At 32.5% G+C, this 144,179-nt stretch overlaps 9 protein-coding genes and 2 long non-coding RNA genes across 15 annotated transcripts in view; 3 read left to right on the forward strand and 8 right to left on the reverse strand.

Moving 5' to 3' along the window:
- Positions 1–6,912: 6,912 nt before the first annotated feature.
- Positions 6,913–27,849, reverse strand: LOC145331445 (regulation of nuclear pre-mRNA domain-containing protein 1A). 4 transcript variants are annotated; one of them, XR_013883731.1, is made up of 15 exons: positions 27,728–27,849; positions 23,878–23,940; positions 22,747–22,819; positions 19,695–19,777; positions 14,935–14,986; positions 14,181–14,246; positions 13,886–14,011; positions 13,036–13,141; positions 12,521–12,578; positions 11,796–11,889; positions 11,088–11,147; positions 9,597–9,662; positions 8,592–8,693; positions 7,770–7,897; positions 6,913–7,596 (listed from the first exon to the last, which is right to left on the reverse strand). XR_013883731.1 is itself a non-coding variant. In XM_080176092.1 (15 exons), the coding sequence occupies exons 1-14, from the start codon at positions 27,826–27,828 to the stop codon at positions 7,835–7,837; spliced, it is 1,113 nt and encodes a 370-aa protein (XP_080032218.1). In that variant the 5' UTR covers positions 27,829–27,849; the 3' UTR covers positions 6,913–7,596; positions 7,800–7,834. The 4 variants fall into 4 exon arrangements, 2 of the variants coding, with proteins under 2 accessions (XP_080032218.1, XP_080032217.1); XR_013883730.1 differs by having other exon boundaries at positions 7,758–7,897; XM_080176092.1 differs by having other exon boundaries at positions 7,800–7,897.
- Positions 27,850–28,233: 384 nt separating this feature from the next.
- LOC145331444 (3-oxoacyl-[acyl-carrier-protein] synthase 2-like) lies at positions 28,234–60,369 on the reverse strand. The gene is made up of 15 exons (XM_080176090.1): positions 60,249–60,369; positions 59,277–59,333; positions 58,714–58,796; positions 58,106–58,140; positions 57,069–57,149; positions 53,761–53,810; positions 52,632–52,737; positions 51,552–51,635; positions 40,450–40,542; positions 39,852–39,977; positions 39,260–39,383; positions 34,967–35,132; positions 34,590–34,640; positions 30,040–30,110; positions 28,234–29,015 (listed from the first exon to the last, which is right to left on the reverse strand). Exons 1-15 carry the CDS (start codon positions 60,361–60,363, stop codon positions 28,875–28,877), a joined length of 1,383 nt encoding a protein of 460 aa, XP_080032216.1. The 5' UTR covers positions 60,364–60,369; the 3' UTR covers positions 28,234–28,874.
- LOC145331446 (uncharacterized) lies at positions 41,741–47,522 on the reverse strand. The gene is made up of 3 exons (XM_080176094.1): positions 45,625–47,522; positions 45,387–45,439; positions 41,741–45,220 (listed from the first exon to the last, which is right to left on the reverse strand). Exon 3 carries the CDS (start codon positions 44,598–44,600, stop codon positions 44,178–44,180), a length of 423 nt encoding a protein of 140 aa, XP_080032220.1. The 5' UTR covers positions 44,601–45,220; positions 45,387–45,439; positions 45,625–47,522; the 3' UTR covers positions 41,741–44,177.
- A 1,274-nt stretch (positions 60,370–61,643) lies between the features above and the next one.
- Positions 61,644–102,354, reverse strand: asun (integrator complex subunit 13 asun). The gene is made up of 23 exons (XM_080176089.1): positions 102,262–102,354; positions 101,725–101,959; positions 101,021–101,124; positions 99,266–99,350; positions 98,574–98,658; positions 87,182–87,237; positions 86,516–86,601; positions 85,947–85,992; positions 84,773–84,874; positions 83,826–83,969; positions 82,589–82,678; positions 81,854–81,966; positions 81,097–81,184; positions 79,363–79,448; positions 78,317–78,379; positions 77,643–77,747; positions 77,207–77,294; positions 76,496–76,610; positions 75,608–75,687; positions 65,958–66,032; positions 63,859–63,931; positions 62,478–62,629; positions 61,644–61,820 (listed from the first exon to the last, which is right to left on the reverse strand). Exons 2-23 carry the CDS (start codon positions 101,803–101,805, stop codon positions 61,704–61,706), a joined length of 2,034 nt encoding a protein of 677 aa, XP_080032215.1. The 5' UTR covers positions 101,806–101,959; positions 102,262–102,354; the 3' UTR covers positions 61,644–61,703.
- Positions 102,355–107,393: 5,039 nt separating this feature from the next.
- On the reverse strand, positions 107,394–110,836 carry Snr1 (SWI/SNF related, matrix associated, actin dependent regulator of chromatin, subfamily b, member 1). The gene is made up of 7 exons (XM_080176095.1): positions 110,654–110,836; positions 110,118–110,256; positions 109,811–109,957; positions 109,235–109,508; positions 108,699–108,845; positions 108,109–108,257; positions 107,394–107,666 (listed from the first exon to the last, which is right to left on the reverse strand). The coding sequence occupies exons 1-7, from the start codon at positions 110,787–110,789 to the stop codon at positions 107,531–107,533; spliced, it is 1,128 nt and encodes a 375-aa protein (XP_080032221.1). The 5' UTR covers positions 110,790–110,836; the 3' UTR covers positions 107,394–107,530.
- Positions 110,837–113,726: 2,890 nt separating this feature from the next.
- Positions 113,727–115,920, forward strand: LOC145331786 (all trans-polyprenyl-diphosphate synthase PDSS2-like). Its single transcript, XM_080176625.1, has 2 exons — positions 113,727–113,851; positions 114,466–115,920. Exons 1-2 carry the CDS (start codon positions 113,750–113,752, stop codon positions 115,486–115,488), a joined length of 1,125 nt encoding a protein of 374 aa, XP_080032751.1. The 5' UTR covers positions 113,727–113,749; the 3' UTR covers positions 115,489–115,920.
- A 4,694-nt stretch (positions 115,921–120,614) lies between these two features.
- On the reverse strand, positions 120,615–122,159 carry LOC145332613 (uncharacterized). The gene is made up of 2 exons (XR_013884234.1): positions 122,087–122,159; positions 120,615–121,243 (listed from the first exon to the last, which is right to left on the reverse strand). It is a non-coding gene; the product is annotated as an uncharacterized LOC145332613 (long non-coding RNA).
- A 727-nt stretch (positions 122,160–122,886) lies between these two features.
- On the forward strand, positions 122,887–128,169 carry LOC145331485 (uncharacterized). Of its 2 annotated transcripts, none has more exons than XM_080176175.1 (7): positions 122,887–123,055; positions 123,214–123,330; positions 124,450–124,590; positions 125,060–125,191; positions 125,652–125,771; positions 127,678–127,782; positions 128,026–128,169. In XM_080176175.1, the coding sequence occupies exons 1-7, from the start codon at positions 122,932–122,934 to the stop codon at positions 128,028–128,030; spliced, it is 744 nt and encodes a 247-aa protein (XP_080032301.1). In that variant the 5' UTR covers positions 122,887–122,931; the 3' UTR covers positions 128,031–128,169. The 2 variants fall into 2 exon arrangements, with proteins under 2 accessions (XP_080032301.1, XP_080032300.1); XM_080176174.1 differs by having other exon boundaries at positions 122,888–123,055; positions 127,678–127,794; positions 128,017–128,169.
- A 211-nt stretch (positions 128,170–128,380) lies between these two features.
- LOC145331266 (EF-hand domain-containing family member C2-like) lies at positions 128,381–132,926 on the reverse strand. The gene is made up of 11 exons (XM_080175884.1): positions 132,824–132,926; positions 132,680–132,710; positions 132,458–132,517; positions 132,026–132,134; positions 131,450–131,554; positions 131,032–131,148; positions 130,541–130,611; positions 130,188–130,300; positions 129,654–129,735; positions 129,258–129,325; positions 128,381–128,529 (listed from the first exon to the last, which is right to left on the reverse strand). The coding sequence occupies exons 1-11, from the start codon at positions 132,924–132,926 to the stop codon at positions 128,381–128,383; spliced, it is 1,008 nt and encodes a 335-aa protein (XP_080032010.1).
- A 6,641-nt stretch (positions 132,927–139,567) lies between these two features.
- On the reverse strand, positions 139,568–141,509 carry LOC145331486 (uncharacterized). The gene is made up of 3 exons (XR_013883756.1): positions 141,442–141,509; positions 140,193–140,269; positions 139,568–139,629 (listed from the first exon to the last, which is right to left on the reverse strand). It is a non-coding gene; the product is annotated as an uncharacterized LOC145331486 (long non-coding RNA).
- Positions 141,510–143,191: 1,682 nt separating this feature from the next.
- Positions 143,192–144,179, forward strand: part of LOC145331487 (uncharacterized) — a 5,887-nt gene continuing 4,899 nt past the window's right edge. The window contains exons 1-2 of the mRNA XM_080176176.1: positions 143,192–143,412; positions 143,968–144,085. Coding sequence (XP_080032302.1) covers positions 143,368–143,412; positions 143,968–144,085 — 163 coding nt within the window. The 5' untranslated portion in view covers positions 143,192–143,367. The remainder of the gene's footprint in view (positions 143,413–143,967; positions 144,086–144,179) is intronic.

Raw genomic sequence — 144,179 nt, forward strand, 5'->3', positions numbered from 1 at the left:
CTTTCCCCCTTGTACGATTTTTTCTGCGATTTTTAATTTTGTAAGGTATTGTTTTAATCCCCCAATTGAGAGAAGCCTCAAAAGCCTAAAGATGAAGCAACTCAAAAAGCAAAAAAATACTGAAAACTAATTATCATAAAATTACATGATGAGTGCAAAATCTGTATTACTAAAGCTTTGAGTTTTGTTTTAAATTTAAAAACTTTCAGAACAAGTAAAAATTTATTTACTTTTTTTAAAGTTTGAAAACAGTTTACACCTGAAGCTTAATGTGTGTGTTCAAAACTTTTTAATTAAAAATATAAAGAAACAAGGATGACAACATTCATAAAAGCGAATCTCTGGAATGGAAGGACAAACGAACATTAATACTTCAGAACTGATTAAACTAAATATTGATGCATATGTCTATACAAAATTGTAGGTAAATTTGTTGCAAACTGATTGAATACATGTTACTGTTAAAGGACAAACTGACGTTTTTGGAACTTAGTTTTAGAGATGATTCGCTTATAACACTATACCTTGTTGTAATATAATAATCTATCAAAAGCTACTTTGAAAATTCAACGAAACCCGCTTCTATGTTTTCTTTCCATGATAATAATTAATTATCTATCTTTTTAACAGCACCGATTCTTCAAACTAGGCTATTTCTGTCTTTATAAAAAGAGAAAGAAAAAAATATCCTTAATTAACGGAAAGAGCTATCCGGTACGTTCGTACGAACCAACCGTTATTATAGAAAAACTTCACTTTTACAAATGTAAATAAACAGCATATTTAGTACCTGCCGCGCCGAAGCACCAAAACCACCCCCAAAATGTGGAAATAGAGAAGTTAGCCTCCAACTCAAGACCATTCATCAAAATTTATTTTGATAACACGGTGCATGCTCTTTGATTTATAGATATGTGTGTATATTAGTTGTAATACAAACTCATATCCTATTACATAAAGCAGGGTTGGGCCGGATACCGGATATTCGGCTGATTTTTAATGCCGGATATCCGGTTCCGGACGGATATCTGGCCAACGTTCGATATCCGGCAAACTACCGGCATTAAAAATCTGCCGGATATCCGGCCAAACCCTAATATAAAGTAGTAAGAATGTTTGTATGTCCGTTGAGCATTTTGTTTAAAATTAATTAATTGTTTACTTGCACGAATAATTAAAAAAATTGTTCTTAGAATTTAAAACCAAGCCCAAGCTGAATGATCGACAAATTAATCTTTCTATTTAAACCCTAATAAAAATGACTTCATACAATACAAATAACCAATGATAGGCCTGTATACATTTATATCAATAAATGGTAAAATCTATACTGGCCTATCATTGGTCATTTGTATTGTATTACGTCATTTTTTATCAGGCACTATAATCGGCTTCCATTTTGTCAACACACAATTTTGATAGTTTTATTGACTATAGTTATAGCATGCAGCAATATTGACGGATTTTATAAGCTAAGGTATAGAATTTTATAATCTAGAGAATACTCAATTTATCTGTCATTGACCTATACCTAAAATATCGCATTATGATCCAAGGACGTCCCAGTTTTTTTTATTGGGGTGATGGGGGGGGGGGGTGCAACCCCCCCCCCCCCTTTGACTACTCTGTTATGAACTATAATAAAATGGAGAGAAATTGATTCCTAATATTTTTGTACTTAGAAAAAATTATAGTCAACTAAGACAATTTTTGCGTTTAAGCAAACTTTATGAAATAATAAAAAGTTTTTTTAAAAGAAGCTTATTACATTGCTTTTAAAAAATGACGTCATCATTGCCTACTATGGTCAATTAAAATGTATACAGGCCTACCATTGGTAATTTAGTCTGATTATTGGCATATTATTGGTCTTTTGTATTGTATGATGTAATTTTTGATAGGCACTATGAAGAGCTTCTTTCTAAAAAAGTTTAAAATTATTTTTATATCTAAATTTATTTTCAAATGTTATTGTCAAAACAATGCAATGTAATTAATCAGTATTTATTGGTCTTTCATGCTATAATGTTAGAAATAGGAAAAGCTATCATTAATGTTGTTTAGACTATAGCAAAACCATTAACAGAATAATATTTTTTGGAGATTTTTTCAAAATTATTTTTGATGAAGTTATCATTTTTTTACGAAAAAAACGAATAAATTACAGGGACAATTATCTCCCTACCCCCCAATTATGATAAACAAAATCAAACCATTATTAATAAAAATTGTTGGAGGAAATTTTCAGAGAATACTTTAAGTCATAATCTCTTTATAAACTTTTCTATCAAGATTTTTAAGCTAAACAATAACAGAACGAGTTGAAGTTTGGGGGACGATTCAATTTTAGTCTAATGTCTCTTTACTCCCTGGAAACGTAATTTACTTTTAAATCAATTACATTACATGTCTAAGCTTAAAAAGATAAAAATTATTTTATTTTTTTTCTTAACACAATTAAAAGGAGAGAGAAATGTATTTTAAAATATTATTTTTGTAAATGATATAATTTATAAAAACATGTATAAATAGTATATAAAATTATGATTATGTATATATAATATGAAACCATGCTTTATTAATGAAAATACATATAGTAATTAATTTGGCTTTAATCAATTACAATTAAGAGGATATTCTTTTAGATAGAGTTAATGTTATGAACTGTACGTCCTGGATAAAAGTACATTTATTTCATGTTATCAAAGACAATTTTCCATAGATAATTAAATAAAATTTTAAGTTTAACTGGTTTGAATCCAACTTATACCAACAATGAAAATAATTCGGGAAAAAAATCACGACACCTATACGTGTTTTTCAGCTGTCGTTGGGGGGCAACACATCGTAAAATTGACGACTTCTCCATTTGCCCCCCAAATATTATTTTATATTTAATTCGCTTGTTGGTTATACCTTATACCTAGTTTGAATCTAACGGAAAAGAAGGGAAAGTTTAAATAGCAGTTCACTGTGGGCTAGAATTGAATCAAGACAAAAGTAAGTGCCGAGCCCTGGGACCTATGTATGGTGAAAATAGACATAAAACCATGATGATTCCAGGTAAAACCAAAATATTTCAGCGGGGGCTTCTTGAGAAAATTAGATTTGAAAATTTCAAATTCAATTTTCACCCCCTAGGAGTGGCCGCATAATCATGACAAGAAAAGCAAATATTATTTATTTTAGATTTTGTACAACTTTGCTTTTATAAAGTCTTTCATAAAACCTCTCTATATATGATTTATTTTAGGCTGAATTTTCGTGACCTTTGCAAAGCAAGTGATAAAAATGGCCATTAATTAACTCCCTTCAGGAGTGGTTTTATGAAGAACTTTATAAAAGCAAAGTTGTTCAAAATTTAAAATAAATAATATTTGCTTTTCTTGTCATGATTATGCGGCAACTCCTAGGGGGTGAAAATTGAATTTGAAATTTTTAAATCTAATTTTCTCAAAAACCCATACATAGGTCCCAGGGCTCGGCACTTACTTTTGTCTTGATACAATTCTAGCCCACAGTGAGTTATTTTAAAGCCATATCTGTTTCATAAACAGGCAAAAAATCTGAACCATTTTTGGTCATTACACATATTAGTAAAATAATCATACATTTTTAAAACGGTTAAGGTTACAAATGATTTTTCATTTCACCAAACGCGACGGATAATAGTTACTTATCGCATCGTATTATAGCAGATAGCTTTCCGCGGATATTACAATGAAAAAAAGACTAAAACCAGTATTTTTAGCCCCAACACAAAAAAAACTTGTATTGATCTAATTGAATTGATAAAATTGTCTATAATATAATACAATACATGATTTTTCAGTATGACTGAGAACCAGTTCTAATCCAACGGATATTAATCGGTTTCAAAAACAAATTAGTCTATCTGCAGCCAATATACAAAACTTAAGGCATGTAATTTTTTGTTGTTGAAAATTTTGAACACATTTTACTCAAATAAAGATAATTAATTGAGTATCCTTTTTAGGATTGCCTAAGTTAATGGAAAAAAGAAACTACTTATTACTCAACTGGGAATAATTATTTAGTCAAAGAAAAGCCTTCAGTCTGAGTTTACACAATTTACTGGGGAATAATTCAGAGAGAGAGGGGACATAGAGCTGTTTTTTTTTACACTAGTCCCCAAAGTTTAAAATAACAATTTTTTATTCGTTTGCCTAAAAACTTTGTGGACTTTTATTGAATTTTGATTGGTTGGTTCATTAAGTTGAGTGTTCAAATGTTAGAAACACTAATTGTAATCTACAGAAAGGGTAATTTTGTGTTTGAGCGCTGGGGATGTATATCAATTTATCGGCCATTGTCTTATCCCTTTAATAACTATATGTCCATGGGGGTGGAAACTCAGTGCTGACTTTCAATATCAGCCAATAGCGTCGGAAAAATTAACACAGCCAATTCTCTTCAAAAAGCAATTTGTTATAAGACGAATAAGTGACTGCCCATATACTGGAACCAGTTCTTGGTTAGGCATATGTTATTTAAAAATTACGTCATACTGGCCTATCATTGGTGAATTAAAATGTATACTGGCCTGCAATATGTCATTTATATTGTATAACATCATTTTTTTAAGGCACTATAAAAAGCTTTTAGAAAGAATTATAATTTAACGAAGTAAATTGAAATATCTCGAGATGTTGAGAAATGTATCCTAATATTTTATGTTAAGGTATCGTATTTCAATTATCTTTTACAGACCATACCACTATCTTAAAAGAACTCTACTGTACTTCATAATTATATTTTTTGAAAAAATAGGGGAGGGACATCAAACTGTAAATTACACTGGTACCCAAAGTTTTTATTCTCATTCGTTAGCTCAAAATCTTTAGGTTCTTTATTGAACTGTGTTTTTCTTCATATTTATTGGAAAGTCAATCCTTATACTAAAGTAACAGGATGTTTGTCTGTACCGAAAGATCTCGCTAACCGCTGAACCGATCGGGTTCTTCTTAACGGTATATTCTCATAGGTCCCGGGAAGGTTTTTAAACTATTTTGGGGGAGGGTACCACCACCCTCCCAAGAGAAATCACAAAAAAAAATTTACGTTTCTTGATTTTAGAAAGAGAGTTCAACGCGAACGTAAACGTCAAACGCAACATAGACATTTTTTAAATATAAAAAAAAACATTTAAAGTGCCACTAGAGGCCTCTAGGGGCGTAGCCGATAGTACTTTTTATAAAAGTACAGGATATCTTTCTATCTATAGCGAATGATCTCGAAAACAGCTTCCTATAGGTCCAGGAAGATTTATAAATATTTTAGGGGGATGTTACCTCACGTCTAACATACTTACCTCCGACCCCCCCCCCCCCTAAAAAAATTTAGGTGCATATGCTGAAATTTTCTTTTTTTCTCCACTTAATAATTGGTTAAAAATTAATTTCTTAGTCTATATTATTTTATTTTGCATCAGATTAAATTTCAAATTGTAAACTCTAAATTGTCGATGGATAGCAGCAATTTAGAGTATTGTATGTGCTACCTCCTAAGCTAGGGGGTACCTGGCAGCACTAAATAATCATTATTATTATTATAAAATTCAAAATAATTTATCTACAAATAAGCTTAAATATAAGAGCATCTATTTACTACTAACTGGGAATAAAAAGAAACTTAATACTTAACTTTGTACCTACAATTTTCAACCAAATCAAGAATAACTCGAGAGGAGATTTATTGAGACATTTGGTAAAAATTAAGCACTAGGGAAAGCAAAAAACGGTTGGCTCTTATTCAAACTTATAACCGTTACCAGAAATTTAAAACATATTGTTTTTTTTTAACTTGGAATGAAGATTTTGTGTGTGTTATAATTATCCTATTTATCAGAATTCTAAAATACTGATTTATATTACAACAAGGTACAATGTTATAAGCACAGCATCTCTATAATCAAGTGCTAAAATGTAAGCATTTCCTTAACCAGCATCCTGTATTTAATCAGATAGCAACATATTTAATACAATTTTGTTTAGACTTATACATTTATAATCAGATTTTTCAGTTATAATGTTCGTTTGTCCTACAGTTTCAGGGATTTGCTTTTATGGATCCTTGGTCTGAAATAATTAAAGTATCGCTTTTAGGCATGTTATATTCCTTCAGGGGTATATATTCTGCAAATTTGACCCTGCTAGGAGGGTGGAGGGGTAAAAAAAATAAAAAAAGTGTGGTAGGGGGGGGGGGGGGTATGTAAAAATTAAGAGGACTGAAAATTTTTTTTTCCATTTGTATTCTCTCCTTGGTGAAAAAAAAGGATATGTTAGAGGGGGGTATAATATGAATAAAATAAAGATATCTTAAAATATTTTTCCATATTTCCAATTCCTTGCTGGTAAAAACTAGGAGGGAAAAAAAATTTATCTGAAGGGGAAAATGAATCTTGTGCAGAATATACACCCTTGCATTTCTTTTTCTATCAGCATCGCCCTTTCAGACCAGGGTGAAATTTTTCTTAGGATTGTGGTGTTAACCTCCCTATGAAAAGTTTTAAAACTTTTCAAGGACCCATAAAACGCATTACTGAAAAGGAGAGCCACACCAGAGGTGGATTCTTTAAAACAATTTGCCCCACTAATCGCTTAGTGGGGCAAAATTGTTTTCGTGAAAAATTCACCAAAATCACATTAAAAGTCTACAAAAAATAAACAAAATCATAGAAGGGTTGTTGACATTATATTTTATTTAATTTTTGTAGATTATTTTTGTGATTTTAGAGGATTTTTCACGAAAACAATTTTGCCCCACTAAGCGATTAGTGGGGCAATTTTTTTTAAAGAATCCACCTCTGTTGTTATATTTCGGTACAAAAAAAACATAACAGACACACATCCTGTAACTTTTATATGGGGATGAAATAAGAAAATAAATACAAAATTTTAAGTTTATTTCTACAAAAAAAATCTTAAATACAAAATCATTCATAAATAGGTGTTTTGTACGATGTACAATTAGAATTGTAAAAAATAGTAAGCTTATAAATTGCAAAAAATAACAAATTCTTTTTTTTTGTGTAAAAAAACAAAAACAAGAACAAAAACATTCTAGGTATTTGAATAATATATTTTTTATAGAAAAATTATTACGATGAATTTCCACTTAAGTATATTATTGATATAAATTGCAGTTAAAAGTGAATTTCATGATAGATAATGTGAATACTTTTTTATTTATTTTTTTTCCAGCACTAATCAAAATAGTAGAAATTCGGATTTAATTACTTCTATACATTTTGGAAAAAATTCTCAATTATATCAAAGAAAACGGTTTAATTCAAACAAAAAAAAAACTGTAAAAACACAACATTATTTATAACAGCCACCCAAAAAATAAAGGCTTTAAAACGAAGAAAAGTTTTGTAGGGGTAATACTATAACTAAATGAACAAAAGTGTATACTTTAAAATACAGAATAAAACAAAAAAAAAGAATCAACTCCACTTTCTTATTAATATGAGTGATAAAATTCTTTTTTTATACATTTAAAAAAAAATTATTATCATCATTAGTGTATACAATAATTATATGCCCAAAAATACAAGATTATACGGGAATAGTCCTTTTCGTAACATAGCCCCATAAGGGGCGATTCGTCGTATTTTTAAAATGGCTTTTTATAGGTTATTTTAGGTTAGGTTAGGTGATTGCCCCACAGGGTAAGGTAATTGGCCCCGCAGGTTTAGAGCCCCCCGCAGGAACTAGTACTAGGAGAAAACCTACTGTGAAAAATACGAAGAATCGCCCCATAAGGTGCGATGTTACGAAAGGCACTATCCGATTATACTTTGTAAACTGATTTATCTAAAAAGATCTCCACCTCTTGGTAAGGAATCTAGTCCGCCCCCTCCAGAGCTAGGCAACTGAAAATAAAAAAAAGTTTAATAAAAGTATTTTTGTTCTGAAAAAAATCCTACATAAAATCATCATGGTCGATATTTATTTAAATAAAAAGCCTGTATTGTACGTCATTGCGCTTATGTATTTGTCCTAAAAGCAATTCAACAAAAGTTCGGGAGGGACGGGACATTGGACTTTCAAATATATTTGTAAATAAAGTTAAGTTACATGCTCATTCCTAACTTTAAAAGCATTGCGCACTTTGATTGGATGTTAATAAATATCCTCACTTTTCCAACAATAATGTTAATTTACAAGAATGATTATTTTGGGGGTGTACTACATCACATTTTAGTCCTTGAATTCTTTGAATCTAAAGGAATAAGACAATGGCCGATAAATTGACGTACCTCCCGAATGATGAAACACAAAATTATTCCTGCCGTATCGTTAAATTAGTGGTTGAAACGTTTGAACACTCAACTTAATAAAACAACCAATAAAAATTTACTTAAGTCCCTAAAGTTGTTAATCCAACGAATAAGAAAACGTTATTATGAAACTTTGGAGACTAGTGTATTAACAGCCGATTGTCTCATCTGACTTGAATCAGAGAATTAACTTACCACTGGGATATCTGGCAAAGCTTAAATATGAGATTTAAGGTCTGCTTCCACACACACACACACACACACAAACACACACACACAAACTTACCACTGGGATATCTGGCAAAGCTTCAATATGAGATTTAAGGTCAGCTTCCATATTTTTCATTTTCTCCAACTTCTCATAATATTGCTCAAGCCTTTCTTCTGCCTAATAAATAATTCTTATATTTAAGAGGTAGGATGCCTGTTTGTCTGTATGTTTTATCCGTTTTGAAGGAATATACTTAGCGGACAGGCCTATAGAAAGAATGGTTGCGCTCCCTCTAATATTAATGTATTGTAAATTAACTCTGATGAATTGAGCCATACTGATGAGCCCTAAAAGGGCGAAACACTGTGTTTATGGATATATAAGCTCGTTTGGTCAGGTATTAGGCTGAACTAGAGCACTATCAGGGGAATGAAAAACCGTACTAATTAGCCATAAGTGCAAGGCCCCCAACTAATCATAAGTTGGTTGAGCTCTCTGGTCGAAATTTCATTCCTTACTCGTCATGGGGTAATGGCGCAATGGGTAGGGTGTTGGCCTGGTAATCTAAGGGTTCCCGGTTCAAGCCCCGCCACGTGCAAAATTAACTCTGATGAATTGAGTTATACTGATGAGCCCAAAATATTGTAAATATATCTATTTTAGGAAAACATAATAAGGGGGGAGGGGGGGTTAATGCAACAATCTCGTAACCAATGCGCAAACGGCAAACTTTACATGAGTAATCCTTGGTAGGTATATTTTCCTCAAATCAAACAAAAAGTTGGAAAAGTATTTGCCAATATAACCTCTGTGTTATTGGGAATAGAAGCAAAGATTCTCTACAATTGACACCGAGTAACATCCGTCCGGCGTTTCGAAAACTAGCGCCTATTACACCTCTACTTACACCCTTGATAGAGAAATAGCCCTTAAAAACACAAAACATTTTCTATTTCTGCTTAAAACTAAAATTTGCAGTGTGAGTTTGCCTTAACCCCCTTTTCTCTCTTAAGTGCCCCTACAGGCCTTTCATGGTGTAGAGTAAAGAAATAAACTAAAGCGTAGCTGCTCAACAATTACCTGTGCTAATAATTCTCTCTGTGCTGACAAGAACTCACTCACCATATTTCCAACTCTTTTTCTCTCCTGAAATAAATTTATTAGGCTCCAGTTGGTTTCGTGACACCGCCGCCCTTTATCACGGTCATAATATCCACGTATATTCTTCATCCATTGATGCTACCGCCTTTTATCTTAAGAGACTGTGACATATCCCCTCTTAGGGGGCGATTATATCGCCTCTTAAGATAAGGTGGGAGAAGATCCCTCAAATTCTTAGTAGGCAGCTTGTTTATCAAATTATACATTTTGTTTGTCCGTTAAGATCTCGCTAACCTCTGAACCACTTAAGGAAAAAATCACAGAGGTCCCGAGATAGTTTAAGATTCTTTTATCGATAAGGTATCGATAAAGAAGTGTAGCAACTCTATACTTTTAGTCAACCTGTTGATTCCTAAGACGATTGGATAAAATGCTATGGGTATGCTTATTTTGCTTGTTACTTTTTATTTCTGAGTTTCTTTTCTCTTTGTCTACTTAAAAAAACGACCAAGCTTATATTGCTTGATTCACATGAGACAAAATGAAATGACAATGAAGTATATCTTCATGTAGTGAAATATTGTAATAGAAGTGTAGTTTTAAAAACCTTTCAAAATTTAAATAACATTCATAAAAAAAAATAAAAATGCCAAGCAAACGTTCTAAAGCTAGATATTGTATCAATATAAAAGTTTTGGTATGAAAGTTTTAATTTTACGTCAGTAAGAATCAATAAGTTGAAGGACAAATAAATAGTTTTCAACAATTAACCATAAACTGTCTTGTGGTGTTTGTTTTTCGTAGATATCTGGGAGGGAGGGAGGGGATATTTGGCTGTTTATTACATTAGTTCCCAAAGTTTTTATGATAACGTTTTCTAATTCGTTGACTCTTTGGGTACTGATTAGATGATTTATTAAGTTAAGTGTCAAAACGTTTCAACCTTCAATTGTAATCTACAAAGGGGGTATTTTTGTTTATCATTATAATTGGAAAGTTGGACTTACATCAATTTATCGTCCATTGGTTTATCCCTTTAGATCCCTGCGTGGATATACAGAGATAGGACAATGGATAATGAATTAATTTTTCCCCTCATTAATATTCGTGTAAAATATTATGAAAACATAAAAAAAATTGAGGAGCAAGGAACTTAAGATATTTTTATTTGGGTTGACAATCCGAATACGAATCCGGAATCCGCCCAATTTATGGCCAATTTAGGAATCCAGAATCCGAATATTGATTTCGTTTCTTATAGCGGATTCAGATTCTTAATTGTTAAACTAAAATTAGCGTCTTGAGTTTTTTCTTTCAGCCCCCCCCCCCCTCTTTGAAGGCAAAGATCACCACCCCCCCCCCCATCTCTCCCCACCTACACCATCAAGTAGAGAGATCAGAAAATATAAAAAAAACAGCTTTAGATTCTTCACAGTACCCGGTGTAATTAAATCTCTTAAAAATTCCTACCTTTAGTTCTTCTTGTAGTCTTGCGTTATAATCCTTGAGTAGGGACGAGGCTTCTTCCACCTTATAATAAACAATATTTATTCCCGTATCGCTTTGAAACCAATTAATATCCGCTGGATTAGAACCGGTACTCAGCCATACTGAAAAATTATGTCTAGACTCGTATTAAATCCAGTTCCCGACGAAATCTTGGAGCTAAAAAAACTGGTTTTAATATTATAATTGTACATTTTATATCCGCGGAAAGCTGTTTATAATACGATGCGAGAAATAACTATTAATAAACTAGCTCCTTTGACATCTAAAGATGTAAAGTAGATGTAATTTTTAAACGAACAGTCATACCATTAATTTAGGCAAAACAAAACTAAGCTATTCTGCATAGATTTAAACACGTAAATAGTCAAACACAAAGACAGCGATCCACTTATTAGGTTAATTCCATTTTTATGGGCCCTTGAACAACCATCAAAATATCAACAATACACGTGTTTTTAATACGGTCCACAACCAGGTTAAAGGGTTCTTTCACCCAAAGTTCCTGTTGAATATATACTTACCCCCCCCCCCCCCTTAATAATTTTAATACATTGAAAATCAAGACGGGGGGTACCCAACCCAGTTCCAAATATAATATAGCAACCCACACTATTTTCAATTTATTTAAAAACAAGGTAAATCTTTGAAAGCGTCAGTTAACGTTTATACCTGAACTAGAAGAGCTTTTCCCTGGGTGGCTGAGGTTATAGTTTCCAGCTTAGCTATTTCTGATACCTCGGGGGGCAGTTTAGCTATCTTCTCTCTAAAAATTATAATTAGATTATCTATCTCGATACCGAAGCGAATAACACGTCCACTCGCAGTGAAGTTATGTGGTGGGTTCGACTGTCATAACGTTAAAAATTGTGCTTAATGCTATTATAGTATATTACAATTAAATTACATTGATTCCGATTTGACAACATAATATTAAACTCTGCTAGCTTTTGTATATATGTTAGATACGCATCATATGTCATAACAAAATTTAGAAGTCTATCTTCAAAAACAAACTAGAAAATAACATTATCACCAAAACATTACGGACTAACTGACGAACAGTGTGAATTATAGAGTAGCTTCGCTACTAAAACTAGACCAGTATGACTTCAATATGTTTTATGACTAGATGCTCCAAATAATTTTCCAAATAAAGCGAGAAACTTAGAGTGTAATTAATAATTACAGATTCTTATTGGCTAATTTAGAATGTATGTATCTAGATTATCTTTAGTACAGTTTTGTGTCTCTATTGGTGTAACGAACATTTTAGGTAACAAAAGATACACACACACCGACAAACTTTTTGGGTACCCATATAAAATAAGTCTTCAAGACCATATAAATGATCATGAAGCATTATTTTTTTTACAAAAAGGCATAACTAGACCAACCTGACTTCAGCATCACTGCTGGCGGCATTCTCCAGGTTCTGCAGGGCAAGGATAAGCTCTGGGGTGGTTTAATTATACATTACATTTTTAGTTTTTATCTTATTTGCAATATTTTAGAGCCTAATCTCTATTTATTCTCTTATTAATTCACTTTAAAGATGCAACAATTTTATAATTAGCTTAGACTAAGTGTTCTTTGATAATAAAAAAATAAGATAATTGGATGATGATAACTACTTGAAGTAATTTTTTTGCAAAATTATTAAATAATTTTGCAATGTACTTGAAGTATTTATTCAGTCTATACCTATTTAAAAATAGTTAAGATTTTTTTATGAGATTCAAGGTCCGGTTAGGGTAATCCTTTAAGGGAAGCTTCATTACTGTCTTTGGGTAGTATCAGGGTTAGAACAGTCCTACATTCCTGGAGACTTTAGGTTGAAGAAACTTATACAAAATTATAATTTTTAATTTAAATTCTGTTAAGTAACTTATACTATTGTAATGGAACATTCCTTCAGGTTCAGGTGGGTCACCAGATCCCGGGGACCCAAGTCTGGGGCTCAGCAAGGTTGTAGAATCTTCCAGTAAGAGTCGGCTAATACTTGTATTACTGTCCTCCTTAATATTAAAGAAAATAATACACTGATAATTTTAACAAATGAAACTTACGTCAGTGAAATGCAATTGTAATCGAGGTCCCGAGGACGTCCGAGCTAAAAAAAAAATTGGGGGGTGGGTGAGATAAAATTATTTTTTAACCTACAATAAAAAGTAGTAAGGTTTTTAGTCTGTTCGTAAAAATTTTGCTAACCACTGGACCATGAATCTAGATCTTTATTTAAGATAAGTTTCATATAAGTCATGGGCAGATTTTTATCTATTATTTCAAGTTTAAAATGTCCCTTAAAGTAATAGGATTTCTATCTGTACGAGTGTCATTAGCAAGTACCTAGAGTAGTAGAAATTGCTTCCAGAAAAAAATGAATTAAAAAAAAATAATTTTCTTTTTCAAAATAAAGTGCAGATTCCATTTCACAAGTGGTTACAGGGAGGTAACTGCTAGTAAATATTAAAGTAAATCTTTAAATGTGTGCGTGTCCCTACCAAATGATCTCGCTAACCACTGAACCGATATGGTTCCCATATAAAATGAACCTTCTCATATTTCCTTGGAAGGTTTATAGCTATTTTGGGGAAGAGTACTACCATTGAACCTCCCAAGAGAAATTGCCATACATAAAAAATAGCCCCCTTAACATTTTTTACCTATACCTTTTTCTTTTACCTTTTACCCCTCCACTTCACAAAGAGACCTACAGCGGCATAGCCGCTAGTAAATATTAAAATTTTATAAATAATAACCTGTGATTGATTAAGCTTGCGCAGAGGACTCTCCAACATTTCATCAATATCAATATCTGATTTGCGTCGTTCTGCATCTATTTGAGCGCTGCTGGGGCCAGATGATTTTCTTCGCGGGGTTGAACTCTAGAAATAAATACGAAAGATTATAAAGATGCAGGGATCTAAAGGGATAGGAAAATGGCCGAATTGATGTACCTCCCCAATGATGATACACCAAACCACTACTTCAATAGATTAATTTTAGTGGTTTCTTTAAGCTTTAAAAAAAGTAAAACTAAAAGATGAAAGTTACCTTAAGGCTGTCTGAACTCGTATCCAGTGAAGATTTTGTTTTCTGTGACCATAATTTCTCCACACTCTAAACAAAAGAATAGTTTTTTTTTTATCGCATCGTATTTTAGAAAAATTATTCAATCTAGTTTTGTAAGGAGGGACAAAGGGCGCGGGCTTACAAAACTGTTATTGGTATTATAATTCTTATTTTAATATTCGTGGAAAATTGTCTGTAATAAAGATTCTTCAGTATGGCTGAGGCCCGGTTCTAATCCTGCAGATATTAATCGATTTCGAAGCCATTCTGGAAAATGTATTCCGCTAGTATAGGTATATATTTTTCTCCTAAAGGCCAAAAGTTCAACCGCTGGTATCAGCATAAGTTTTTTATACTTGTACAACATAGACGACCCTCATTTATTAACCACCTCAAAATCTTAAAAAATGATTAGTTACCCCCCTCCTCCAAAACCTTATTTTATATCCCCTTGAATAAAAAGCATGGACGTCCTTGATATCATACATACTATTATAATACCTACACAGTACACACACTTTGTAATAAGTGTACATAAAAACTTAGAATGAACAAGGATAACAACATTCCTAAGGTGTGGAGCACAAAAGAACTTGAATGTAAATACGGACAAAAAGATTTAAAAGAGAGGTGCAATACGGTCATAAATCAAAACTAAATCTATTGGAAAAATATCTCAAAAACTTTTTTCATGCATTTAGGAATCTATTAATAAAAATATACAAGATTATATGACCTGGAGCAAAGTTTTCTCAAATATCTGTCTTTCTCCCCAAATATTAATTAACCTGAAATGAAAAGACAATACAGTAAGTATACAGTATACACAATACACATTAATTACATATCTTAATCTTATATCATCTTACTACAAGGAATAAAGGCATATGTAAATTAAGTCGAAAGATCCCTTTTTGCACCTTCATTGGTTGGGGGGTGTTGAACTCCCCCCCCCCCCCCATTATCTCATCTCCTATAAGAGCTAGAGGGCTAAAATTTTTAGTGCAAGTCCCCTGTTTGATAAAGTATTTCCTATAATAAGTAAGTCAAAGTCATACTACGCTTCATTCACCCTTTTATTGATCAATTTTTGTTTTTCGACCCCCCCCCCCCCCCCAACAACAACATAAATTCACACTGTAAAAACAAATGACAAAGCGTTAAAACAGTATCTCTGGATGGAAGCCTGATAAGACAGTAGACACTTTAAAATGTTTGAAATATATCTTTATGGCTATTAAAAAATCTCAATATGATCATACCAGAATTAAAATATATTGATAAAATATTGGCAATAAATGTATCCTTATGAAGATTTAACAGAGGTTTCATCTCGAAGTGTGCCTATTCAGACAAACCTCCCCCCCCCCTCCCTTCCTATAAAATCAAAGGGGAGAAGAAGCTTTTTCAGAGTGTCTCTTATTTCTATAGGTCAGGTAAGATTCGGTTAGGTAAAGGGTAGCCACGCAGTATAGATAAACCCACTTTGTACTAAAAAATGTACATACATAATTGAAAACACGTTATCAAAAGTTTTTTTTATTATTTTAGTACAAAGAGGGTTATTTTTTCAATATAGTTGTATGTTACCGTTTAATCAAATGCACTAAATAAGTCAAACTGTTCTTATTGATGAACATTTTATTGTATATATATATATTTGGTCATAATTTAGAACAGTTTGACTTAATAAGCGCATTTGACAAAATGGTACCTAACACATAACTTAATGGAGAATACGAGAAAAAAAATTTCCCTCTTTTTAAAGACTATTTTGTATTCCTTATATCCCTGGATGTGATTATGTAACAACATGTCTACAACAAGATTCCATATATTATTAAAAGCGAAGCTATAATAAAATTTGGGTCTGACCGTCCGTCCGTGTCAATTTAAACTTAGCATAATAATTCTTGTAGGAGTTAGGTACAATGAAAACAGCGTAGGGTAATGCCTGGCGAATCCGGTATTTTTTCAGTTTTTTGAAAAAAAAGGATAAAAAATTTAAATGAGACTAAGACCATTACAAAGATCTCGGAAAAGAATAACAGGCCCGAAAAGGATGTTATCAAAGGTCAAAAAAATTTGTCGTCCGACTTTGAGACCCAATAAATACCCTAAAAATTCATCTCACAAAAAATTGCTTATATACTTTTTAATTTTATAACGAACAACTTAAGTTTTATGTTCTTTTCTGTCAGTCGATTAGAACATGAAGATAAAGGTCATTTAATGAAGGAATGTCGAAAATTACCGACTTACTAAGTAAATTAAGTATTGAGTACTAAAGCAAGTTTGGGATGGATTTATATGGAATTTTTGTTTATGTTGAATATTGATCATGTGTTTACTTGTGATCAATGTTTATAGGTCTGACAATTTGATTATTAAGCTCTACTGTTATGGATGCTATCGACCTTTTTATTCAAATGAGTTGCTTTACATGTGACACATATATAGAATTACTCGGAGAGGGAGGGGACATTGGACTGTTCATTACACAAATCCCCAAAAATTTGTAATAACGTTTTCTTATTCGTTGAATCAACAACTTTAGGTACTTTAATTTAATTTGATTGGTTGGTTCATCAAGTAGAGTGTCCAAATGTTTATACCACCAATTATAATCTACAGTCCATCAATTTATCGGCAATTGTTTTATCTCTTTAGATCACTGAAAATTACTTATATATTATATAATCCATTTACTAAGCATTCTAATAAATTCGGGTAACTTTTTTAAAATAGAACTTTAATTAAGTATGTTTAGAAAGACGTCATACAAGCTTAGACAGATTTTAAAAGTGGTGACTTTAAATCGTATCAAGCATGAAATGTTCAAAAGCAAGAAAAACAGGTTAGCACATTGCTAGATGCTGTGACCCTAGAATTTAGAGGCCTAAAGGTATACCTAGACCTATGTAAAGCTACCCTAATAAGGAATACTCAAACAACTTAGTTCTTATTGAAATCTTAAGCTAAACAAAAATTCTTACTCCTTTACAATGGGTGCTTACAAAAGGCGTTTTACCAGCAAAACTATAACTTAAATAAATAGGTTAGGGTAATTTACAGTGTTGGCATATTGGGCGGGCGGTTTAAGGCTATTTTATGTCCTTTTTATATGCTTTTTTACGACATTTGCCTAAAAGGATGCCCAAAACCGCTCACAACACTTTTGGGCAATCGGGCGGCCCGTTATCGAAAGAAGTGCCCGATATGCCAACCCTGGTAGTTTATAAAAAATAAAATGTCTCTTTTCAAGTACCTATGTCAAATCAAGTTTCTAAGACTATCATATAAAATATTTTTGGCTTAACAAGAAAAATAGAGATGTCACTCGGATTTATAAATTTAATATTGAATTTGGATTGTAAGCTTATTTTAAATCATGTTATCTTTAGTTACATCTCTATATTGTTTTTTTAAAGTTGTGAAGCTACTCTATAATTCTAACTGTCCGTCCGTCCGTCAGTCACGAAGTGGGGGAAACATGTCTTTCTATTCAAGATACAAGGCTGAAACTTTTCTTAAAGGTTTCGTGATTTTAAGTTTTTGCATATTCTCTCTCTTTCTTTTCTTCGTTATGAAAACAGATAATCTGCTCTATAACTCACTTTGGCCATTTGTTATTTCATAATAGATTTTGTGTTTCGCTACTTATGGATGTTGTCATCCTTGTTTTAAATATAAAATCTTAAATAACTATTTACAAATCTTTGAAGAATGACTAATTTTTTAATTTAATTTCAAATTAAATAGGTATAAATGAGGTCTTTCCACGAGTTTTAATTATATACTAAATGTTTTAAGGAATATTCACAAACATAAAGTATATTCAACCAATGAGGGAGGGTACGATGGGCTGTTTGTTGGACTAGTCCCCAAAGTTTTATAATAACGTTTTCTAATTCGTTTGCTTAGCAACTTTGCGAACTTTTGCTTAATTTTGATTGGTTAGTTTATTAAGTTAACTGCCCAAACGTTTCAACAACTAATTGTATTGTATAGAAAAGGTATTTTTTTGGATCACCATTGGGGATGTACACCATTTTCTGGGCAATTGTCATATCCCTGTAGATCCCTGATATTCTATGTACGGGTCGGTCCAAAAAATTAATTTAGCGTGTTATAATTGTCCTATCAGTTTTAAAATTGTCATGGAGTTTCCGGTAACAGTTAGATACAATTTAAAAAAGCATAGGAACTCTATAATCAATTCAAGAAAGTCCATACATCCATTTTAAACATAATAACTTTTAGAAGCATCCTTATAATTTAAGTCTTAAAATGTAAGTATGTCCATATTTAGTATTCTGTGTTTAAACAATTTTAGGATAGATTTACGCGGAATGTTTGTTTAAACTTCTAGATAATGTTGAATACAAATATTTAGCTACAATAAATTTTGAAAATGGCAAGGCTCCTTAAGGGGCGATTCGTCGTATTTTTAAAATGGCTTTATGTTATTTTAGGTTAGGTTAGGTTATATTGGGTTAGATAATAGACAATTGGCCCCGCAAGCTTAGAACCCCCCAAAGGGGATAGAAATGGGAGAAAAGCTACTGTGAAAAATACGAAGAATTGCCCCTTAAGGTACAATTTTAGTTTTAAAAGTGCAGAGCGATATTATGCTATTTTTGTTCATTGGTTTGTCTGCTAACGATAGAAATTGTAAGTAATTTATCGCATCGTAATATAGACAGCTTTCAACGCAGATATAAACATAAAAATTAAATGATTAAAGTCCGGGCCTTCGGTAATAATTTAAAATTTTGTGGAAAATTGTCTGTAATACGACCCTATAAATAAATTTTCAGTAAGGCTGAGAACTGGTTCTAATACAGCGGATATTAATCGGTTTCGAAGCTATACTGAAAAGTATTTTAAAGCACATGTATTAAAACATTATACTTTGAAATTACAGAAACATTTGAATGTTTATTTGATTTAAACTGGTTTCCATAAATGTCTATAAACACGAAATCACAATACTAATCTATGATATATGGAACTGGCACTATGCTATCATTTCAGTACCAGAAAGCCTCCAAGAATCAAGTATAAATTACATTCCTGTGAATCCATTAAGAGAATCAGAATAATTCATTTCGTTTGATTCACATTTCTGCAAAATTTACGCAAATTTCATAGGTATGTGAAATCTGCCAAAATATGTTTTAAACAAATCTCAAATCCTATTATGTAAGGTAGTATTCTTTTTATGACTAACCCCTGAACCGATATGATTCTTCTTTACAGCTTCTTATAAGTCCAGAGAAAGATTTTAAGTATTTGGGGGGAGGGTACTCCATCCCCCGCCCCGAAACAAAAAATCCTCTCTAATAATTTTTTTCTTTTCTTTATATAAAGAAAATGAAAAATTAAGAGTTGGTGTCTTGAATTTAACCCCTACAACTTCAAGTACACCTAGAGGCCTCTAGGGGCGTAGCCGCCAGTTAATGCATAAACTTGCACTAGTAATTAAATTCTTACCTTCCCAAAGATTGTTTAATTTTTTCTTCCAAGTTCAAAGAGGCCAAATGGTGGAAAATTTTCTGCAGAATAATGGCATATTCCTAAACAAAGATTTGATCTTTGACATAATTATATTATTTTTAATTCTACCTTGACTTTGAAAGATTAAAAAAAGTTTGTCTGAAAAACTGCCCCAATTCTGTGAGATATATAACAGGATGTTTGTCTGTTTCTGAGTGTTCCCGTTGAACCAATATGGTTCTACTTTACAATACAACATCTTATAGGTTCTGAGAAGGTATATACCTATTTTGAGGGAGGGACCACCATCCTCCTAAGAGAAATCGACCCCTCCCCCAAAAATTATTGCTCTATCAACATTTTAAAACTACAATTGAAAATTACGGGGGGAGGGTGAATTCCCCTTCCCCACCTTAAGTGCCCCTAATGGCCTCTAAGGCGAAGCCGCCAACAATACATAATAAAATACCATTCCTAACACATAAAAATAAAAAAACAATCAACCGCTTTCGTTAAGTCAAAGTAACACTAATTAAAACCATCGCGGGAAAAATGAAAACATACAAATCAACCTAACAAACAAATTAAATAATCTACTATAAACATGCGAGTTTTATGATAGGTAATAAAAAAGTTTGCAAATGCATCTAATTGTAACCTCGATGTAATCTGTTTGATTTTTATATAAATAATCGTAGGTAAGGTTCAAAGCGATAAACAAAACAAGGATCGTATTTTCCATGCACACAGTGAAATTTATTTGACGGGTTGGCAATCCGAATCCGCCCAATTTTTGGCCAATTTTGGAATCCGAAATCAGTTTTTTAAAAGCGGATTGGGATTCTTAATTGTTAGGCTAAAATTAGCGCATTGAGTTTTTTTGGTCCGAATATATATTTTAATTTTTAACAGTCATTTTGGCCGCTGTAGGGTCTAGAAATAGAAGAAAATCTACTATGAAAATATCATATGAAAAAACACAGCTTTAGATTCTGCCCAGTACCCGGTAAAATTGAATCCCTTAATTTTTTTTAAAGTCTTTTAATATATTGCTAGAATCCGGAATCCGTCAAAAATAAGAATACGGAATCCGCGGAGAATGCGTTTTATTTTTAGACGGATTCTTGTAAGAATCCGAATCCGGTCCAAAAATTAGACGGATTGCCACCCCTAATTTTGAGAGAAGAGTATCTTGCCCCAAAGTTTATCTAACCACTTCCTGCATCTATGACTTAAAAACAGCTTATAAAGAACATTGTAGGGGGCTAAAAGAAAGGGGTGTGACATCCTGCAATGGATATATTATTTAATTTGATCTTATACCAGATTTTCATGTTCCCTAATAAAGTGAAACACGTAGCTAGCTAAAATAGGAATTTCCCCTTCCACACCCATTACCCCATCCGCTCCCCTCTTACTGGATGAACGAACTGACCAAAAAATGAGTTCCATGTTAACAAGCTAAATTGACGAGTTTTCCACTTTCATAATATCCACGTATATTCTACATCCATTATAACTTTGTTTAATTAAACGTATCTAAGTGACCCTAAAGAACAGACAGACAGTAATTCCTCCATCTGGTTAATATAATGTAGATATTTTACCTAGGCCTAGGTGGTAAAAAAAACAATAAATAAATTCTCGACAGTAAACTTTTCTCATCAACTTATGAAACATAAACTTTTAACTGTTATTGAAACTTTGTAAATGTGTAACAAAGACGACATTGTTAGATAGTAGCGAAGACCTTGAAGTGAAAAAGTCGATTATGTAAACAAAATTTAAAATGGGAAAAGCCGTAAATTAAACCACTTAATAATATAGATTAGCACTTCTTAATTTAATTCCTGAAGATAAACAAAAAATTTAAAAAGCAAGAAGTCGTACGTTTAAAAAGTCTATTAGATTTAAAAGTAAAATGTGAAATTCGGTGAATTCCAAGGTGTTACAAACAGACAAACAACATTGTATTATATAATAGTTTTATTACATAAATTGTATGTTATCTATACTTTTTGTTATTTCCTAGAATTGTGGAAATTAAATAGTTTCAAAACTATTTACAATTATAATGTCTAATCTAACACAAATTATTTTGGTCAAAGTTTTTGAGTGAATTGGAAAATTGTGGTTGACCCCCTAGCCTTAGGAGGTTTTTCAATGATTTATAAGATACTTTTCTGAAAAGCAAAGCTTAATTCGACCAACTATTTAATAGATCCTTTGCTTCAAATATAATAACCTTACCTACTACTTTGTATTGACTACTAGCGACTGTGCCCCTAGCATCTAAAGTGCCCTGTATTCAAATTTGTATGGAAATAATAATTACAGCCTAATACCATCCCAAGATTCTAATTTTAAAATAAAATAGCTTAAAACCATCCACGGAGCCATGTAAAGCTAATGGAGAATTTAGTCATTATTGAAATCTTAAGCTACAGACCATAAAAATCATTACTACTTTATATAAACTATTTCAGGAGTAATCCACCCCTTTCTCTTGCTAAAATCAAGTTTCCTAACATAAAAAGTTTACCTATGAGGATGCGCGAAGCGCAACCGAAATTTTTGCCACCTCCATTAAACAAAAATCAATCCAGGTGTATTATAGACAGCAAGAGGAATTTTATCTTAATGTCAGGTTGATGTATACCCCCCCCCCTCCCACCCCCTTCATATTCAACATTATCAAAATCTCCAAAAGTGTCTTTGACTGGTAAATTAAATTTTTCACTCTCCCTTTAATTTTTAATTAAGGGTGTGTGTGACTTTTTTAACCTTGACACCCTCGCCTAGGCTTTTTTAGGGGGGTGTATCAGGAAGGTGTAGACTTTTAAGTTGTGAAGGTGGTATAGAGGGTGGACACCCTGCTTTTGCACGTCACGTAACAAAACGGGTATTAACTTTATGTTTTTATCTAATGGGAATTCGTGAAATAGTCTGTAATACGATACTACTATACATGATTTTTAAATATGGCTGAGAAACATTTCTAATCCAGCAGATATCAATCGGTTTCGTAGCCATACTGGACCAAGTTTACCTTAACATACTCGGGTCCTTTCCTTCTGCTGTTCTGTACAACATCGTTGGCAAGGTACATAAATGTCAGTTTTCTGTTCACACACAAAACACTTTAACACTTTCCTTTGCATATAATTCCATCTAAATAGCAAGTCTTGAATTGGTTTCGCTTAAACATTCTATTGGAGTAAAATCATCTTTAGATAAAAAAAACCCGGTTAGGTATAAAGGGGAAGGTAGGTTGTGCTAAAATTCCGTAAATGTGTGAGTTTTAAGAATTTATAATAGAAATAGATCTCTAAAATTTGACATGGCAGTTGCTTTAATGGGGTATAACGTGGATATGTACTATATTGTACTCTATTAGAGCAACTGCCATACAAAATTTAGAGTTCAATTCTATTTTAAATTCTTAAAACTCACACATTTACGAAATTTAAGCACAACCTACCTACCTCCGCCTTTTTTCATTTTTCATATCTTCACAATTCCATATTGTAAGGCCATTAGAGCAACGGCCATTCCAAATCTTAGCGTTCTACTCCTGTTTTTAGGTCTTAAAAGACACACCTTTACGAAAAATGAGCAGAAAAAAATATCATTTTTGTAACAAAAAGAAAATTCTCTAAAGACAGGGGGAAAAAAATATTAGCTTGCGGTTTTTTTTGTTTATAATACAAGGAAAACTAAAATTTTGTGTATCAATCAAATGGTCAAAATTATCAATTTAGAAAAAAAAAACATCAGAGAATGAAAGCAGGGCTCGGCAGTAAGTACCGAACTTAAGTCACAATTATTCTTGTCGGCTCAAGAGTATAAAACGTAGGGTAAATTAATTTGACTTTGGTTCGAATTAGGAGTGTCCAAAAATTTTCAACAATCTTAATCTATACCTAAAAGTTAATTTTGTTTATTACATTTTGTGATGTACATAGATTTATCTCCATTGTCTTATCCCTTAAGATCCCCGAGTAAAGGGATAACTTGTACTGAAGTTAAAGTAAACAAATCGGACTTCAACTAGAAATACACATTAATGTCGATTTATCTATCTAATTTTACAAAAATTAGATAAATAATTAACTTCAAACTTTATAATGAAACAAATCTCAATCTAAAAAGTTTAAATTAGAATGTTAAAATGTTGTGCCTCGACTTGTCAATTGATTTAAAACTTTTGTACCATACTTTGATAACTGCCCGACTGTGAGCCCTGAAAAAAAAGTAATATTAAAATAAATATCCTACGTAGTAACTTAGTAATGCTTTTTTTGTCTTGGAAAGATCTTTGAAGATACTGATCCGAATTGGATGTACTTTTTAGTGAAGCTTTAAAATGTCTTGGGATGGCTATATGTAAATCAAATGAGACTAAAATTTCTTTTGGCTATTTTCCTAACCTTTTACTCCCTCTCCTAGAGGCTATGGGCGTAGCGGCCAGTATTATTATAATGTAAAAAGTATATAAAAGCAAAAATTATAGCAAATTTCGATATTTAAACGTGATCGTTTTAAGACAGTACGTCGTTCGGATAGTCATACAAACAAAAATATATCCTAATTACAGAATAAACATTAGTAGGTTGAGAAAGTATGCTTTTGGCGTACTCTTACTAAACATTGCGAAAATAATATTTTTCCCTAATATACTCAATAGGTTGTGGAATCACTTTCGCGATTATTGCAAAACAAAGCCATAAAATGAAGAATTTCGATAAGATTAAAGAAAATATGTTCTGTTGTTTGTAATAATAGCCATTGTTTGATAAAGTTTGTACATAAATAGTCATGGAATAGGCTAAGACTCCTTTGTACAGAAACTATACTAGGGTCAGCTGAAGCTCCACGTTCAAGCACACTATAAAATGACTAGCTGTCACATGGGAGCAACTCTTTATTACCTCACTCTCGCCAAGTATGGCAGGTGTCTCATAATATTGGGTATTTTTTCCACATATCTTCCATAAAGTTGTGTGTTAGTACTTATCAAGTCAAACTGTTCTTAATTTTCACCAAATGAATATAAATGAAATATTCATAATTAAGAACAGTTTGACTTAATAAGCGCATTGGACTAACTGCTAACACATTGTTTTACAGAAAATATGTGAAATGAATTACCCTATTTGCGGTTCTGAAGGCATGATAGTGTGATGCACAAGAGCAGAAATGATTATTACAGATCCAACATATTTTTTGTTCTTTATCAAATTATAGAACAACTTTTGTTATTTACTACTATATTATTCATTTTGTTTGTAGTGAAGTTACTCTATAAATCACCATGTCTATTATATAGACAGCTGAAACTTTCAGTGAAGATTTCTATGAGATAAGCACATCTATGGTAAACACTGTTTCGTCCACCTGTATGTTGGTCATGCTTTAAAAGACATTTACATCTTAAAGATTTCATGTCTCATAAAGGGGGGGGGGGGGTAATGCAACCATCTCGTAATCAGTGAGCAAATAGTTGGAAAAGTAACGGCTAACGTCTGGCGGCTCAGCCGTTTTTCCATTTTTAGCTATCTATAGTGCAGAAATTATAGTATATGCATTATAGTCACGAAACCTATATCCACATAATACTCTTTGCCACTCCAAAACGTAATCAAACGGTTCTAGAAGTTTTAATAATGGTTATTGCTATCATTTAACATGAGTTAAACAAATATATGTTTTAAAAAGTTGATTCCTACGTAATTGATGATGGATTTACCCTGAAATAGCTAAACGGCTGAGCCGCCAGCTGTTACTTTTTCAACTTTATATTCGATATAGGGAAAAAAAGACCTACCCAGGATTACTCAGGCAAAAGTTCAGATGGAAATTCGAATTCTAAGTGCCATTTGCTGATTACGAGATGGTTGCATTAAACCCCCCCCCCCTTACTTTGAATTTTTGCGTATTCTTTTTTAGTAGCGAAGCTACTCTATAATTCACAATGTCCGTCCGTCTGTCCGTCCGTCTGTCCGTCATGAGACAGAATAGGGGAAACGTGATTTTCTCGGCTCCTATTAAAGATAGACAGCTGAAATTTTTTGACAACATTCTTATTATTAAGGAGCACAATTAACTATAAAACATCAAGGGCGGTCGGACCGCTTTTTGGCAGGTTTTAGGCTATTTTTGTATTTTTCACATTTTTCTCCATATCTTTAGTGTTTATGGTCCGATTTTAAAATTTTTTTCAGTTATTGATATCAAAATTAAATTTCCTGTCGTTTAAAGTAAACAATCATGACGGTCAAACTGCCATTTTGCAGGTTTTAGGCTATTTTTGTATTTTTCACATTTCCACCATATCTACAGTGTTTATGGTCCAATTTTCAAAATTTTTTCAGTTATAGATATAAAAATTAAATTTCCCGTCATTTAAAGAAAACAACCATGACGGCCAGACTGCCTTTTTGCAGGTTTTAGGCTATTTTTGTATTTTTTCACATTATTCTCCATATCTTCAGTGTTTATGGTCCGATTTTCAAATTTTTTTCAGTTATAGATATCAAAATTAAATTTCCCGTCGTTTAAAGAAAACAACCATGGCGGTCAGACTGCCTTTTATCAGGTTTTTGGCTATTTTTATTTGTTTTACACATTTTCCCATACATTTGGTGTTTTTAGTCCAATTTTCAAACTTTTTTGGGACATCAGTATCAAAATAATTTTTCTCATTGTTATGAGAATCTTTTATGTAATCTACTTTGACCGTCGTCATCATTAAAAATAAAACAAGGTTTCGAGTTTATTTTCTCCAATAAATCTATTCTTGTTTTTAATAAATACACTTTAAATCTACTTTTACGTATTTCCATCCACGATTTTTTGTGCTTTGCTACTTATGGATGTTGTCATCCTTGTTTTCTCTTCTCTTTTTAATTATTTAAAATCTGCTTTATTTTAATTTTTTTGTACTTCGCTACTTATGGATGTTTTTATCCTTATTTTACCTATCCAATTCGGACTTAAGGAACAATAATATTAAATAAAAAAATGAATATTTTGTCATATGTATAATTCTAAGAATAACAGAAATATATGGAAAAAATGATACATTCATGAAAAGAATTAAATAAAAGAAATCAATTGTAATCAAATCATGCATGCATTAGTTCGGTTATGGAAACCAAGACTATCTTAAGGGATAAGACAATGAAAACAATTGTTATACAGCCCCAACGATAATTAAAAAATTTCTTGTAGTTTAAATCATTAATTGAAGTATTATACATAACCATTCAAGATAATAGTTATTTCTTTCATCGTATTATAAACCGCTTTCCGAAGGCACGGGCTAAAAAAACTGGTTTTAATCTTATGATTGTACATTTCTATATTCGTAGAAAGCTGGATATAATACGATGCTAGACATAGTTTTGTCGTATGGATGAGAACCGGTTCCTATCCACCGGATTCGAATGAATATGAGAAAATATTTTAAAGTATTTAAACACTTAAAACAAACGAAAGTGACAACATGTTAACAAAACTTTGGGTACCAGTACAAGCTTGGAGCCCCTCCCTACCTGTTTTCTTGGCGGTTGGGACACCCACAACCCCCCCCCCCCAAAAAAAAAAAAAAAAATTCCCCCACCAGTTATTAGACAGTTATTTTAAAATAAATGGCAGCACCAGAAATGCTTAATTCTTTTATTGACTGTTAAAAAATAACTAAAGTTTCCACTGAGTACTGTCATGTACTTTTTTTGGTCCTAGGACAAACGCAGGAGTCCCAAACGTCGGAGTGGACAAACGCAGGAGTGGACACTTAACCTAACTTCTTTTTTAGACCATCTAACAGGTTTTTTTTAAATGCCTGACCCCTTCGGAAGGCTTCTTTGTACATTCATATCTTAACCTAACCTAATCTGTACAGAAATACTTAATTAAATTAATATTTTTACACTCCTGCGTTTGTCCACTCCTACGTTTGGGACTCCTGCGTTTGTCCTGGAACCCTTTTTTTTACAACTTTTTTACCATAAATTTCAATTTGCTACCTATGATGCACCAGCCAGGTTGAAATGCTTTGGATTTCTTTCTGGGAATCTTTTAGGTTGGCCAGTCGTTTCTCAAACTCACCATCAGAATATGCGCTCATTTTATTTTTATTTGTTCTGAAATATAAAATTTTGTAAGATTTCTATAAAAAAATAAGTACTTTGATATGAATAAACTAATAAACAAACGATATAACTTAATTCCTTTATAGATTTCTATTTTATATAACAACTTTTGTTCTTTAAGTTATTCAAAATATGAATTAATTGGCTTAAGAAATTCCAAATATCACATCACACTGGGAGGGCATAAAGAAAAATATAAATTAATGAAGATTTTAAAAAATCTATTATTGAATTTAAATTAATTGGCTACCTATTGTTTTTAATTAGAAGTAAAACTAAGAGCTTTCAGAGTCATAAATAAGAATAAATATTAAAAAACAGTCTTATATTATATAACATTGTTTTCTTTAAATCAATAATCCATTCTTATAAATAAACATTTTCAAAGTTATTCAAAATATTCAACAGGGGTATAGGACCAGTAAAGAATAAGTTTTAAGAATACCTACTGATAAAACAAAAATTCCAACATTCATAAAAGCAAAGTTCTAAAACAGTTGGATCGAAAATTAACACTTGCAGAGTGTTAAAATTGAATTATCAGAATATAAATGTATAAGAACAAACAAATTGTACCTAAGTAATTCTTTTGTAAAACTGCTTAAATACATGTTACTGTTTAAAAACCAACTTACATCTTAGCAAGTTTTAAATGGACGTACGGACTTTCTGGTAACTATTATAGAGTTTCTGAGCTTCCCAAGTCGTACCTAACTGTTATAGGAATCATCATACAATTCTAACCTGTTTAAATCAACGAAGAGAGCTAACTGTTCCGGACGAAGGTGCGAACGGACGTACGTACCGACCCTTATTACAGAAAAGCTTCGCTTTTAAAAAGAGAAGATAGGGAACAGAAAACGGAAGAGAGGGAAGAGTAGGTGTTTAAGGTGAAGAAAGAAAAGGTTGAAAAGAAATGAGCGGGTGGTAATTATGGTGTAAGAATTTCGCAGACAAAGTGACACTTATAGAGTACTTTCGCAATTAAACATTTAATTTTGTCATCCTTCTTTCTCTGATATTATTCCATTAATTCTCCCAGTAGCAGGCTGATGTTAGTTCCCCCGAAACCGAATGAATTCTTAAGAACCAGTCTGCTTGGCAGATTAGAGGATTTATTTTCAATATTGCTGGATAGTGGAGGAGGTGTAAATTCTTTATCCTGAAATTAATCCTGTTATAAAATATAGTAAGATGCTTAAAATGTCAATAACTACTGAACCGGTTGGGTTTCTATTTTAGGAAAGCTTCAAATAGTTTCTGTGATGGTTTTAGGCTATTTTATTTTAACGTTTAAAACTTATGATGGTTTTAAGCTATTTTCTAGACTCTCTTTGCCCCGTCGAATACAGATGCTAGGCCTTGTACAAACTAAAGAATAAGGACATTGGAATGTAAATTACATATACACTAAAGCTTTAAATTATTTCTGTCATTGGTAAGCTTAACATTATTCGAGGAAAGATTTAGGACTTGAATTTATAAGGTGGCATACAAGGAGTAATTATTGTTTATCATAATTGGTGGAGAGTGGGGGGGGGGTTAGGAAGATGATATTTACTTAATATCCATTGTCCTATCCATATATCCATGAATAAATGATATACATGGACAAAAATATTGAAAAAAAATAAAAATAGCTCCATAATAAATATTATAAAATTTTCAGACTTGATAAATAGAAAAATGTTCCTAATAAGATAATTACAGAAATGACTAACAAAGACTAAACCTTGTTTGTTATAGAGAAGCTTCGCTAACTGCAAAATAGTTTTAAAATAAAGACATTACGTGAGAAATAAAAATAATTATTTATCAAAAAAGAAAATCATTTGATTTTCATGATAACTGAAAATGTACTTCATAATTAATTTAAGGAAAAACATATAATAGAAATTCAAATATATTATCTATTACATTACATCTTTTTTTGTTGGTTTGAAGTGTATAGGTATAAAGTTAATAAGAAAATTATTTAATATAAAGTTTAACAAGGTAGAAATTAATTGTTAAAATGATACATAAAGTATGGAAATTTCGATTAAGGAATTTCTACGCTTTTGAAGTTATACCTAAGATTTACAGGAATCTTTGTGAGTGGGTTAAAATAGATAGAATGATTATAACATGCCTAAGTGAAAACCATAAACGCTGTACCTATTTTTTATAATTCAAATAAATGTCACCTGAACTATTTTGATATTTTTAGAAATTTTTTGGTCCAGTTTTGAAATATTTATAGTTGGTGGTATCTTGTTTTCCTACTCCGAACAAAAACATGAAATGCATTGTAAAATGTTAATTTCACAAAATATATTAGAACCTAAAATTAGCTGAGAATTGCATTATTTGTTTCCTCTTTGAAGATATTAACTTAATTTCAACGGTAGAATTTTATTTTCTATCACATATTTTTTTTAAAAAATGAAACCTAAAAATCGTACTCAAAATCGTTTTTTACCTCAAATAAATAACCAATTTGTGTTTCAATGTGTTTTACATACAACTTAAATGGTTCCTTTTACTTTTAAACATAAAATTCGGATTAAAAATCTACTTAATTTAGATAGGTAGGTATATTGACAAGTTTTTAAAATTATCAAAAAAAATCAATAGCTAAATCCATAAAAAAAAAGATAAATATAAAACCATATATATCTGACAAAATAAATAATAAACTCGGGGGACTTATAGAAATGAGATGTATCTATGTATGTATAAAGGTATAATGAATATTAAATGACAATTATATAAGCAAATATAATATTGAATGCAGTCAAAGATCACAGGGATAGGGAAATGAAAATGAAGAAAATCATTGACAAAAATAATATTGTATAACAAACTAGCGGCTACGCCCCTAGAGGCCTGAAGGGGTACTTGAGGTGATGAGGGCTTGAATTTAACCACTCCTCTATTTTTTATTTTAGTTTCAAAAATAAAAAATAAAAGGAAGTGGGTGGGGTGGTGGTACACTCCCTTAAAATAGCTTTTCACCTTTCAAGGACATATAAGAAGCTACACTGTAAAGGGGAACCGTATCGGTTCAGTAGTTAGTGAAATCATTCGCTAAAGACAAAACACCTAGCTGCTTTAAATTATAGGATAAGTAAATATAACACCTTGATATTTATAAGGCATTGAATCTTTGTTTTTTTTGCAATAACAGCTTACATGTCCAAATTAATGTTTATTTCACAGAAATATTCAGAGAGAGAGAGGGAACAATTGGCTGTTTATTACACTTGTCCCAAAAGTTTTCTTATTCGTTGACGTAACTTTGGTGACTTTCACTGAATTTTGTTTGTTTGGTTAATTAACGTTTCAAACACTAATTTAAATCTATATTAACTTTGAGTGTCATCATTAGGGCTATACATGAATTTATAGGCCATTGTCTTATCCCTTTAAATCCCTGAGAAATGTTACTTGAACAAGAGTTAATTTAATAGCTGATTACCCCCGCCCTGTCACTGAAAAAAAGACATAGGTTTCCATTTGTTATTTGTATGCGTGTGTTGGAAATGATTATTGTATCTTTTTATCTGATATGTGTGTACAAAGAAAATATAATAAATATGTACCAGGGATCTAAAGGGATAAGACAATAGCCGATAAATTGATGTACATTGACAATGATGATACACAAAATTACCCCTTCTGAGATTAAAATTAGTGGTTGAAACGTTTGAACAGTCAACTTGATGAATAAAAAAATCATAAATTCACTTTAGTCCCTAAAGATTGTCAACAAATAAGAAAATATAAAACTTTGGGGACAAAAATACCGAAAATTAAAAATGTTATTGAAAGCGCAACTAATCTAACACTGGGGTCTGTCTGTATGTCCATTCGAGTTTGGTAGGCTTCCAAAAGCCCTAAACTACACTTTACTATATCCCCTACTCAACAAGACTATCCAGTTACCATAGGGAAAATTTCATAAATAAGAATTTGAAAATATCTTCCATTGTCCTATAACCATATCCATGCCCTGAAAATCGATTGGATGTTGCACCAGATTTTCATACCTATTAATAATACAAAGTAGTACGATGTCTGTCTGTCTGTCTGTCCGTCCGTCCGTCTGTCTGAAGCTTAAGATCTCGGTAACCACTGAACCAATCGGATTCTACTTTTGAGGGTATATACCTATTGGTCCTGTGGTGGTTTTAAGCTATTTTCTTTAGGGGTGGGACACCCCTAACCCCCCCCCCAAAAAATAAAAAAATCCTCCCCCCCAATGAAGTATAATTATACTAGCGGCTTCGCCCCTAGCCTCTAGGGGCTTTGCCCCAAGAGGTTTGATCAACCTAATTTTCGTATTTTAGATTTAAAAAGAAAAAGTAAAATTTTTGTTTTGGGGGGGGATATTTTTCATTTTTTAGGGGGGGTTGGGGGTGTCCCACCCCCCAAGAAAATAGCTTAAAACCATCACCGGACCATTAGGTATATTCCCTGAAGAGTAGAGCCCAATCAATTCAGTGGTTACTGAGATCTTAAGCTTCAGACGGACAGACAGACGGACAGACAGACAGACAGACAGACATCGTTTTACTTTGTATTATAGATAGTTTGAAGATGATGAGGATCCTAATTTTTTTTTTTTGATGATGTATAATTATAATATGATAAGGATGAAGATCCATCACATGTACTACATTTATTTTTTAATTACCTCTTGGGGCAAAGCCCCTAGAGGCTAGGGGCGAAGCCGCTAGTACTCTTATAAAGTAATAAACGCAGCTGGCTAAAATAACTATTCGCCCCATGCTCTCCTACTGCATGGGATGAAGGAACTGACCAATAAATAAGGTACACAAATTTTCAAATCTTATATCCATGCTCTGAATAAAACATAAGTTATTCAGCTACGTAGGTAAGTTTGTAAGCAGGGATCTATAAGGATAAGACAATGGGCAATAAAATGATGTACATCCCTTTCATTATACACAAAATTACCCCCTCTGTAGATGAAAATTAATGATTGGACACTCAACTTAACGAAAGAACCAATAAATATTCAATAAAAGTTCCCAAAGTTGTTAAGCCAACGAAAAAAAAAAACCCTGGGGACTTTAGGAACTAGTGTAATTATCAGCCCAATATCCCCTCCCTCCCTGGTTGTAAATTAATATTATTCCTAAACTGAGAGCTGCAGGATTAATTTTTGGCAAGGTGGATTATGTCCCCTCCCTCCCTGGTTGTAAGTTAATATTATTCCTAAACTGAGAGCTGCAGGATTAATTTTTGGCAAGGTGGATTAGTAAAGTTTTAAATTCTATATTATGCACATAAAGGATGGTTTCTATAGTTATTTAATACAATAATATAACAATAGCAATTATCTAGTCAAGCTTTTTAGGGTTGGGCCGGATACTTTTTGGCCGGATACCGGATATCAGGCTGACTTCTAATGCCGGATATCGGATATCCGTCATTATATTAAGCCGGATATCCGGTATCTAGATATTTCATTATCCGGTATCCGGCCGGATATCCCGCCCAAACCTACTTTTTATAATAGTCCCTATATAAATGTTGTCATACTGGCTTACCATTGGCGAATAAACATGTATACTGGCCTATCATTGGTCATTTGTATTGTATGATGTCAATTTTTTATAGGCACTATAAAGAGCTTCATGTCTTCATAGTAGATCTATTCTCCTTTTCTACATCAATATTTAGTTCATATTACTTAAAATCCTTAAACTTTAATAAATTTTAATGATGCTACCCCAATAAAAAATTCAGGTATAGTCCATTTTGTTGCATCGCCTCTTAAGGGGCATTTCGGTGTATTTTTACAATAGCTCTTCTCCTATTTTTAGCTCCTGCATGGAGCTCTAACCATGCGGGACAATCACCTAACCTAACCTAAAAGCTACTGTGAAAAGAGGCGTGGCCACGAAAGAACTATACCCAAAATTACTTTTGTAAATTCAAAATTGCAGTATTATACTATAAATGTTTTACCACCTAATCGAAAATGAGATTTTGTTCTAAAAGTTTAAACTATAAAGTGTGATGTATTAATAAGGAAAAGAAAAGTGACACAACGAAAATTTAGTCTGAAAATAAAACTTAATAAGGATGATAATTTACTCTGGGGGTACATCATTTTTTTGTCTTATTCATTCAGAACCCTTGAATCAATAAAAGCAAAGCTTAAAAAGTACCAATGACTTGTTAAACCTCTAATAGAAGCATTTTAAATATAAAAAAAATAATAATAATATGCATTTGAGTTGGGCCGGATATTGAAAATTGCCAGATATCCGGCAAATAACCGAATATCCGTCCGGATAAACGGCATTAAAAATCATCCGGATATCCGATATCTGGATAGTTTCAATGTCCGGTATCCAGCCGCGCCGGTTATCCGGTTTTGCCGGATCCTAATTAGGCCTAATATACATATGTTTATCAAACACTTTCTTAAAGTCAAAGGCACACAAATAGAGTATAGTAGAGAAATATTAAGTAGTATGTTTTTTTGTCTGTTTCGCGTACCACTTTACTGATAGTTTTCCACTATGGTTTAAGGCTATTTCATTTTAAAAATTGTACTCTTGTGATCTTTTTTCTCTGCCATCTCCCTCCCCCTTCAATTACATCTTATGAATATGCACGGCCATAAGTTTAAAGATAAATCATAAAACACTTTCGATATTATTTAAGGTAAAAATTCCTAGTTTTAAATTAAAGATGAATCTTTTGTTTAATGCATTTGTTTCCTTGATGCTGAGAACAGAAAAGGCAGTTTCAACTCCACCGGCGGCACCTAAATAACATCATAAATCAGTGCAAAAATACACACAAAGAGCTTTTTTTCTTTAAATGTCCGACTGTTAATTTCTATAATTTTTACATATTTATTTTATATTTCTGTTCGATACTTATTTCCTATTGTTAGTGTATTTTTCATTCACTAATGCTATATCGCTTCATCAATTCAAATTTTTTTTTACAGTTTATATAAAGAATAAAAAATATTTTTTTCATTTTCTTCCGAACTATGTAACATAGAATAACTGTAAAATTATTGCTAAGTAACTTAATTCAAATGCATTCCCTGAAACTTTTCATCAAATTAATTTAATACTTTACCTAATAAATGACCAATACAGCTTTTATTAGCGGTAATATATGGCTGCGCTGTAGAATTTTCCAGAAGTGTAGAAATGGCGCCAATTTCTGCTGTGTCGCCACGTGGTGTAGAGGTTGCGTGACAATTTATGTGCCAAATATTATTTATTGCCTCATTTGGAAGTGCCTAAATATAAAAATTTGTATTTAACAAAATGTAACAAACATATTTGAAAAAAGAATATTGTTGAAAGACTAGAATAGTGATTTAGTAGGTATGTCGCATCGTATTATAAACAGCTTTCTGCGGATATAAAAATGTACAATTATGAGATTTAAACTAGTTTTAGTATTATTATTGTACATTTTTATACCTATTCGTAGAAAACTGGATATAATACATCAATACAATACATGATTTTTCAGTATTGCGTAAAACCGGTTCTAATCCATCGGATATTAATCGAATTAGAAGCCATACTAAAATATACTTCCACCAAGCAAAGGAAGTAAGGAAAAGGCATTTTCCAAGAGAAATGCTGAATGTAAATTGAAACTTTCTTGAAATAATCATGTTCCAGGTATAGAAAGTACAAAGGTGGAAATCTTTAAAAATGCAGAGAGAATAGAAGGAATAATTGTCAAAGATGACACTTGAAGTTTAACTGAAGAAAAAGGAATAAATATCTTGATTTGAAAATCTGTTTTATTGGACTTAGTACAAACATTGCATTGTATTTTATCACGCACTATAAATTTAAGCTGAAGATTTACCTTTCTGTATATTGCAAAGTATAACCCCAAACATATGAATTATTTCAAAAAAAGTTTTTTTTTCGATTCCAGCCATTTTTTTTTGGGGGGGGGGGGGGAGGGCTTACTTAGTTTTTTCTTTTCTTTGAAGCCCTCCTGCAGAAAAAGGAAAAAAGCTATTTTTTGGGGGTATGTGTTGAATACCATTGCAAAGTATAACCCCAACATATGAATTATTTCGAAAAAAGTTTTTTTTCGATTCCAGCTATTTTTTTTTTTTTGGGGGGGGGGGGAAGGGCTTACTTACTTTTTTTTCTTTGAAGCCCCCCCTGCAGAAATAGGAGAAAAGCTATTATGAAAATACGAGGATACTAGGAAACCCGCTTCTTCGTTTTCTTTCCATGATCCAAAATGTTTATCAGGTATAGATATGTTTTCTTTAAGAAACAAAGTCGAACACAATATAAATAAACCTTTTCATCACTTTTTCCCTGAATATGACACTTGAGTTTTACTTTCTTCTAGTGAATCAGGAATAATAAGACAAGTAATAAATCATGAAAGATAAAGAAAAAAATAGAAAAAATAACTATTGGTAGATAGCTACTCATAGATGTTTTTTTGTCTCTATACTTTGGGTACTTTAATAGAGTTGTGATTGGTAAGTTCCAAACAAGTAGTGAGTGAACTTTTCAACCAATAAGTTTGATCTACTGAAGGGGTAATTTTGTTTAAGATCATTGGAGTGGAGATACATTAATTTATCGTCCATTGTTTTACTTTTAACATTTAAGATATCTGATTACTTCCCCAGCCAAAATGTATATGGCTTAATATTTTCTTTTTAAGGTCGTTTTTATTATCAAGCAACATTAGGATTTTTCTAGAAAGCACAGAAATTCGGGAAATCATAAGTGATAAACAGATAATTTGTTTTGTTTTTTACAGTACGTTTAACTATATTTATCCCCTTTTCCTTGATTTATAACATTGAATTGAATAGACTTCTGATTGACAAAACTGGACACTTTAAACATTTCATTCAATAACAGATTAAACAAGAATGAATGATTTGTGTATGGGCGCATTAAATGAAATAAAAGGAAAAGATTAATTTATTTTGTGCCTTTTTATTAGGTATAATTTTCTTAATGATACATTTTTTTGTTATTTTGCACACATGTGTTAAGACTCAATAAAGGGTACAATAATATGTTTGTTATACTAGTCCCCAAAGTTTTTTTTAATCGTTTTCTTATTCGTTAGTTTAACAACTTTGGGGACTTAAAATGAATTTTGATTGGTTGATTTATTAAGTTTAGTGTTCAAACGTATCAACCAAAAATTGTTATCTACAAAAGGAATTTTGTGTATCATCATTGGGAATGTACATTAATTATCGACCATTGTCTTATCCCTTTAGATTCCAGGTTAAGACTTATATATTTCATAACAGAAACGCTTTGTATCTTTCTCTTTGATTAACAGGTTTTTATGTTAAAAGGTCAAAAGGTAAAATACAGGACAAAAACGGGGATCTAAATAGATAAGACAATGGCCGACAAATTGATGTACAACCCCTATATTGATACACAAACTTACCCCCTTCTGTAGATTACAATTGGTGGTTGAAACGATGGATACTCAACTTAATGAACCAACCAATCAACATTCAATAATAGTCCCCAAGGTTGTTGAACCAACCAGTAAAAAAACGTTATTGTAAGACTTTAAGGACTAGTGTAATAAACAGCCCAATGTCCCCTTCATACCTGAATATACATATGTACACTTAATGGCAGCCCTATCCTAGTGGGATAGTCTGTGCGTCCAACAAAGAATTTATTATTACTTGGATCTTACACTGTACCATGTAATAAATTTACTCTAAAATAAAGGAAAACTTGTAGCTGGCTTGAATAACGATCTTTCCATCTCCTGGATGAACGAACTGACCAATAAGAGATGTCCATGTTAGCAACCTATATAGCAATTATCTACATACATTCTATTTTCTTTTGTCCACCCCAGCAGTGCGAGAAAATTTTGTAAAAATAACTACCTCCAGTTTTCTTGTTTTAGGACATAATTGATAAAACATACAATGTAAATTGTTGAGTTGCTGTGAAATGAAATAATAACCTGGATGACAACATCCATAAAAGCGACTCTGAAACATTAGGACAAAAGAACATTAACAACTTTAAAGTGTGATAACTGAATAATTTAGAATATAAATGTGTAAAAATTTAAACAAATTGAAAGTAAATTTGTTAAAAACTACGTTAATACAGGATTTTGTTTAAGGACATACTTACATTTTTAGGACTTGATTATAGAGATTCTTCGCTTAATACATGGTACTTTGTTGTCATAGGAATCAGTATTCCAAAAATCAGATCAATCGGATAATTTTATCACATAAAGATTTATCTTTAAAAAAGTTTTAAATCTACATGCTTACGTACGGACATTCTGATAATGATTGGAGTTGCTACTCTTTCTAAATCGTACCTAACTACTACAGGAATCACCATGCAAAGTTTGAAATCGATAGGACAATTCTAACATGCCTAAATTAACGAAAAGAGCTATCCGTTACGGACGGACCGACCCTAATTATAGAAAAGCTTCGCTTTTAATAATTATATAAACGCTTCGCTTTTAAAAAAGAAAAGTACGAGGTTACAAAAGTTATGTAATGGTACTCATCACGTGAGGTAAAAACCAGAGAGAGAGGGGTGACAATGGGCTGTTTATTACACTAGTCCCCAGAGTTTTATAATACTAATACTGAATTTTGATTGGATGGTTTATTAAGTTGAGTGTTCAAACGTTTCAACCACTTATTCAATGCTACAAGAGGGGTAATTTTGTGTATAAATATTGAAAATATACATCAATTTATCGATCATTGTCTTATCCCTTTAGATCCCTGGGTAAAAACAGTTCTATAACAAATATTACTTGGATTAGCAAATTTTAGAATTTGTAATAGATAGGTGCATTTCAAATAATGAAAAATAGAAAAAAATTATGAAACAACTATATTTTTTTAAATATAAGAAAAATACACCCCAAAAGTAAACTTTTTTCTTTAATAACCTATCCTCTCACTCCTAAGACAAAGCCTATGCTCCCTGTTAACGCAAAAGTGTCAGATCCGACCCCCCCCCCCTTTTATAGTAAGTTCATTTTACTCTATAAATACCCATTACAGTTAGACCTATAGTTTTAGGGTCGAAATTCTTTAAAATTACAAGAATTTTTAGGTTTTTGTTAGAAGTTCTGTTAGTCTGTTCAACAAATTTTTTTTTATCATGACAGCCCTAATTATGAAGCATTATATTAAGTCTTATTTACAAAATATGTATTTAAGTGTCAGCCGCCAGTGAGCCTTAGTGGAATCAACCTTTACATTTTTAAAAATCTGCTGGAAGTCTAAACCTGACCTAAATATGACAATCCAACTTTCAAAAATTAAAGCACTCAAACGGATTTAAATTTGGGGCTTAGTCGCGGCCAATGCGCGGCTGCCGAGCCCTGGTAAAAAAAGGCTACCTTTAATGCTTGCCTCATGGCCATAAGCGCGCCTTGACCGTCCTCTCTAGCTGCTGTTATATGATCAGCATCCCCGCTCATACCATACCCATAAACTTCACAGTATATATTAGCACCACGGGATCTAGAAAAGTATGATCTAGAAAAGTATGATCTAGAAAAGTATAATTGTATTGTTAACCTGTGTCTAACTTCTCATATAAATATGTTGCTAGTTGCTTCGTTCCTAGCCTCTAGGGATGGAAAGGGGGCCGGGGAGTGGGAGTAAAATAGACCAAGACATTTATAAAGTTCCTCTGATTCATACAACCCGTTTGGACCAGCGATTTTCGAGATATTTTTTTTCAGACAGAAAAAATCTTACTAATTCTAATTCTAACATGTTTTAAATGGACATACGGACTTTCTGGTAACGATTATAGAAATGCTACGCTTTCTAATTCGCACCTTACTGTTATAGGAATCATGCAAAGTTTAAAATCAATGGGACAATTCTAACATGTCTAAATTAACGAAAAGAGCCAACTATTATGGACGGACCGACCCTTATTATAGAAAAGCTTCGCTTTTAAAAAACAGTATTAATACTTACTTTGCATGTTCCAGTGATTCTAGGACCAAAATTCCAGCTCCCTCGCCCATAACAAAACCATCCCTGGCCTCATCAAATGGTCGGGAAGCTTTCTCTGGTGTCTCATTGTATACAGTTGATAGAGCTCTAAATTATTACGTTCATTAACAAAGGAAAAACTATCATCAAACGAAATATACTTTTGTAAAAACAACAGAGAAAATAATGAAACTTTGAACCCTTAACAACATATCTATTAATCGAAAAAGTTAATACGCGGCTGCGCCCTTTACATCAAGGGGTAGAGAAAGTGGGCGAAAAAGAGCATAAAAACATAACAAGAATTAAACAAAAACAAATACTCTAAAACCATTCGAAGATCTATGTGAAACTTCCCTAAAAAGAAACCCAATCGGTTTAGTAGTTTTCGAGATTTTCAGCTATAGGAAAAAAATCCTTACAACTTTATGTGAGATAATATGCTAATAGATCAATACAAGATTCTACCCCCTGTACATCATAAATATATATACTATACCTAGCTCTAGAGAAACCAGCATATGCTAATGGATTAATACAAGAATCTACCCCCTGTATATCATAAATATATATACTATACCTAGCTCTAGAGAAACCAGCATATGCTAATGGATTAATACAAGAATCAACCCCCCCGGCCACCATAACGTCACAGTCACCTCGTTCAATTAACCTAAAGAAAAACAATTTTTAGAAACTCTTATGAATAAATTAAAAACCCAGTATTTACCTAATAGGGTAAAGTAAGAAGTAATTATACGTGTTTGTGTATGTTTATTAATATCTCAAACCAGCTGAAAAAATTACCCCACCAATTTAAAAAAAGTCTTATATTGTCCAATGGCAAGATCTAGGCTATTTAGAGGAGGCGTGCGTCACCCTTCTTTATAGATATAGCCCCAAGAGAAAAACACTTAACATCCCAAAATATTATATTTTTCATACAAATATAAAACAATGAGGAAGAAATACAAAACGCTTCCTGTGTATTTTGTAAGCCTTGTAAATGAGGTTCTAACAAAATACATCCAGCCGAAATTAAACCTAATCCATGAATCTTATGCTTATATACATATATATAGCTCATTAAATATTAACATTCAACATCAATTGCAATCCAATAAAGTGGCAGTTAATTATATTTCATTTATAATTGTTAAAATACGATTTGTGTACAGTACATACAGTACATTTATGTATATTAATGCAAGTGCATAGTATTGGAACAAAAACAACTGTCGATGAATTAAAATCCTCTCCTATTCCTATCTAGTTACCGAATAAATCATTTAGTTCTCTTGAGGTTCAGGATGAATATTTAAACATGTTTACAAATATTTCATAAATTGCTTCCTTTAATCATGAGTGCAGTCTCCTAGATATGTTAAGGTATAAACAACAATCATAGAAAAATAAAGCTTCTGCAATACAGGAGTCTAAAGGGATAAGACAATGGCCAATAAATTGATGTACATCCCCAATGATAATATGAATCGATACAAGCACAAGTTTATACCTGAAGGAATTAGCAATAGCACGAACACACGTGGCACATTCTGTAGAACAGAGGTGGATTCTTTAAAAAAAATTTGCCCCACTAATCGCTCGCTTAATGGGGCAAAATTGTTTTCGTGAAAAATCCACCAAAATCACATAAAAAATCTACAAAAATTAAACAAAATCATAGAAGGGTTATGAACGTACTAAGATTTTATTTAAATTTTGTAGATTTTTTATGTGATTTTGGAGGATTTTTCACGAAAACAATTTTGCCCCACTAAGCGATTAGTGGGGCAATTTTTTAAAAAGAATCCACCTCCGCTCAAATTCATACCTGTGACGTATAGTGATAGCAAGAACAAACAGCTAAATATTCTTATAAAGTGTATTAATTCAATACAAGGTTAACATACAATAATAACATTAATATTAAGACAACTGTTCACTTTTATGTTCGTGTCGTGTTGCAGAGCAATGTCTTGCTCCGAAACCGTTGACACAAGAACTAAAAGCTAATATACAAAATACATACATTGCTCTCAAGTCAGGAAGAAAGGGACTATACATCACATTTCTCCCTGGCTTTAACAGGAACATGGATTTCAAAACTGTAATATTTCAGATTGAATATAACAATATGTTTATTACATGTTAATTATCATATATATTATAAGTAGCATTGAATGCTTATTAAATAGATAATAATTGATCTGGTATGACACCTGCCATAATTTTTTTTTTTTTTTTTTTATTTTATTTCCAGATCTTTAAACATTTCATATACATTTTTTTTTCTTTTTGTTTTGGTTCCTTAGAACTCTTTTATGTTTTTTATATGTTCCTTTTTTTTTTATGTGTTTTTTTTTTTCTCTTTTTTTTATTTTTTTAAAAAAAACATTGATTAACATATAATCATTGAAAAATGCATTGATTAACATATAATGCATTGATTAACACATAAACATTGGAAATGCATTGATTAACATAGTTATTATAAATGCATGATAAATAAAAACACTGATTAACATATAACCATCAGAATGCATTGATTTAAAAAACATGTCATTAGAGATGCATTGTTATAAAAGCATTAATATTAAACCTTTCGAGACTACTACTGCCTCAACAAATACTTAAACATTAATACATAAAAATAAAATAAAATATGAATTAATACACAGTAAAACTATAATTATTCTTGATCATAATATTCATTTTCTTTTGCCAGATTTTTCTTGATAATAGTAGTATCATTCATATCCATCAATCCATCATTATCCATCAATCCATCAACATCTCACAAATGATATAACCATACCAACCATAGTAGTATCATTCATATCCATCAATCCATCATTATCCATCAATCCATCAACATCTCACAAATGACATAACCATACCAATGCTACAACACCACAGACGATATAACTATACCAGTTGACCTTAGCTTAGTTATAAACTTAGTTATAAACTGGTTTCCACTTAGCAACTGTGATTTTCTCAAACAACACAACAGCCATTCACCTCCACCACAAGAAGCCTCCAATCTCTTCAAAAAATTGGGATCAAATCCTTTCTAGCATCGACTCTAACTACTTCCCAAAATTCACCCTTTCCTGATTCAAAATACGTTGCTGATCCTGCAGGTTAGCCAACCGAGCATCTAACTCAACCATTCTAGTAACCAAACCTGCCAAATGTTTGAGGTCTCAGATCAAAAATCAGATCTGCTGTTCACATTTATCATCCAGGAGATTATATCTATTGCATAGTCAGGCATGACTTAAGCCTAATAATGACAACCACAATAACTGCTATTAACATCTCTGTTAGATTCCAAAAATCGACATGTCATTCAAAATACAGAAACTGCCAATGATTTTCGTTATAACAATGATGCTACTGTCGACACTCCAACCAATGATAACGTTGAAAACAATGAACAGAAACAACAAACACAGAGAAAACTGCAGCCGAACAAAAGCAACCAAAACCTTCGCCATAGATTGATTCGAAATCTGATCCATTTTGTTTTTCAATACTAACTATCGACAAACACACCAGCTATTGACAAGTAAGATATCCAACCTGGCAGTCAAATCTACAACAGCCACATCAACTTTAAGCCCCGCCTTCTTTAGAACAGCTAAAATTTCACTAACCAGCATTATACTTTGACTGCCCACTGTATTAACAACTTACAAATATCCGTTTTATCAGTCATAAATATATTTAAGATACAATGCATGCTATTTTAAAATTCTGCACAACTTCACAATAGCTTCTAGCCCATGGTGTATATCTCTGTATATCATTATCTATCAACTAAATACTTCTCATTTTGACAACTGTAAATACATCTCTTTGTAGCTACCTGACTCACTGTGCATTTATTTGCATCATCCTGACACACTGTGCATTTATTTGCATCATCCTGACACACTGTGCACATCTGTTCAAAATAAATATCAACATAATTCGTTTAACTCTTTGTATCTACCTGACTCACTGTGCATTTATTTACGTTAATCTGGCACACTGTGCACATCTGTTCAAAATGTTACAATATCAACATATTTCATTTAACTCAATCTTATTTCATTATCCTTGACATACGAATCCTCAATTTTCAAATTAAACTTCAAAACTACTCTCCGACGTCTTATTATCCACAACTGTTGCTTAAATGCTTAAATTTAACACCTCCAAGTCTTCAAAACTTTTCAACAGTTATTATAAATCTAGCAATCTATAAATCTAAATTACTTTTCTTCTCCTTGGCAGCAGTTGGACTGTTGATTGGAGTACTTATAACAGGTGAGAAAAGGTTGCAACAACAGTATCAACAGATTGACTTGCTTCAGTAGGATTATGATTATCACTATCACCAGTACCAACAGATTGACTTGCTTCAGTAGGATTATGATCATCACTATCACCAGTACTATCATTAGTTGCATATGATTTGCCACTACTGGTTGATTTAAGACTCTTCTTGCCAAGATCAGTAATAGTCTTCCCATATATAGAGATATCATATTCAAGCTCAAAGATAGCTTCATCAATCATTGTTTGCAAGATATCATATTCAAGCTCAAAGATAGCTTCATCAATCATTGTTTGCAAGTATTTAATCTGTAACATCATCAGCTCTAGTACATCATGAGGAAACATATTTTGTTGCACAATAGACAGAATATTAGTAAATCCATAAACAGCAGCTCCATACATTCCAAATATGTTGTCAATCCAGCACAGGCTTCCTTTGGAGTTTTGTGCAAGCACTCAGTTGCTAGCTTCAGGTACTTTTCATGATCACTAAATCTCCTTATAGTTGCCAGAGAATACAGGAACCTTGAACTTGATATCTACCTTCCTGGTGATACTCCAAGCTTCTTGACCGCATTATTGAGAACAGTTTTAGCATCCTGTTTAGCTTCCTGTTTAGCTTCCTGTTTAGCATTCTGAACTTCAACAGACTTCACATCTAATCTATAAACAGATTCTCCAGCAGCAATAGCATGTTTCACAATATTACTGACCCAATCACTAAACAATCCTGTTTAGCTTCCTGTTTAGCTTCCTGTTTAGCATTCTGAACTTCAACAGACTTCACATCTAATCTATAAACAGATTCTCCAGCAGCAATTCAACATATAATCGGTCAGAGCAAAGTGTATCATGTGCCTCCACTCTCTCTCCACCAACATTTAATTCAACATATAATCGGTCAGATCAAAGTGTATCATGTACCAGCCTCCACTCTCAAATAATATCAATGTCAACACAAAACAATGTCCAAATTCAAAACTAAATTTCAGTCACCACCAACTACTTCTCTTGCGGCCGATCTAAAACAAAATACAATCATTTTAGATGCCAAAACTTATTTAATACATATTTTATTTTCACTCAACAAAATAAAATAATTTCTTTAACATGTATTAGTATATATAACATTAATCAAATGTATATCAATATTGAACATCATTAAAATCTTAACAAACCAAAACTCACCAACAGGTAATACTGTATCTCAACCACCACAACTACTCCTCTTTTCGACCAATCTAAAACATAATACAATTATTTTAGATGCCATACTTAAATGTTATCACTTAACAAATAAAATTTCAACATGTCTTCTTAAAAATGTATTAAGAAATATAATATTAATCAAATGTTTGTCAATAATCGAGCAACATAAAAATAATTCTTAATACAATATACTAGTCTAATACAGTAAAAAATTTACCTAATTATTCAATGAAATATCTGAATAATAACTTATATCATCCACAACTATTTTTATGTATTAGAATCTTGAAAGTTGAAGCACAACTAACTATTTTTCTCTATACCTGAGAGCACTTTCTTGCGCAGCTCAACTTTTGCGCATACAACGCCCAACTCCTGCTCATCATTGCTGCTACCTCTCTGCACCACCCCACCTTGCGCATACTAACTTCGAGAGACAGTGCAAACTTTCCTTGCCAAATTATTGCCCACCCCCCTTCTCCATGAAGAGAGACAGCTCCACTCAAATATCTAATGCATTATAACAATTTTGCTTCATGAAATTATAAGCTTCATAAATAATTTTGCTGAATCAACATCACTAAATCGCAATATATACTATTCTATATCGAGTGTCCTTAATAAAATTTAAGCTTAAACAAAAACTTAACACATCCATTATAATTCCAAGTTTTAGTAGATTTCAATCCACCCCTCAATATTTTCCATTTTATTCTGATCCACCAAAACTTTCGCAATACGTTCATTATATTCCAAGTTTTTAAATAGATTGAAATCCGCCCACATCTATTCACGTTAATTTGATTCATCCAAAATTGAGCAACACATAATGTTTCAATTTCAAGTTTGAGTGCAATTTGATTCACCACCCTGTGTTATTTATATAATTCTTCTCCTATAATTAGGTTTGGTCCGCCCATCCATACGACCATTTTGATTCACCACCCTGTGTTATTGATATATTTGTTTTTTTCTATAATTAGATTCGGTCCGCCCATCCATACTTTACATCTATCTACTTTTTGTATTTCGAACTTTTCATGGTGATTTCTGCAGCAGGTAGGTACAATTTAAAAAACGTAGCAACACTATAATCATTTCTATGACGTCCGTACTTCCATTTGTAAACATGTTGATTTGACCACAAATTTCTATATGATCTAATTATCCGATTGTATACTAATTCCGGGAACAACAAAATTCAACATTATAATCGAAGCAGTTAAAATATCTAATTATCCAATAATTTTATATGATCTAATTATCCGATTGATTCGATGTATATTGATTCCTGGGACAATAAAGCACAATACTTTATGATTGCGATGTCAATAATTTCATATGATCTAATTATCCGATTGATTTGATGTATATTGATTCCTGGGACAACAAAGTACAATACTTTATGATTACAGTGTCAAGCATCCAATCACCCTTCAGACAACCAACACTCTGAGATGCACAACCTTTTTCAAGAAAACATTTCCCCACTCTAACTTTAACGTCACACATCTCACATAGTAGCAGTAGGAACCATTTTTAACTTTGTTAGTTATGACTCAGTGTCAGACCAAGATTCAAACCTATCACCTACCCAACAACAAGTAGATGTGCTACGTGTTAAGCGGTTTATAAGCGAAGCCACTCTATAAGCAAGTTCATAAAATGTAAGTAAAACATCAATCTGTTTCAATCAGTTCTTTTTTAACACATTTACTTACAATTTTACATCGACTCTTATGCACTTATTTTTTCAGTTTTGACACTATACAAGTGTTGATGTCCGTTTGTCCTGCCATTCCATTGCTTCGTTTTTACGGATGCTGTCATCTTTGTTTTTATACATCATATCCTCATTACAATAAAAATCATATATCATATAAATCATATATCAACATTTACTATACGAGTGTTAATGCTCCATTTTTATGAATATTAATATCCTTGGTTTATACATCATATTCGAAAACGTTTCAATAGAAGTCATATATAGGTCAAACTAAACTTGCAACATTTAACCACCAAGTCTAAACAACACATTTAGTATTAATCTATATTGCATCACCCATCATTGGATATAGATATACACAATAGACATCTCTTCCCTACTCAATCCTATATATACTAGATCTATTGTCAAAACTTGCACAAAGTTTTATTTTCAACAAACATCCATAAATAATATATCCATTGTACACACATCAACAAGTGTTCTCTTCTCTCCATACAAATATTTCCAATAATCATTCATTTCCTACTATACAAATATTTCCGATTTATTTTCAACAAACATCCATAAATAATATATCCATTGTACACACATCAACAAGTTTTCTCTTCTCTCCATACAAATATTTCCAATAATCATTCATTTCCTACTATACAAATATTTCCGATAATTCATTCATATATATATAATATGTCCATTATACATTTCAATTTTGCACACATATCATAATTAATCCACATATAATATGTCCATTGTACAATCCAATTCCACACACATATCTCTCTCTCACTCTCTCTCTCTCTCTCTATCTCACATCATAATCAAATACTGAATAACAATTTTTGCTTCATTAAAAATTTTTTGCTGAGTTATGCATTCCAATCTTAAATCGCCATTTAATTGTTTAAAATAAATCTAGTTAAATCCACAAAAATTCCGCCCATTAATCAAATATCAAATATCACATTCTACTGATCATAATGACAAGTATGTATCAATCCAAATCAACGTAAATTCAAAAACAAAACAAACAAAATTTCTGTTCTATCTGTAATAGAAATTTTGTACTATGAATAATATATCACAGATCAAAGATCACATATCTATCTTCACGCAAGTACAATCGTTATTATTCATAGCACATTTTAACCATATTCAAAATATTTTGTTTCCATTCATATAAGCTTAAGAGTAGCTTTACTCTTATTTATACATAAACCGCAATATAATTGTTTTAAAATTAAATACTTAGAACCATAATAACTGACTCAACTTTTAAAACAATTTACAGCCTTTCATCAAAATTCTAATACTTTTTAAAGTATCTAATTTCAAATTTTTATCCAATTTTCATAAAATCACGATATTAACATTTAATAAAATCAATTTTCTTCCATTAACAATTTTACAAAATTGTATTCCTATTTTCGTTGAAATTAATCCATCTTCCATTTTTTTTTTATTCTTATCTCTGTTAGACACCACAATAGTCTGAAACAAAAATAAATATATCCAAATATCCAATTCCAGTGTAACAAAACACAAAAAAAATAAATGCATATATTTTGATTTTCATAATAACATAATCTCATAAACTCGTATTCAATAGTTAACAAAATGTTATATTTCCAGAATTCAAATAATTACCATAAATCAAATTATTTTCCATCACAAACTTTATAGAGTTGCTTCGTTTCTCTTCTTATTATTTAAACAATGTCAGCGCTTTCCAAATTATATGTTATACATTCTAACCTTATGCATGGACACCACAATGGCAGATAAATTAACATTTATCCCACTAATTCGAATAATATCAGAGATCTACACTTATTAGCAATGGATACAACAATGGAAAATAAATTGACGTTCATTCCCAAAAAATCGAGTAAGATCAGTAATATACAGGGATATAACAATAGCAGATAAATTTTCGTTCATTCTAGAAAAAGTTGCTCCACAAATAATCTATGATTTGTATGTCAACATAACATCTGCGAGTTTTATTTCCTAAATAGAAATACTTCCAGAAGCACAACTTCTATACATTTTTATAAGCCGTCAAATCTATCAGATACAATACTTATTCAATTATAGATATCTTAATTGCAAAACTACAAAAATCGATCGCCGCCACACCGCCGTCAAATCGCCGTAGGCCGTAGTACATGTATATCCTGTTGATACAATCCAAAACTGTAGAGAAAATCCTTCTTCCCTGCAAATTGTAGAAAGAAATACTCGTTTAATCAATACACGTCTGTCCTGAATAAGCTATAGAAAGAAATACATGTAATCCTTGCTTCCCTGCAAATTGTAGAAAGGAATAAACTGTAGAGAGAATACATTTTTAACAATTTTTAACAATACTCAACTGTCTCCCTGTAGAAACAAACTATAAAAGGATAGAGAGAATACATTTTTAACAATTTTTAACAATACTCAACTGTCTTCCTGTAGAAACAAACTATAAAAGGATAGAGAGAATACATTTTTAACAATTTTTAACAATACTCAACTGTCTCCCTGTAGAAACAAACTATAAAAGGATAATTTTTTAACAACACATGTCTATCCTTCTCTCCCTGCTGATACATGTCCAGGGCGGCACCTTTTCCCCTTTCATGGTGTCCTCCACCAACATAGTACATGTCCAGGACGGCACATATCTTTCCCTGGACATTATGTTGGTGTCCTCCACCCACATGTTGTCCTGCACTAGACAGGATGGTGTCGTGGTGTCCTTCAATGGACAGAATGGTGACATGGTGTTCTTAACCATCACATATCTCTCTTTCACCAGGGGTTCGACCTGGTTCACCCTCTCTCCATTCTTTAAGCATAACTGGTCCAGGAATTCGACCTGGTCCAGCATCACATGTCTCTCCTCCTCCAGAGGTTCGACCTGGTCCAGCATCACATGTCTCTCCTCCTCCAGAGGTTCGACCTGGTCCAGCATCACATGTCTCTCCTCCTCCAGAGGTTCGACCTGGTTCAACATCTCCTTGACTGTTACCTGGTCCTCTCCACCTATACACTCTCCCCCCCCTAACCTGTTTGGCAACACCACCAAACTTTCTTGTTCAAGGAAACAAAATTTTTCATTAGCAATTGGAGCTTTGAAATTGTCCATAGAAAGTGTTGGCAACACCACCAAACTTTCTTGTTCAAGGAAACAAAATTTTTCATTAGCAGTTCGAGCTTCGATCTTATCTTCATGATCTTGCATTCCACCAAAAATAGTTCGAGAACCACTAGCAAACAATTTAGGCTTCTCTTCTGATCCTCCAAATCCTCCAGATCCGCCATGATCTTGCATTCCACCAAAAATAGTTCGAGAACCACTAGCAAACAATTTAGGCTTCTCTTCTGATCCTCCAAATCCTCCAGATCCGCCAGCCGTCCTCTGCCACGGCATAGAGTTATTTAAACCATTCTGCTGGTTATTCGACCCATTCTGCTGGGTATTCTGCTGGTTATTCGACCCATTCTGCTGGGTATTCGAACCATTCTGCTGGTCATTCAAACTATTCTGCTGGGCAATCTTTTCAAGAATTCGCTGCTGGCCAGTCATAAACTCACCCACAACGGTCACATTCTCAGTCTTTATATCATTATCAACACTAGGCTCCACCACCTTATTAAGACGATCTTCTAAATCGTCCATCCGAGTAGCCATTCCAGTAACTGCAGCAACATTAGTATCAACATTATCCGTCAACTCTTGAATTTTCGACTCCAGTGGCGCTATACGCCCACCCAGCTCCACCGCCACATTATCAATTTTAGTCCTAAGAGCATTAATCGCATGAACCATATACACATCCTTATACACAACCATATACACATCCTTCTCCTCCTGAGACATCCTCCTCCACTCAGCAATGTCCATCCTGGTCACTGCAAACATCCTGAACAAAAACCAAAAGCAAAGAAATAATACAATTAAAAGAAAATCTGAGCTATAGATTCGTACTACACTACTGCGCCAAAATGACGTATAGTGATAGCAAGAACAAACAGCTAAATATTCTTATAAAGTGTATTAATTCAATACAAGGTTAACATACAATAATAACATTAATATTAAGACAACTGTTCACTTTTATGTTCGTGTCGTGTTGCAGAGCAATGTCTTGCTCCGAAACCGTTGACACAAGAACTAAAAGCTAATATACAAAATACATACATTGCTCTCAAGTCAGGAAGAAAGGGACTATACATCACACCTGAAGGCATCAGCAATAGCGTGGGCACCAGTAGCACAAGCTGTAGAACAGCTAAAGTTCATACCTGAAGGCATCAGCAATAGCGTGGGCACCAGTGGCACAAGCTGTAGAACAACACAAGTTCATACCAGGCATCAGCAATAGCATAGGGACCAGGGGCACATGCTGTAGAACACAAGTTCATACCTGAAGGCATCAGCAATAGCGTGGGCACCAGTAGCACAAGCTGTAGAGCAGCTCAAGTTGGGTCCCATTAGTCTGTGGGCAATACTGTTCAATTGGTATACATTTTTATAATAAAGAAATTATTATAGAACGTTGATAACTTTGAATAGGCATTACAATTTACAAGTACAAAAAATCTTTTATTAATAAATCAGAATAAAAAAGATATTGTGTACTAAATGATCATTTATTCAAATATATGTCCTTTTTTATAAGTGACCAATATAGGAAGCAATGATTTCTTGTACAATAGATCTTAGAAAATAAAAAATCTAAAAAATATATTTTCATAAAAGTGTCAAGGCAATTAATTGCAGATAAACGAACATTTCTCCAAACAATAAATTACAAAATAAAAGCTGTAAGTTCACCACAGCTTTAATGAGTGCAACAAATAAATGCCAAATACAGATCATCGTGCATTTTTGTGTAGTTAATTAGTAACATGATCTAATTATTCTTAGGAAACAATGTTCTATTCTTAGAAACCACAAATAGTTGCATAAGAAAAAAAATTATGAAGTTAAAATCTTGGTTTAGGGTCCTATGAATATCAGGGTTACAGACAAATAAAAAATTATTATTATCCTTTCTCTCCCTGCAATATAGCAGAAGAAAAAATGATTAAAACAATATCTTAAAAGTTTTTTAGCATAATTGAGATAAATGTATATTTTATGTTACTCTGAGAGACCAATCATTGAAGATTTTTAACCCTGAAGAATATGTGGTCAGATTTTTACTGTAATCCTATAGGTGAAGATAATTTAAGACAGGAATAGGGTAAAGCCAACAAGCAAAAAAAATCGGAAATAATATTTTTTTTTTGGGGGGGGGGAGATAAAAAGGTCGTCAATTCTACTATATGTGGCCCCCCAACGACAGCTGAAAATCACGTATTGTTTTCATGATTTTTTTCGAATTAATTTCGTTGTTGGTATAAGCTGAATTTAAGATCCATATTTTCTAAACTTTTTTATTTCTTTTCTTGCTTATCTGTAACCTTGTATCTTAATTTTTACTTTAAATGTATACGAATCCCTGATATATCCAGCGGAAAGATTTGGTAAAATTCTTGGCACAAAGTACGGACTGATCTTCTTATGTTTTCCAGATATTAGGTCAACATAACAATTTCCAATATAATCTAAAAAGAGGACAGTTACATCAGATATTTGGCTGATTTATAATGCCGGATATCCGGCAAATTACCGGACATCCGGCATTAAAAATCAGCTGGATATCCGGTATCAATATAGTTTCAATATCCGGTATCCGGCCGGATATTGAAAATGGCCGGATATCCGGCCTAACCCTAGTAAATACCCAACTTAACTGCGTTGTTGAAAAGTAGCAGGGACATAAGGATAAGCATGAGAAAGATTAATGGATTTTAATTATCTAATATCTTCAAGCTATAAAAAGTGATATTTTGTTTTTTTATATTTGAGGTAATATCATTCTTATATCGGCGCTATCCCTCAAAGAGGCTAGTGAGCACAAATACCCCCTTCATTATTAAATAAGGTATGGATGTATGCTTAACCCGACCGAGGGGTCCTAACCCTGCAGGGCTACCTTTTTTTCTAATATGAATTAATCTAACATGACAAAGAATAAAAAAAAACCAAGAATAACTCCAAGCCTTTTTTCTCAATTTATTTCAACATAAGGTCTTGCCTAGGCATTTTGAGGGTCTATATTAGGCTTAATCCATAGACAGACACGTCATATAATATGGATAAATACAAATTTTGAGCCAACAAGGATGGCAACATTCATAAAAGTGTAGCTCTAAAATCAGAAGGAAGGACAAACGAACATTAACTCTTGTAGAGTGTAAGAGCAGAATATTGATTTATAAGTAAACAAAATTGTACATTTTGTTGCAAAATTGTGTAAATAGAGGATACCATAAAAGGAAAATCATCATGCAAAGTTTGAAATCGATAAGACAATTCTAAAATATCTAAACTGATGAAAAGATTCATTCGTTACGGATGGACGGACCGACGCTCATTATAGAAACAATTCGCTGTCAAAAAGTTTTAACAAATATTCTTATTAATGATATATTGATACTTTTTCTGCTCGATACGAGAATTTATAGAAAGAACAATTATATAACAACGCACTACTAAAGTAGATTCGCTATTAAAAATAAAATTACCTAAGTCAACCATTCCCATGCCCACTGAAACGCCAGTTCTTGAGCGATCACTAAAATATAAAACTAATGATATACCTCTCCTATATATATAACAAAGATATATTTTCAACACAATTCTTTCTAATAATAATAAATAAAGATTTGATATAAAAACAGTTTTTGGTGGTTTCCTGTCAAGTCATCTAGTACCACATGTATTACTTAATAAATCTAACATTGCTAAATGAATTAATATCTATTCAGGAAAGAAGATTTTAAGACAAAGGACTTTGTCAATCTACTGCGTCAGATTTAAAATTCATGACGCCCCCTCCTTCTCCCCAAAGATTTTTTTTACAAATATTATTTATGTTATTTACATTATACTAAACTAACATAAATATAAACTTAAATATAACTAGATTTTGATGAAGTATAATCCTATAATAGGTACAGAGAAAACCTATCTTTATTGCTTAAATTTCTTGAAAACTATTTCCTATAAAAAGAAACTATTACTAGAAACCTATAAAACATGGAAAACCTTGAATGAAAGCAAGCAGCGAAATTTTGTTAAGAATACGTTTCTTTGTACTTTTTGAATGATTTTAAACAAGCCATACAAAGATAAGACAATGGGCAACAAAGGGAGGAGTAGGTTGCGCTAAAAATCCGTAAAGGTTGTGAGTTTTAAGTTAAAAACAGTAGGGTCAAGCGGGGCATTAACCGGTAAGGGGCATTACCGGTAATTTTTTACCCACCTTCAGAAAATGACATTTTTCTCCAAGTTCTTATCAACTGACAGAAAAAAACATAAAAGCAAATTTGTTCCTTATTAAATTGCCTACAAAAAAGTATAAAATGAAATTTTTGTGAGATGAATTTTAAAGAGTACTTTTTGGGTCTCAAAGTCGGACGAAAATTTTTTTTCTTCAAAATTTTTTTCACCTAGGTGTATAAAGATCGACCTACACAAAAATTGGTAAGACCTAGAACTGATCCGTAAAAACCTTTTGAACTAAGAATTGCCCACTCTTTCTAAATCCGTTGAGAGCTTAAATGTACAGTTAATATTTTTTTCAAAAATGACCAAAGTTCGCGCGGGGTATTTTTCGGTAACGTCGAAAAAAAATTAAAATTCGATTTTTAAGATCAATTTTCAGGTTTTCTTTGGTAAAATCTAAAATTCAATATGGGCTTTTTAAGAATTAGGCCAAAAAGTGAATAGAACAGGTTTTTTTATATAAAAAAATTTAAATTTTTTTTTAAAGAATTTTTTTGTGAAAAAAAAATCGAAATTTCTCGTCTTTAAAAAAAAATGATTTTTGACATAGAAGGAATAGTCCTATCTTTATGAAAATTTTTGTTGATAATCCCTATAACCTATACTAATTATGATTATTTATGTTTGACTGGCCGTTTGGCCGTTTTTCATCGATTTTTTTTAGGTTGAAAAGACGTTACCCACAATGCCCCACCGTGGGGCATTTATCGGTAATTTCTTTGAGTCCAATTATGACAAACTTCTAAAAGTCCTAGGATAACGTCCTATTAGGACCTGATAGTCCTTTCCGTAAGCTTTCTAATGGTCTAGGTCCCATTTAAAAATATTAATATTTACCCCATTTTTTTTTCAAAAAACTAAAAAAATTACCGGTAATGCCCCGCCTCACCCTAGTAGAACTATAAAAATTTATGTTAAATTTTTTTAAAAAAATTGTCTATAGTTCTTTTCATTAAGAAATACACATATTTAGTGAATATTATCGTTCTACAACTATTTTTAAGCCTTAAAACTGACATCTTTACGGATTTTTAGCGCAACCTTCACCTACCTTAGTCGTCTGCCAATTATTTAATGTCAAATTGAAGAATTATCTATTAAAACCCCATAGCATACTAATAGGTAAACAAACAATTTTTATAAATACGATAAATAATTCCATTAGATTAGTTCCAATGACCAATGATAAAAAGACGTTGCAATAAAGAATCATCTTCTTTTTAATAAATAGATGTGCAAAAAAAATTCTAAGAAACCTGAAACTAAAATAAAGTATTGGTAAAAAGGTTATTGAAACTAAAACTTGTATAACAACATTGTTTATGTAAGGAAAAGTGTTCAATTCATATATAAAACTGCTCTTCATGGTTCGGTAACCGCTCATTTTTTAAAGAAAAAAACAGAAAAAATGGGTGAAACATTTCTTTCAGTATTTTTGGAAGAAAAATATCTTTCCAATTGATTGGTTATATGAGGCTATCAGGGAGGAATGTGACATTAGGCTGTGTATAACACTAGTCCCCAATGTTTTCTTATGTGTTAACCTAACAACTTTGGGGACTATTATTGAATTTGTATTGGTTGGTTCATTAAGTTGAGTTTCCAAACGTTTCAACCACTAATTGTAAATTAGAATAGGGATAATTTTGTACATCATTATTGGGGATGTACAATGGTACAGTAATTTATCATCCAGTGTCTTATCCCTTTAGATTCCAGAGCTTACAGCTGCAGATTGCGGCTACCGAGTCCTGCTGCTCGTATTATTAGAAACAAACAATTCATAGAACTTTCTAAGTGCATATTTATTTCCTATATAGTGGGTATGTGTAGAAAAGGTTTAGATAAACAAAAAACAAGAGTGGCAAAAACAGGCAGCACGATATAAATAGATTTTTTCCATTTCAACGGTTTCAATATTAAGATATTCATGTAAATGTTGAGTAATCGGACCAGCTGTTAAGAGATCTTAGTGGACATACACATATACACCCCTAGCTACTTAACATTTTAATATAAATAAATAAAGGGGCAGGGGGTAATCCTGTTACATTATTGTTAGAAAAAGCGGCTGCGCATTAAATAAAACAAAACTACCTAAAGGGGTAGTTGCACGAAATGCATTAAAACTTGAATTTAGTGAACTGAATATTTTTTACTGTTCAATAGTTTAACCTACATTAATAAGACATAGATTTAAAGAATTAAAATTTTCTACCATGTAGTTTTAAAAAGATTATGACTTGAAAAGTTATCAACCTTATTCATTTTGTAAAATCTTTTATATATTAGTAACTAGGTATCTGTAAAGCTTTGATGCTCTAATTTTGACACTTTTCTTCTAAGTTATAGTGCGGTAAAACACCCCCTCCCCCTTAAAAATTATGAGTTCTGAGCTTATTTTTATCTTTTTTTTTAATGATTTTCCCACAAACTTAACCCCCCCCCCCCCTATTCTCTAACTACAATATGCATCGTTTTTTCTGAAGGGAGGGGGGGGGGGAAGGCATTCAGAGACCTAATATAATGAACAGAAACTATTTACCTTAATGATTCTGGTGACCAGTTGGCATCCTGCAAAGCTTCCTCCGTGGCTCTTAATCCAAAAACCATACTTCTACTCATTCTGCACCAAATAGAAACAAATGTTTTCTTTCAATTAAAAAAGGAATATAATAGTTGCAATGAAGTGCATTTTACAAGTTTGAATGCAAGCATAAGTTACAAGAATACTATCTAACATATATTATTTTTTATCCTATTTCATAAAGTAGTAAGCGTTTTTAGTCTGTCACGAAGAATCTCGCTAACCGCTGAATCGATATTGTTCTCCTTTACAGTGAAGCTTCTTATAGGTCCTGGGAAGGTTTTAAACTATTTTTTGAGAGGGTGTTTTGACCCCCTCCCCCCAAAATATATATTTTTTTAACTCTTTTGAAACTCAAATTTAAAAGGGGATGATGTCGACTTTTCTCCCTCCTACCAGTGCCCCTAGAGGCTTCTAGGGGGCGTAGCCGCTAGTTACATAAATAGCAATCAATTAGGCACCGCCAAAACAGTCATCATGCTGTTTTTTTTGTGTGAAAAAGGACAGCCATATAAGTTGAATATATCCAAATAATATGATTTTAAAGTCTTGATAATTGATATGTCGTATAGATATAATTTAAACTACCTATTGAACAGAAAAAAAATATACAGTTTACTAAATTCAAGTTTAAATGCACTTCGTGCAACTACCCATTTAGGTAGTTTTTTATTTGATGCGAAGTCGCTATTTCTTACAATAAAGTAACAGGATTTTTGTCTGTCTATCTGTCTGTACCGAAGGATCTCGCTAACCTCTGACAGGATATGGGGTAGGGTTCCACCACCCTCCCAAGTGAAATCACCCACAGAAAAATGCCTTCCCCCCTTTTTTTTACTTTTTCTTTTTAAATATAAAATAAAAATTGGGTTATCCCATTCAACTCCCCTGAGTGCCCGACCCCGTAGAGGCCTCGAGGGACGTAGGACGAAAAAGGCATTTTTTTCTGCTTAAAATAATAATGAAATTTAAAGAAAAAGAAAACATTTCCTCTCCTGTTCTTTTCTTTTCTCAGTTTTTCTGACAAGATCTAAAAACAAATTTTAGCTTTTCTTTGACTATAAAAATATTAGAATATATATCCAAAATGTTAGTAATCAAAGAAAGAAAACAGGCAAACGTTTATCAAAAACCGTTTAAATCTTCCTCTTTTTTTCAAAAGATTAAAACTAATTTGTTAAATCCGAGATGCCGAAGGCACGGGCTAACAAAAACAGTTTTTAATATTATGATTGTACATTTTTATATTCGTAGAAAACTGGATATATTACGATGTTAGACATAAGTTTTCAGTATGGATGAGAACCAGTTCTATTCCACCGAATATTAATTGGTTCGAGGCCATACTGGAATAGTTATTTCTTTCATCGTATTATAAACGGCTTTCCGCGGATATAGAATGTACAATTATAAGATTAAAACCAGTTTTTTAGCCCCAAGGTGCCGAAGGCACGGGTTAAAAAAAACTGGTTTTAATCTTATGATTGTACATTTTATATTCGTCGAAAGCCGTTTATAACACGATGCTAGACATAGTTTTTTCGTATGGACGAGAACCGGTTCCTATCCACCGGATTCGAATGAATACGAGAAAAAGAATTACCTCATCTTCTGGTACATAGCAAGCAACTTTACTGGTAATATTTTCAAATCCTTTCTCTGTTATTTTTGAAGCACCACTTTTCCCTGAAAGATTTATATATTTTAGATTTAAATATCTTAAGTTATTCTTTGTGCATACTACAATAATATGATACAATATTGAAACTCAAGAGTAAATAAACATCTGTCAAAAGTATAAAATGTATGTTTATTGTTTATTGCATCGTATTACAAACATTAAACGTGGAAAATGTGAAAGATTTGTTCCTGTTTATATAGACGAGCAGGGTCCAAGGGTCTAAGCCAACAAAACAGAAACTACTTTTTAAAATTACTTTTACCAAGACAGTGGTCGATAAATTGATGATACACAAAACTACCACTTCTGTAAATTCCAATTAGTGGTTGAAACGTATTGACTATCAATTTAATGAACCAAATAATCAAAATTGAATAGAAGGCCTCATATTTGTTGAGATACGAATACTTTGGGGACGCGTGTAATAAATAGCTTAATGTCCCCAGCTACATCCCTGCAATTTGTAATTGAAATGAAAAGAATACCTTGAAGTAAATTATTCCAGGATTGCTGTGCTCCAATTCCCAAAGGTGTGACAATTCCTGTTTAAACAAATTATAAATTAAAAGTATCCTATAATTCCGGAGAATTTTATTAACTAACTTTTAATTATAGAATAAGACAAACTAACCTCAAGTAAATGGACATATTATAACTTGGATTTTAGACCAGATTTTCATGACCCTAATAAAGAGAAATTTGAAGCGGGCATAAGTAACAATTCCTCCCTTTATCTCATCCCCTCTTACTGGATGAACAAAATAAGCAATGAAAGAATCCCGTGTTTGCAAGCTAAATTGATAATTTTATATCTGTCAACATATCCACACATATTCTACATCCATAATAAAGTACAACCTAAATAAGTTTAAAGAAAATGCATACCATCTTATTAAAAAGTAGCGCATCCGCTCGTTGTAGGTGATGGGTTCGAATTTTAGCACACTGCGTCATAACTAGACGTTAAAAATGGTTCCTTTTCTACTGTTGCCTTGTGAGCGACATTAATAAGTAAAGAAGTAGGAATACCTTGGCCCATAACAGCTCAAATTATTACTTTGCACAGTTAGGAATTTCAAACAAACATTGTGCAAGCAAAGAATTGGCTATCTGTAGGCTTTTGGCCTGGTAATCTTAAACTTCATTAGCATAATTCAGTTCTATAGTAATAATCCTTATAATAAAGTAACAGTATCTCTGTCTGTCTGTACCGATAAGGTTCTCCTTTACAGTGTACCTTCTCATGGGTCCTAAGAAGGTTAATAGCTATTATGGAGGAGGGTACCACCACCTTCCCAAGAGAAATCGCAAAAAAAACATAACTAAACCCATCTAGCGGTGAAAAAATATTTTTTTTGCTAAACCGCTGATCTTAACATAGATTAAAAACAAAAATATTTTACATGCCCCTAGAGGCCTCTGGTGGCGTAGCCACTAGCTTAAATAAATTGGATTACCTATTCCAGTGACTACAACTCTATGCACAGGTCTTGACTGCTTCATATAGGTTCTAACTACACAATAACTCCGCTCCCTTGCACATAAACTTGTGGATAACTTTAATAGCACCATTTTTAGTCTGAAAAATTAAGTTTTTGACAACTATATAAAATATATCACAATGATAAAACTATGGAATTACAAAAAAAAATCAATAAAGAGCGTCTAATTTTATCACAGAAATCAGTAATGTTATGTGCAAGCTTCCAACCAAATGCGCTTATTAGGTCAAGCTGTTCTTAACTATGACCAAACGCATAGTATAAATAAACACATTATAAAACATTTTGACCTAATACGCGCATTTGACTGGAAGCTTCACCCAAACATACGAAATTCTGCGAAAAAATCGCTCTTTCTTGAAAAAGGTACTCAATTAACAACATTAGGGGTTATGCAAACTTACGCTTATTGTGACACTTATTAATGACCATTGTTTCCTTGGGGACCTTCTCTACAACATTTTATAAGCCTTATATTATTGTTTTATAAAATTACTCAATTATAAAAGGTCAAACATTGAAATGATTTTCTATGCACGCCACTGTTAAAAACTAAAAGCATTTTTAAGTCAATTTTTTTTAATAATTTTTATTCGAAGCCATGCAGTAAAATGTATTAAAGCCTTCCAAGAAAACATGGGGTATTTAATATAATAAAATATACTTTGAAGGCTAAGGATTAAGCAGAACTAGGGTTAAGTATCCTAAAAAAGTAATATGTAAATGAAGCTTTTTATTTGTGCCTACAAAAAATGTATACTGGCCTACCATTGGCAATTTAGCCTGTGTATTGGCCTATCATTGGTCATTTAATTTGTATTGTATGACGTCATTTTTTGTAGGCACTATAAAGAGCTTCTAGCTAAATATGGTTGGCATTGACACTCAAGGATGTATCAGACAGGGTATAATAAACATTTGGAAAAATAGGCAATTAGATGAAATAACAAAATTGTATGACAAAGTCAGATGCTTTAAGCAATACAATAAAACCTAACCTAATTTTTTTCTTCTTTCCTTCCCAACTATTCATTATTTAACATACACATTCCTGTCTTTGACCCAAAGTTAATTTTCTTACTTTAGGGAAAACCACTAGAACTAAGAAAATTAAACAGTTTCTAATTAACTCGGAAACTTTGCAGCATTTCATTTTGCTTTTCTTACTGAACATAATTGATAAATTAACTTGTTAAATTTTCTTTTAATAAGGTTATAAAACTATTTGACTAAGTTATATTCATCGTTTCTGATTTAAAAAAATAATAACAGAAATAAGACGTTAAACAAATAATTAAAACTTATCGCGTACTTTATAAAATCCAGCCCCCGCGTTTTTGTTGTTGTTGAGATATTTCCCGCGTTTTTTGTTGTTGTTGTAGAGATACATCACGTGTTTTTGTAATTAGTTTAGTTTCTGTCTTGTCCGGGAGTGTTACCACCCGCACTGCCAGCAGGACCAAGACTTCCCTCTTTTTCCAGCTTCAGGTACAGTTTAACAGCTTTCAGCTCGGAGCCACCAAAACTCTGAATGAACAGACAAAGCGTTAGAAGTACATAAAAACTTTTAGGCAAGAACATTTAGTTGGTAATTTTTTTCGCGTATTTTCCGTAAAGTTGGGTGTAACCTTTTAGTCAAATGCTCTTTTTAAGTCAAACTGTGTTATTAATAAGAACATTTGACTTAAAGCACTTAATATTTCGGAAAATACGCGAAAAGAATTACCCTCTTTTATCATTTAACTGCCATTGATTTCTCCCTTCCTAATTATCCGTGATGCTCATATTAATGGTATACAATATTAGCTACCCTCAATTTGTATGTTTGTATGTGAGCATGTAACACCTTGAATTTTCATTTTCAAAATTAGCTACAAGATAACTTAAGATATTGGATTTTCATTTCAGCTTTGCTTTTTAAGATTGTATGCGGCCTTCCTGTAAAAAATAATTTTACCACAATAGTTATTTATTGCATAGTGTTATAAACAGCTTTTAGCGTATAAAAAATGAACAAAACTAGTTTTAATGGGTATTATGATTTTTATTTTATTATTCGTGGAAAATTGTCTGTTATACGATGTTATACATAATTTTCAGTAAGACTGACCATCGGTTCTAATCCAGCGGGTATAAATCGGTTTCGAAGTCATACTGGAAATAAATTACCATAAAAAACTGTACCTGTTGTCTACCAGCAAATTCTTTGTGGAGTAGCTGCGCTTCTCTCATTTTTCTGGCCGTCCATAGTTGGAGTAAAGATTGTCCGTGAGGATTTATCTGTTTGGCTCTTTTCCCCGGCCCAGGAGAGTGTGGGCTACTCGATCTTTTGCGAACTAAAAATCATTATTTATATGACTAGCAGCGGCTACGCCCGTAAAGGCCTCCAGGACCACGTAAAATATTTTTTTTTAATCTATGATAAGATCAGCTGCTTACAAAAAAAAAATATTTTGTGGCCGCTAGATGGGGTAAGTTATATTTTTTTGCGATTCCTCTTTTGAGGGTGGTGGTACCCTCCCAGGACCTATGAGAAGCTATCCTGTCAAGGAAAACCATATCAGTTCAGTGGTAATCAAGATCCTTCGGAACACATACAAAGACAAGCAGACACACAGAGATCCGTTTACTTTATTATACCTATGAATTATTAAATAGAATCTAATAATCAAAAAACATCCCCTGTAGTGAATGATGTTTCAGGGAGGGAAGGGACATTGGGCTGTTTATTACACTGGTCCGTCCCTAAAGTTTTAAATTAACGTTTTCTCATTCGTTGACTTTACAACTTTAGGGACTAAATTGTATTTTGATGGGTTGGTTGAGTAAGTTGAGTGTCCAAACGTTCCAACCACTAATTGTAATCTACATAAAGGGTAATTTTGTGTATTATCATTAATGTTGTACACCAATTTATTTACCAATGCCTTATCCCTTAAGATCCCTCGTGATATTTGTATTATTAGGTGTGTGTGCGCAGGAAGATCAAGGGATAGGGCAATCGACTTTGAATTATAAATTAAAATCCTCAACGATGTTGAACAAAATTACCCTTCAGAAAATTAGAATTACTGATTCAAAAGTTTAGACAACGCTTGTTTTAACCAAAAAAAATTAAAATGAATGAGAGTGTGTCCATTAAACTTTGGATACTTGTTTAATTTACAATCCAATGTATTCTCCTTTCCTAATAAATAAGTGTCGGTTTGTCATCTTGCTACGATAAACAAACATGCCAACAATAAAAGGATGTCTTTATTATCTTACATAGTTTTAAAGTAGCTGCACATTTAAAATTGCGTATTTTAGAATAGTATTTTATCGCATCGTACTATAAACAGCTTTCCGCGGATATAAAATGTACGCGTATAAGATTAAAACCAGATTTAAGCCCCGAGATGCTGAGGGCATGGGCTAACAAAAATGGTTTTAATATTATGATTATATCCTTTAAAACTGGATAAAATGCATAATATTTAAGAATGACTTAGTCGAATCGGTTCTAATCCAGAGGATATTATTCGGTTTCGAAGCCGTACTGGAAAAAAAAATATTAAAATCCTACCATCTGATTTGTCCATAGAATCAGGAACAGGGGACATTTTGTCCAATTCTCTCAGGGCTGCATCTAATCCAACCTAAAATAATAAAAAAGGTAACAAACACAACCACACACCGACAAACCTTTTGGGTACCAACATAAAAAAAGTCCCCAAGGCCATAGAAATGACGAAAACGCAATGAAACCTTTTTAAATTGGTGGAATAAGTGAACACTAGATGCCTTTTTTTTCAAAAAGGCATAATAATAAAATAGGCATTTGGCGTGGCATTTTAAAAAGCTGGTTTAATTACACAAATATGAACACACACTATACCAGATGAGAGTGAGCTATTAGAAAGCGGATACCTATATCTTTCGTAGCAGCTGAGAATTTTTTTGTGACTAAGAAATGCAGAAGGACATAAAGACGTAGGATTATTTTGGGGGGGAAGAGGGGAGGTGTAAGAACTCAAAGTAAACACGAAATGTGTAGATTTTTATACAGAGGGAGCGGGTTAAATTCTAATATATTTTAAGAGATGTATTAACCCGCTTTAATTAAATGACATCTCGCCTATTTTTAAATTTAGGAGGGCACATTTGGTTGAAACAGCTTCAAATAATATTTTTTTTTTACAAAATCGATCTAGTTCACTATTGTATATATAAGAAAGGTATTAAATCGCCAAGATTCTTGCAATACTTAGCAACAATACACTAACGTAAGTATGAGTTCTTAAGAAAAACTTTTTTTCTAGAAAAAAGGGAGAAGTAGAAAAGTAGCAAGTAACATTTCTGCAAATAGAACTTTCAGGGGGTTAAGATAAGCTAAGTTAAAGATAAGTTTGAGCTGCTAAATTGAGATGTTGGCCTAGGCGGATCATGGAAAGGGGCGTCTTGGCTGCCACTAAAAATTGTTGAAAAAACGGAAAAAGGGGCATCGCGGCAGCAGATTATTATTTATTTTTACAGGCGAGTTTGGTTTTCTCAATGATTGCTCAATCTGCTTGCATACTTATAGCTTCACAACTAGCCTTAAAAAATGGAGTGACCCTGTATAATTATATTGAGGGCGAGTATACAAAATAACCCCCCTCCCCCATCATCCTAATAATACATCCTTAATTTAAGGTACAAGAATTTTCTAATATATCTGATGTTAGAGATAAGGACAAGGATCGCTCTACATTGTATTATAGATTAACGTTAAAGTTTTATTTATGGATTTTAACAAAACACTTTTCCATTTCCTTGTTTTTCAAAACTATTTTCAATAAATACCAAAAAAGCTAAAGAGTTATTGGTATTTATCTGCTATTTAGATTTATATTTGATGTATCACGTATTTATATAAAGAATGTTACAATACAAGATAAATTCCTAGCAACTCACATTCCAATTGTCAAAAATATCAATCAACGTATTACATTTTTAGTTAGAAAATTGGCATTATTCTTTATTTTGTGAGTGCAAATACACAATATACACCAACGCCTTTATATAACGGCAAGGTGGGGGGCGGGTTAAAGATTTTTTAGTCAAAATTATGTAAGTCGCAGCTTTTTTTAAAATAAGAAGGTGAGACACAGTAAAAAGGGGGGAGGCGGATGTGCCACTTTTTGAAACCAAAACTAAAAGTCAACAAAGGAACTCAACTAAAAAAAGAGTTACAGGTCTGAGATTTTGCATGGCAACTGTGAAGAAACGGCGGCGCAACCGCCGAAAACCGCCGTTTCCCGCCGAATTTTTTTTTTGCAATTTCTCGGCGGTTTTCGGCGGATGCGCCGCCGTTTCTTCACTGTTCCATATTGTAACCCTATAAAGCAACTGCCATGCAAAATCTCAGACCTGTAACTCTTTTTTAGTTGAGTTCCTTTGACTTTTAGTTTTGGTTTCAAAAAGTGGCACATCCGCCCCCCCCCCCCCCTTTAAAAAAGCTAGAGCATCTTTAGAAACAAGTTAAAAAAACATTTGTATCTTAATTCACATTAAAAAAGATAATTTAAACAAACACACGAGACATGCTCATGACGTTTAACTGAAACACAGACCGACAAAAATTATAATAAAAGTAGAGTAGCTCTTCATTCACCACAATCGAAACAAATTCATAAAATTAACCTTTTCATCCTTCTTTAGTAAAGGTTTCTGTCTGACCTCCAGTAGGCATTCCAAAACTTTCATGTGCTCGTTTGACTAAAAATAAATACAAGAATCAAAACATAATTATTAGAGTAAAACAATAGAGGGGGAATGAGTTAAATAACTGATTGTCCCCACCCCGATGACCCTGTGCCGACTTTCAATTGATGACAAATACTGAGATCACGTTTTTGATAATGGTTAAGGTGATAGGTTTCAATCTCAGCTTAACACCGCGTCATAACTAAAAGACGAGTTCCTACTGCTTCTATGTCAGGTGCACGTCATTATTAGTTAAAGTAGGGGGGATGTCTTTGCCAAAAATAAGGACGCAACTAATTACCATAAACAGTTTGGGCTTCTCAGGCAATGTCCCGCAATTAAAGAGTTGGTTGTATGATGGGTGTTACTTGACCTATCACCCCGGGTGTTGGGACTGTAAAGGAGACATTTGGCAACCCTTAGTAATCCTGGGTTGGTGGACCTGGCGTTTGAGTGTCATTGACAGCATTCCTACATATATGAAATAATTAAAAGGTAAACTTAAAGCATTTAACATTTAAAACATTTAAAATAAGTGTGATTTTCAATCAAATATTTCGATTTTCTAAAAATAGGACAATTAAAATTTAAATTAAAATGAAAAATATTTTGTTATGCATAAAATGCGATTAAATGGGATAAGACAATGGCCGATAAATCAATGAACATCGCCAATTATGTTTCCAAAAAAAACACCTTTTGTTAATTACAAGTAGAAGCTGAAACGTTTGGATAATCAACATATGTACTAACCATTTCAAATTCAACAGTCACCAAAGACGTCGAGCCAACGAATAAGAAAATGGTATAATAAAACTTTGGGGACAAGTGTATTAAACAGCCCAATGTCCCCTTTAGGGTTGGGTCAGATATCCGATTTGGCCGGATATCCGGCCATTTTTAATATCCGGCTGGATACCGGATATTAAAACTATCCGAATACCGGATATCCTGCTGATTTTTAATACTGGATATCCGGTTATCGTTAATTTGCAGGATATCGAACGGTGGCTAGATATCCAGCCGGAACCGGATATTTGGTAATAAAAATCAGTCAGATGTCCGGTAATAAAAATCAGCCGGATATCCGGTAACGGGCCAAAAAAGTATCCGGCCCAACCCTAGTCCCCTCCCTCCCTAGGGGTGTCCCTTTTATATAGCTTGAAAGAACTATTATTATTCATCCCTGATATAAGCTAACTATAACTTGTCTGAGAACTATCAGGTAGGGAGGGGACATTGGGCTGTTAATTTTACTAGTCCCCAAAGTTTTTGATAATATTTTCTTATTCGTTGGCTTCACATCTTTGGTGCCTTGCTCAATTTTAATTGGCTGTTTTTTTTAGCTGAGTGTCAAAACGTTTCGACCCATAATTGTAATCTACATAAGGGGTGAATTTATGTATCATCATTGGGGATTTACATCAGTTTATGGTCCATTGTCTTATCCCTTTAGATCCCTGTAGAACTATCCATCCAAGTGATGATATAACAAAACTTTAAGAAAAAGTTAAAAACAAACTTTTTAAAAAGTTAAAAGAAGCTGAAAGTGTGAACCGTTCACATGCTTGTATTTTTAGAAACAGTGAGACTACTCTACAAAAGAGGGGGTAAGATATCATCTTTAAAACAGCTATACAAAATGGACTATCATGTTCCTGGAGGCTTTTTCTTGATAATACGTAGATTAAAACCTTTTTTTGGTATGCAATAAGTCATGTTTTACAAGGGAAAAAAAGGAATCACAATCAACACAACCTCTAAGCAACCAAAAGGAAGCTGTATAAATTGTAACATATATTCTATCATTGGTAGCAAATATTACCCTTAATTTCTTCTTTCAAAAAATAACTATAGAATTAGACTTGAAATAAATTTTATATTTATATGTAGGTATTATATTTATAAAAAAAAGCATGAGCAATTTCCCGCTTTAGTCTCAGAAGAAAAAAATGATGTAAAATTACAAAAAAAGTGTCACAAAAATTTACATAATTGTCCCCGTTTAAGCAACATATGCCCAAACAGCTATGCATAGAAAAAAAATACTTAACAAATGCACTGTGCAACAATGAAGAGATAGAGGGGAAGATTGGCTGTTTATTACAATAGCCACCAACTTGGGGACTTCAGTGAATTTTGATTTTTTCATCCATTAAGTTGAGTGTTCAAACGTTTCAACCACTAACTTCGTGTGATTTTGTGTATCATCATTGGAATGTACATCAATTTATCGACCATTGTCTTATCCCTTTAGCTCCCCGACAACAATGTATACTATTATCCTTGTTCTATTAATCCTATAAGAATCTCATAATGTTATTAGTTCCATAATAGAGAAAAATTATTTGCACAACTCTTATGAAGAAATCCAATAACACAAAATCCAGATGTTTATGCTTGGCTAACCCATATCCCACCGTGTCTAAACCAAATATTTTACAATAATTTCATTTCGGTTGTAACTGTCGCATAACAATGGATTTAGGATATATACGTGGATATATTGAAAAGGAAAAATTTGTCGTCAATTTAGCTTGCTGATATGGCTCTCATGTATTGATCAGTTGGTTTATCCAGTAGGAGGGGAAGGAATTGGGTAAACAGGGTGGATGTAATTTTACCCAGCTGCGAACATCCCTTTATTAGAGCCCATGAAAATATGGTGCAACATCCAAGTAATAGAGGGGGGGGGGGGGGGGTAATGCAACCATCTCGTAATCAATGCGCAAATGGCACTAAAAGGGTGTGCAAAAAAAATGCGGACCTTTTTAAAATTTAGATTGCACGGCTTGTGTTAATATTAGAAAAACGTTATGCATACCATTAGAACCATTATGAAATCTATTTTTTGGAAATATAAAAACGATTCATGTGCTACGTATAGTTTAGGAGCGATGTGGTAAAATGTCCCAACTGCCTTAAAACTTGACTTGCGAGTAAATCATTAAAGATTAAAGTATATAAAAAATATGTACCTCTTTAAAATTCAAATTGCACGGCTTGTGTTAATAGTAGAACAACGTTATGCATACCGTTAGAACCGCTATAAAGTCTTTTTTTATGGAAATATAAGAACCATTACTGTGCTACTTATAGTTTAGGAGCTACGTAGAAGAATGTCCCAACTGACTTAAAACTTGACTTGAGAGTAAATTAAAAATAACCCCTTTATCAACGAATTGTGTTTCTTAAGCAATTAGAAGAAATAATGTTTTTATTTCTAGGGAGATTATTAGGGTTTATATTAAATTCTTGATCAGTGGCTTTTCACTTTCACTTTTTATCAAAATATTTTACACTATGAGTGTAAATGTACTTTTTAAGTAAGAAGGGGGGAGGGGGAGGGGTGTATCTACCTAATAACATAATATTAATCCAGAAACCTTATTATACAAATATTTATGATTTATGGTTTTTACGGAGATTGGGTTTTTAGGTAAGTCACAATCTAGTCCAGTTTTATTCAAGAATTAAATATTCTTGTTAGTCACGTTTTTTCAACAATGGGTATTTCCTCTTTAAGTAATTTCTTTAGGGGGTGAAACCTATGGTCATTCGCACAGAAATATATTTTGATAAATCCTATTCTATTTTTTTCTGTCCTATTCTACACAAAGTTATAACACAGGGGTTGTTCATTCGCTATTACAAATTATCACAAAATTTCCAGTGTGGCTTTGATACCTATTAATATACTTAGGATTAGAACCTGTTCTCAGCCATACTGAAAAATCATGTATAGCACCGTATTACAGACAATTTTCCAAGAACTTTAAGATAAAAATCATAAAATTAATACCAATTTGGTTAGCCCGGTCCTTTGAACACTCTTAGCTAACAAAACTGGTTTTAATCTTTCAATAATCATTTTTATATCAGCGGAAAGCTGTCTATAATACGATGCGATAAATAATATCACATTTTAAAAGTTATTAAATGAATTACGATTTTTATACTGTAATTCATACATGATACCTAACAAAATTATGCATAGCATTCTCATTAATTATTGCACATACGGGAGTGTTTTTTTCCAAATAATTCCGTCAATAAGATGGCCTAAGGGCATAATTGTTAATTTTACCGTCTTAAAATACCCATTCCAGAAGGATCAATATTAAAGCAAAGAGGTAAGTTCAGTTTTTGTTATACCTAGCGAAATGTGGTAGAGATGATTTGGTAATTTGGAATGGACACAGGTTATGACATGGAGAGAAAATACAATTTTCTTCTTATCTTACAATCTTTATATTTTTCACCTACATTTTTACTATTCATAATAACGAAATCGGGGCTTTCCAATAAATGGCTAAGAACTGATAAGCCCCACCACTTCACTATGTTCCACGAGTGACAAGAAATCGTTTTTTACATTTTGGAAAATACAATTTTAAACAATTGATTAGTAATATACACAAGTTTTTGGAAATATAGCCGAAAGGATTAGCTTTTACTATGAAAAATAAGAATTTTATGTGCAATTATACCAGAGGTATGGAATTAAGTTCCTTTTCATCATTGTAAACAACTATTTTTAAGGTCAACTAAACTACATTTCAAATCATCGTGGACCCTTTATTTTTAAAGCTATTTTTAAGTATTATATATTTTTGGAATCAGTATGTAATAATTTATACATTTAGCCTTTAAAAGAAGTCAAATCTCCATTTTTTGTTGTAATTGTAGATGGTTTTCTTAGCATACCCGATTTCTGTAAAATAGACAATTTTCTTCTAATGAAAATTTTACGTTTGGTTCCAGATCTTTTAAGACCAAAAAAGTCCAAGCAAATCCTCTTACATGGTGATATTAGATGTATGTATAATATCAGAGAACCTTACCCTGTGTATGCGAAGGTATGCGAAGTTTGTTTTTTTAAGCCCTAAAGATACTAGGGTCTATAAAAAAATAACAATTTTTAAAGATTTAAAAGTAATTTATTTTTCCACTTATTTCCAACACATATTCAATTAAACTAAAAGTAGAGAAAAGTTTTAAATAAAGATAATCCCTAAATGTCTAGGCTCTTATCTGAACCATTTTACCTTTTTATTGGGGGGGGGGAGGGGGGGGGGGGGATGCCCGACTTATATCCACATCTGAACCCATTAAAGCTAGAAGTATAAAAAATTGTATGTGGTTTTTAGTTCAAATATATATTCTTATTTAATTCGTTAGCGTTATTTACTCCCTTCACCCTTTTATTAAGCAACCTTTTTCCAAAGGTGCTTTCATACTTATTAAAAAAGACAAATAGAATTTGTATTGTTTAAGATAGAAAATGCTTCCTTTCAAGTAAATTGAAAATAAAATGAAAGTCTTTCATATCAGAGATTTATAGGGATTAGACAATGGCCGAGAAATTAATGTACATTCCCAATGCTAATACACAAAATTGCCCCTTCTATAAATTATAATTAGTGATTGAAACGTTTGGACACTGAACTAATAAACCAACCAATCAAAATTCAATAAATGTCCCACAAATTGTTATGCCAACAAATAAGAAAACGCTATTTTGTGAATTTGGGGACTATTATAATTAACAGCCCATTGTCCACTCCCTCCCTACATATACACACAGAAAATAAATAAGAAATAGGCTCATCTGTATGTAAACTTTAGATTAGAAATCTCAAAATACATATTTCGGCGGCGGCGATCGGCGGGAAAACGGCGGCAAATTTTCATATAATTTCAGTAGGTCATACATGCTTGTTAGAAAAGCTTATGTTTAAAATTTGAAGTCTATAGGTCAAAAATTGCGGTCTCAAGAGCTGTTTAAAGATTTCAGAGGGATCAGGACCTGCAGGATCATACCTGGACCCTGAAATTGACTTAAACACTTAAATTTCATATTAGTAAGTACTAGTATAGATTATTTTAGTATTTGGTAACTTAAAATGCTTAGTTTAAGGCAAACAAAATATTTTTACTCTTTACCTGTATGACCCTGCCAGGTTTGCTGGCATCCTGTGCCAGCCAGGATTGAGATATTTAAAATTTCGCCATTATATTGAAATATATATGGATACTTATTGCTATTTAAATAAAATTTCATCAAAATTTTAAAATATACACTCTCTATGATTTTTTGTCATTTTTTGGCTTTTCTGGAACACGGTGCACTTATTTTGAAATGAATTAAAATTAATGGGTAATCTTTTCGGGTATAGTCCCTTTCGTGGCAACGCACCTTAAGGGGCGATTCATCGTATTTTTCACAGTAGCTTTTCTCCTATTTCAAGCCCATGCCTAGGGCTCTAACCCTGCAGGGCGAATGGCCTAACCCTGTGGGGCAATCACCTAACCCAATATAACCTAACCTAACCTATAAAAAGCCATTTTCAAAATACGACGCATCGCCCCTTAAGGAGCGTTGCAACTAAAGGGACTATTCCCATCTTTTCATATAGCTTTCCCTGCAGCTGCTACACCTGCGGGGCCCTATCTCTGCGGGTCAACCCATTACCCAATATAACCTAACCTGACCAGACCTAAAGTATAGAACAAACAGACGATAAACTATTGGAAGGATTTCTCGCCACATATTTTCAATTTATTTAAAAATAAGGAAGGGGGTCAGTGCTCAAGAGGGTACTTTGTGAGACAACGTTAAGAAATGAGATCATAACATTTATATGAATAACATTAACATAGCAGGTTCTTAGAAGATCGAACTGAGGAGGATTTCTTTTAAAAATACGGCAAAAAATCCCCCAATCGCATAAAAAATCTACATAAATTAAATAAAATCATACAGGGTTTATTAGCTTAAGATTTTGTTTAATTTGTGTAGATTTTTATGTGAAATTTGGAGGATTTTTTACAAAATAATTTTGCCACACTACTAATTTTACCTCAGTAAGTGACCATAAGAATCCACCTCTGGTTCCGTAATCCGTAAAAATTAAAAAGGAAATTTTAGCAGACAAACACCTTTGTTTATTTTTAATTTTGCACGATTAATCTAATACAAACAACAAAATTTTACGACGGTATAATTTCTTAATAGCTTAATTTTTTCACAGAAATTAAACTATTAAAAATGTATTGCCTCACATTATACGAGAAAATACACAATATAATTCACCCAAAAAAAGCTTTATCCTAAGAAATGCGACTATTTACAGATGACTCATTATGCGAATGGAATTGAAATATAACGACTATCCTCTATTAAAATCTAAACATTTTCTAACCAATAATATGGCCGGATAGTTTTCACATTGACTAATTTAGATAGTATGTATCTAAATTTTAAATATTGCCCTCGTACGTAATCATTATTGTGTACATTTTCAGATTATGGGTATCTGTCATCATTATAACATGGATGACAACATCCATATAAGCGAAGCTGTGGTTCTGTAGGACAAACAAACATAATATTTGTAGAGTGAAAAAACTTAATATATGAGTCTAAACTAAATTTAAAGGATTTTTTGCAAAAATGGTTAAATAAATGTTATTGTTTTCGGACACACTTACATTTTTTAGACTTGTTTATAGAGATGCTTCGCTTATTACATTATACCTTGATGTAATTATTCCAAAATTCAGATGAATAGGTAGGATAATTATTACACATAAAAAATCATTGTTAAAAGGGTTAAAAATAAAGAACGTAGGGACTTTCTGAAACGATTATACAGTTGCTGCGCTTTCTAAAAACTGTTATAGACAATTCTAACATGTATAAACTATCGGACTGACTGACCCAGGTTATAGAAAAGCTTCGCTTTCAAAAATACATGTAATTATGTACTTTACAGTACACACACATATAAAACAAAAGAAAAGGCAAAAGTACAATGAAATGCATTCTACCTTAAAATATAGATGAGGTGGAATGTAGCTTATTGAATAGTTACATAACATAGAGTAAAAATAAGCCAAAAATTTGACATTTGTGGTTAAAAATCGAAGTAAAACAATGTTCCTAATAGCCTGTCCCATCCAACCTCCTAATTGTAAAAATGTGTTCTAGTTAGGGTTGGTAATCCGAATCCGAAATCCGCAATCCGTCCAATTTTTGGCCTATTTTTGGACCCAGTGTCCGAATCCGCAATCCACAATTCAAATTGCTGATTCGGATTGTTAATTTTTATGTCTTTAGTTGCACTTAAATTTCTTTTATTTAAAATGTGGCAGGAAAAAACAAAAAAGTATTTTATTATTTCTAAACTATACAAGTAAAATGATGGGTAGCATACATAGGTTTTTGTATTTTATTTTCACAATAGATTTTCATGCTTATATTAGGTTAGATTAGGTTAAGTAAGGGTTAAAAAATGGCCACTGTACGCCACGGGCTAGAATTTTTTATCTTTAATCCGAAAATCCGCAATCCACAAAAAAACAAGAATCCGCATTTTTGATTTTTGAAGAAAAAAAAACAATCCGAATCCGATCCAAAAATTGGTCGGATTGTCAACCCTAGCTTCCAGTACACTCTTACCATTTGAGCTTTTTCTTTCATTAAATTAAAAATGTATAGGTACATTCTTAAAGTCTTTTTTTTTCTATGTTTTTTTTCTGTTAATGGTTGGAAATTGTCCAACAAAGCAGAGATAGAGGGGACAATCGGCTGTTTATTACAGTCCCCAAAATTTTATAATCACGTGTTATTATTTAGTGGCTTTTTACTTTGAAGACTTTAGTGAATTTTGATTGGTTGAGTGTTCATAAGTTTCAGCCACTAATTTAATCTACATAAGGGGTGACCTAGAGCATTATCATTGGTGATTTACATCAATTTATCGGACAATGTCTAATCCCTTGATATCCCTGCCAAAAACGTTAATTTCCTATACTAAATGCATTAAAAGTTGTGTTATGTGGGCAAACGCAAACATAACAACTAGAGTTATATGTCCAGTTAAGTCCATGAGTAGCGCAGCAATAACGTGATGTCCCGGGCTTAGCAGATGCGCCCCTAGCATCTAGAGGCTCTTTAATGTATTAGAAGAGATAGAAAAGAAAAGTAAAATAGCGTAAAACCACCCTAAGACATAAATAAAATATAAAAGTAAATAGCTGAAATCAACCATGTGAATCTCTCTGAAATGGAGATCTCAATCAGTTATCAAAGTCTTACGCTACAGACAAAAAAACTTTATAACTTTATATATAAAACTAGCAGCTACGCCCCTAAAGGCCTTTAGGAGCACTTGAGGGGGAAGGGGTTGATTTCGACAACTTTTTTATTTGTATTTTAGGTTTAAGAAAAAAAAATTTTTTTGGGGGGGGTTGTGGGTTTTAGTCGACATTTTTTATTTCCAAAAAATTTTTTTTTTTGGTAGGGGAAAATTTTTTTTTTAGGGTTGAGGGTGTCCACTGTCCAACTCCATGAAAATAGCTTAAAACCATCACAGGACCAGTAGGTATATTCCCTGAAGAGAAGAGCCTAATTGGTTCAGTGGTTACTGAGATCTTAGGTTCAGATAGACAACCGGACAGACATACAGACTTATAGCTAAAAGTAGTTGAATCTTCAAAACCTTTACATCAATGAACTTAACTATAATTCCTAGAAATAACTAAATTATACAAGAGCTGCTTTTGGAAACAAAAAACCTAACCTGCTCGCTATGGGCCGTAGCAAACATTTCTAATTCATTCCATAGACCACGATATTGTTCCTCTCTCTTACTTTTTTTGCCTAAATAAAACATTATGAATTTCATACAAAAACCTATGGGACAAAACTATATATCTCACTATGGATGAGCCTCCAGCATCTAGGGGCTCCTTATAAGGAGGGGGAGGTAGGAGCATACAATCCAAACCCATCCCAAGGCTTAAAGATAATGGCCTAAAAATATTTTAGGACCTATGTGAAGATTACCTAGAAAGGAGAACTCGATCAACTTAATATGATAAATCTTTAATTATTTTTGTATAATAAACAACCTAAAAATAAATTACATATTAGATATTTATCGTTTCAAAGGTATACTTACTGACTGGAACAAGTTGACCCAAAGGACCAGGTAAAGGTATACTTACTTACTGGAACAGGTTGACCCAGAGGACCAGGTAAAGGTATACATACTTACTGGAACAGGTTGGCCCAGAGGACCAGGTAAAGGAAGATTTACTGACTGGAACAGGTTGACCCAGAGGACCAGGTAAAGGAATAGTTACTGACTGGAATAGGTTGACCCAAAGGACCAGGTAAAGGAATACCTACTGACTGGAATAGGTTGACCCAAAGGACCAGGTAAAGGAATACCTACTGACTGGAATAGGTTGACCCAAAGGACCAGGTAAAGGAATACTTACTGACTGGAACATGTTGACTCAAAGGAGTCGGTAAAGGAATAGTTACTGACTGGAACAGGTTGACCTAAAGGACCATGTAAAGGTATACTTACTAACTGGAACAGGTTGACCCAAAGGAGCAGGTAAAGGAATACCTACTGACTGGAAAAGGTTGACCCAAAGGACCATGTAGAAGGTATACTTACTAACTGGAACAGGTTGACCCAAAGGACCAGGTAGAGGATCTCCCTTTTGTTCCATGGTCATCATGGCAAATATCACTTTCCTGCACTCTGTTAAGTCCTCATCTGTCAAGCTTTCCTTAAATAAGAATAACCAATTCCCAAAATGCTAAGCTAACAGCGTTAGTATTTCTGTTCTTCATGACAAGTCATAAAAAAATGTGACAGAAATCATTGTCATAAAATATTAAACATTCTATCTCTACATGATTCTTCCCATGTAACTTATCACAGGTATGCCATCACATCAGCAAGTAATCTATGTTTTAACTTGTCTATAGTTATAATTGTGATTCTGTGTTAATGTGTATTTAATGATCCTATAAATTTAATTTTATCATGTTCAATAAAACCATGATCATTATCTATTATATACCTATTTTATATTAGTTCTATTTCCAGAATAAGCTGAGCTTTAATGTTTGACTAAATTATCTTTATAATAATTTCAGTATGTATATTATGTTAATAACAATGACGGTGCGAGGTGTTCAGTGTTGCTGAAAGTTAACCCTTGATATTATCAAATAGGCATGGTTTTAGCCTACTTTATCATGAACAACTTTTTTACTTTACTATGTGTACTTCTTACACATTTAGTATCCTTAATACATTTCTTTTTAGCTCCTCAGTTTCCTAAGACAGCATCTTATCCTTCTTAAGAAAGAAAAATACCTTTAACATTGCAGCATGTAGAGGCTCAAATACTTGAAGATTGAAAAGGGTTGTGGAAGAAATTGTGCTTGGTAGATACCGTGTAAATCTAAACATATAAACAGAATGAGTCAACAGAAATAATGCATCGGATGTCTTAACAAAGTCATCTATGGACAAAATATAATTGATGATTCACTTGAATTCGTGAGTTTAAGTGTAGTGTATACATTTACAGGCTCTGTCTGAAACCGCCTAAAAGCACCCCTCAGGAAACTATCCCAAACTATCACAAACAAATTACTTTTTAAGAAATATTTTGAACTACAGCTGTCATCCTTTCTAACAAAAAAGAACATTTTTGATAATGAAATTAACTCTTTAAAATCCTTTAAGAAACTACGCCTTTCATTAAACTAAATATGATTAAAACTTAATTTAAAGTTTAAATAATCACCTGGTTAATCTCTCCTGTGCTCTATCCATTGGAGTTTTATCCCTGGGATCTCCAAAGTGTGGGGCCAGCTGGTTGCACTTGATCAGATCTGCAAGCTCGTGAATTCTAAAATAACAAGGATCACAACATCTATAATAAAGAAGCTCTGAAACGAGAGGCAAAAAACCATTGACACTTGTAGAGTCTCAGAACTGAATAATCAGAATATTAATGCATAAAAATTTGAAACAGAATTGCAAATAAAATTGCTTAAATACAGGATAGTGTTTTACTTTTTAGAGATGCTTCGCTTATAACATTGTACTCTGTTGTCGTAGGAATCAGTATTCCAAAAATCAGATCAATCGGATAATTATATCACATGGGCCAGGAATGGAACGGACATTAGACTATATATTAACCTAGTTAAAATGGTCATAAACACGGTTTCTCTTTCGTTAGCTTGAAACTTTAAGGACTTTTTATTAAATCTTATTTGACTAGTACAAAATAGCAGTAAATTTCCACCAACGATGTTAATCTACAGAAGGCATCATTTTGTTTATCATAATTTGAAGTTTATGAAGTTTAAACTATCGTCCGTTGTCGTCCCACATACAAGGGTATTAGGTATTTATTATTTTTAATTTGTTTATGTTTGATAAAATTTTTAATATCCGAATAATTTTCCATACCTGTAATCAGTTACCCGTCCGCCAGGTCCCTCGCTGATTGATGGTGGGTCTTCTAATAAAGTCCTTTAAAATATGGATTTATTATTACTTGGATCTCACACCAGATTTTCATGTTCTCTAGTAAAGTGAACCGTGTAGCGGGCTAAAATAACCATCTTCTCCATCCCCGCCCTTTTACCTCCATCCCCTTTCTTCCTACTGAATGAATGGCCCGACCAATAAATTAACAGGGAAAATAGCAACCTAAATTGACGAAATTTCTTTCCCCTGTCATAATATCCACATGTAGTTTTCTAGATCTATTTTTAAAAACAAAATCTTTTAAATAAAAAGGATGATAACGCTTATTCAAAAGAATACAGCTGTATAACCAAAAACTGAAATATTTCGTAATTTCAGTGTTTTTTTCACATAAATTTAGCTGTTGGCTATACCTATTCCTGATAAGAATGCTGTTAGAGGGGTGAAATAATTTGATAGCTGGTGATATAATTGTATGCATATATAGTTATAATGGAAAATACCCAAATGTTTAAAGAGATAATGCAAAACAAGGATGACAACATCTATAAAAGCGAAGTACTGAAACGGTGGGACAAACAGACATTAAAACTTGTATAGTGTTAGAACTCAATAATCAGAATATAAATGTATAAGAGTCGAAGCAAAATTGTAAGTAAATTTGTTGAAAAACTGCTTGATACAGAATAATGTTTATGGGCATACTTACATTTGTAGGACTATATTATAGAGTTGCTTTGCTTATAATATTATACTTTGTTGTCCCAGGAATCAGTATACCAAAAAATCAGATCAATCGGATAATTAGATCACATAAAAATGTGTTGTTAAAAAAAGTAAAAAATTAAAATGTTTGAAATGGACATACAACCGACGGACGGCATCAATTTTAAAGTAGCTTCGTTACTAAGTTGAAATAATCAGAAATAATAGAATATTCATGAGGAAGATCGGAATAAAGAGCAACGCTGCCGACCAAAAACTAAAATTATAGAGAAGATTTGCCACTAATATCATACTGTAACCTGTTAGAGCTGAGGGTATGGATAAATATCTCTCCTCCGTGGGAAGTTAACATATGGGAGATAGTTTTCACACCACTACTACGTCTCTAGATAGATAGATAGATAAATAGATATATAAGTTAATATTAGGGAGATAGTTTTCAAACCACTACTACGTCTCTAGATATATAGATAGATATATAAATTAATAGTTTTAGATAGATAGTTTGATACACTATTAAAAGATTATTTTTAGATTTGATATTGTTAGTCATCTCTATAAACACTCTAAATATATGGATATCATTAGAACTAAGTATAAACATAAATTAATATAATAAAAGATAGATAGATAGATGGTAAACAAAAATAAAGTGCAAAAATTTTAAACTTTGCTTTTCAAGAAAAAAAAATTTGTAAAAAAAACTTAAAATTGTTGGAATAATAACGTTTTATGTATTCAAAAGCAAATATGTAATTTTAAGAAAAAGTATTTCAAAATTATTTTCTTTTTGCTAACAATGCAAATAGTTTTACTGAAATTGTTTCAGTATTCAGAATGTTTTTTAGTTTTAACTAGGTATATATATATACAATATACATTATACATATATTCATTCAAGATGCATAATATGGAATTCAAATTCCATAAGTAGCGCTTCAATAAAATTACATTAAAAGCCTTAAAATATTTTTTAAATATTGACAACAAACTATACTTACAAATAGTACCCAATAATAATAGAATTAGATTTTTCTATAGTAGCTTCACTTCTACTTTTTTATGATTCGGGTATAGTCCCTTTCGTGGCAACGCACCTTAAGGGGCGATTCTTCGTATTTTTCACAGTAGCTTTTCTCCTATTTCTAGCCCCTGCGGGGCTAATAGCCTAACCCTGTGGGGCAAACACCTAACCCAATATACCCTAACCTAACCTAAAATAACCTATAAAAAGCCAATTAAAAAATATAACGAATCGCGCGTTAAGGGGCGTTGTCACGAAAGGGACTATTCCCTATGATTCTTTTAAAAGGTACTTTTTATAGAGTATATTTAATGACCAAAAGTATCTAATTCAAATTTAAAGAAAATTTTAATTCTAACTGGGAGTTAATGAGGTTGGTAGTTAAATTAATGTAAGTATTTCCAGTACAAATACTTTATTTGTTGGTAAAAAAGGAACATTGAATATTCTTCTAAAAACAATATGGGTATAGTCCCTTTCATGGCAAAGCACCTTAAGTGGCGATTCTTCGTATTTTTTTACATAAGCTTTTCTCCTATTTCTAGCCCCTGCGGGGCTAATAGCCTAACCCTGTGGGGCAAACATCTAACCCAATATAACCTAACCTAAAATAATCTATAAAAAGCGATTTTAAAAATACGATGAATCGCCCCTTATGGGACGTTGTCACAAAAGGGACTATTCCCAACAATATTTCTTTGAAAAGGCTGTACAACCCATGGAACTTGTTCAACAAGATCTAAAAATCTGAAAAGGCTTATCATACACAATTGTGTTTTATTCATTTACCACCCACTACTACATTCTTAGTTATTTTGTTATGACTATTTGAGACAATTCTAATGGTAATGTGTTTCTGCGGTGATGAGTTTTCCGCGGATATTAAAATAAAAACTTTCAGATTTGTGGTTTTAATTCTTAATAATACGATAGGATTAATAACTTTTTATTATGACTCAAAAACCGGTTTTAACACAGCGGAAATGACTTGGTACTAAAGTGCACAAACCTGCATCTCCAACATGACACTTCTGCCAGAAAGCAGAAAGTTTGTAAGACAAGAAGATTGACGACTGTTCACTTCTGTTGGAGTTATCCTGCAATTATATTTCCAGTATGGCTTCGATACAGATTAATATCCGGTCGATAAGAACCGGTTCTCAGCCACACTAAGAAATTATGTATCGTATCGTGTTATATCCAGTTTTCTAGGAATATAAAAATGTACAATCATAATATTAAAACCAGTTTTGTTAGCCCGTACCTTCGGCATCTCGGGGCTAAAATAATCTTTTAATTGTACATTTTTATATCCGCGGAAAGCTGTTTATAATACGATGCAATAAATAACTATCCCTTGTTTTAGTTTTGTAGCGAAGCTATCTATTGGTGTTGATGGTGATTGTGCAGAAATGTCAAATGGCAGATACAATATATAATATTAAGAAATTATTACCTATATTAAAATCCTTTCAGACAAATTTAAACTTTTAAATAAACACAATTTTGTAAGCTTTTAATAACTGTAATTTTGAATATGTATTGTGAAAGTTGTTCTCTTTCTAATTAGGGTTATCATCGTATTACAATTACATAATATTTTTCTACGAATATGAAAATGTAAATTTAATTCATGAAATTAATACCAGTTCTGTTAGCCCGGGCCTTCTCAGGTCTAACAAAACTGGTTACATCTCATAATTTTTTATTTCAATATTAGCGGAAAGCTGTCTATAATACGATGCGATGAATAACTATGAACTCACCTGAAAGCCGCAGAACAATGATGGAGCTCGGAAGCTGAACTTCCCCTAGGGGTGCACCATTTTAATTTACATGTGTGGTATTCGTTTCCCTCACTCACTGCCAATACCATATCCTACAAATAAATAACACCAAGTTGAAAGCCAGTTAATTTTCAAACGGCTTGTTAAACAGAGCCTTTACATTTTTTGTTCTTGTTTTACAAAAAGCTTTTTTTATTTCTTACAAGGAATTTTTGTAAATAAAAACTTGAAAATCACACCCAATCTTCGTTATTTATGCAAGTTCTAATTGTGACTTTTGAAAGGAAATCAGTAATAATTGTGATGCTTAATTGTTATATGGTAATCATTAAGTCTTCAATTAATAATTTCGTAGGTAAATAATGATTAAAAATTGCACATTAATCTAGCGTAATCTAGAATCGTTAAATTCCTCTATCTAACTACTTATCAAAAAAAGAGCAAATAAAAGAGAACAATAAAACATAAAAATAATCATTAAAGTGAAACAATAGAGGGTGAAAGGCTTAAATGTCCCCACCCCGTGGACCCTATGGCGACTTTCAATCGGGTCTTTGAATATCAGCCAATAGACTCGCAAATATTGACACAGCCAAGTCGCTAAAGAAGAGCAAAAAAATCACTTTAATAGCAGACGAAAAAGTTCCGCAATACTGGATCAGATACTTGTCTGGGTTATACATACATCTTTTCTTAATACATTTATAAATCTACCTCAAAATCTCCCACAAGTCTTCTATGTGATTCAGCTTCGTGAAACAATTCGACATCATAATTAGCAGAACTTGAAGCATTTTGCTCCTCCTACATAAAAAAGAATGTCAGTATTCAAATGTAAAGATAAACAAACAAGCAGATAGAATGGAAAAGTATGCATAACATGTAAGTTGTCGAATAGATGCCAAGATTAGTGATGGCAACCCGTCAAATTTTTGGGCCGGATTTGGATTCCGGATTCTTAAAAGAATCCGTCAAAAAAATGGCGGATTCCGGATTCTAGCAGTATTTTAAAAAGAATTTTTTTTTTAAAATTAAAATTAAGTGCTACATATGTCCTAAAAATTAATGTTCTTGGTGTTCTCTATAATTCACTTTCGATAATCGAACCAGATTTTAAAAGATTTTATATGTAATGATGATAATCTTTGCCTTCAAAAAGAGGCAGTTGAAAGAAAAAACTCAAGACGCTAATTTAGCCTACCAATTAAGAATCCGAAATCCGCTATTAAAAAAACAGATTCCGGATTCGGATTCCAAAATTAGCCCAAACATTGGGCGGATTCCATATTCCGGATCCGGATTGCCATCCCTAGCCAAGATAATAAAAATCTTCTGACAAAATTATAGTACTCTATATTTGACAACAACTGAGAAAAAATATTGTATTTCTGATAAATGTTTGGTGTTTTCCATAGCAGTACTAGATTTTAATCTTTACACAAAAAAAATCAGCAATATACCTACAATAGCGTACACAAGAATTTTTTTTTCTTAAGAAATCTACCTAAAGTTCGTTAAGGTATTACCGATAGAATAAGTACTGAATGCTGTAGGGAATATCAACAAAAATATCAGTCGTGTATCTCAGAAAATTAAGACATTTGGAATTATAGAGTAACATTGCTATTAAATATTAACACCATAATACTGAATTGTGTTCATTTTATAGTGTAAGTATTAAATATATACCTACTACCATATTTTAAAACTTCCCCTTTCAATTTAGGTTTAAAAAAGAGAACAGTGAAAGTAATTTTTGGGGGAGAGGGAATTTTTTTTCTTTTCTATGGGCGTTTTCTCGTGGTAGGATAGAGGTACAGTCCCACAAAATATAGTAATAAACCTTCGCTTAAAAGGAGAATCACACAGGTTCAGCAGATACACACAGACAGACAGATATACATGATTCGGTTACTTTATTTTTTACTAAGTTTTAATACTCTAACTATACCTTCATAGGTATACCCGTAACCGTAGTGGAAGCAAGATCATAATGTTTGAGGCAGAGGTACAACATTTTCATGGAAACCGCCGGACCCGCCGTGACCGTGTAGAACAGAGTTGACAACAGGGGAGATATCACTTCCTCCACATCCTTTACAAAATAACTTGTATTATCATTTAAGTGTTGTTATCGTATTGACTACTTGCAGCTACGCTACTCCCATAAAGGCCTCTAATGGCATGTAAGATGTTTTCTTTTCAATCATTGTTAACATCAGCAGTTTGCTAAAAAAATTTCGTCCATAGATGGAGTAAAAATTTCGTCCCTAGATGGAGTTACACAGGGTTAGTTATGTTTTTTTGTGATTTCTCTTGAGAGGGTGATGGTAACCTCCCTCAAAATAGCTATTGAGAAGCTACACTGTAAAGGAAAACCATATCGGTTCGGCGGTTAGCGAGATCCTTGAGTTCAGAAAGACAGACATCCTGTTACTTTATTATAAGGACTAGCAGCTACGCTTTAGAGGCCTCTAGAGGACCTGGGGGGGGGGGGGTTAAGACCCTCCACTTTCTACTGCAGTTTTATAAAGAAACTAGCGGCTTCGCCCCTAGCCTTTGGGGGCTTTGCCCCATGAGGTTTGATCAAACTAATTTTTCGAATTTTAGATTTAGAATGAAAAAAGTAAACAAAAATTTGGGGGAAGAAAAATTTTTTTTCGGAGGGGAGGGGTTTGTAGAACCACCTTTTTTAATTTTAGTTTTCAAAAGAAAAATTATTTGGGGGGGGGGGGTAGGTGTCCCATCCCCCCAAGAAAATAGCTTAAAACTATCAGAGGTATATTCACTAAAGAGTAGAGCCCAATCGGTTTAGTAGTTACTGATATCCTTAGCTTCAGACGGACAAGACAGACATCGTTCTACTTTGTATTATAGATATGAAGAAATATTTCCCACCTGTTCAGCTAGTATTCTATATTCCATACCAGTAGGAGAGGTGTGTATAATAACTAACTCAACATGAGCTAAACTCATGCCTTCTTCAGTTTCGGCGTGTTCCTAAAGATTTGAATTTGTATTTTTAGATTATTAGATATACTTAAATGTAGGAAGAAACTGCATGTATTTTTCAAGATACATTTTTTACAATTTTGTAAAGGGAAGATGATTAAAATTTCAAAGATATATAACAAAGTGTTTAATTCATTTAAAAACATCCTAGAAAGATAAAAGGGGGGAGGCGGATGTGCCACTTTTTGAAACCAAAAGTAAAACGCGCATGCTATCAGTCCATAAAAGAGTTACAGCTATAAAATTCGGCACAATAGTTGCTTTTGTGAAGAACAATATGGAACTGTGAAGAAACGGCTGCGGAACCGCCGCTCCCGACAAAAACCGCCATTTCCCGCCAAAATTTTTTTTCTTTTTTTCGCCAAATTAGACAGTTCTCAATCATCTTAGATAAACTTTTTTTCACATAAGAATTTCACTTTTACGTGACACTTGTAATATTTCAAACATGTCAATATTAAAAATTAAAATTCAAAATTGCAAGTGTAAAATCTTACAAGTGTCAAGTGAAAATATAAGGGAAATTTTTTATAAAAAAAAGTTTTTCTCATATGATTGAAAATTGTCTATTATGGCGAGAAAAGGTAAAAAAAAAAAATCGGCGGGAAACGGCAAGTTTCAGCGGGAGCAGCGTTTCCGCCGCCGTTTCTTCACAGTTCCATATCGTTCACCACAAAAGCAACTGCTGTGCCGAATTTTATAGCTGCAACTCTTTTATGGGCTGAGATCATGCGTGTTTTACTTTTGGTTTCAAAAAGTGGCACATCCGCCTCCCCCCTTTTTACAAGTTGAAAAGTACAAAAAACTAGTATTTTTTGTTAATGATAATGTCTTTTTCTTTTCTTAGGTTGTTAGTATACAAACGGATAGGTATATATTTTTTAAAATAACAGTAAGTTAATGTATTTTCATGATCAAAAAATATAATTTCGATATTTATTCCAATGCAGGGTCAAAACCTTTTTAATAGAACGATCCATTTAGTTAGGTATTTAAACTGTAGTAAACTGTACCTAAGTTATACAAACTTCAACAAAAAAAATAGACTAGACTGTATTACCTTATTAATTTTAAAGATTTTATCCTGGGCATATCTGATCAGCTTTTTCCTAGCAAGTAATTTTCATTTTCAGATTTTTAATTTAAATGCTTAAAATTATAATATTAAGAAATAAGAACAGAATTTTTAAAACCTTATTTATTGTTTGTAAAATACAACTATCTTACTATCTCGAATAGGCACTGAGAAAATCACGTTCTCCCCAACATGTTTCAGACGGGGCATACGGACGGACATTTAGGTTGGGTTTTGAAAAGTAGTACGACTACAATCTTTCACTTGACATAAAAAGTACTAAGAGAATTGTGAAGAAAAAATAATGGGTATTGTCGATTTCGTGACATCGCCTCTTAAGGGGCGTTTCGTCGTATTTTCACAGTAGCTTTTTCCCTATTTCTAGCCCCTGCGGGGCTAATTGCCTAACCTTGCGGGGCAATCATTAACATTTACCTAGCATAACCAAAATTAGCCTATCAAAATCTACTGTGAAAATACGATGTAACGCCCCTAAAGAGGTAATGTCACGAAACTGACAATACCCGAAAATAGCAATCCAAAAAATGTGTAAATTCCTGTGCACATCATCCATAATTGTAGTGATGATGATCATACGACCTCTGTTTATCACTTCCCCTCCGTTCTGAAGCAACTCAATCTAAACAATATCAAAGCTCGTTAACAATGAAGCATTTTAAAAGTACGCCTTTGTTAGATTATAGGGCAATTTCCAAAGAGAGGAGACAATGGGGTATTTATTACACTAGTCTACGAAGTTTTATGATAATGTTTTCTTATTCGTTAACTTAACAACTTTGGGGACTTTAGTGAATTTTGATTGGTTGATTTATTTAGTTGAGTGTTCAAACGTTTCAATCACTAATATTTAATGTACAGAGAATGGGTAACTTTGTCTTTATGTATCATCATTGGGAATGTATTGTACATCAATTTATCGGCAATTGTCTTATCTCTTTAGAAGTTTAGATCCCTGGAAATTCCATCCCCCCTTATTTGAAATAAAATTAACTTGGGGGTTAGGGAGAAGGTTTCAGAGGTAGTTCTTTGTAGACTTCCTGTCAGAGTTAAATACACAAACAAAAGATTGGAAGTATTTTAGGTTATAAAAGTTGTATTATAGACTCCCATTACGTCTTTCCTAAAAATGACACAGGAATGTCATGTCATATGATATACCATTCAAGCCTTATTGTTATTCCTATTAAAATATTTGTTACCTGTTTTTCAGTTGGCTCACAGAGTGCCTCTAATCCCAACTCAATACCATCATTTACTGAATAAAGAGTTTAGTTTCAAAAATACTATATTAGATTAGTAGATTTTTTATAACTTAAGATGCTAAGGGTTGCTTTTCGTGCATTGTCGATAATAATGATTAATTGAACCATATTTAATGAGTAACAGGATATCTGAATGTCTTATGTCTATCTCTGTGTGTAGGTAGCGAAGGAACATACTAATCACTGAACAGTTCTGGTTCTCTTTAAGGTTTAAAAGGTCCAGGTAAGTTTAAAACTATTTTGGGGAGGGTACCTCACAACCCTAGAAAAAATAACCCATTTAGATTTTTTTCTTTTTCTTTTAAAACCAAAATTAAAATTGTGGGGTACAGAATATCGTACATCTATGGGAGTGGAGGTTCAACTTGAAGAAAGGAAAAAATTATAGAAGCTTTAAAAACTTTGAAGTAAATGGAAAACAGGCAACAACTACCTATCATTTTGTTCAATTTAAATAAACTTCAATTGCTATTAATTCATTGTCTTATAGCGGAAAAAAATATTTTAAAATATTGTTTTGGTGCCTATTTAACTGCACCAATTGTTAATTTATGATTCCTACCTATACATATTTATTAGTTGTACAAATATTTGGTCTGAAGCTTAGGATCTCAATAACTACTGAACTGGTTGAGTTCTCCTTTTTAAAGAAGCTTTACAAAGGGCCTGGGTTAGTTTTAAACTATTTTACCTTTTAATCAAACCCTAGGGGTGGTTTTAGGCTATACTATGCCCCTTCTTGCCCAATAGAATTTGGACACCCTAGATGTTAGTAGCGCAGTCACTAGTATTTAATAACTAGCCAAGAGCGCGCTATGAGCGCGCTATTGGCTGCGCGTTCCTTTTCTATCTTGATATTTTATTTGTAGGATCAAAATATTATTTTGTATTTCAATTATTATGTATTACAATTATTAATTCAAATTAATACATCTTTGAATACAATGTTATTTACATAATCATCAATTAATGCAATTTTCAAATGTTCTGGTGATCCTACTCTTGATATAGCAACATACAATTGACCATGTGTGAATACTTCAGGTCTAAGGAACAATCCTACAGTTTGCATAGTTTGACCTTGAGATTTATTGATGGTGAATGCAAATGCGATCTTTACGGGAAATTGAATTCTTTGCCAGTCTTCAGGCCAGGTTTCAGGTAAGGGAACAAATGTGATTCTTGGAATTAATACTTTTTCCTGAGTTTCAACAACAGTACACTCTAATACTCTGTTTGAAATCAAGCCATTGAATATCAATTTAGTTCCATTACACAATCCTTGTTTCGGATTCAAATTTCTTAGTAGTATCAGTGGGACACCTGGCTTTAGCATGAGAGTGTGAGGAGGAAATCCATCAGGGGTAAGTGTATGGAGGTATTCTGGATTAAACCTTAGTTCATGTCTAGGATCTGTACATTTATCTGTGCTCTCAAGTTTTACAGCTAAGCTATTTAGTTTCTGCATAGCAATTGTATTTAGAGCATTAACCTGACGATTAGTTACTGCTAATACAGCCCTTCCTTTTAACCATTCAGGATTTGATATATTAGCGTTGATATTTGGAAATACCATGTCTATTAACCTATGCATAGCAAGAGTTTCAGAGGTTATTTTGATGGCAATCATATTTTCAGGTATTTTTACTTGAGATTGTATACCATTTCCTATGTCTAAAGTCCATCTATCAAATGCATGAAGGTTAGGATTCTGATTGGCATTGACCCTCATGTTTGTAGATAACCTTTTGATTGTGAAAGTAGCCCACAGATTGTTTGTGTTAATACAACGTTGGGATATTGTATCTTGTGTGGCATTTTTGATTACAGGCAGACATTGTCTGAAATCTCCTGCAAGGATTACAATTTTCCCTCCAAATGGTTTTTCTTTAGTGTTCATTATATCACGAAGAGAGCGATCTATAGCTGACAACATGTAAGAATCCATCATAGTTGCTTCATCTATTATTAATAGTCTAGCCTTTTGTACAACCTTGGCAAGGTTGCTTTGAACAGGTATGTTGAGAGTAGAATCATCCTTAGGAGTTAATGGAGCTTTCAATCTAGAATGGTAGGTTCTACCCATGTGTAACAAATTTGCTGCAATTCCTGTAGATGCCATTGCCAAGCAAATTTCTCCTTGCTCTGACATAGATCTTACTGATTTTAGGATGGTATTTAGTAGGTATGTTTTCCCACAGCCACCACGGGCATCTATGAAAAGCCTCAAATCAGATCTTTGTTGAACAGATGTGATAACACAGTTGAATATATCTCTTTGATCATTTGTAAGCTCTCTTGCTAATTGTTCAGCTTCTTCTTGTAGTTGAACCACATCAAAGTCCAATTCTTCTCTAATTGCTGTTGGTTGGATAGTTGTCATGTGCTGGACTCTCCTCAAATCTTCAATTGTTACATTTGGAAGTCTGTACTCAGCTAGTGTTTTATCATGAGCTGCTAGGTTTAATTCAATATCTTGTAGAATTAATGATTTTAGCTGTTGTTCATCAAGTTCAACATTCATTGCTAAGGCTTTTCGTTCATAATCATCCTTCCAAGTATCCCAGAATCTTTCAAATAGCACTCTTGGTTCTTCTGGATTACAGAATATCAGAATCATTACAAACAGTCTTCTGAGTTGAGGGCTCATTTTAGTATGGGATGCTTCCTCTAAAGCATTGATGTATTCAACATCCCCTTGGAGTAATCCTAGCCTCTCACATACTCTTTGGTAAGTTTCACACACTTCACCATTAACGGTTCTTAAATCTGTGAAACTTGTTTTTCCTTGACAATGATTGTGATGTAGAAGCATTCGCAAGTAGTACAAATCCCCTGATGCAGGACCAACACTATGCACACGACCAATCGTGTCATGTTTTTGTTTACGAATTGCCCATCTTCTATGTTTTGATTGGTAGGTATATAGCTTTGGCATATCTACATACTTGGGCATCAATTCTAAGCCTGCATTATTAGCTTTTAATTCTTCATTTAATCTGAAGAATGCTGTCAGCTCTGTCTCTTTAAATTGCTCAAGGTTTTCTATTTCTGAACCATCCTCGAACACTAATTGTTGTTGATTTTCTAAGTGAACACGGAGGACATTGACAGAGGGATTTTGGTATTGTAAGGGGAAGTCCAGCAATCTCCATGCAGCTTCACATGATCCAACAACTCTCATGTCAATGTAGTTCTGAATTTCATCATTTCCATTTACAGTTGCACTGACCATTGCTCTAGAATTACCCTTTGTAACATATTTGTACAGATATTTGGCAACTTTTGTAGAAGTACAGCTTTCTACATTGATGTGACAATCATATTTCAACAGTAGATATGGATTATATGGCACAATCCAACTGTTGTCAATTACACGATCTTGTCCACCTCTCTGAATGTTGATGGACCTTCCACCATCAATTGGTTTTCTTCTTCTGTACACAGCGTAATTAGTTTCAGGATTTATTGTTGTTTCTCTTTGAAATTGTTTAGGAAATCCTTTGCTACATTTGCCATCCTTTAAGCATTGTGAACCACATGGACCATGTACCATTTGGCGAGACACCAAATCTTGTAACTTTTGTCTATTTTCTCTTTGAAGTTCACTTATTGTTGGATCATTTGGATCAGGGGGAAGTTCTGCTATTACCAGTTTATCAACTTCATTAGGTGATTGAACTCTGTCATCATTTGCAAGTATTATTAGTATATGAACATGTGGAAGACCACGCTTCTGAAACTCAATGGTGTACATCAATGCAGCTACTCTTCCAAATATGCCTCCTTTGACAATATCATCTACCAGTTGATCTTTCTTTAGTTTGAATATTCTTGAAGTTAGATCTGGTCTATCCTGTGCAGTTTGATTTGGATACAGCTGTGATTTGATTTCTTCCCAATTAGGATTACAGGTCATTGTAATGAAGAAGTCTGGCTTTCTGTATTCTTGGCATATAGCTATGCCATTTTGAAACTTGGCCTGGTACCAACGTGGACCTCCACTGAAGGAACTTGTTAATATCACTGGTCTTCCAATTCGTTCTCCATTTGGATTATTTACTGCATTTCTTACTGAGTCATATTGATCACACCTCAGCTCTTTTTGATGTTTACGTATATAGTTGAGACTGTTATTTTCTGCTTGTATCCAAGACATACATACCCATTCTTGAAACAGCCTTCCTGTCTTATGTATGAAATTTGCAAATAACCCTTCTCTTATCATCATATGGAAGTTGTAGAATTCACGTGGGGATATTTGAGACCTATTAGTGCCGTCTAGTTGACCACTTCCCTCTTCCCAACCATATGCAGGGCGACCACTCCAAAACCAAAAAAATATAGTATTTTTATAGTATATTTTTTTTATTCATATAGTATATATAGTATATTTTTTTTTACTCATATAGTATGATATAGTATCGTACTTTGAATTATTTAGTAATACATAGTATATACATCATCAATAATAACTCAAAGCAAAGTTGTTATCAAAGCAATTTCACATATAAGGGGGTGGGGGGAAAAGTTTTACCACTTTCGCTTACTCTGTGATTATTAGGCTAGGTATTAATGTGAGACTATAGGTTATATGGGATAAAAGTTTACTTTTGGGTAGTATTTCACGTATATTTAATCATTTTTGGATAGGTCTCCAGGTTCAGGTGCTGCAGGCTAGCTGGAAGGTGGTTTCTAGACAAGTAAAAAAAAATTCAAATTTCTGTTTGAAGAGTTAGAGATCAACTTACTAAACAGAATATGCATCTTTTTGGATGTTATTAACATATCTGAAGAAAAAATTTAAATAGGCCTCCAAGTTCTGGTCTTGAAGGCCTCCAGGTCCACTCTGGACAGGTTATAAATAAATTTTTTATTTGAAGAGTAAGAGGTCAACTTATAAAGCAGAATATGCATCTTTTTGGATGTTATTAACATTAATGAAGAAAAATTAAAATCGACATTCAAGTTCTGGTCCTACAGGCCTCCAGGTCCACTCTGGACAGGTAAAATTCAAATCTCTTGTTTCAAGAGTTAGAGGTCAACTTTTTAAACAAATTATGCATCTTTTTGGGTAATTTTTTTTTACATATTTGAAGGAAAAATGACATTTAGCCTACAGGTTCATGTGCTGCAGACCCTCAGGTGGACTCTGTACAGGTAAAAATCAAACTTCTTATTTGAGCAGTTAATAGTTTATTTGTTAAAAAAAATGAGCATATATTTGGATGTTATTTATATATTTGAAGGGAAAAAATTGGCCTCCAACAGAGGCGTCCAAGCTTATTTTTTTTTTTTTTTGGGGGGGGGGTGGTAATTTAATAATGTAAATAAGTACCTAACTAATAATAAAGTACTAAAAACAATTTCAATCCTATACATGAAAACAAAATACCTAATCAACCCACAAGCGTTGCTAACTGATGAACCAATATGATTCTCCTTTAAAGTGTAGCTTCAAATATGTCCTGGTAAGGTTTATTTAACTAGTTTTGAAGAGGGTATTTGATATTTTGATAATTATTAAAATGTTTGATTGATCTATTTTATGGAAGGTAGACAATCAATTTTGATTTAAACATTTTTTTCTTAATAATTGGGAAAATGTTACTTCTTTGAAAAGACATTGATAGGACACACCCAGTGCATTGTTTAATTAAAGGGCCATTGCAAACTATAACACGTGTTTGTATCATGATTAAGAACTGTTTTTTATTTAGTCTTTTGATTTTTGGCAGTGGTAAAAAATTTTGAAAGTGGAAGTAAAAAAGCGCGCGAAGCGCGCCAGAACTTTTTAGGGATTATTCATTCTGGGTAAATTTTATATGTGGGGGAATAAAATGGAAAAAAATTTGGGGGTGCCAGCACCCCCAAATTCGTTTGGGGGGTGGGGGGTAATCACCACTTTATTCCCCCACCTTGGACGTTCTTGCCCTCCAGGTAGACTCTGGACAGGTATAAAATCAAAATTTTTTATTTAAGAAGTTAAATGTAAGTTTATTAAACAACATAGGCTTAGTTTTAGATGTTATTTATGTATTTAAAGAAAAAATGACAATTGAGCTCCAGGTTAAGGTGCTGCAGGCCTCCAGGTGGACTCTGGTAAGGTAAAAATCAAAATTTCTTATAAACATCTTTTTAGATGTTATTTACAATTTTACATATCTGAAGAAAAAATACAATTGCTCTCCAGGTTTAGGTGCTGCAGGCCTCCATGTGGACTCTGTCCAGAGAAGACTTGGAGACCTACAGGACGTAAACTTGATGGCCGATTTTAATTTGTCCTTCAGATATTTTAATATCATCTAAATAGATACATATTCTGAACTCTAACTATTCAAATAAGAAATTTTAATCTTTTACCTGTAGAGCTTTATGTATTTTTGTCATATCACAATTAACTTTTGATAGGTTATTGAAGGTTAGGTTAGGTAAGATAAAGGTTAATGATTGCCCCGCAGGGGCTAGAAATAGGAGAAAACCTACAGTGAAAATATAAGACAAAACGCACCTTATGAGGCGTTGTCACAAAACTGACAATATTCGTTTTTTGTTATATAAATGTATTATCATATAGTATATATAGTAAATTTTGGTCAAAAAAAGGTAATATTATATAGTATATATAGTAAATTTTTGTCATATAGTATGATATAGTATCCACATTCATCCTATATAGTATAAATAGTATATATAGTATGTAGTGGTCGCCCTGCATATGTACCTCGGGGAAAGAGCAGTGTGAATCTTAGTGGCATGGCAGCTCTATGGCGTTCAGGAATTGATTGGACCACACCATTGAGACGTATTACAATGTCATTGTGATTAGAATTTCCATCTGTTAGTACAGATATTTCAGTAATTAGTAAGCAACACATTTCTTTATATAATTTATTTCACAAATTAGAGTACAGTATTATAGACATACGTTAGACATGAGCTACACTGAGGGACGGAAGTTTTCAAAAATTAAAATTAGTTTAAGGGTCTTGCTCTTATAGCGTAATGGTATGATAGGAGTGAACACAGTGTGTGGGATGCGGGTTCAATCCTAGGTGAGAAAATACTTATTTTTAATTTCCTTTTAAAGAGAGAGGGAGAGAGAGATAAAGTGAAAAAGAGAGAAAGAAAGTGAAAAAAAAAGAGAGAGGAAGTGAAAAAAAATTTTTTCTTTATCACGAAACCTCCGTACCTAAAAATTTGTATTTTGTAGATTTGTAATTTTTTTTAAATTTGATTCTTTAGGTTATATTTAGCTTTTTTTTGTTCAAAAACTTGTCTAAATTTTTTAATCTTCAAAATACATATACCCCAATTATCACTAAACCTCGATGAGAGAATATTTTTTTCTTTATCACGAAACCTCCGTACCTAAAAATTTGTATTTTGTAGATTTGTAATTTTTTTTTTAATTTGATTCTTTAGGTTATATTTAGCTTTTTTTTGTTCAAAAACTTGTCTAAATTTTTTAATCTTCAAAATACATATACCCCAATTATCACTAAACCTCGATACTATTAACATATTCATAGAAAAACATATTTTCTGCATATGCATTATATTAGAATTTTTAATTATGAGCTTAAAATTTGGGTGAAAATTCCTTTCCTGAATAGCGCATGGGTTAACACGCTGGTTTGTCATCCTTAAAATCCAGGTTCTAGTCTTGGTAAGTTACACATTTTTTATCCAAAATTACGTTGACAACAAATTAATCTTTCTTTATTACATTTCAATTTCACGAATCGATTAATTCATTTATGAATCAAAAATATTTTAAGGGGGGTGGAGAGTTTGTCCAGTTTTTTAAATAAGAAAATACATTTCTTATTAAGCTTAGTGGTTAGCAGTGATCTTTAGGGTTTTAATGATTGAGGTTCAATCCTAACTACTATGATGCTATTAAAGTACATTTTTTTCTTCTCAAAATTGAATAGTAAACAAAAGGATAAAACAGAGTGTAAATTAAAAAATAGTTCTAATTGTTTACGGAAAGAGAGAGAGAGAGAGAGAAAGAGAGAGAGAGAGAGAGAGAGAGAGAGAGAGAGAGAGAGAGAGAGAAAGAGAGAAAGAGGAAGAATGAGAGAGAGAGAAAGATAGCAAGAGAGAGAGAAAGAGAGGGAGAGAGGGGGGGGGGCGTAATGTACGCAAGACTTAAATTTGACTATACATAACCTATATTCAATAGTGTAGTGTTTAACGTTTTTGAAATTGAATCAGAAAAAACCGAGATAAAATCCTGGGGGCGTAGCCTATAATATAAAGTAGTAAGAGTTATTGTCTGTAGCAAAGGATCTCACTGACTGCTGAACCGATATGGCTCTCCTTTACAGTGAAGCTTCTTATAAGTCATGAGATGGTTTTAGGCTGTTTTCTTTTTATAAAATAAAGTCTGGGTATGGTTTTAAGGTATTTTTCTGCCCTTCCATATAACTTTGAATACGGATCCCATAGATGTTAGGGGCGCATCGGCTAGTTTTAATTAGAGAGAGAGAGAGAGAGAGAGAGAGAGAGTGAGAGAGAGAGAGAGTGAGAGAGAGATAGGAACGGAACAGAAGAGGTATTGTACAGAATAGTTAAATTTTGCATTGTAAATTCATGTCTTCTTTGGTGTAGTGGTTATAGTACAATTCTTGAGTTAAGAAGGTTGCGAGTTCAAATCCACATGTATATATATTTTTACAATTTGAGAGAGAGAGAGAAAGGGGTAATGTACGCTTGACTTAAATTTTACTGTTTTATACCTATTCTTCTTTTCCATAGAGGTTATCATGCTAGTTGGAAGGTTTCGAGTTTAATACCATTTAAGCTAATATTTTTTTATTAGAGAGAGAAATGTTTATGAAAATGATTATGTTGTCTTTTTTTGCCATATTGATATAAAAATCACCATATAATGACTGACCTGCTGTGGTCTTGTGGTTAATTTTTACGTAACTTATCTAAGAATTCAAGTTCAAATCCCGGCAAGTAACTTAAAAGATTGTAGCTATCATCCATAATAGTATAGTTTTTTTTAACAAAACTTAATTTTCTCACAAATCATGAGTTATTTTTTATAAAAGAAATGATGCAATTTATAATAATAAAACATTTTTTGTATATTAAAAGTTGCATTGGTAGGGAGGTTTATTGAGAAAAAAATCACCAAACCTCCGTGTTTTTCTTACTATACTATTATTATAAATCCATCCCACTTCATATGTTCTTCCTTCCCTATTTCCTCCTTATGTCTCCCCCCACCTCCCAAAATGAAATTCACGAAACCTCCGTGATTTTTTTATAATGTCGTCTTTTTTGAGATTTGGAGGTTTCGTGAATAGTGAATAATACTTTTTTTACTTGAATCATACTATTTTTACTACCTTATCTATTTTTACTTCCAATCTTTGAAGTTGCATATAGCGATATTCTTTTAACAATTTACATCAAAATTAAGTTTTTGTAAAAAAACTATACTATTATTATAAATCCATCCCACTTCATATGTTCTTCCTTCCCTATTTCCTCCTTATGTCTCCCCCCACCTCCCAAAATGAAATTCACGAAACCTCCGTGATTTTTTTATAATGTCGTCTTTTTTGAGATTTGGAGGTTTCGTGAATAATACTTTTTTTACTTGAAAAGAAACTTCGAGGTTTCGTGAATCATACTATTTTTACTACCTTATCTATTTTTCATTCCAATCTTTGAAGTTGCATATAGCTTATATATAGAATGTGTGACTTCTTATCTGGCTAACCCAGGTTCGAATCCCGTCCGAGAGGGCCACCGATTTTGTAAATGTTAAAAATTGGAAGATTTCATTAAATAAAAGTTGTCGCAAATAGGTATAGGTATTAAATAAAAGAAAATGAGGATAAATTTTAAATATATTCGACCGATAATATATGATTCAGAGTCAGTATGAAATACAATACATTACGAAATATTCCCATTATACAATCTTAGAATTTAAAATATTAGTTATGAAACTTGTTGCTACTCATCGAATCTTCTCTTCATCTTTGTAATGTCATGAATGGACCATCAAAGGTCTATTTTAATTGTAAATAACAAAAATAAGGATTTTATATTTCAAATATAAAAATAAATATAATTGCAGTTCAATGTTATTTTATTCAAATGATACGAAGTTTTTGCTTTGATTTTCATTGTTCATATTTTTCAATATAAGACATGAACATGTATATTTCATTTTCCCCATTGTAGTAGAATAAAATGTTGATATTTTATTTACAAATTAAAAAGATTTGATGAAGTATTAGTGTATGATATAAATACAAATTAGATTTATATTTATTTGGTAATATTTGTATATTACAATCTTCAATTATGTTATGCTGATACTTATGACAAAATGTTATAAAACAAACAAGGACAATTATGTTTTAAGATAAATAGACAATGTTATAAAATTTAGAGTTATTTTTTTTAAGCTGAATAAAAAAAAACGGTTTAAATTTAAAATGATTAAGTGGTCAAATTAAACAAACAAGTGAAAACATCCAGGAATAAAGTATAACCAACAAGCGAAATAAATATAAAATAATAATTGGGAGGCAAATGGAAAGGTCGTAAATTTTACGAGTTGTTACCAACGACAGCTGAAAAACACGTACAGGTTTCGTGATTTTTTCCAAATTAATTTCATTGTTGGGATAAGCTTGAAACACCTCTTTCTGGGGCTTGCATTAGAATAGGTACATATATTAGAAGTAACATCATATAACTTAAGAATATAAAAGTTTTTTTTTTAATTTTAGCCTTTTTCAGTAACTTTTATAAATATCTAAATTATACTGTTTGTACATTATTTATTGTCACTTAAAAATGATTTGGTGAAATCTTCGGAATCGTTATGAAAGTTACAATCTCAAAATGATTGTTTGTATAAGTGATTTTATTATCACTAATTTTCTAACTACAGATGCAAGTTAGAGTAGCAGCACTACTTAAAACTTTTGTCATTACGTCCATAAATGTATTTCATTGCTAGTAAAATATGAAAAACAATGGAATGTAAGATTGAGTTTTTTGGGAAGTAAGATAAGATTTACGTTAGGGATCTAAAGGGATAAGACAATGCCCGATAAATTGTTGTATACCTTTACCCAATGAGTATGAACAAAATTATCCATTTTGTACACTGAGATCTTGAAACGTTTGGACACAAAACTTATTGAACTAACAAATCAAAATTTATTAAGTCCCAAAAGTTGTTGAGTAAACGAATAAGAAACCGTTTTTATAAAACTTTAGAGACTAGTGTAATAAACAGCCTCTGGATTTCCGTACCTACAAATTATAAAATACAGGGGAAAGCTACCTGTGGAATCAGTATCATAAGCAGATGTTGGACGACCTACCCCTGCAAGGGCTGTCATAATACTGGCGGTGTTCTGGTGCTCAGACTAAAACAACAAGCATAAACAACTGCAATACTAAATGTATATCGGAATTGAGTTAAAATAACGATAACAATAGAAAGATTACACACTGTTATTTAAGCAACATTACATGTTGAGAAAAATAAGGAAGAATGCCAATAACCTTCAAGATTTAGTAGTCAAACTCTGTAGGTACATAAAATAATCTTTAGGAAAGGTTATAAAATCAAAATGTTAGTTGTCTGTCGATTGTTGCCTCATTTATTCAAAACGACTCATATATCAATCTATAATACAAAGTAGAATGATGTCTGTCCGTCCTTTAAGATCTTGGTAACCACTGAACCGAAAAAAAACCGCCAAATTTTACACGCCTCTAAAATGATGATTTTGTGTAAGTAAATACCTAAGATATACGTCTAAGTTGAATAGGTATATTAAAGGATTATAATTTTTAAGTCATTTAGTTTAAAAAATATATTCAATAGGTAATATATGCCTTACAATTGTAGTTTTTATCACTTGAAACAAAAAAAAATATGCGGACCACTAAATGTAAGATCAAATGCATTTCGTGGAACTAACCCTAAAGAATTACAATTTATGAATTGAAAACTAAATGAATAATTACCTTCCATCCATTCAAAAGTTCAGGTGGCTGTTTTCTCACCACAAATCTGATGCATTGGTTAACTGGATATAAATCCCAGATTATCCTACAAAATACAAATAAAATCATGTCCATAGGTACCTACTAGATAAAAAATAGAACAAAAATATTTTGACAAACTTAATACGATAACGCGAAATTTTAGTGGACCAGATTGGGTTAGTTAATAGGAAAATAATTTGCATTTAATTTATTCATAAAACAAGGATGACAACATCCATAAAAGCGAAGCACTGAATCGGTAGGACAAACGGACATTAACACTTGTACAGTGTCTGAACTGAATAATCAGAATATAAAAGTATAAGAGTCGAAGCAAAATAGTAAGTAAATTTATCGAAAAACTGCTTGATAAAGGATAATGTTTATGGACATACTTACATCTTTAGGACTTGATTATAGAGTTGATTCGCTTAAAATATTGTTTTTTGTTTTTCCAGGAATCAATTTACAAAAAATTAGATCAAACGGATAATTAGATCACACAAAAATTTGTTGTTAAAAACTAGAAAAATCAACATGTTTAAAATGGACGTACGGACATTCTGGTAATGATTATATAGTTGCTACGCTTTCTAAATCGTACCTAACTACTAGAGGAATCACCATGCAAAGTTTAAAATCGATAGGACAATTCTAACATGCCTAAATTAACGAATAAAAGCTAACTATCTCGGACGGACGTACGGACGGACGTACGGACGGACCGACCCTAATTATAGAAAAGCTTCGCTTTTAAAAATACTATAAAATACATTTTTGCTTAATTAATCATTAATTTTTTGTCTTCTTCATATTTTGATTTTTTTTATGAAACAAAAAACAATAGGTAAAAGAATACAAACGGACGAACAAGGCCTAATGTAGATTAGCTGTACTGTACAACCGGATTTAGAATAATATTAACACCCATTTACATTTCTTAATACTTTGTACTTTCATCTGTACGTTGGGGAATCAGTCATTATCAAAACTTTTTGAGACCAAAATATTATTGTTTTGAAAATTACCTATTTATTTTTTACTTCATTGGGTGTTCATACTTTACTGTGAGCTTGTGAGAAGAATAAGAAATTAGTAAAGTCATTCCGTGCTAATACCCAGAGCCTTAAAAGGTAACTATCCACGAACGAGAGCAAGTAATTCTAAGCACCTTCCAGCATTGATCCATAATATTTTTTAGTGAATATACTAGGTTTAAGTTTAATATTAGGTTCATCGAATAAAAATTTAGATTTCATAGTGGTTTCATGTGAAAAAAAACTTTTGAAAAGTAAAGCATTTTTTGGTGCAATATCATCAGTTTTTGATGAGTTCAAACTGTTTTTTGAAAGATTTGACCCAGAAGTATATTATTTTGATTAAAAATGTATTGTATAATGTATAGGTATGGTAACTTGTAATATTATAGGTAAACAGTTTAATTACATTTTGCAATTTACATCATTTGATGCTTTTCTGCCGTGTTATTTTATTTTGTCATTTGAACTCAACAAAGCATTTGATGATATTGCATCAAAAAACGATTAACATTTCAAAGTTTTTTTTCATATAAAACTATGGTAAAACCCAACTTTTTAGTTGATAAATCAAATATTAAACATAAACCTAGGATATTCAGCTGCTAAATTTCTAGTAACCAGAGTCAAATATAACTTAAATTATATAATATTTTAGATCTATTGTCCCATCCCTATATCCCTGAAAGTTGTTAACCTGCAATATTCCAGTGTAGCTTCAACCACGCAGGTCCAAACTGACTTGGATACTGGTGCTAGGGGTATGTAAGCTCCTGGTCCCCTAGCTCTTTGTGTATCAACCTATAACAATTTTACTCTCGAAGTTATATTTAAACTCCCCTACGCTGAACTGGTAGATTCCATTAATTGGAATGGATTTTTTTTAAACCAAACTATCAGTAAAAGGAACTCAACTAAATAAAAAGAGTTACAGAACTAAAATTTGGCATGGCAGTTGCTTTAAAGAGGTACAATATGGAACTGTGTAGAAACGGTGGAGGAACCGCCACCATCGCCGAAAACCGCCGTTTCCTGCCGATTTTTTTCTTTTTACCAAATAAAAAAATAATAAATCATCTAAAACTTGTTTTTTTTCTCTCAAAAATTTCCCCTAGGTATATTTTCTCTTGACACTTTTAATTGTGACATATTATAAAAATTACCTAGGTAAAAGTGTCAAGCCGTGCCAATATTCAGTGCTGTAACTCTTCTTTTTTAGTTGAGTTCCTTTGACTTTTAGTTTTGGTTTCAAAAAGTGTCACAACCGCCCTCTCCCTTTTGAATACCTTTGTCCTTAAAGGCAATAAAAAGATAACTTTACTAAAGAAATTACAGATTAATAATAATTTTAAAATGTTACGATATTCCTTGCTTTTGACAACTTTAAAAACAGAAACCTACCTCTACAGGATGGCAAGGTTGTGCAAAATTAACCCCATGGTCCAGCACAAATACAGTCTTGTGACTAGCCGGGAAGCTCATTTTTATTCACAAAATAAATTTTTTTCGCAGATTTTTTTATCACGTAATATTCACAGATTTTTGCTTATTTTTTATATAAATATCACTTCTTTTTATCTACTGGTTGGGACTGTAATGATTCTTCAATCCATTCACCTAGCTTATCCAGATTTATCTGAAATTAGGTACTATATTCATTTTGTTTGTCTGTCTGTTTGTTTGTTTGTACCGAAGGATCTCGCTAATCGCTGAACCGGTCGGCTTCTCCTTAAAAGGGTAGCTTCTCATAGGTCCCTGGAAGGTTTATAGCTATTTTGGGGGAGGGTACACCCAACCCTATTAATGGAAGGTTTTTTATTTGTCCTCTACAATGCATTTGAGGGACAAAGCCTAACATTCTGTTTCTTATTCATAATAAATATCATATTTGTAGCGTTACTTTTGAACTTGATTTTCTTTAGGTATTTCCTTACTCACCTTGTTTTTGGTGCTACACTGTATCTCGGTAATGTTTATGTTGTGATATTCAAGAATATTATCTAGATTCATAAGATGCCTAATAAACCTGATTTAAATATTGGTTACTTAATATATATTTCAGGAATAAGGTATAGCCAACAAGCGAAATAAATCTAAAGTAATATTTTGGAGGCAGATAAAAGCTCGTCAATTCTACTAAGTGTTACCCCCCAACGACAGCTGAAAATCACGTTATAGATTTCGTAAATTTCTTCCGGAAATAATTTTCTTGTTGGTTGAATATATTTCATTTGCCATACCTATAGAGTTGCTATTCTTAGTAGATTAATAAGTCAATAATACTTAAAAAATACTGAAAATGCAAGGACCTTAAAGGATAAGACAATGGACGATACATTTATGTACACTGTACACCCCCAATTAAGATGAATAGCTTAAAAATATTTGTTAAAATGTTTGGACACTTCTGGTTTGTACCAACCAATTGAGATTTAAACAAAAGTAAACAAAGTAGTAAAGTTGACGAATAATTTTTAACTTTGGGTAGGTACTTTCTGAAAAAAAGTCATTTTTGGAAAAATAAACAAGACATATTTAGTAACCATTCCTAATGTTATCTTCAATTAGAGCATCCACTTTACTGAACACTAAGCATAATCTTCGATTTTTGTCTTCTTTGTTATTAAGAAAATGTGATTCTAAAACTTCAGTCAGTAAAACAGCTGATTCAGACACCTGAAAATTGGGTTTGTCAGAGAATCCCTAAAAAAAGATGCAAATACTTCATAAAAAAAATCAGAGATCTAAAGGGATAAGACAATGGCCTAATGATGATACACAAAATTATCCCTTTGTGTAGATTAAAATTAGTGGTTGAAACGTTTGAACACTCAACTTAGTGAAAGAAATAGGAAAACGTTATTATAAAACTTTGAGGACTAGTGTAATAAACAGCCCATTGTCCCCTCTCTCTCTCTGAGAAAATAGAGACAATTAGAGCTAAGATTGGCAATCCGAATCTGAATCCGGAATCCGCCTAATTTTTGGACCCATTTTGGACCCAGAATCCGAATCCGCAATTGACAATGCGGATTCGGATTGTTAATTTTTATGACTTATGTAGCACTTAAAAAAATTTTCATTGTGGCAAAAAAAACTTGTAGGTATATCAACTTCAGGTTTAAGTTTTTAATACTTTATTTTCACAGTAGCTTTTCATGATTATCTTAGGTATGGTTAGGTTAAGTAAGGGTTAGAAAATGGACGCTGTATGGGCCAGAATTTTTTTATTTACAAAAAGACCTTTAAAAATATTGCTGGAATCCGCAATCCACAAACTGCAATCCGCAACAACAAAAAACAAGCAATCCACGGATTAATCTGCTGTTCTTTTGGGCGGATTTTTGTAATAATCCGTATGCGACTAAAAAATTGGGCGGATTGCCAACCCTAAATTTTAAACATTTAAATGATATATTGGGTGTTTTTTTTATATTACAATCATTAAAGTACCTAAATGAGTTGTTAAAGAGTGCTTACTTAAAGACAGATAACATTGATCATGAAGTAAATAATAGGACACCTGACATAGGCCTTGTTTATGATAACCGGTTATCAAGACGCGAAGCTCATGGCGAAAACTTTCTACAGCTATCTTATCCCCTAGCATAGTCATCAACAATAAAAAAATTCCTCTCCTATCTTTTTTTAACTGAAAACAAACTTAAACTTCGCAAAATTTAACATCAAATTAAAACTGTAACCTGATTTAAGTTAGATGCATCAACAATAAATATTATGTCCTTTTCTTGTCCAATATAATCAGACCACACCGGTATTAAAGCTCCACCTATTAGAACATTATCCATTTTTATATAACTGAGATATTTAGATATAGATGTATGTATGTATGTATGTATGTAGCCTTGATTCTCTGAAGTTAGGATTCAAATGCACGAGGAGATTGGAGGTGAGAATCCTTTGACCAATCCTAGATTGGTAAGCTTCGCGCACAGCTGAGTGTATTCTATGTTACATTACAAGCTGACCCGCAATTCTCGTGGAAGCTACTCAATTATTACATCACCCTGGCCTAGAGTTTAGGCAGGTGTTCCATATTAAGCCACCCTAATTAATGGCACTCTCATATGAATGAGGAGTGATGAGGGAAAGCACGATTACAGTTGCTTGATAAGTAGGATCCTAACTTCCTACAAATCTCCCTCCTTACAATCTAAGGGCATCTCAGGGAAGGTTGCGTGATTATATTCGGACAAATTGCAACAGCATTTGTCATCCAAGTGCAATATCTACTCTATGGTTCACGAGATATAGATGCGCAGCAATTCAGTAATTGATGTAATAAAAGGATTTCAAAATGGATTAGAAGGATTTTAGACACCCTTGCCTGCCTAGCCTAAGCGCTCGGCCCCCTAGTCTGCCTAGCCTCGGGCGCTCGGCCCCCTAGCCTATAAACAAACCTAATTGTAAAAAAAATGTTTGTTCTCTGCCAGAGTCATAGTTCTGTTGGGGGGGATTGGGTACAAAATTAAAACAAAGAGGATAACACCGGATTTTAAAAGGATTTAAAATGGATAATTGCATTCCTATTTCTCTGACATCTATGGTTTTCTGTTTCTTGATAGGTTTCTTTAGTTTGAGAGTAAAGATATTGTTTCCAACAGTTGGTCGAGTCTCCTGTTTATCAATTATATTTTTCTTCAAATTTGATTTTTTTAAATTCAGATTTAATAATTAGCCTTAGAACCTTATAAAAATGTAAGTTTGTTATTGTTCAACCTCTTATTCTCTTTCCTTATACTGCCTGCTAGGAAGAGGGGATAGAGTAGACATATTTATCCTTAGGGAAATTTATATACCGAGGGTTAACCTACACTTTCAAGAAGATAAAAAGCTGTTGAATATAAAGCTACCCAATAAAGTAAAACCTATTAGATGCAACAGACAAATTATATTATATTATTATACATTTTGATATTGTATCTAATTGGTAGGTATCTAACATAACAGATGCAACTAATATTGAAATTCAATTTAAACTTCCTGAGAGCATCTTACAAAAACATTTTGAAATTATATTCTTTTTCCTTCTGATCAATCTAAGGGGGGGGAGGGGGTTTAATGCAACCATCTCGTAATCAGTGATTAAATGGCACTTAGAATTCGAATTTCGATCTAAAATTTTGCATGAATAATCCTTGGTAGGTCTATTTTCCCTAAATCGAACAAAAAGTTGGAAAAGTAACGGTTAACGACTGGCGGCTCAGCCGTTTTGCCAATCTTAAGAGCATATTAGTCACGAAACCTATCTCCACATAATACTTTTTGTCGCTCAAAAACCATATCAAACGGTTCTAGCCGGTAGCTGTTGGTACTAGAAATTTTAAAAATGTTTAGGTATTGCTATCATTTAACATGAATTAAACCAAAAATATGTTTTAAATGGTTGATTCCTACGTAATTAATGACGAATTTGCCCTAGAAATAGGCAAAAAAACGGCTAAACGGCTGAGCCGCCAGCCGTTACTTTTCCAACTTTTTGTTCGATTTAGGGAAAATAGACCTACCAAAGACTACTCATGAAAAATTTCAGATCGAAATTCGAATTCTAAGTGCCATTTAATCATTGATTACGAGATGGTTACATTAAAAACCCCCCCTTACTTAATGTTTAAGTTTATTCATTTGTTAAAACTTTTTTGTCGAACTGAATTTAATACACAGTGTTTGTGAATATTTAATTACAAAACCTACATAACACATTTAAAAAGTTACATAAAGTATTATTAAATTCAGTATTAGTCGGGTAGATTTTAGTTTTGTTTTAAACCGCGTCAAAATTAATAACTAAAATTGCAGGCAAATACTGCTACATATGTTCGACAGTACTAGTAAAGGTAGAAGAATTTCTTAGGTCCTAAAACAGACACTAATTATAATTATACTTGGAACTTGTTAAATCAAACAGTTAATTGTCCTTTTGCAGCTTTATAAAACTTTTATGTTTATATGTTTTTTTTTAACTTTAAGAAGAAATGTATTTTTTCCTTTTCGTAAATGTACTCTTCTTCAGTAAGCGCTTCAAGAAGGTTGGTTTTGCCACAACCTAGTCAAAAAGAGAATTTAATATAACATTTTATTTCAACTGTCTCTAAATCATTACATTCACATTGTTTGAAAACTTTGGAAGAAAACTGTTCTTAACTTATTGTAGAGGATGGGACAATGGCAGAAAATAACTCATCTTCCAGTAGTGATGTCACACAGTTTTAGTGAATATTTTTGGTTTGGTTTCTGATAAATTAAGCTAAATGAACGATAAAAATTAGCGCGTATCATGAAAAACTGAAATGACATATGTCATATATTAAACAGAGGATAATAATTTGTAATTATTAAATATTGTGCTTTAAAGCATCCAATGATATTCCCCAAACTATATTCGTTCTGCCATTGGTAAGCTGCATATTGTTTGGGTGGAAAGGTTAGATCAGGAAGATAGAACAATACCACAGAAGTAGGTAATTTTGTTGATCATATTTAATGGCAGAGGGACTGCTCTATCATCCATTGTTGATCAGAATTTTTAATATAGACTAACCTTTAGGTCCAATACAGATCACCATTAAAAATATTACAAATATTCCCTATCATGAATCTTTCTACATAATTTATTATCTGAAAATACAAGAGACAAAGGTACAATATTATTATTATTAGGTATACTACAATACAAAGAAGTTTACATAGCAGTTTAATATTTACATATTGCCAGAAAAAATATACTGTGGAGATTAAGGTTTAAGATTTTTATTTTAAAACAGATATTTTTCAAATTATAACATTTTTGCAAAAAGTTACAAGATTTTTTATTTTAGTTAATCACAAACTTTAAAGAAGAAAGTAACATATTTTTATGCTTGTTTTAGGTTAGGTAACGTATGATGAAGTGTGCCCAGTAGGAGCTAGTTGAAAGTAAATAAAGTTGGGCTTCAAATAGTTCAATATATATAACGGAATATAATGAAACCTAAAAATTGTCCTAGGTACCTTATTTATATTTTTTTTTAAATAAGTATACGTTTAGTAAAGAACCTATAAGAATGCTGTCAAGAGTAAAATATTTATTTGTATGGTTGTTAAGCAATGATCTTATACTAAATAGGTAAACAAAATACATTTTTTGTACATAAGTAAATTGGGAGATTTTTTCGCATTTTCGTTGCGCGCAAATCCGCGTAACAATTTAGTATCCCGGCGTACTGGCGGCTAGCCTGCGCATACGTCTGGTGTTCCTGTCCTGGTCGCGCATCTTCTTCTCCATCTCTGCGTCGGTTAAGGTCTCCAGGAAGGGGCTCCAGATGCCAGCCTCACCTTGGTTTCTAAATAAAATAATTATTCTTTAGTAAATACCATTGTCAAGCTAGTGTACAGATATAAAATCTGGGATATTTGGAGAAGACATTGAGAGAGAGAACATTTTTAACGTTCATTAAATTATACACCTACGAGTAGATTACATCAAATGTTGTATCATCTTAAAAAGGCAACCTCAAAAGGACAACACCAATTTAAAGCATAACATTTCTTATTTCGCCCTAAATAGGAAGGTATTTTAATCCTTTTTAAACTATCAAAATTATCTCAAACCCAAAAGTTGAAACCAAATCTTGTAAGTTAAAAATAAGCCTTGAGTTAAACAACAATGTATATTGTATATACTAGGTATTTAACTTTTATTAAAAATTCATTCTTAATTTAAATCAAGTTTTAATGTTGTTGTTTTTTCGTGCATCTTCTTTTTAACCTGTAAGAAAATCGTACCTAAATGCAGTCTCCACTGCTGGCATTTGGTTCTCCGAGAAGACATAATTCTTGCTATGCCATGCTAGCTGGCCGCGGACAGAGTAAGTCACGGCCGTTACAAACTCACCACCTAATCCGAGGTCAGCACATAGCTTACGTGAAAAGTCCTGAAAAAATATTTTCATTGCCTACAAAATTCATTTAATCATATTGTCAGTTTGATTGAAACTTGCGGAATCTACCCTAGCATCTAAGGAGCTTTGTATACAAAGGGGTAAGAAAGGAGCAGAAAAATAGACTAAAACCATCCCATGAATTAAATCTAAAAATTAAATATGTAAATAACCTTTAAAAAGATGCAAAGATATTTTGTTTTATAAATTGACCTTTAACTCTTAAACAACTTTTTTTCATTTGTTACCTGTCCAGAGACCACCTGACAAGAGCCTATGCACCCTGTTTACTCAAAAGTGTCAGAACTCTCCCCCCCTCCCTCATTATTGAAATTTTAAGCTTACTACCTACTTATTATAATAGGATACATTTTTATGTTTTAGAATAAAATAATTTAAAAATATCTGCTCTTTAAACAAGAAGAAAACACAAACCTCTGGAGAGTTATTCTCCTCCGCCAGATCCCACTCAAACTGATCAACAAGACTGTGGTTGCCAATGTGAATGTTGAGCTTGATAACTACTCTCTGGTCTCTCTGCTCCTTCAGCAGGTTGTCTGTTTCACTTGGGAAACTCTCCAACTAAAGTAAAGATATATATAATTTAACATTAATATTTATCTAACAAACTACCGAAGGTTGAGTTCATCCCCACTTCTTTACCTATTCTAATTTTACGAAGAAAAAAAGTAAGATATTTTATGAGAGGGGTAATGTTTGAACAACTCTTCTGCAACATATGAAAAAAAGAGCCTTATTTGATAAAACTTTAAAATGAAAAGTGGTTTATTACTTTTATTGCTTTAATGATCATCAAAAATGTCTTCCTATCTTATTTCCATTCGTCAACAATCTTACTGCAGACTATATCTTTGGGAGTTGTGTATATCATTTGTAAATCACGTGTTAACTACTAACTAAAAGACTAAAAGAATGCTGCTAATGAATATAAATTAAATTATAATACTGACTTGTTGGTTGATGGCAGCCGTGATAGCGGGCACAAAGTTGACCGGATTCAGATCCAAATCATCGCACATAATTTCTGCAAACTGTTCCGGCTGCAGCATTTGCTCGTTCTTGTTCCATACAAAGGTATCGCGCAGCTTTTGTCCCTCAATGTCCATGTCAAGTCTGATGGGCACCAGGCACTCGCTCTGCTCCGCATTCTCGTGCACTGCGGCTGGGTCAGTGTCGTCGAAACACAAAGGAAAGGTTCTGACCTTCTTGTGTATTACTCTGTTCCTAAAAAAAACAAAAATTTACTTGAAAAATTATTTAGGTATTTGATCACATAAATTTTCTTAAAAAAAAGATTTTTTGCCATAAAACATATATCATCATTACACTTTTCTAACCCTAGCATATGCGGTGCAATAATCCCGAAGTGCTTTTCTTAACCAGACATAAACTAAAATTAACCCCCCAAAAAAATATATTTCTTAAAAAGATACATTTAAGCAAAGTAAGTGTAAACCAATTAGAGGATATGACCATTGCTCAAATTTCTCAATAAAGCTTAAAATCTGAATGAGCTTATATCTTACCTGTTGATGGGGGTAGCCTGTGGAACAGCATCTAGGTGAGATGTGCTGGATACAACGGGCACGACTGGCACAGCCTTTGAAAGCTTCTGCTTGGCCGGAGTTTCACCAATGGATGGGGTGTCTTTGACACCGCCGGTGGATTTATACCTTAATTCAAGATATTTTAAAATAATAGCATAGCTTGATTTTAATCATAAAATACAGAGTAGTTTCATAATCAAAATCATAAAAGCAATAATTGGCGTTATCCTTTTAGAAATTTTTTTTCAATTTTTTTCAATTTTGGTGAAACAAAAATATGCTTTACCTTTCCTCAGCGCCTCGAATGATGTCATCCACCTCAGTAGCCAATAGAAGGGTGATAGTTGAGCTAGTCACGTGCTGAGAGTGACCCATCTCAACCAGCTGCTTTCTCTCCTCATTAGTCAGGGTTCGTCTGGTCAATCCTTATAAATATTTAAAAGGTTAGATGGCGAAAACTAATGACATTTATACTAGAACAAAATTATTGTACAATACAATATATTTATCATAGTTTATAATCCCTTTCGTGTTTCTTTTGAGTACTAAGCCTACAAATGACCCAATAATAGTAGCATTAAAGCTATAAATAACCTAGCTAACAAATGACACCTGAAAACGTATTCTGACAACAAAAACAAATTTCTAGACCTATGTGCCACAACTTGAAATATCAGTAATTTTGTGTCCCTCCCACAAATAACAGAGAATATAAAGCCTAAAACAGTTCAATAGCGGGCTCCCCTAAAAATCTTGACATTTATTTAGATTAAACAAACTTTAAAACTTTTTATTGGTTGGTATAAATAATAGAATGCTTACCAGGATATTTCTTGTAGAGAACACCTCTAAACAGGCGCAAATAGTTTCCGACTTCAGAACCAATCATGTAATCTTCGCCATCCGCTGAAAACCGGAACATGATCGGCTTTTCTCCGTAGGTCTTTCCCACAACCATTTTGATTTATATTTATCTTTAAAATTTCTGAAAAATACATAATTCCCAGTTGTGTAGGTAAGTATTTAATTTTAAATCTTTTTCCTCTTATTATGTATTATTAAAGCTTTTAGTTTGTATATAAAAAAAAGAGAGAGAAGGGATCCTTTACGTATTTTTTGTTCTTTAGAAAGATTCTTCAAAGCTACCGAGTTTATTTTATGTTTAAGAGGATCAATTGGAAACAAATATCAAAACCGTATTTGAACCGTTACGATATTATATCGCAATCTCAGTGTTTGTTTGTTAACATTTTTTTCTATTTATTGCATGTCATAGTATTATTATAAGAAAGTTTTTCAAATTTTTTTTTAAGATTGACATTTGTATGGGTCTAAACTGACCAAGTAATATTTGCTTGATTCACTTCACTAAAGATATGCAATTGATATGAGTATTTTTTACTTGAAATATATTTCGGAATGATAAAGTAGAAAATATATTAAAATAGTGGTTGATATTTGAGGATCGCATATAGACGTACGGGGCCATACGTGGCCAATTTGATTTAAAGATCGCCATTAGGTTAGTGGCTGTACCTCTGGTTACGGCATCGGATACAATTTTAAAGATCCAGCTAGCTCTGTGTTACAGCAATAAATTAATATGTTCTTTTCTTAGCTAGCTGGCAGCTGCGCTTAGCTATAAGATTCAGAAGATGTCGAAATATTTTCATACAAAAGTTTTAATCTAAACAAAATGTAATAAATCTTCATAGGGGATAAACACCAATTCATCAGCCTTTTTATCGAATAAAAATCAATTTCCAGCTAGTTTAAAGTTAAATATTTTACTCGGAAATATAAATAATAATTAGTTGAAAGCATAGTGTTTAATTTATTTTATTGTATTTTTGTATAATTCTTGACTTTTTGTGTAATTTTTCATAATTTATTTAACGATATTTCAAATAATTTCTACTTGACAAAAATGTAAACAAACAATAAGATGAAACCGGGGAAATTAGTAGTACGCGGCATTTTAAAAAAATAATGCGCACACTAAATGTCGTCTTTGTTGAGTTTTTTTTCTCATAAAGTTTTATGGAATATGTTTTTAATTTTTTTTTTTTTTATGTTTATAACGAATAGGGGAAAAATATATATAACTACAGTGTGTTTTTTTATGAGAAATTTTTAAAAAGCATCTTTACCCCAGTCATAGTTATCAGAATTTACTGATTCATGGCTTATTTTCTTCGTTTTCGAAAAAAATAATATTTCAGTTTTTATTTTAAAAGTACAGTAAAATCGAAAATTTAAAACTTGGGAGTCAACATCTAAAAATAGTTTTAGTTTTTTTTTCATATGCTCCAATCTTCTACCCTTTGCAAGAATGGCTACAAAACTCTTTAAAGTTGAGATATAGACCTAAAAATTGATACAGATACTATTGGGGACATGTACCAGAGCATATATTAGTTATAATATTAGAAGGCCATATCTCAACCAGGGAGGTCGAGTACTGCCCCCCCAAAGTCGACTAAACCATCCAATCAAAATTCAGTGAAATTCCCAAAGTTTTTAAGCCAAAGTATAAAAAAATGTTATTAAAAGTCCGCTCCCTCCCTAGGATCTTTTACATATGACAAATTATTTTAAACATTATTGTAAATATAACAAATAAAAACTAATTCTAACATATTTCCATTTTATAATCATAAAAATAATGACTTATTTCTTGCAAACAATTTCCTTTTCATGAAATATTATAGAAAACATTTGATAAGTTTTTGAGTTTAAACAATGTGTAGAAACTTGCGGAAAAATAGCAAATATTTGAAATTTTTTCAATTATAAATTATATAAGACTGCTAAAATTATATAAAAGTAAACATAACTATAATAATCAAAAGAATATAAACGAATTATCTATAAGGTATCCTATAGTATAAAGTAGTAAGTCTAAAAAGCTCGGAAATTGCATGTCAAAAAGTGTTTTACTTTTCAGAGAAGCTTTACAAATGTCTTTTGATGTTTTTTTAGGCTATTTTTCTGACCTCCCCCGACTTTCCCTATTAACTAGGGGCGAAGTAACTAGTTCTATATTAACTTAGCTCAATCACCCAGGGTATTAAGTAAGGTAACTTCCAACAAACAAACAACTCTTTGATTGCAGGACCTTTGTCTGGGAGTCCTAATTGTGCTTGGTATTGAGTTGCCCCTGTTTAGGGCCAAGGCATTTTCCAAATCTAACTATTAATTTCGCGCATCTTATATGGAAGCAGTAGGAACTATTTTAACTTCTTTAGTTTAGACGCGGTGATGAGCCGAGACTCGATCTCATCACTTCCACAACCACAAGCGGATGTGGAACCTGTTAAGCCACAGTCGCGGGTTAATTTTATTTACTAAAGCTACTTAATTGCATGTTTAAGTTTATGTCTGATAATTTGTTTGGAATAGTTTTAATTTCAGAATATTCTTTGTGTCTTTTATTTTTCATTAGCAATAAAACATAAACATCTGTAAAATGAGAAATTGAAATATTAAAACAGTTTGATCATGTTGAATTTTTTAGTCAACCAAATTTTCCACAGTCATTTTTACTTTACATTTGTGTATGTTACTATAATATACAAAAAGTGTTCATTTATAAAACTAAAGTATCATAAAATACTCTAACTTTTTGATAAAAGATTTCAGAGATCATTGAAAGAAAACGAAGTAGAGGGTTTCGTTATATTTTTATTGTAGCTTCTTATAGGTTAGGTTAAGTAAATGTTAATGATTGCCCCGCAGGGGCTATAAAAAGGGTAAACACTCTGTGAAAAGACAACGAAACCCCCTACTTTGTTTTTTTTTATCCATGATCCAATTTTAGTGTTAAACTAATATATATTGCAAGAATCCTGCCCTAAATTAAACCTAAAATTCTAATTTTTCATTTTATTCTTTAAGAAAAATTAGAATAATATAAAAATGAAAGTTAGCTCAATTTCCAAACAAATTATGCAAGGAGCAAAGCTTTTCCGTATGCCAAGAAGATGTAATCATACTCTTCCAGCTACTTCTCAAATAAAGGTTAACAGTTCATTTTTTGTTTTTTTTTGTTTTATATAAGTAACATTTTTTTAATATCGCATATAGAGATGGTTTAAAAGTCTTGTTACTTTAATGTTATACTAACGTCTACGCCCCTAAAGGCCTTGAGGGGGACTTGAGTTGGGGGAAATTTCTCCCCATTTTTTAAGTTTAAAAAAAGTTCACAAAAGACATAGGTCGACCTAAAGAAGCTTTAGGTTCGCCAATTTTGTAAAGGCATTTGTTAGTTGTACTTGTTTAGGTTGACCTACAGAATAAATCGATCGACCTCTAAAAGTTGTTTGTGAACTGGGCATATGTAAAATAAGTTGTTTCTTTGAGGAATGAGGTCATTTTGGGGGGGAAGGGCGATTCCTCTTTGGAGGGGGAGAAGCTACATTGTAAAGGAGAACCATATCGATTGAGTGGCTAGTGAAATCCTACAGTACACAAAGACAGACACAGATTTTGTTATTTTTATTTCATGATAGTCATATAATTTATATATTGGCTTTCTTGTAATTATAATCTTTTTTAATCTTTATGCTTTCATTCATAATTTTCTTATTTGAAATTTTTATAAAATGAAATAAAATGAACACCTTTAACACCAGGTAAACAATTGGAATGTTGCTCTGTCAGAAGCTGAGAAAATAGTTGGATATCCCACATCTTTTGTGTCTCTGTCAGAACTTGTGCAAAATGATCCTACTGATAAAGCAGTACATATCAGAAAACTAATTGCTTCAGATCATCCAGTGCTGAAAACAATGAAGAGGTTGATCTATGATGGTAAAAATAATATGCAGGCCAGGGGAATGTTGATCTTGTTGCTATCCCATTCTATCACGGATGCTCCAGTGTCAAATGAGCAAAGAAAGTTGGCAGAAATAGTTGAGATGATCCATGCTGCTCAGTGTATACACAAGTCTATTGTTGACACTCCAAAAAATTCAGATCAAAATTTTGTAGAAGGATTGCAGAATATTGAGTATGGAAACAAGATATCAGTATTAGGTGGAGATTATCTACTAGCAAATGCTCTTGTTGGAATGTCTACTTTTGGAATCCCAAAGATTATTGACCTTGTTGCTCATGCTATAGTTGAATTTATTGAAGGAGAATTTATGTGCAAGGAAGATATGGATGGAAACAAAATTCCATCTGAAGACACTATTGACATAACTTATTGGGAAAAGCAATGGAAATTGAGTGCTGGAAGCTTACTGAGTGCTGGCTATGAAAGTTCCATGTTACTAGCTAAACAGCCACAAGATATTCAAATAGCAGCTAAGAATCTTGGATTACATACAGCTTTGGCTATTCAAGCATATGATGAAATTAGAATATTTTCTCATAGCTCTGGGAATCAATTTTCTTTTTGCTCAGCTCCAGTCATCTTTCATCTGCAGGAAGATAGAGAATTGCTTCATTATATTCAACAGTTTCAAGATGATCTTTCTCAAGTTGACTACAACAAAGTATTCAATGCTGTCATAGGTGGTAATGGTTTGGAGAAAGCAAAAGAGTTGTGTGAAGAACATGTTGATAAAAGTCTTAAGTATCTGAAAGAGTTTCCAGATAATAATGGAAGAAAAGCATATGAGAAACTGCTAAGTGCTTTACTTAGAAAATAGTAGATAGAATGGTTGGCCTAAGTGTTAGTATATTAATTAGTTTATCTTATTATAATTCATTGACTAGTTTAGATATATAATTTTAAATGTGTAGAATAGATATTTATTAGCACAATCATTTAGCTTAATCAATATAATGCTCAAAAACTTCCAAGGTATACAAAACCAAATCTTTACATTTAAATTTTCATTTTTATTATTTTAAGCAATTAGCATTTATAGGTATAGTTCTCTAATAAATGTTATTTAATTGTACATAGTTGTAGATATTAAACTTATATTAGACAACTCTCCAAACCGAAAGAGCATTCAAAGCAAAGTATTAGCAGATTTTACATAACCCTTACATAATATTTTTACATCATATATTTTTCTAATATTTATGTAAATATATACTTTTTATAGTTCAAACGTTATTCTAAACTCAATTTATATAATATAATATAATATAATTATAGAACCTCCAGGCGATTTTACTCAAAGTACACGTTGAAGCACAGTAACACCACCCCATCGTTTTTTTTAAAAATAAATTGAAATGATTGGAATAGTTTTTCGTTTGTATGCTTACTATTTTAGTTCAGGATCGGTTCAGCAGGGTTAGGGCACCACAAGAAAAAGGCCAACTGCAGTGGTTAGTAAAAGACTATGAGTATGACCCCCCCCCCCCCTCTTATTTTCAATTTCAAAAATTAAGGGGGGTGGTTTTCCAGTGCCTGATAGAAAGGCACTTTAAGGCTAGGCACAAAAAATAAAGATATTAAAACCTAAGTATATTAAATCATATTTTATGTTGCACATTTATAATGCAAATATATTCAAAATAAAATGTTGTTTCCGATTTATATTTTTTGAATTATATTTTCAGGAAAAGTTTTTAGATTTATTCAGAAGACTTTTTGTTGGTTAAGTGATAATTTTTGCAAGGATGACAACATCCATAAAAGCGAAGCTCTGAAATAGCAGGAAAAACGAACGTGAAAACTTGTAGAGTGTCAGAAATGAATAAAGAGAATATTAATACTGTTTAAGGACATACTTATAGTTTTAGGACTTGATTGTAGAGATTCTTCACGTATAACATTGTACCTTGTGGTAATAGGAATCAGTATTCCAAAAATCTGCTGAATAAGATAATCATAACATACAAAATTTTGCTGTAAAAAAAAAGTAAAAAATGAGCATGTTTGAAATGGACGTACGGAATTTCTGGTAAAGACTAAAGAGTTTCTACGCTTCTTAAATCAAATCTAATTATTATAAGAATCATCATTCAAAGTTTAAAATCAACATTTCAATCATTTCCTGTTTAAATTAACGAAAAGAGAATAAAGGTACTAAGAAAGAGAGGGAATGTCTGATTGAGCCAATAGGAGAATCGCATCGGAATTTACATTGGATCTCATTGGTTGAAATTATGTACACATTTTCCTACGAAGGCATGTTTTTTTTCATTTCATACATACATAAAAGTCAGCTGTTAACAGTATATTTTCTTAGTAGAAAGCTTTGCGAAATCAGAATTAATTGCCCAAAAATTTCGTTTACAATTTGAAAGCTTGAAACAAAGTTGGATTCTTAAAAAAAAAGTTAGGCTGGCAACTCGCTGGTGAGGCAAAATTATTTTTGTGAAAAATCCTCCAAAATCGAATAAAAAAATTTACAAAAATGAAATAAAATCTTAAGAGGGTTATTAACATATGATTTTGTTTAATTTTTGTAGATTTTTAATGTGCTTTTGGATGATTTTTCACAAAAATAATTTTGCCTCACTATCGAATAGCAAGTCTATCATTTTTTAAGAATCCACATCAGCTTGAGTCGAAAGTAAACAATACTTTTGTCTGCTAGGAATGTTCTCTCTTAGATTTGACGAAAAAAGGGTTCAGAATATTCTTCTACTCTTCTATTTCTATTGAAAAGAGCTAACTTTCCGTGACGGACGTACGGACAGACCGACCCTAATTATAGAAAAGCTTCTCTTTAAATAACATTCGAGAAATGACAATTCAGGTTGTTTTAAAAATAAGGTTGGTATGAACTTTCTTTAAGAAAGATTAACAATCCCTAAGATGAAAATAATGTTTTCGTGCGAATCTTGTTCTGATAATCGCAAATTTTCTAGTAAATGTACACTTAAACAAAAATGACAATATTCATAAGTTGCGAAGCAAAGATATAAATATCAAACCAATTTGTAAATATCAAGAATAGTCAAATAAACGAACCGACATATGAAAGCAATGCATCAGATACTGCAAATTTTTTTCACAAAAGTTTGAGTAACATGTTAGCATACTAGCTTGAATAGAAGCCAAGGCATTAAAGTTTCCCCTGAAAACGCTTATTGACTATTAAAACGATAATAATAGACCGACGGACAAAACAATGTATAGATATGTCAAAGTAGATTTACCAAAAATTTCAGCTTTCTATCTTAAACAATAGTTAAGAAATACACGTTTCCCCTTAGCCAAAATGAGTTATAGAGTAGCTTCTCTATTAAAAAATAAACCATTTAACTTGCATTGCCAGGGTTTTTCAAGCTTTCTTTTTTTTGCAACAAAACAAAATTAGAATCACTGTGTACATTAAGATATATAAGTTTTCCGGAATTTTAAAGTTAGGGGGAGATTTGAAATCTGCATCAAATGATGAGGATTTTTTTTATAAAATTCGTTTTTTCTATAATTCTTTATCTAAAAGCGGAAATGCAAATTGAGTTAATTAGTTTTGGCATCTGTGATTGGTGGATTTAAAAAATCTGCGCTCTGATTGGATAGCGTACATCATTCAACCAATTAGAGCGCAGGTAGTTTAAAATCCACCTATCCTATTGGTCAAAATTAATTAACTTAAAATGCATTTCCGCTTTTAGATAAAGAATTATACAAAAAACGAATTTTATAAAAAAAATCCTTAAAATTTGAAGCAGATTTCAAATCTCCCCCTAACATTAAAATTCCGCAAAACTTATATATCTTAGTGTACATTTTCCCATTACTTGCAGAAGAGTGTAATTTACCAAAGAAGTGTTCAGTTAAAATCTGAACATTAGATGACAGTTGGAATTTTAACTGTAATTGTACTCTATACCTCATTTTTAAAAGCGAAGCTTTTCTATATTCAAATTCGGTCCTTCTATACATCCGTCCGTCTGACCAGATAGCTTTTTTCGTTAAATTTGGCCGTTTAGATTTTTCCTATTGATTTCAAACTTTTCATGGTGATTCCTGTATAGTAGTTATGTAGAAAGCGTAGCGTGATATAATCATTCTATTGATCTGTTGTTGGAATAATGATTCCAAGGAAAACCAAACACAATGCTATAAGCGAAGCATCTCTATAATAATGTACTAAAATATAAGCAGGTCCTTAAAAATTATTCTGTATTTAAGCAGATTTTCAACAAATTTACTCAAATTTTGTTTTAAACATTTATATTTTAATTATTAGGTTCTGACACTCTACAAGTGTTAGCGTTCGTTTGACCCTCCGTTTCAAAGCTTCACTTTTATGGATGTTGGCGTCCTTGTTTAATAGCAAAGTAACTTTATAAGTCATTACATGTCATTTAATTTGTCCATGACGTTGAAACTAAATAATCTATTTTTAAAAGCGAAGCTTTTCTATAATTTGGGTCGGTCCTTACGCCTGCCGTCCGTACGTCCGGGACGGATAGCTTATTTCGTTAATTTAAGCATGTTAGAATTGTCCTATTGATTTCAAACTTTGCATTTACGATTTAGAAAGTGTAGCAACCATATAATCATTACCAGAATGTCCGTACGTCCATTTTAAACATGTTGATTTTTTTGTGATCTAATTATCCGATTGTTCTGATTTTTGGTATACTGATTCCTGGGACAACAAAGTACAATATAATAAGCAAAGCAACTAAATAATCAAGTCCTAAGAATATAAGTTTGTCCAACCATAAACATTGTCCTTTATCAAGAAGTTTTTCAACAAATTCACTCACAATTTTTCATTTATATTCTGATTATTCAGTTCTGACACTAGACAGGTGTTAAAGTACGTTTGTCATACCGTTTTAAAGCTTTGCTTTTATGGATGTTGTCATCCTTGTTTCTATTTAAACTTACTTTCCCTTTCTCTATAGTTATCTTTCTACAGTTTTGTGTCAAAGGTCAGATAAAAAGGATAATAATATCACATAAACAAGGATGACAACATCAATAAAAGCGAGGCTCTCAAACGGTAGGACAAACGAACATTAACAATTGTAGAGTGTCAAAACTGAATATAATATAATTGTATGTAAATTTGTTGCAAAACTGCTTAAATAGAGGGAAGGTAGTGTTTAAGGACATATCCCCATTTTTAGGACTTGCTTAGTTAAAATCGACATGTTTAAAATGGACGTACGGACATTCTGGTATTGATTATAGAGTTGCTACGCTTTCTACCTAACTACTATAGGAATCATCATGCAAAGTTTGAAATCGATAGGACAACCTTAACATGCCTAAATTTACCAAAAGATCTATCCGTTAAGGACGGACGGACGGACCGACCCTAATTATAAAAAAGCTTCGCTTTTAAAAATACTTGTCCATGCATAAAAAGGATATATTATTTACATCATTGTAATAAATTAAAATCATCATAAATTGCAGTTTATGTACTCCTATTTGGTTTTAAAAATACAGTATGTTCTTTTTATTAAATAGATTTTTTTTGACTTATTTAACCCACTTACCACTGTCATAAATTAATCAATAATATCTAATTTTCTTCAATGATGAAAATATTACATGGTATCAACAAATTATGCCTTTTAAAAACAGGATTTCCTAAAGAGTTACTGGAATTGCATTACATAAAAAATTATCAATATTTTTAAATTTTTCGCGCGTTTCAGTGTGCTGTGAACTTCCTTTAATTAATTATTTCTTTTAGACCTTTCAATTACAATTCTATTAGTGTGCAAACAGAGACTGTGCTGCCAGCCGTTTGTGAGCTAGCTGTATTTAAAGTTATGAGTTTAAAAGCAACACTATTCAACATGTCACTTCTCTTAAAAAAAGTGATGTTAATGCTTATACTGTTTGGTTACAAGTTTCAATTATTTATCATATAATAATGAAACGATTTTATGAAAATGGACAAAACAGATGTTTTATTATAATAATAAAGTTTATTCATAAAAAATTACAAACATGACAATCACAATTTAAATTAAGATATGGACATACAAAATAGTACTCAAATAGTTAAAAAGTATGTTTATACATAAATTAATGCAGTAACGTGCAGTAGGAGGGTGTAGACGGGTCTCATCACACGCAAAAAATTTGAAAAGGCTAACCTTGTCCTTTTTAATCCCCTAATGGTTGCACAGATGCACACAGCTTATACCAACAATGAAATAAATTCGGAAAAAAATACGAAACCTGTACATGTTTTCGAGCTGTCGTTGGGGGGCAACACATCGTAAAATTGGCGACCCCTAATTTTATTTTCGATTTATTTCACTTGTTGGTTATACCTTATTTCTGGGTTTCACATCCCCATGGTGAATCGTTGTGCACGCCACTGGATTAATGTTTTTCTTATTTGCTAGTTATTAAATGAAATTGTATATATTTTTATAGGTCCTACTAGCCAGTGAATGAATGGACTAAATCTATCTATCTAATGTTTGCTAATTGGTCCATAAATTGTCTGTAGTTGAAGGTTCCAGTTGGTGTTGGCTTTACAGGAGCTCCCAACAGCTGGGGTGTACTTTCACCTGTTAACAAAATTTTTATAGTTTTTTTTTACAGTAGCAGCAAAGCTCTAAAAGTTCTTTTTATTATTTTTCTATAGTACCACTAGTAACTACCAAGCATCTTTTTTCAAACGGAATTAAACTATAAAAAAAATTCATGTCATTTCTAGTTTTATAAAAATTAATCTCATACACGCTGATTCACCAAAGGGACTAAACACAATTTTGTTTGTGCTAAAGCAGTCTGAGATGTGTATTCAAAAGAAATAATGCCGTGTGTATTATAACACTTAAAAACTTCAAGATGCCAACTGAAAATCAAATAAGTAAGTACATTTTTCGAATATTGATTTAAAATCTCATTTTTTTAGTTTTTTTTGTTAAATTTTACTCATTTGAAACCCCATCTCTGCCTGCCTTATGATATTTCAGATTTGTGTAGACTTCAAGTTTTTAGTTGATCCGTGGAGGTTATATTCCATATATAATATTTTATGTCAACATAAAAGAATCTTGTTTGCTTGACTAACATATATTATACTAGCGGCTTCGCCCCTAGCCTCTATGGGCTTTGCCCCAAGAGGTTTGATCAAAGTAATTTTTCGTGTTTTAGATTTTAAAGAAAATAAAAAAAAAATATATTTTTTTGGGGGGAAAATAGTTATAAACCTTCCCGGGACTTATGAGAAGGTACCCTGTTAAGGAGAACCCGATCGGTTCAGCGGTTAGCGAGATCCTTCGCTACAAACAAACAGACAGACAAACAAACAGACAGACATCGTTCTACTTTGTAATATAGATACTGTAAATCATTCATGACTAGTAGAGTAGCTTAGCTACTAATAATTCTACAAAAATGTTTACCTTGTTGTTTAGATATCCAATCAAACTCCATAACAAGTCTCTCATACTCAATGTCGTTCTGAAAGAATTCAAATTATTATCACGTGTAATAAGTGGGACTACCCATAAAAAAAAAATTCTTTAACTTTAAGGGTAGGAGCCACTATCTATAATACTAAGTAGTACGATGTCTGTCTGTCCGTCTGTCTTATTTAACCCAAAAAATGAAATATCCCCCCAAAAAATTTTCTGTAGTACGATGTCTGTCTGTCCGTCTGTCTTATTTAACCCAAAAAATGAAATATCCCCCCAAAAAATTTTCTTCTTCTTAAAACTTAAATATAAAAAGGGGGTCGACTGACTTCCCTCCCACCAACAAAATATTTTCTTTTACTTTTTCTTTTAAAATCTAAATAACATAAAAATAGGTTGAACACACCTCTTGGGGCAAAGCACCTAGAGGCTAGGGGCGAAGCCGCTATTTAGACCATAAAGAAACATTCCCTTTAAACTGTAACAATAATTTTTAGTTCAAAATTGATGTGTAGGAGTTTACAGACACAAAATAATATCCCAAAATGGGGGTGGAGGGGGAGGGAGGGGGGTTGGATATTATATATTTTTAAAACATTTCAGGGATAGGCGCTCCCATTTTTTTGTGAGTTTGGAGGTTGGGCTAATCACTCCCCCTTCTTCTCCCTCTAGGACATTCCTGATTGTGCTTATTCCTGTAGTAAACTACATCTGTACAATAAAGAGATAAAATGAACTATTTTTATCAAAAAGAGATAAGATTTTAAAATAACAAATGAACAAAAAGATTAGGTAAATAACTCAGTTGAAGTCTGGTAATAATTGGTGATAAGATGAAAATGCTACTTTTTATTACTTTAAGTGTCCTTTTTGCTCTTTCTTGCTCGCGAGTGCATTTTAATGCACCATCAGCAGCTGCTAAATTTGAGCCTTCAGTCGAAAACCCCAAAGAAAATCAGGAAAATATTCTTATTCTGTAAGTTACACCATAGTGAAATTAGTTGGGTTAGGTCAAATATTATTGTGGAGGTCACACAGGGTTAGAGCTTAGGTTATAGTCAAAAGTGGGGCACATGATGTGCAAAACCCACAGAATAAGTTACAACACTAATAATAGTTTATGGACGGGTACAACTACTCCAACGGAGGTGGAGACAGAGTAAGGGCTGTTGACTACATCCCCAACCTCGCGGAGTATAACATGGACAACACCATCTCTTATGTCTGTGTCACAGGAAAAGTAGTTAATAACAAAAGCCAATGTGTAGCTGCAAGGTTCGAGTCGTTTCTGTGCATTTTTAAAAGCAAACCTTTTCTATAATTAGGGTCGGTTCGTCCGTACGTCCAGGACGGATAGCTTTTTTAGTTAATTTAGGCATGTTAGAATTATCTTAGTGATTTCAAACATTGCATGGTGATTCCTGTAGTAGTTAGGTACGATTTAGAAAGCGTAGCAACTCTATAATCATTACCAGAATGTCAATACAACCATTTTAAACATTTTGATATTTTACTTTTTTAGCAACAAGTTTTTATGTGATCTAATTATCCGATTGTTATGATTTTTGGTATACTGATTCCTGGGACAACAAAGTACAATATTCTAAGCTTGCAACTCTATAATCAAGTCCTTAAAATGTAAGTATGTCCTTAAACATTATCCTGTATCAAGAAGTTTTTCAACAAATTTACTCACAATTCTGCTTTTACTCTTATTCATTTATATTCTGATTATTCAGTTCTGACACTATACAAGTGTTAATGTCCGTTTGTCCTACCGTTTCAGAGCTTTGCTTTTTATTGATGTTGTCATCCTTGTTTTTTATAGATTTGTTACAACATTAGTATGACTAATAGTAAAGTCTGATTTTTATTTCCAGGGAAAGAATCTAAACAGAGGGGTACTGCACAGAGTCTTTGCAGTCGGTTTAGTTTCTAACCTAATATTACATGCAAACTCTCTTGCAGTAGAGATACACTTTAATTTGTTTGTTCATTGATTTACTACTTCAACTCTTCAATTTAAGTACAATTTTTCTACCAAATTTCATTAAAATAATACTGCGATTCTCCTAAAAATTATTTTTCTAATATTGCTTCGAAACAGATTTATATCCTTTGGATTAGAATTTTTTCTTGGCCATACTGAAAAATAATGTATAGCATCGTATTATATCCACGAATATAAAATTTTTCAATCATAAGATTAAAACTAGTTTTTTATCCTGGGCCTTCGGCATCTCGGGGCTAAATAACCAGGTTTAATCCTATATTTGCTTTTTATATCCGCGGACAGCTGTTTATAATATGATGAGATAAAGAACTATTCTTAAACTACTTGGATGGCTTGGCAGGTATCTGGCTGTTGTACGCTGACGCCAACTACAATGTGGCCAATAATGCTGGCTCTAACTACTGGGTGTTCGGGGACAACTTTTGCACTGATGTCCCTGCAGGATTTGATAATATGGCCTCCAGCTTGAGATATACAGGCAAGGTCGTTATAAATACACTAGCGGTTTCGCCAGTAGGTATATTCCCTGAAGAGTAGAATCTAATCAGTTCAGTGGTTACAGAGATCTTAAGGGACGGATGGACAGACAGACAGACGGCAGACATCATTCTACTTTGTATTATAGATAAGCGCATGGGGAATTCTAGCAGTTAATTAATTTTTTTCTTGCTTTTTACACAAAATTTTCAATTAACAAAAGGCTGCGGCATTATTAGATATTTTTGGGAATTACAAAGATAGGGGGGTTTCTTAAAATATTGTCCTGTTTTCTCTAAAAACTACGAAATAATTTCTTTCATAAAATCAAAAAGAATAGTTTTTGGGTGTAGAATTTGATGATACATTTCAAAATCTATTTTGTTCTTATTTAGTTCCTATTTACTAGCTCTCCCCCCCCCCCCCCCATCTATTAGAATTATCTCTTACTACCGCCTTTGTATACACAGGAGCCCCTGACCAATGGACCGGAGACACAATCAACCTCTACCTAAGTCCCTTCTTTGCTGGGGGCGAGGAGTATACCTATGATGATCTACCCCAGCTGAATTACAACGACGCTGCCAAGTCACTTATTGTTACAGGAATGGATGTACTAGAATTATATATTTGTAGGTAGGGGCCAATTAGATTACATTGGATAAATTGTATAATCCACTATATAAATATTATTATGTAAGATTGAGTTCTCCAGTTTTTGGAAGATTTCCATGCTTGGGGCAATGCCATTAGTTCACAAAAAAGATAGTATTTTTTGTTCCTTGCAAAAAAATATAGAAAAAAAACTTTTCGGGTTTAAGTTTTGGTTGAATGGGGTTGATTTAACCTAAAAACAAATGTTTTTTTTTCAACATTAAAACCCCAAATAGTTTCTTTCCCTGCAATAAGTGGTTACTTTAACACTCTATGCTAGACCATACCTAAATTGACTCACATTTCAATGATACCTATACACGTTGAACAAATTTACTTATTCATATTAAAAAACCTACTACAGGATCGAACCATTTATGTTTATGAATGAAAGTACATCTATTGTGTCAGGTTGTAACGCCTGGACGCTGTACGCAAGGTCCAACTACGGTGGCGTCTGTATGTGTGTGTTTCCTGGTGATTCAACTAAGTGCTTCCCTGGATTTTATACAACTGAGGAATCCTTAGGTATTTTATTTTTTGAGTCAATATAAAATTTGGATTATGAAAAGAAAAGAAAAGCAGCGGGTTTTGTCGTATTTTCACAGTAGCATTTCAGTGGCGTGCGAACCGAAGGGGGCATTTGGGGCAATCGCCCCCCCCTAGCGACCAAAACGCCCCCCCCCTGCCCCCCCCCTAGCAACCGCCCCCCCTGCCCCCCCCTAAATGTTAAAAAATGCCCCATTTTGCCCCCCCCTGGTCAACAAAAATGCCCCTTTTTGCCCCCTACCCTACAAAAAGCAAAACTATCCCAGTTTCCAAAAAAAGATCAAGAAATACTCCAAAAAAAATTTTTGGCGCTTCGCGCCAAACAGACAGTTACTATTCATTTAACCTTACCAAATTTTTAAATTAGTGTAGAAATTAGGTTATAATCTTTTTTCACTGAACATAACAAACCAGGTTATAGGAAGTATTTTATTTTGTATAATTTAAACTTTTTACCAATGAAATTTTGTACATCCCCAATGATGATACACAAAATTACCCCTTATATAGATTACAATTAGTGGATGAAATGTATGGAAACTCGACTTAATTAACCAACCAATCAAAATTCCATTAAAGTCCCCAAAGTTGTTGAGCCAATTATAGACGTCCAAGGGGGGGGGTAATGGGGCGATTACCCCCCCATTTAAAATTTACCCCTACCCGAGGGGGTGCTGTAGGCACCCCCAACCATTTAGGAGGGGGTATTTACCCCCCCCCCCCAAAATAAAAAAATCTCTAATAAAAAATATTTTTGCGCGCTTCGCCCTTGGGTAAATTTTGGGGGGGGGGGGGTAAACTAAATTTACCCCTGCCAACAGATTTCAGGGGGGGTAATTACCCCCCCAAAGCAAATTTTACCCCCGGGGTAAAAATTTGGGGGGGGGTAAAAAAAATTTGCGGCGCGCTTCGCGCGCCATTTTACCACTCCCCAAAAACGAATTACCCCCCTTACAAATTTTTTACCCCCCCCCAAAACAAAAAGCTTGGACGCCCCTGGAGCCAACGAATAAGAAAATTTTATATGAAATATTGGGGACTAGTGTAATAAATAGGTTAATTTATCTTCTGTACTATTTTTTCGAAGATGCTTTCTAGCTCCCTTCCCTTCGGTCATTGCAGGGTGGGGAGAAGTGATGGGGGAGAAGAGGTGGGGGATATAAATGGGAAATAGGGATGGGGGAAGGGATGGGGAAGAAGGGAAAAGGACTAGGAGGCCCATAATCAAATAATCCCATCCCTTAAAACGCCCTTATTTAAAATTAGTATATATAATCAAAATGCCCCCCCCTAAAGCAAAGTGCCCCCCCGGGGCACTTTGATTTAGGGGGGGGCAAAATTTTACAAAATCTTCAAAATGCCCCCCCCTAGACAAAGTGCTTCGCACGCCACTGTAGCATTTCTCCTTTTTCTAGCCACTGCCGGGCTAATTTCATAACCCTGTGGGCAATCATTAACATTTACATAACCTAAAATTACCTATCCTAAGCTACTGTGAAAATACAACGAGACCCGCTACTTCGTTTTCTTTCCATGATCTAAAAATTTTAGTTAGCTATAGAAAAGTTAGCTATAAACAGTTAAAATACTTAGCAGAAAATTTGGCCCTAGAAATTAATTTGTAAATAGTGACTGAGTCTAAAGAAAAATCTTTGTCTGCTAAAAATATTTTTTTGATTGGGAAATATTTTTGTGCCTGATTGATCATCTAGGGAAAAAATCTATGAATAACATTTCTAATATTTTGTCAAATCTTTGCTTAGGTCAAACAGGTATGAATCAAAACAGTTAGTCTGTCATTTAACCTTATGTAAACACATTTCCCTTTTAATTTACAGGGGTCAATATAGTAAAATTTATAAATAATCTAAATTCTGTGATTTAGGTGACCTAGCTGGACAGATCAGCAGTGTGAGGAAAGGATGTTATTGTGACAATAACAAGGCATATCCTGATAATTATGGTTCTCTGACCCAGCATAATTTTGAGATGCAAAAAGCAAAGGAAGGGGACAATATCCGATTTTACACTAGTCCCCAAAGTTTTATTATAAAATTTTCTTATTTGTGGGCTGAACAACTTTTTAATCTTATAGAATTTTGATGGGTTGTTTCATTAAGTTTAGTGCTTGAACGTTTCAACCACTAATCGTAATCTATAGAATGCGTAATTTTGTTTATCATTAGGATATATATAAATTTATTGGACATTGTCTTATCCCTTTAGATCCCTGTGTAAAAATGGATTGAACACTTGAAAGTTGGACCACTGGAAATATGACTTATTTTGTGATATCTTAATGATGATAAATGTTATTTACCTTTTAATTTGTTATTAATTAACTTTAAATTAAAAAATAAAATATTTTTAAATCTTATATATACTAAAGTCTGTGCTTATGTATGTTTGCTAAAATTCATAAATAGCGTGACCGATCGGTTTATATATACTTATAAATTCAGAGCATCATCCGCTTGCAATGGGATGCAATACTCTAACACACAAGGATATAAGATTAAATAACATCCAACAGACAACCAACCCTTACAATAGTAAAAGGTCAATGAGTCTCTACGGACATACCTTAGTTATAGGGTAACTGTGCTACTATAAATTACCCTATGTAGATCAATACAAGAGTTGATAATATGTCTGATGGACAAACTTCTTTTCTGAGATCTGCTGAGACCCAGGGAGGAGACTAAAACTCTTCTGGCAGTGGGCTTATCTACACGCCCTATGAAAAAAGAAAAATTGTTGAGTAAAGCCTCAACTAAGCTCAGACTTTCAATACTAGTAAAGCTTATTGGTTTAGACAAGCAAATTATGAAAGTAACAAAATGTATGTCTAAGTATTTCACCAACCTCTTAGACTGACATCAGGGGCGTCCAAGCTTTTTATTTTGGAGGGGGTACAAATTTTTTAAGGGGGGGGGAAATGGCGCGCGGAGCGCGCCGCAAATTTTTTTTACCCCCCCCAAAATTTTTACCCAGGGGGTAAAATTTGCTTGGGGCCCCTGAAATCTGTTTACGCGCAAAATTTTTTTTTGTTAGAGATTTTTTATTTTTCCCAAATGTTTGGGGGTGCCTACAGGAAGGGGTAAATTTTAAATAGGGGGGGGGGGGGGTAATCACCTCTTTCCTCCCCCCCCCCCTGGACGTCTATGACTGTCATGGTTCTATTTAACCCTCCCTGGTAAAATCTTAGTAAAATTAATGAAGATTGGTATAGAATAAGAAGAACATAAGACAGGTTTAAGTGGTGAAAATGGGGTTGTGTCCACTTCCCTTGCAAGGGTGAAAAAAAGAATTTGGCGGTTTCAAATAAAAAAAACGTAGTTTTGATGCTTGCTCTAGGTTAGGGTAAATTAAGTAAAGGTTAGAAATGTCCCGTAAGGAAATGGTCCCCAACAATGTTTTTTTCTTCAAAAGTAAAAAGAATTCATGGTGCAAGGATTTCTTTACCTGTCCTGCCTAGATCCTGTTCTTGAAAAGCAAGCTTTAGCTTGTCAAATGAACTAAAATTGTCTCTCCTGTAATAAAAGAATTTGGCAATAAATCAAATGAATTTCAAGGAAAAAACCCCATCTTCCTTTATTTTGAAAAAATTAAATAGTGCAATATTTAAAGGGTCAGGTTATAATAAGTAATGATGAGTAGCTCCTCATGGTTAAGGAACATCTGATATAGACCAATCATGGTTACGACCTTTTGAAGGGATCTACCTCTGGAAAAAACACAACCTCCCTCCCCATTATATAAATTTATTTTAAAAATGAGAGAGGGTGGGGGTTCTATAGGCACTTATTTTATGATGTAGCACTTAATAGTTTCTAGTAGAAATTATTAGGATATAAATACCTTAATTCTCTTCTCATTAGTTTATAAACATTAGCCAACTTATCTTCACTAGGAACTTGAGTTCTGTCCACAAATCTTCTCACTAAAACAGGGAAGCTTCATTTTACCCAAATTAATTTCTTTTATGATATAAAAAGGAGAAATCATTTTATAAGAAGTTTGCCAGGACTAACACCTGACAATATCCTTCACAAGTCTTTACTAAAAGTATTGGCCTATTTCAGATAAAAGTAACAGGATGTCTTGATTCTATTTGTACGGAAGAAACTAACTGACTGTTTAACCGATATGGTTCTCCTTTACAGTGTAGCTTTTCATTGGAATTTGGAAGGTTTATAACTATTTTAGGGAAAGGTACCATCACCCAAAAATGATCCTCCAAATAATATTTTTAAAATTTTTCTTTGAAACATAAATTGAAAGTGTAAGTCCGACTTCCCCCATCACCCCAAACATCAAGTGCCTCTAAAAAACATTATGACCCCACCTATATAAAGTATTTATATAAATGGATGTTTGGTAAAATGATCCTACCTATGGTGAGAATTTCATGTTCTGAGATATCATAACCAACAAACTGATCTAAGACCTCTCTGAACATTGACTCAGTAACAAGACCACTGTCTGCTGGATCATAGCTAATAAACCTGGAGAAATAATAAATAAACTGTTTCTTCATGAATTTTCAAGATAGATTTTAGATTTATTAATGGATTGCTTTATGATAAAAAAGAAAGGCAAAGAAACAGACCAATAAATGTTTACAAAAATAGACTGATAAATAAACAAATAATTTTACAGATAAATTGACTTAAAAATTGACCATTAGGAAGATAGATTAAATAGCAGATTATTTGTCAGACAGATTATCATATAATTATTTTTACCTTGCCATCATTTGTTTGTATTTGTCACCAGCCACAGAATATATCTTGTTTAAAATCATCTTCAGATTAGACTAAAATAGATAATTTTAATTTTGCTTCATTGCACAATATCAAAAACTAATATGAATATAAAAGCATAAAAACCTTTAATAAGTTTTTAAGCATGACCGACAGACTGACGGGTAAGAAAATAGTTTTTTTGGTTGGTCTTTGTCATGGATTATCTTCACCAAAAAAATCAACAGTCTTACTTTTATTATAGATCCGAGGAAATTTCTTTTCCCTTGTAGTGTAAAGGACAGACTAAGTAAAGAATAGAGTAGCTTCAATCCTGAAGCTGAAATGAAAGGAGGAAGAAAATATTAAAAGAGGGAAAATAAAGTCGAGACAGTTTGGTGAAATTGATAGAAAACTAAATAAAAGGCGAATAAAATATCTGAGTAGATGAGTGTGTCAGTCAGTGATGGAGGAAGAGGTCTCAATAACAATACCTTATGGAACATGGACACCATTTCTGGTCTCTCCATGAACTCAAAAACATAATCATCTGCAGAGGTGATGAGAAAGTGTTGCTTGTTCATCTCAAGAATTGCTCCAACATAAAAATCCTTCACAAAAAGACAAAACATACATTCTGTTGTAAGTCATTCATAAGAAAAACTAGGAAAAAAGTGTGCAAATACAACCCCATTTTGTTTGTATCCATGTTTGATCCCAATAAAGTAAAAGATCTTAATAGACATACATAACAGAGCTGGATCATTTAGTGCTGCTACTGCCAGTGCTTACAATAAGGCATGGATTTTAAAATTCAAAATGGCAGTGGTGAGCTGCTTTCAAAATCGCCTCACAAGATGCATCGATAGTGACATTGCTGTGATTTAAAGATCCAGCTGAGATCATACTTACAGCAGTTGAATAGTAAACACTTGGAACAGCAGGATCTTGACTCTGAAAGGAATCAGGTTTCTTTACTTTGGTCCTCTGTAAATATTTTCCATCTTTGGCCCCTCCCTTAAAACAAAATTTTTAAATTAGTAACCTCATCATTTATAGAGATTACCTCTAACTTTCTCTCATCCATGGTGGTTTTAAAAAAACACACTCCATCTTCAATCCCTTCTGAACCTATTTTTCTTAATATTTTTTCAGTAGAACAATGTTTTTTACTTTAATTTTATTTATCTTTAACTTTAAGTTTCATGCTTTTGCAATCTTTCTTCATATATATTTATTAAAATATCTGAAAAATAAAAATAATGGAGAAGTGAGAATTAAGTTTTTGGCAACCTTTTTAATGCATCATTGAATATGACATTTATGTTAAGGGTAGGTTATTGAATTTGTAGGAATTTAAAAAAAAAAACATTGTTCTAAACAAGTCAGACTGCCAGGTTGTCAGACTGAATGTCAAACCAGTTCGTTTGTTTGTCAGTCAATATCGTTTAATGTTACCAAAATGTGAACTAAAAAAACAATACTAACCTTTTCAGCCACCACATTGATTTGTATTGTATCATCAGACAAGAAGTATGAAATGACATATTTGCTGTCTATGTCACATCTTTCATTTTCTATCTTTCTGGCTCCAAATCTTTACAAAATTGTTAAGCTTTAATTCTTTTTTTTTAAACTTATGAATTACAAATTGATTAAAATCCTTTTTGATGAAAATGCAAATTAAAATGATTCTAAAAAAATAGGGCAATAAGTGATTAAAGTGACCAAATGTTTAAGCCAATAAATGAGTGAACATTACAAAATTTTGGATATATAGCAATATAACCCCTTCCCTTATTTACTTTACATACACATGGATATTCATTTATCTTATTATAAAGAATAGAAAACCATTAATATTAAAAAAAAGTTAGAATATCCAAAATCGGAATTCAATTTAAGAAAATTATTGTCTACCTTAAAATATGGCTGTCATAACCTTGTCTATCCATATTCATAAACTTGTAGAAGTCTCTCCTATATAAATATTTCATTTTTTTTGTTAGTTTTGATACACACTATATTAGCTATTTTAAAACTGAATCCTGATAAAGCATGCATAAAAAAAGTTAAACCAATCATAAGACATGTATTTGTTTCTGAGTTAAAAGAAAAGAAGTAAAAACCCAAAATAATTACCTGGGTGGCTTTGGTTCAACTGAATTGCCTCCTAAAAAATGAAAAAATTTAATGATGACATAGATTAATTTGATTATATTGCAAATGATATGAAAGATTTAAATTGTTTTCTAAGTAAATATAGTGATTTTTCTAAATACTTACCTAACCAGCTTGTCAGTGAATCTTCTTCTGTACCAAACCCTTTAATATAAAAATAATATATTGCTTGATCAATATTATTCTCCTTTACAATTAAACTTTTCATCCCCCACAAAATTGTTTTATTTTTACTTTGGAAAATGTTTAGTCAACTTCCCATAATAATCATACAGCTGCTATATCACATAAATTCTAAACATGCCCCATATCTTTTACCTGTATAGGGTGGAACAGGTTTAGGATCAGGTCTTGGGGTTGGGGCATCTATATCAAGCCCTTTCAACTGTTCTTCACCTAGACTTACCCTTAAAATTTGGCTATCATGCATAAATAAATATTAATTCTTAAAAATGTCTTAATTTTTACTTTAAGAATTTCAAAAAGTATATTAAGAATTATTTACCTTTAACAGCAAATAATGTAACTGGATTTTTGCTGTATATTTATTTTTTGCTTTTGTGGCTTATTAGGATGGCAGTCTTTTAAAGGTAAACCTACCTATTTAAGATTGCAACTTAAAAGCAAGTTGTTTTGTGTTAAAAATTATAACATTGCTAAAATGCTGAACTCATAGTAATTGAGAAAAATAATTTCATTAGAAACCATTTGGTTTTTATTGTCCTTATTACCAATTAGTATTGTATTGATGATATAAATATAAACAGCTTTTTCGGATATAAAAATGTACAATTATAAGACTAAAACCAGTTTTTTTTAGCCCCGAGATGCGAAGGCACTAGCTAAAAAAACTGGTTATAAAATGACGCTAGACATATTTTTTTATATAGCTGAGAACTGGTTCTAATCCACTGGATATTAATCGCTTTTGAAGCAATAGTGGAAAAACATTACCTGTAATAATCTTTTGTAAACTCATCACAATCATACAAAAATATTTTCTTTCCACAAATATTTAGCACCTTTTCAAAATGAGATTTTTATCTTTATTTCAAAATTGAAACACTTTTTATCATTTGTTTTTATATGAACTAATTTCTTCACCTCTAGTCTTTTGGGGCTTTGAAACAAGGGGTGATGGTATGGAGGGTTCAAACAACATTAATTTTGCAGAAATTTTTGAGAAATATTTTTTTGGGGTATAGTCCCTTTTGTGGCAACGCTCCTGATTCTTCGTTTTTTTCACAGTAGCTTTTCTCCTATTTCTAGCCCTTGTGGGGGGCTCTAACCCTGCGGGGCCAATTGCCTTGCCCTGTTGGGCAATTACCTATCCCAATATAACCTAACCTAACCTAAAATAACCTATCAAAAGCCTTTTCAAAAATACGACGAATCGCCCCTTAAGAGGCGTTGCCTCGAAAGAGACTATTTCCTTTTTTTTTATATATACTCTACAGCAGAGCCCAGTTGAAAGCTTCAGGCAGACAGACAGACCAACAGACATTGTTATACTTTGTGTTAAAGATATCAGGGATTCAGGAATTGTACAATGGTGAATATAAAGATTCTACAAAATGCTGTATTATTCTGCTTCCAATCATTGTGTCTATCTACATTTTGTATCTATCATAAATTGGAAGATTTTCTGTTATTTTAATGACATTATTTCATGTTTTAGTGGCATAAAGTTTTGTTTAACATGGTGTTCTATATTAATGTTTGAAAAAAGTTAAATTTAAAAATCTGTTCCTGTCCAATTCTGAGATCTGAGGCAGTGTAATAGTCAACTTCTCTTGCTTTCTGGTCCCTGTTATCTCTAACAATAGAACAATTTATAGAACACAAGTGGTTACGCCCCTAGAGGCCTCTAAGGGTACTTGCCTTGAAATATACTTTAAATCTTATATTTGAAAAGGAAAAGTAATAATGTAGAACAATTAAATTTGCCCACTTTTTATTTAGTTTTTTTTAAGCTTTCAATTTCCATATGAAGAGAGAAAATATTTAAAATTACCTGAGAAAATGATTCTTCTTGGTAGTACCCAAACTAGTAGTTGTAATAACATTCAATACAGTCTCCTCATTTAATGAACCTGGCATGCTCACTAAAAACAGAGGTCGATTCTTTAAAAAAATAAGGTCGCGGCCTCACCAAAATTGTCTTTTTTTTAAATCATTCATAATCACAAAGATTTTATAAAATCTTATGTTATTAACCCTTTTATGATTAAAGAACACTTTTCTTTTTTTGTAGATAAAATAAAATTTTTTTATCTGGCTTCCATAGCCGATTCAGCGATGTTAGATTTTTTAAGAACCCACCTCAGTTGTGCTCAAATGAAACTTTTTACTAGATTTTAAAGACTGATTATATAATGATATGTTATTCATATATTACTTATTTTTTTTTGGAAAAATAGCAACTTCCAACAAATAATGTGATTCTTTTTACATTGGGTTCCTATTGATCATATTAACGGATTGTTCATCTAGACTTTGTATATTTTGTTCTATGATATAATGTACCTAGCATAGAAGTGTCCTTGGGTAGCCTAGTTGGTCTGAGAAGTGCTGTACTCTTTGCTCTACCCCCTGCAGGGTTATATTCCTAAGCATATCAGATGATTATAGCTTATTGGTTATTTAGTACATCCGCTTTACGACGGGGAAGTTATAGGTTCGAATCTCAGCTTAGCACCGAATCACAACTAAAGACGTTAATAGTTATTTCTCGCATCGTATTATAAACGGCTTTCCGCGGATATAGAAAGTACAATTATGAGATTAAAACCAGTTTTTTTAGTTCCGAGGTGCCGAAGGCAACGGCTAAAAAAACTGGTTTTAATCTTATGATTGTACATTTCTATATTCGTAGAAAGCTGGATATAATACGATGCTAGTCATAGTTTTTTCGTATTGATGAGAACCGGTTCCTATCCACCGGATTCGAATGAATACGAGAAAAATTGTTCCTACTATTTAAGGTGTGCGATATAAATAGTTAGAGTGTGCGGAATGCCAAAAACAGACGCAACTAATTTTTATACACAGTTAGGGCTTCTAAGAAATAGGTCGCGCAATCAAAGGGCTGATTGTCTATAGGGCGTATGGACGCTTTTCATCGCAATTATAAGACACGGAGTATGTTTCTAGGTGCTTGGAGAGGTTTAGAACCTGAAGCGACTACCCTACAGGTCATCATTAAATAATAAAGCATTAATTTTTGACCTATCTCTTACACAAATCCTTTTCTCCATAAAGTATGTAAGGCATATTTATATTGTAAACATATAATAGTGATCTGCTCATCTAGCTTTTATTAATTTTTGTGACTGTTATGAATTATGAAATTTTACCTCTGTGATATGAATATTATCATTACTCAGATAATACATCACAATCAGTTTTCTTTTATCTGTAAATTAATAATAGTTATTTCATGCATTGTTTATAGACAGCTTTCCACGTATATTAAAATCAGTTTTGTATGTATTTAATATCAGTGAAAAAATTGTCTGTATTACGATGCTAATTATGATTTTTTAGTATGGCTGAGAACTGGTTGTAATACAGCGGATATTAATCTGTTTTGAAGCAATTTTATCCATAAGTCCCTAGGAAGAAGCTAGAGTTAAAGAAACAATCATTGAAAATTTAACATGAATTTTTAAATTATTTTCTCGTATTCATTCGAATCCGGTGGATAGGAACCGGTTCTCATCCATACGAAAAAACTATGTCTAGCATCGTATTATATCCAGCTTTCTACGAATATAGAAATGTACAATCATAAGATTAAAACTAGTTTTTTTAGCCGGTGACTTCGTCACCTCGGGGCTAAAAAACTAGTTTTAATCTCATAATTGTACATTCTATATCCGCGGAAAGCCGTTTATAATACGATGCGAGAAATAACTATTATACACTTCACAAATAAAGCACCCAAAAATCAGGCAATTAGAAGTCTGACAAATAATCATGTTTATTATTCAGATTTGCTACTATATTAGTCATAGTAATGAAGACTAATAAAATGAGATATAATCTCAAACATCGAAGAAAATGTGGTGCTTTCAAAAAGCCTAATGAGTGCAAGAAACTCCCACTCCCCTTGTTTAAAAAAAAAAAAATTTAATCTAAAATGGGGGCGGGTTAGTTCTTTTTCTTCATGCCAAAATCCTGCGGGGCCTATATCTTTAGTATCGCCTTAATCCTAAGTCTACCCTTTACCCAATAAAACCTAACATAACCTTTCTTAAATTAAAAATTGACCCTCCTAATTTTCTTTCATTTATTTAAAAATATAAAGACGAGTGAGGGGGCTGCGGGCAAACCTAGTCATTTTGATGGAAAATGCTTGGAAAACACAAGATAGAGTAACGTTGCAGGGATCTAAAGAGATAAGACAATGGCCGATAAATTTATGTACATCCCCGATGATGATTTACAAAATTACCCCTTTGTAGATTACGATTATCTAAACGTTTGGACACTTAACTAAAAGAACCACCAATCAAAATTCAATATAAGTCTCAAAGGTTAATAAGCCAACGAATAAGAAAATGTTATTCTAATACTTTGGGGACTTGTGTAATCAACAGCTCAATATCCCCTCCCTCCTTGGTAAAGTTACCTTTCTTTAAAAATTTACTAAAGTTTTAACTGTTCTTACCTTTGCCATCCTGCCAGAGACCATAGAATCTGAGAACTTTCCTATCATTATCCAGGAACTTGGCCAGGCTGTTGATACTTTTGAATGGTCTCAGGGGCTGCACACTTTCTAAAATACAAATATTTTTATACAAAATTCATAATCAAAATAAAATTATTTATTTAAACATTTTTAATGGCGAAGCTTTTCTATAATTTGGGTCGGTCCGTGACGGTTAGGTCAAGGTTATCTCTTTACGTTAATTTTGACATGTTAGAATTGTCCAATCAATTTCAATCTTTGCATGATGATTCATATTAAAGAAATTAATCCTATAAAATGCCTATAACTTTTTTCAAATTTGGGGTATTGGGTCTACTTGTGGCAGTCATTCAGCAGTTAGAGCAGTGTATTTCTTGCAGGCTTCCTTCAACTTACCTATCACTTCTCTATTCCGTGTATAAGCGTCATCAGGAATAGGCTCCTAAAAATACAATAATTAACAAGGGGCTATTTCTTGGGATTTTTTCTTGGGGCTATTTCTCTAAAGAGGGGGGAGATACCTTCCCCCAAAACCACCCCTGGACCTAACAGACAGAAGTGTCGATGAAAAGGAGAAACATATCGGTTCAACAGTTAAAGAGAACCTTCGCTACTAAGAAAGCTACTGACGTCATTTTTATAGGCACTATAAAAAGCTTAGTAAGCTTACCTCAGGTGGAACAGTGATACCATGGGTCATGAGATAGTTTCTAGTGAAGACATCACAGTTGTAGATGTGATACATCTTACCATAGATCCTCACATCTTTCCCAATATTGAAGTCCCACATATTCAAATGGGTTGTTAGCCTAATAAGGTATAGATTAGCATGGATATAAAGGGATAAGATAATGGCCGTAAAATTGATGTTCATTCCCAATTATGATATATAAAATTACCCTTTATGTAGATTATAATTAGTGATTGAAACGAAGGACACTCTTCTTATTGAATCATCCAATGAAAATTCAATAAAAGTCCCCAATGTTGTTAAGCCAACATATATGAAAAGGTCATTTTAAAACTTGGGGACTGATATAATAAACAGCCCAAAGTTTTCTAATCCTTATACTAAAGGAACAGGATGTCTGTGTGTTTGTGTGTCTGTGTATCTGTACCGAAGGATCTCGCTAACCGCTGAACCGATCGGGTTCCCCTTAACAGGGTAGCTTCTCATAGGTCCCGGGAAGGTTTATAACTATTTTCTTGGGGGGTGGGATTTTTTTATTTTATTTTTCTTTTAAAATCTAAAATAAGAAATTGGGTTATTAAATTCGACTCTTTTCTCCTCAAGTGCCCCTAGAGGCCTCTAGGGGCATAGCCGCTAGTAGATAATAATGTAATAATCCTTATATTACAATAACAGGATGTCTAGTAGGATATATAAGTTGGATAGAATTTTAATGTTAGAAAGAGATTTGAAATCTGCATCAAATTTTAAGGATTTTTTAAAAAAAAAATCGTTTTTTGTATAATTCTTTATCTAAAAGCGGAAATACAATTTAAGTTCATAAGTTTTGACAAATAGGATAGGTGGATTGGAAACTACCTGCGCTCTAATTGGTTGAATGATGTGCGACACTTAAGTTTCTCCAATCAGAGCGCAGATAATTTTCAATCTACCAATCACAGATGTCAAAATTAATTAACTTAAATTGTATTTCCGCTTTTAGATAAACAATTATACAAAAAACGAATTTTATAAAAATCCTTAAAATTTGATGCAGATTTCAAATCTTCCTCTAACATTAAAATTCTTTCCAACTTATATATCTTAATGTCTAGTCGATCTGTCTGTGTGTTTGTAGCAAAGGATCTCGCTTGCTGCTAAACTGATATGGTTTTACTTATAATGAGGCTTCTTATAGGTCAGGGTTTGTAACTTTTTTTGTGGAGTTTCCCTATAAAAATTTCAATTTTGGAACCATTTTTCCCTTAAAAACATTAAAAGGTAGAAATAAAAATATTGGAAGCACTGGAAAGTGTCTTGTGTGACGTCATAAAAATACGTCTAAAAAGGAGGGATAAGAGAAGAAGTGGGAAAGGAAACCCCTAAAAAATAGCTGTATTTAGACGTATTTCTATGACACTTTCCAGCGCTTCAAAATATTTTTTTAAAAAGTGAAATTGTTATTTTCTAGTTTTAGAAACCTTAATCTATCCGTATTATCTTCAGCTACTATTCTGTGCCTCCGAATTTGCCTTCCCTGGATCAGACCTGCAATTTTAAAATATATATCAATGAATTTTATCTTATTTTTATTGGAGGTAAAGAATAGTTAAATCTTTCATCGTATTATAAACGGCTTTCCGCGGATATAGAATGTACAATTATAAGATTGAAACTAGTTTAAAAATAGTACGATGCTAGACATAGTTTTTTCGTATGGATGAGAACCGGTTCCTATCCACCGGATTCGAATGAATACGATAAAATATTTACCTAAGTTTATATTTAATATAAATTTGGAAAAAAAATTCAACTTGGAAGCTTTATAAAGTGTTTCAAAAATCCTCCATGTGACGTCATAAAACAGGGATTTTCTTTCATAATTCTCTTCTCATCCCTCATTTTTATAACGTCACATGGCTGATTTTTGAGACACCTTGTAAAGTTTCTTCAAATTGTTTAAAAATATTCATCTCTGATTTAGGATGTACAAGGGTGGTTAGGAGTTAAAGGAATTGATTTAAAAGATAAAAGATTTACTGTATGATTTGTTTAGCTTCGCTTTTATGAATGTTGTAATCCTTGTTTTACTATCAGTTAAAGCACGTCACCTGAATTTGGCCTTTTTTCCTCGACAATTGCTATGCTGTTATCTTCAAGAAAGAAGTAAATACTGTGCTTTCGATACCTGTACATTACAATATATTTAAATAATTTTACTTACAATGTTATAAAAGTCTGCTTGTTTATATCTCTAAAATGACTAAACCTAATGAAAACTTAATCTCAACCCTTCACTCTAGACTCTAGAGTTTCACATCTTTTAAAATAAAAATAAGAAGGGGAAGGGGTGTGGATTAAGATATATAAGTTGGAAAGAATTTTAATGTTAGAGGGAGATTTAAAATCTGCATCAAATTTTAAGGATTTTTTTTATAGAATTCTTTTTTTTTGTAAAATTCTTTATCTAAAAGCGGAAATACAATTTAAGTTAATTAATTTTGACATCTGTGATTGGAAGATTGAAAACTATCTGCGCTCTGATTGGAGAAGCTTAAGTGTCGCACATTATTCAACCAATTAGAGCGCAGGTAGTTTTCAATCCAACTATCACGGATGTCAAGATTAATTAACTTAAATTGTATTTCCGCTTTTAGATAAGGAATTATACAAAAAACTAATTTTATAAAAAAAAATCCTTAAAATTTGATGCAGATTTTAAATCTCCCTCTAACATTAAAATTCTTTCCAACTTATATATCCTAGTGTGGATAACTACTTATTGAGGCTTGATAAGTAGTCGTGGCTGACATAAAATCGACATTTGTGAAAAATAAATATTTTTTATCGATTTTACGTCAACTACGTGGCTATAATAAAAAGTTGATATAGCTGACATATTAGAGTAAAACACCAGAGTGGGAATGGGTTAAATAACTGTATGTCCCCCTCTCATGGACCTTGTGCAGACTCTCAATTGGGTCTTTGCAAATCAACCAATTGTGTCGTGAATATTAACACAGCCAAGTAGCAGATAACAATTTGCTAGCACACAAAAAAGGTCCTTGGAAAAATGGTGCAGGTAGTTCTCTCTATATGCATCTATACTAAAGACATAGTAACCAAATATTTATATGTACTAGCGGCTTCGCCCCTAGCCTCTAGGGGCTTTGCCCCAAGAGGAAATTTAAAAAAAATTAATTACCCCCACTAAGGTGCCCCCACTACTTTCTATTAAAAAAAATGAGGATAATTTTTCTGTTTTTTGGGGGGGTTGGGGGTGTCCCACCCCCCAAGAAAATAGCCTAAAATCACCACAGGACACAATTTTTGTAAGGATGAGACAAACTGTATGTTTACCTGTCAGTTTCTTGATAACTTCCTTCAATAGAATCATGAGTAAAACAATGAAAATTCAGCACTTTCCTAAACAAATTTCAGTAATGTTTATTTAAATAATTCTTTGGTTTTGTTAAAAGGCAGACGAGGGAGTGAACATTGGAATGTAAATTACACTTATACCCATAGTTTTATAAACATTAGTTGGGTCCAACCATGCAGTGTTTAAACTTTTTAACCAATAGTTTTAATTAACAGAAGGTTCATGTTGTAATTAATTATCGCAATGTATAAAATTTACCAAATTTTTCAAAACTAATAACATCGAACCAATTTTTTGTTTACGGGAGGGGTGGAGGGTCATTATGACCCCCAAAGTTATTTTTGGGAGGTCAAATTAATTTTTTAAAAATCAAATCAACCCCTTGGACGTTCCTGGCTGAAGGTACCTGTCGTTTGTAATCCATGAAGAGCTTGGACGTCTAGCATCTAGGGAGGTATCTATCTCTTTCTTATCCTCGGTCCTGTTAAAAGTAATAGTTATTTATCACATCGTATTACAGACAGCTTTCCGCGGATTTGAATAGTTGAAAAACTGAAAACAAGCTTTTAAAGTGTATAAAATAATGCAGATTAACAAAAATGTTAACATAAACAAACATTGTACGAGTTATATAATAGGATAACAACAATATGTATTTACCTATAAAATCTCGGCGTCTTTTCCTCTCTTCCATCTTTTACAATCAGATTTCCAGATTTTATGTCAAAATTTTGTTTCCTAGCCCCGCCCCTCGGGGCCACTCCTTCGAAATCTAATCCAAGATCCATTTTTCCTTCTAAAAAAGCGTTTTATAATAGTTACATACATGTTTTATTTACGTACATAAAGAGTTATGAAAAAAAAACGTACTTTTAGATCAAAAACATCACAAAAATTTATTAATTTTCAGCTTTATATTCATTTTGAAAGGACTTTTTTATGCTGAAATATGTAAGAATGCATGTTAAATACTACATATAATATATTGTATTGATATAAGAAACTTAAAATGTATAATCAATAGAAAAGTAAAAGGTAAGGTATCTTGAAATAAATTAAAGATCCCCTCCAGAACGAAGCATTCTATATGTATTTATGAAAGTATATATACTATTTTAGGGAAAGGTGGGATACTTTGTTTAAAGTAGCGGAGATTATATATATAAAAAAAATTGTTTTTTACTACCATTTATATAATACAAATTTCATTAGTAATCCCTAGTAAAGTAGCATAGAATATGTATGATTGTGTGTTCAGTAAAATATCAGAAACAGCATAACCACATTCAATTTTCTTAATATCTTAGGTTCGTTCCAGGTATTTGTTAGGTTTTCTGCTATTTTGTGTGCGTTTGAATGGCTTTTTTGGGGAGAGGTTGATTATTTGCCTGTCTGCGTGTAAAGAAGGATCTCGATAACTGATCAACCAATAAGGTTGTTCTTTACAGTGGGGCTTTTCAAAGGTCTAGCGAAAGTTTATAGGTTTTTTTTTTTTTTTTTTTTTGGGGGGGGGGAGTTCCTCTACCATCCTATTAAAAAACGCCCCTAGAAAAATGACCCTCCACCCAATTGTTAAATCTAAATTAATATATGGGCATCTATCACACGTAGCAAGAAATAAATAATAGAATTTCAAATATTTAAGCCATTTTCGTCAGTAAAGGGTTAAACTGAAATATTTTTTTAAAAGTCACATTCAACGAAATGTACATAATTAAATTTTTAAAGACAGATAAGATGAAAAAATATTTTGGGAAATATTAGAAATATTTTTTTTTCTTATGTACAAAAAAGTATTATTACTAAATGTATTTTTTGAACCTGTTTGTTGTGTAAACATGTACTTTTTAACTGTACATGGTTTATATGTTCAGTGCAGTTGAGATAGAAGCATCATAAACAAGATGTTTCTTCTTACTTCTATAGTTTTATTTGGTTTTATTAGTCAGGTGATTACTAGTTTGTGCCACTTTTAATTACTTATTCAAATTTTCAGTAAATAATTTATTGTTTTTGACATTTTCATAATCAAAATTTAAGTTTTTTAAGATCTTTGTATTCGCTTTAATTATATTGATTGTCGCAACTAAACTGTTGTATGGGTATTGTTACGTTAAAATTCCAATAAATATTTGTACAGATGGTCAAGGTGGTAGATACCTTGTTTGTCTGCTAGCAAATTGCTTTTTGTGACTTTCAGTGACTTTACTGTTTATTTTTCCCATTATTTAGCGGATTTAAACACCCCGTTGATAATTCCATATAGCTTGTGCCCTCTATATTTTTTTAACTGTAATTCAATGTGTTGGTTTCTTGTTCTTAAGTTTCTGGATTTTTTACTGACTTGGTATTTCTTTAATATGGTTTAATAGCTTGTCCTTTAATTAATGCTTAAATTTTAACTTTGCTGTTAAAACAATGATATTAAGACTGTTTTTAAAGGTCCATGCATGACTTTTTTTGCTTAGCTTCACTCACCTTCTAAAGCTTATGGTTTATTTTAGGCACATTGTGGAGGAGGGGGAGGGGGTAATGGTTTCAGTGGTTTTGGTGGAGGATATGGGGGCTGGGGAGGCTATGGAATAAGCGGTAACGGCGTCTTTGATAAAGGCGGCAAGAATGGTAATTTATTTCAAAATATTTTTCACATCTTCATATTTTAGGATAGGTTTCGGCTAGTTAAATATGCTCAAGATTTCTAATGAAAATTTCCTTA

This window comes from Acartia tonsa, chromosome 11 (assembly GCF_053477335.1).
Source record: "Acartia tonsa isolate MP-2025a chromosome 11, ASM5347733v1, whole genome shotgun sequence".
NCBI classification, from domain to species: Eukaryota; Metazoa; Arthropoda; class Copepoda; order Calanoida; family Acartiidae; genus Acartia; species Acartia tonsa.

What these genes read in the sequence shown, in the direction of transcription:
- LOC145331445 (XM_080176092.1), bottom strand. Translation starts at nt 27,828, where the DNA reads ATGAGCGCATATTCTGATGGTGAGTTTGAGAAACGACTGGCCAACCTA. An exon ending in AAGGACCCGAGTATGTTAAG is followed by an intron (nt 19,778 to 22,746) that starts GTAAACTTGGTC and finishes ATCTTTGTTTAG; the next exon opens with GAATATGCCATTATTCTGCA. An exon ending in CTTTGCCAGATATCCCAGTG is followed by an intron (nt 7,898 to 8,591) that starts GTAAGTTTGTGT and finishes TTTTATTTTCAG; the next exon opens with TTGCCTAGCTCTGGAGGGGG.
- LOC145331446 (XM_080176094.1), bottom strand. Translation starts at nt 44,600, where the DNA reads ATGTATGGAGCTGCTGTTTATGGATTTACTAATATTCTGTCTATTGTG.
- LOC145331444 (XM_080176090.1), bottom strand. Translation starts at nt 60,363, where the DNA reads ATGGTGCTATTAAAGTTATCCACAAGTTTATGTGCAAGGGAGCGGAGT. An exon ending in GAATCACTGGAACATGCAAA is followed by an intron (nt 39,384 to 39,851) that starts GTAAGTATTAAT and finishes ATACTTTTCTAG; the next exon opens with ATCCCGTGGTGCTAATATAT. An exon ending in CTGTATTGGTCATTTATTAG is followed by an intron (nt 34,641 to 34,966) that starts GTAAAGTATTAA and finishes GATGTTATTTAG; the next exon opens with GTGCCGCCGGTGGAGTTGAA.
- asun (XM_080176089.1), bottom strand. Translation starts at nt 101,805, where the DNA reads ATGAGCTTCCCGGCTAGTCACAAGACTGTATTTGTGCTGGACCATGGG. An exon ending in AAATCTTTAAAATTAATAAG is followed by an intron (nt 84,875 to 85,946) that starts GTAATACAGTCT and finishes TCAAATCTTTAG; the next exon opens with GAACACGCCGAAACTGAAGA. An exon ending in CTACGGCCCATAGCGAGCAG is followed by an intron (nt 66,033 to 75,607) that starts GTTAGGTTTTTT and finishes ATTTATTTTTAG; the next exon opens with TCAAACGAGCACATGAAAGT.
- Snr1 (XM_080176095.1), bottom strand. Translation starts at nt 110,789, where the DNA reads ATGGTTGTGGGAAAGACCTACGGAGAAAAGCCGATCATGTTCCGGTTT. An exon ending in CAGGCTACCCCCATCAACAG is followed by an intron (nt 109,509 to 109,810) that starts GTAAGATATAAG and finishes TGTTTTTTTTAG; the next exon opens with GAACAGAGTAATACACAAGA. An exon ending in GCAGTGGAGACTGCATTTAG is followed by an intron (nt 107,667 to 108,108) that starts GTACGATTTTCT and finishes TATTTTATTTAG; the next exon opens with AAACCAAGGTGAGGCTGGCA.
- LOC145331786 (XM_080176625.1), top strand. Translation starts at nt 113,750, where the DNA reads ATGAAAGTTAGCTCAATTTCCAAACAAATTATGCAAGGAGCAAAGCTT. An exon ending in CAGCTACTTCTCAAATAAAG is followed by an intron (nt 113,852 to 114,465) that starts GTTAACAGTTCA and finishes CTTTAACACCAG; the next exon opens with GTAAACAATTGGAATGTTGC.
- LOC145331485 (XM_080176174.1), top strand. Translation starts at nt 122,932, where the DNA reads ATGAAAATGCTACTTTTTATTACTTTAAGTGTCCTTTTTGCTCTTTCT. An exon ending in CTCCAGCTTGAGATATACAG is followed by an intron (nt 124,591 to 125,059) that starts GCAAGGTCGTTA and finishes TTGTATACACAG; the next exon opens with GAGCCCCTGACCAATGGACC. An exon ending in TACAACTGAGGAATCCTTAG is followed by an intron (nt 125,772 to 127,677) that starts GTATTTTATTTT and finishes TCTGTGATTTAG; the next exon opens with GTGACCTAGCTGGACAGATC.
- LOC145331266 (XM_080175884.1), bottom strand. Translation starts at nt 132,926, where the DNA reads ATGAAAAGTTTAATTGTAAAGGAGAATAATATTGATCAAGCAATATAT. An exon ending in TATGACAGCCATATTTTAAG is followed by an intron (nt 132,135 to 132,457) that starts GTAGACAATAAT and finishes AATTTTGTAAAG; the next exon opens with ATTTGGAGCCAGAAAGATAG. An exon ending in ACATGAAATTCTCACCATAG is followed by an intron (nt 129,736 to 130,187) that starts GTAGGATCATTT and finishes TCCCTGTTTTAG; the next exon opens with TGAGAAGATTTGTGGACAGA.